Source organism: Mytilus edulis, chromosome 10 (assembly GCF_963676685.1).
Source record: "Mytilus edulis chromosome 10, xbMytEdul2.2, whole genome shotgun sequence".
NCBI lineage: Eukaryota > Metazoa > Mollusca > Bivalvia > Mytilida > Mytilidae > Mytilus > Mytilus edulis.
The window spans coordinates 66,133,098-66,277,276 of NC_092353.1; the positions used below are offsets into that span (position 1 = coordinate 66,133,098).

General features: G+C 32.4%; 7 protein-coding genes and 1 pseudogene across 10 annotated transcripts in view; 2 read left to right on the forward strand and 6 right to left on the reverse strand.

The window, feature by feature from the left end:
- Positions 1–3,809: 3,809 nt before the first annotated feature.
- On the reverse strand, positions 3,810–10,284 carry LOC139492913 (uncharacterized; annotated as a pseudogene).
- A 4,905-nt stretch (positions 10,285–15,189) lies between these two features.
- LOC139492914 (uncharacterized) lies at positions 15,190–28,996 on the reverse strand. The gene is made up of 5 exons (XM_071281063.1): positions 27,485–28,996; positions 24,140–24,248; positions 22,298–22,415; positions 20,110–20,249; positions 15,190–15,433 (listed from the first exon to the last, which is right to left on the reverse strand). The coding sequence occupies exons 1-5, from the start codon at positions 27,750–27,752 to the stop codon at positions 15,190–15,192; spliced, it is 879 nt and encodes a 292-aa protein (XP_071137164.1). The 5' UTR covers positions 27,753–28,996.
- A 3,851-nt stretch (positions 28,997–32,847) lies between these two features.
- On the reverse strand, positions 32,848–51,605 carry LOC139492266 (uncharacterized). Its single transcript, XM_071280479.1, has 5 exons — positions 51,250–51,605; positions 50,050–50,158; positions 46,196–46,313; positions 41,563–41,702; positions 32,848–33,857 (listed from the first exon to the last, which is right to left on the reverse strand). The coding sequence occupies exons 1-5, from the start codon at positions 51,515–51,517 to the stop codon at positions 33,623–33,625; spliced, it is 870 nt and encodes a 289-aa protein (XP_071136580.1). The 5' UTR covers positions 51,518–51,605; the 3' UTR covers positions 32,848–33,622.
- Positions 51,606–64,845: 13,240 nt separating this feature from the next.
- On the reverse strand, positions 64,846–88,234 carry LOC139492268 (uncharacterized). The gene is made up of 6 exons (XM_071280483.1): positions 88,015–88,234; positions 83,903–84,290; positions 79,956–80,068; positions 78,786–79,109; positions 67,590–67,847; positions 64,846–65,888 (listed from the first exon to the last, which is right to left on the reverse strand). The coding sequence occupies exons 2-6, from the start codon at positions 84,281–84,283 to the stop codon at positions 64,865–64,867; spliced, it is 2,100 nt and encodes a 699-aa protein (XP_071136584.1). The 5' UTR covers positions 84,284–84,290; positions 88,015–88,234; the 3' UTR covers positions 64,846–64,864.
- Positions 88,235–93,738: 5,504 nt separating this feature from the next.
- Positions 93,739–111,498, reverse strand: LOC139492267 (uncharacterized). Of its 3 annotated transcripts, none has more exons than XM_071280481.1 (6): positions 111,378–111,498; positions 107,773–108,160; positions 105,585–105,697; positions 103,641–103,961; positions 97,478–97,753; positions 93,739–95,071 (listed from the first exon to the last, which is right to left on the reverse strand). In XM_071280481.1, the coding sequence occupies exons 2-6, from the start codon at positions 108,151–108,153 to the stop codon at positions 94,057–94,059; spliced, it is 2,106 nt and encodes a 701-aa protein (XP_071136582.1). In that variant the 5' UTR covers positions 108,154–108,160; positions 111,378–111,498; the 3' UTR covers positions 93,739–94,056. The 3 variants fall into 3 exon arrangements, with proteins under 3 accessions (XP_071136582.1, XP_071136583.1, XP_071136581.1); XM_071280482.1 differs by having other exon boundaries at positions 111,338–111,446; XM_071280480.1 differs by having other exon boundaries at positions 111,274–111,391.
- An 18,559-nt stretch (positions 111,499–130,057) lies between these two features.
- On the forward strand, positions 130,058–131,514 carry LOC139492520 (probable G-protein coupled receptor B0563.6). The gene has a single exon (XM_071280691.1). It carries the CDS (start codon positions 130,141–130,143, stop codon positions 131,329–131,331), a length of 1,191 nt encoding a protein of 396 aa, XP_071136792.1. The 5' UTR covers positions 130,058–130,140; the 3' UTR covers positions 131,332–131,514.
- A 7,109-nt stretch (positions 131,515–138,623) lies between these two features.
- LOC139492269 (uncharacterized) lies at positions 138,624–143,861 on the reverse strand. Of its 2 annotated transcripts, none has more exons than XM_071280485.1 (3): positions 143,800–143,861; positions 142,328–142,782; positions 138,624–140,107 (listed from the first exon to the last, which is right to left on the reverse strand). In XM_071280485.1, exons 2-3 carry the CDS (start codon positions 142,545–142,547, stop codon positions 138,699–138,701), a joined length of 1,629 nt encoding a protein of 542 aa, XP_071136586.1. In that variant the 5' UTR covers positions 142,548–142,782; positions 143,800–143,861; the 3' UTR covers positions 138,624–138,698. The 2 variants fall into 2 exon arrangements, with proteins under 2 accessions (XP_071136586.1, XP_071136585.1); XM_071280484.1 differs by having other exon boundaries at positions 143,285–143,806.
- The window catches only part of LOC139492270 (baculoviral IAP repeat-containing protein 2-like), a 7,849-nt gene continuing 6,468 nt past the window's right edge, over positions 142,799–144,179 (forward strand). The window contains exons 1-2 of the mRNA XM_071280487.1: positions 142,799–142,903; positions 143,920–144,019. The gene's annotated coding sequence lies outside the window, so the exon portion shown is untranslated. The remainder of the gene's footprint in view (positions 142,904–143,919; positions 144,020–144,179) is intronic.

Genomic DNA, 144,179 nt, shown 5'->3' on the forward strand with positions numbered 1-144,179 from the left:
GGGCTTTGCTCATTGTTGAAGACCGTACGGTGACCTATAGTTGTTAATGTGTGTGTCATTTTTGTCTTTTGTGGATAGCTGTCTCGTTGGCAATCATACCACAAATTCTTTTTTATAAGGTAATCTATGCCTGGAATAAGAAAATCCTTAGTTTTTCGAAAAATTCAAAGTTTTTCAAAAACAAAATCAAAAATTCAAAAATTAAGATTCACAATGTAAAATGTATTATTGATCGTGATTATTGCATTAGAAGCCTGTGAAACTAAACTAAAATTTAAAATATATTAAATTTTGCTGCATATTAAGAAAAATTTGGTAAATTATCAAGTTCATACAAATTGTGAAAATCTTTCAGGTCACTAAATTTTCAATATTCCCACATAGATCTCAGCATGTTACAATTTCCCAAAATATACATGTTCACAAAAACGTTTTCGATGAGACACTTGTCTGTTCTTGTCACGTCTTCTTTTAATCAAGAAATGTTATTTCTTTCTCGTGAAAATAACAAAAAATTGAAAAATTTGTCCTTACAGGTATAATTAAAGATAAATATTTTACTATGTAGGTTATAAGTTTTAAGATTTTCACTATTTAAGGACCAATTTTAAGAAAAGATCGTTTCAATTTTTGTTTAAGTATTTACGGTCTTCTCTTCAATCTATTTACTTTCAATATTTACTCCTGGGTTAGGTCTATTTGAATTCGCCCTGTAGCTTAACTTCTTAAGAGTTAATCTTTGCTGCATTCCAATCGATTTATTTAGAATGTCCCCCTGAACTACTCCGATGTAGCTGCATATGACGAGTCTTTTGTAGACGAAACGCGCGTCTGACGTAAATACAAAATTTAATCCTGGTATCTATGATGAGTTTATTAACATATACTGATAGTTTACGTGTTGCAGAGATTTATACAGAATTTGTTTTTTACCATGATAGATATTGTAATTGCTAAAACTTAACACACATTAAAAAAATCAGTGTTTTAGTGTTTACAAAGGGATTAATATTTTGACAATAGGTTTCCCTATGCCAGACTTGGGGTCAATTACATTCGAATGTAATTAATTAAATTACAAATGACATTGCAAAAATAATCAATTACATTAATTACACATTACACAGTTTTTGAAATGCACAGAGCCACGTGATATGTACCAAATAAACACGAAAAGTCACACGTAAAAAGCACACCAGCAAATAAGAAAGATAATACAAAAACATTGACGGGATGTATAAGTACCGAGCCACGTCATATGGGTATTCCTGAAAACACACCAAACAGTAAAAATGATATTAATAGAACAAAGACAAATAAAAGAACAATATAACACGTAAATATAGAAATAAATAGATAGCAGACTCGTGCATTTGGATTTTTCTAAGTCTGTTTAGTTTTATATTATAAATTAAAAATATATGTCAATCATCGTTTTATATTTGTATTAGAATGATTTTTTTGTAGATCGAATCAGTCAATTAAATGATTAACCTTTGTTTCATTTTATTTTATCGCACAATGCATGCGGTACCCATCTCTAACCAAGTGGTTAAACTAACGGATTCGATGAAGTATGTACTTGCAATTGAATAATTCATCATCAATGGATTTTTTTGGGGGGTAAAATATTTATTCAAAGTATCATAATTACTATAAGCATTGTAGACTCAACTTTTAAAAATAATGAAATTGTGTTAAAAATCTTGAAAATTTACATATAGAAATTCCGCTTTGAGTCACAACATCAAACAAAATCCAATACGCTCGGAAAACATAGTAAAGTATGTAAATACAAAATGATAGAATTTGTTCATACTATGCCAAAACGTAGTTTTTATTGATATATGTTCATAAATATAATAAAAATTATAGGTCACCGTGCATTTTCATTATCTACAGGTTGTGACAAAATGACACATTTTGTATAGATAATGCAGGAAAGGGCATCGTTTTGTGATTAGCAGCTAAACTCAATGATAGAATTATAAAATAAAATACGAGAAGATAGCTTTTAGAAAATTCTTTGAGATCAAAAGAAAAGATAGGGTCACTGTGCGTTTTGTTTTTCTGGCTAAAAACAAAATAGCAAAATTCCATGTAGATTCCTTCAGAAAATGCACTATTTCAGAGTAACCTCCTCTTAAAGTGCCAATTTAATGTAATATTTTTCTTTTAAATACAAATTCACAACTGCATTCCTTCATCAAATTTTGCTAACTTGATTGAAAATCTTGACCTTAGGTTCTCTGCTTTTTACAATCTAAGATGGCGAAAGACCCCCATACTGCATTAAAAAATTAAAGTTTAATCTTTCTAAAAATTATGACCAGAGTGCTCTTAAAAGGTGAAACACATTTCGGAATCGATATCAACTATGTAAAAGTATAGTTTTAAAAAAAATACCCGTACTTAAAATGAAATATGACAAATAGGTTAATACTAGAATGCATCCTCAATTTGATATCCTTCTAAGAATAAAACATGAATGCGTTTCCGCTATTTTTCTATGGGGTCATTACAATGAACTGGCTTCACAGTATCCTAAAACAACACAACCAAGTTAACCAAGGTCACGTTTCACAATACACTTAGATGCGATATACATATAAAATAATTTTATACACAACATATAAATGCATTGTAAGATGTGACCTACTGTGCTATGAAAAAAAATGAAAAAGCTAGTGACGTCACAAACACTTTAAATGGTTTAATTTTTGCAAAATTAGTTCTGTATCCGGATTTAAGCGCATGATTGTTGACGAAACTTTCATAATTCAACATAGCATGTATTCGTCTTTCTAATACTGACGAACTTGAGATAGGTACAACAACTGTGTCGATTTTTCAGAAAGAAAGTTAAATCACAAAAATACTCAGAGGAAAATCGGAAAGACCCTAATCACATGGCAAAATCAAATGACAAAACACATCAAAAACGAATTGACAAGAACTGTCATATTCTTGACTTGTTAAAGGTTATTTCAAATGTAGGAAATGGTGGATTAAACCTGGTTTTATAGCGCTAAACCTCCCACGTTGTACGACAGTCTCGTCAAATTCCGTTATATTTACAATGATGCGTGAACTAAACAGACATAATAAATAAAAGAGTCAAAATATGGGTACATCAGTCATCATCGTGTTACAATTTTCAAAGGAAATGCATTGCTTCAGAAAAAAGAGTTTCTATCCTTGTCTATCGTAATTTTTTTTAATTTGAAAGAAATGCCGGGGTTTTTTTTGTAACTGTAGAGATTCGCATTGATTCTAATAGAAAAAAATATAAAAGTATCTTTAATTACATATTGTTGTATCATTTTGAGTAGTTGCCTTTGTTTAGATTTTCTTTATAACGTTATCAAATTTGTAGGACTCTGTGAAAAGATCATTATTTTGTTTGTATTATGTCAAAAAGACCACAAATTCAAAACCCCTCTACATTCAACCATTTTTTTTCGGAAGTTAACTGCTACTTTAAATAAGTACTGTTTTTTCAAACATCTTAAATATGTATACTTTAGTGTGCATTAATCTTCAATTTTTAATACAAAATCACGGAGATTTGAAATTAGACTAAAATGGTCTACATATATTTGTCCTTCACTTAAAGATTCATTTCTGCAAATCTGTTTGTTATGACATCAAAGGCATCCGAAATGTTTTTGACTATTTTATTTACATTTAAATTACTTTTGGTGTTTTTCACCTTTAAGACGCAAATTTTTATATCTGTTATGGTTTTCATCACTATTTCTCAAGTGCCAGAAGAAATTATATATGCACATATATGTAATGTAAGCTAAGCGTCGTCAAAAATTTATTAATTAGCATTTTCCCCATGGCATTTCATGGAAGTCGCAGTAGAAACTGAGAAATATATTTTTATCACTTCTGGAAAAATCTTTCCCTTTTCCAGACTTATACAGTAGTCTAGTTACCTCTCCGACATCTTCACCGTACATCTTAGGTTTTTCTTCAGTCAGATTTATCACCCCAGAACATGTTTTATACTGATTTGAATAAGACATATACGAATGACAATATGGGCGACAAATCCGACCATGTGAGTCGTAAGCAGATATGTAAGAAATGCTAGAATTAAGTTTCGGATTTTTTACAGCAACGAAGGCAACAGATTCTGATACAGGGAGTCTGGAATCAACTATCGTGTAATCTATATACTTTCCATTGTATGACATACCGTCAACCTGAACATATACTTTGTCTGCCCCAGACCCAGACGTAAAACTATGAGAATATGCTGCTTGCTGTTCTTCATCTGTATAATTCATATATTTGTTATATGAATATACATCAACTCCATCTACAATATTTTTATTCCTTATCACTTTTGTGCCAAAGAGTAAGCCAGATGGACGTCGATGAACAATTTTAACTGGTATAAATACCAAACGCTTAATATCAGGCTCGCCATCCAGTAAAAACGAGTTTTGCATAGAAGAATCCATGTTTGTTATGTGAGATTTTCGCTTTTTCTGATTTGATCGCCTGGAATTTATCGATCTTTTTGTTCGTCCAGTTTTGCCTACTGTTTCTTCCTCAATGAAAGGTTCGTACACAAGCCAATCACCTGTTGATCTCCTTTAACGTGATGTCAAGTTCCTTGAGGAGTCATTTTAAATTGTAGTTGAACATTTTTTTTTTATTCCTAGACTTTTTATATTTTTTACAAGCGATCTTAATTTTGTTATCCGTGCTCTGTTTGTAGCAGAGCAAAGTCCTCTGAACCAGTCTCCACATCTAAGATAGGGGTATCGGTTTCTACATTGACGACATAATGTTGGACTTCTTGCATAGCTACAGAAAAAAAGTAATAAGTCTACAGCAAAAAAATTCATTGGCGTAAATAACCCCTTACTTCTAGTGAGACATATGAGTCAAGTGACCGAGATGCGGATTAGGATTTGATGGTTAGAAAAACGCACCGCAAAAAAATGTGAGAAGCTTTTTCAGATGCTTAAAACATATTATGTGTTACATGACAAACAATTTACTGTTCATTGGTTGATGGGAGTTTGCTTTCCATCAAAAGGTGAAAAAATATAAAAGAGAGATTAAACTTGACAGTAGAAAATTAATTGACAACGTCTTGGCAATACAAATTTAAATAGACCATAAAACAAACAGCATAATACAAAACACAAAATAGAAAACTGAGTAATACAATCCCAACAATAACCGGTGGTTAACTCAAATGCACCGGAAAGGTCAACAGAGACTGTTCTATGCAAGCCTGCTAGATTATTACTACTCGAAAATTTGAATCATGTCTTTTGTAGAAAAATTTTCCAACCGATCCAAATTGACAATATTTAGATGTTTATCAAATCGTAAAACTATTTTTAGCTGTGGTACCTTTTTATCACGTTCATGAATGCGATTAAAGAGTTTCCCGTCCGAGAACATAAATAATATGAACCTTAACGTAAAGTTAAATGTAAATGCTACAGTATAGCTTGTGTTTGTTCTTCTTGAGAAGCCCCTGTATGCACGAATTCTGTCTATCATGAATAAAGTAACAAAAGGAATACTTTGAGTTCTGTTAGGAATGTTAACAAATTTGACTATGTTGTTATTTACATAACGTGTACGGTTTGTACCTTCCTCAGGCAGTATGATTGTATCTCCTTTGGTTTTTTTTTCTTGGTTAAAAAATAGTGAGGCAGTTGCTGAATGGAAGCTGCGTAACTACAATTGTTTTTGCAACAATAATTAAGTTTATGTTAGTTTTTCCTTATATGTTTTAAAAATTTAAAGAGAAATTGATCAATTCCAAGTGTTGTTTTATTCAAAGAAAAATCAATTTTATTATAATAACACAACATGAACATGTTTCACTGACCATCTGTTCTGTTACCATATATAACTTCTTTATCATAAGTAATTAGAAAACATAGAACCATATCATCACCTTTTCGATGGTTATTTCGAATATTTTTATTACAATTACAAATAATGATCAAGAAACTGTAGTAACATAAAAGCATGTTTTTCGACTGAAATTTAAAATTCACCGTTAGTTGACAGATGCATAAAAACAGATTAAAATTACTTATATGATTTGAAGATGATTGAAAAACGAAGGCTGGTCTTCAAAATTGAATGCATCATCATAGAAGTCTGCGTTTAGAATTGAGAACAAGAAACCTTATCAGTGATAACGCACACTAAAGCAATGATATATAACGATCGTCTCTTCATTCTTTCGTCCGTTCGTCCGTCCGTCAACGCTTTGTACTCATAAAGCTTGTTACAGAAGATATCAGATTTCAATGGAAAAAGTACAGGATATTTAGTGTTTAATGATATACACCTTATCGCTATTAGCCTTAACGGCCGGCTGACCCAGCCGCGACGTAAAAATTTTACGGGAACCTGTGTGATATCCAGTAATGGCGGACAAATAGCGATAAGGTGTATTGATTTCAAACCAATTACTTGTCGATTCACACATTATTTTTTCGAAAAGCAAAACTTGGTTTTTGAGCTATTAGTTATCCATACGTTCTTCTAAAAAATGAAACTTTTTTCAAAATGGTTCTATTATAATGTTATTGTGAATCCCCATCCTAGTCTAAGGGATATTTTGAAAAGAAGAAACAAAAAATCAGTTTTACCCAGCAAACCATGGATTTACTATACAAATCGGATATTATTTTTTAAGCACTACCCCTATTCTTTATTTGTTTCTATTTTTGAAATAACACACCTGTAATATTGATCTGTGTAATCATTACTATACCCGTCAATATTCCTCTTCCCAGTTTCTAGGTTGTCCATAATTCGGTTTGGTGCCTGAGATGGCGGAGCATGTTGATCAAATGGATAGTCCGTCTCAGGATCTACAGTTTGTCTTTGTCGAAACTCCTCCCAAACATAGTCTATAAAGCAGTGATGCAGAAAGAATACTGGTTCTGATGGAGCGGTATTTACGCCAAGCATTGAACCACCTACCCAAACGTGCACACTGTAAAAGAAAGAACATGTTACAAAAAGTTACAATACAGAAAATTATGGTTTGGATTAGGGGGGATCATATTTCCTTATTCTTTGATTATTTTGATTATTTTATCGAGCCTGCGATATTTGTCGCAGAAGCTCGACAGAGGGATACAGATCTGGCGGCTACTCCGGCGGCTACAGAGGCGGCAACGGCGTTGGCGTCGTTAGACTTCTTAAAAGCTTGATATTTTTAGAAGGTGAAAGACCTAGATGCCACATACTTTGTATATAGATGCCTTATGTTACGAAGTTTTCGTCTGTTATATGACAATTTTCCTTGAACTCATTTTCATTGTTCAGTTACCGCTTGAAAAACATGTTAAGATTTTTTGTAATGTTAATTTCTTTTTTATTATACTATATTTAGTAGTATATGTATACCTTGCAAGGTCCTGATGCACAATCAGTGAACAAGGTTTAGTTTTGGTGGTCAAGTACATATAACAGATACTATAAGCAACAGGTCTTCTATATTTGAAACATGGGATGATTTTAATGAGTACATGTTCAACTGACAAATGTCATCTGACCTTGATCTTAATTTCATGGTTCAGTGGTTAAGTAAAGATTGTAAGGAATACATGCATACATGTATTTCTTGTTTTGCTACCTAACCTTGGCTTCATTTTCTTGGATCATGTAAAGTTTATGTGATATGTGTAGTAATTGATATTTAGGAAGCAATTAAATTTGGATTTAGTTTGAAATAGTTATCAAAGGTACCAGGACTATAATTTAATACGCCAGATGCGTGTTTCGTCTACATAAGACTCATCAGTGACGCACATATCTAAATAGGTAAAAAGCCATACAAGTACAAAGTTGAAGAGCATTGAGGACCCAAAATTCCAAAAATGTTGTGCCAAATACGGCTAAGATAATCTATTCCTGGGATAAGAAAATCCTTAGTTTTTCGAAAAATTCAATGTTTTGTAACAGGAAATGTATAAAAAAAACCAACATATAATTGATATACATGTCAACACTGAAGTGTTTATGATACATGGTTTAGCGTCAACAAAACACAAATTTAACTACAGCCAAACTTCTAGAGACCAAAACACTATCTTTAGCACTCGAATCGTTCGAGAAGAAATTGAGATTTGTCACATCATTATCAATTAATTAAGACAATCATCAACTATATACATAAATAAAAATCAACTATGATAATCACTCTTCCATTTGACTACAAATTAGGATACCTTTACACAATTTTCATCGCGGTACAATATCCCATTGAAAAGATGATAAAATTTATTCTGGGGTTTCATGTGTGAGTAGTGGACTGGTGTATTGTCAACTGGGACCCTTTACTGATATGATAAAAAATCAAGATATATGTAAACACCAATTCAACGTTTCTATAAATCGAAAAACAGATCAAAAAAAATGACAAAAACAACATATCATAATGTTCTCAAGTAATGATATATTCGACCATAGAAAAGCAAGAAATGAGTCGTTAATAAACACAATACAAATTGAAGTTTACTCACTATTTTCATTGCTTTTCAGGGGTGTCACCAACACGAACTGTCAAAATGTTTCAGAAGTTTTCTTGGTATTAAGGTCATTAAGGTATTTAGTGGCGCGGCTTAGGACCGAAATTTGACAAAATCATGCAAATGGTGATACAAGCAAGGGATTTGGCATAGACGTTCATTAGAGAGTACTTTATCATATAAGAGGGGTAGCCAACATGTTTTTGATTTTGTTTAACGGCGGCCATATTGAATTCAAAATTGAAATCATTTTGCTCAATCATGGAGATAGAAAAACTGTCCTAACCATTTTCAACGCTAATCTATGGCGGGTTCCAAATCTATGGCAGATTCCAAATCTATGGTTAATGTGACGTTACAAACGCCAAACAACTCAAATCTATGGCAGATTTTTGTTTTCTCCAAATCTATGGCAGATCTTGGGAAGAGAGTAACATATAACGTCACAATTGAATAACGCCATATTACATCTTCGCCGCCACTAACGATGGCGGAACCCATAGATTTGAACACCATTGTTATTGAAGCTATTTTCCTGAAAAATTGCCGGTGGTTAAAATGAAGATGAGACCGGCTATTCCGAAGAGGGACAATATGTGCTGTACCGGTTCAATACCCGCGATGAATAAGGGCACCGGTTTTTTTTAGTATCGCATATTTTTGAAAAGGAGTTTTGATGGTAGTCTACGGTCTACGGCTGGCAAAGTTTATAAAGTGAAAGATCAAATAATGGGATACAAATTTGATTTAAATCGATCAATCCACATCAAACAGATACCATGCACAGATTAAAAATGTTTATTTTTTACAGAGCACATCATTTCTTCTTGAAGTCTTTTTTTAAGGTTTATGAATTTATAATTTATGACTTTTTTTGGTTGACCATTATGGAATGTTTATTTTACAAATGTATATAGACATGTTCCCGTTGTCGTATATTTCCTCTTTCTTAAGACAAGTCACTCATTGGTCGAAAATGTACTGCATTGTTTTCTATTTACAAAACAATTGCCATAGATTTGGAAACAATAAAAATCCACCATAGATTAGGAAACTCCTAAACTTGCCATAGATTAATATTGTAAAAAATCTGCCATAGATTTGGGATGACGTGACGTCAAATTTACCATAGATTAGGAATCTGCCATAGATTTGGAACCAACCATAGATTTGAGTCCTACATATATGTTATGAAAAACTATTTGAAATACAATAAAATGATATGAAAATATGTGAAACAGACAACAATTGTAAAAATAAATCACAACTTCCGGTTTGGGTCGTAAAAGTTCGTACACTCGAGTGAAATAATAGTGGTATATATATACGATAAAAATGTCCGTTTGATATATCGGTAATTATGTTAGACATGCTGAAGGATTGATAAGTGTAATAATCTACGATATTTTTCTGTCATACATAACCACAACAAATGACTTTATCAACTCAATATCAGCTTCACTGACCAATACAGGTTTCTTACTTAATCGTTTAAAAACCTCGGTTACATCATTTAATATTTCCCACGCATGCCATGCCGATTTTTCCCCTTTCCATGAAAAGCGGAGACCGTGTCACATCCAGTGAAAGCGTGGATAATGTACGGCAAAATCACATCTTTTGCGTATTCATCAAATGTGTATGTTCCACGCGGTGGTCTTGAATTGACCATAGCCGCACCATCAACTACTACCATGTCTGTCTGAGGTTCTTCTCTTCGTAAATATCCCTTAGCTTCTTGGAATTCCATAAGCTGTGACTTGACGAAAATATTGATTTTTCCCCTTTGAGATAAAGATGGAGGAAATTTCTGATGTTCGTGGCTGAAAAACTCTTCCAAGACGCATTGTCTGCTTTGACAGGATATGAAAAGCCTTGATAACAAACTGCAATCTTCTCGGGTGAGGTCAAGCTTGCTTTTTGTTTCACATGAACTTTTCTTTGGTTGGCGACTGAACAACAGACACTGATTTATCTTGATAGGCTCATAGATGCTTGCCGCGTTCTGCATTCTGTTTCTGAAGTCAGCATACTGATTGCATCAAATTTGTTTAATTTGTGACAATTTCCCTGTGCCTGCTTGTACAATATGTTTACTGTCTATCTTGTAGATATCTTCAGAATCCTCAAGAAATGGATTTTACATAATCATTCATGACAGTCTTAAGACTTCCCACTTTGTCAATGAAATATTTTTGCATAGACATAGAATTGTCATGATGCCTATCATCTGCGTTCTTTCTTCTAGACGAATATTCCTCAAACTGGCTTATCAGGTTACTGATTTCTGGCCCGGCTACCATCCAGCGTCTCAAAGCAGCGGGATCATCGGTCAGCCTTACAGCACCACCACCATCACCTTTAACAATAGCGTTATTCTGTTCATTAGTCTGGCCTATCGCCATGTTGGAGAAAAAACAATTTGATTTTTTTTACAGTGAAATGTCCTATAATAAATTCTCTGTAAATATCTGGGTTTTTTTTCTAATGAAGCCATATCGCTAAGATGAATAGGAAGCCATCTAGCGTAGTTGATATGATCTAGTCCCAAAAAGTATGGGATCAAGGAAGAAAACGTTTGTTTGTAAAGCTCAAAATCTGCTTCTCGTAATGATCGAATGTACGAAAAAATCAACAGCTGAATTTCAAGAACCGAAAACCAAAATTCAAATTGAGGTCTGCCTATTTTTCTTTCTTCACACCATTGTATAAAATTGCCAAATTCTATTGATTTATCAGAATCTTCGTTATTAGAAGATTCATAAGCAGAAATCAGTAAATCAAGCAATACACATGCGGTTACTTGATGTGCTAGTCTAGTTAAAGGGGTATTAGAACTTGACAAGAACGATTCTGCAGTCCCAGAGGATGCAACATCTGCTTCTGATAAAGCCTCTATCCAACCGCTCTCCCGCAATAGATCACCACAAACCTTAAAACATGCCATCGGAATATGCAATCCACAGAACATAATAACAAATTTGTTTTCACCGTAATCATTTGGCCATTCCATTAAATTTGCTTTGCCAAATCAAATAGCGGTTGGTCTGCTGTAATCACTGGAGTTTGACCAGGATTTAAAAACGACACAACATCCCTGACATTATCCATCGAATGTTTTATGGTAGCAACTGAGTGAGTATGTTCTTAAAATAATTGCATAAAGCAGGAAAGACTCACTTCAACAGTTGGTCCACGTCTCTCTGAAGAATGAAATGATGATCATGTAATATCTTCACTCGTTAACCTTACCGTATTTAACCACCTCATACTCATTTTGCATACTCATGAATAGATAATAGTTATCAAAGGTACCAGGATTATAATTTAGTACGCCAGACGCGCGTTTCGTCTACATAAGACTCATCCGTGACGCTCATATCAAAATATTTATAAAGCCAAACAAGTATAAAGTTGAAGAGCATTGAGTATCCAAAATTCCAAAAAGTGGTGCCAAATACGGCTAAGGTAATCTATACCTGGGATAAGAAAATCCTTAGTTTTTTGAAAATTTCAGTTTTGTAAACAGGAAATTTAATAAAATGACCACATTATAGTTAAGTAGTCGGGAAAGCATGAGAATTGGCAATGTGTCGGTTTTATCACATTTTGGGCGTGATAATCGAGTTCTGCATTCTGTGATTGATGTCAATACATCGACAGATCGACATGGAGCTTTATCAAATGACGGACGATCTATGTTCCTATGATCCATTCATGACACAAAATCAGTACTCGCACAGCAAATAACACACAAACAGCAAAAGAACAGACCTTGTATTGCAGTTCTTCATTTCAAAGTCAAATTTCTGGTTTTTATTCCATTTCGAATTCCATTAAGCTATACAAATTTGATTTTTGTTTCGAGCACCTGTAACCTATCAAATAGATCTGAATTATGTCGTTTTGTCTGACGATAACACTTAAAACAACTAAGACTGACGTAAAATTGAAAATCACACAATTTTTAGATATTCTCCACCCTAACCCGCCACAATATATCTTAACACAACTTTTTAGACTGTAAGAAGATGATACAAAATTTATCATAAACGGTTCTTCTCTTTGTGAGCCGCATATAAAACTGTCAAATTTCTGAACAAAATAATTACACTAAGGTGAATATGAAAGAAACAGTTTTAAAATTTCTATTACATACATATATTAAAATCATGACAACACACATAAAAAACAGTACAGGAAGTCACTAAAATTAAACTTATAAAGAATTGGTTTAATAAACGGTTGTCAACTTACTTCACGGATAGCAAAGGAACCGCCATATATCAGTCCTATACTTATATTCGGATTTTTTGCTTTACCTTGTTTATTGCAGTGCTATTTAGACGTTTTGAATAATAAACGATCTACATGTAACTGCATATGTTCAGACAAAAGGTAGTAAATACTTCTTGGGTTTTTTTTTTAATTACTTACATAAAAGCACGAATGAAATAAGCAAATTGAAATTTAAGTACCAATTGAGTAACTACGATGAAAGACATGTAGGATTAATTTCCCACAACTGTCCATGTTTCAAGGGAACCTTTTTTTCAATCCTTTTCCATATGCAATCTGACGTGATTCATGTACCATGATTTGGTGGTATTTATACATAAAGGTGCTAATCATGACGTCTTGAATAGAATGCAAGTACGCTATTTGTAGACAAAAAGAAATATTTCCTACCTAGGGACTGTATTGGCTATGATTCATTGTGATATTGGTAAATACATTCTAATTTCAAATTTAAGATAGAAATAGGGGCCATTTTAAGGACATATCGAACTTAGTGGTCCTTTGCTTTTTTTTTTAAGGTAAGCGTAGGGATATTCACATGTTCAATTTGTTTATGTTGAAAACCATGTTTGATCTACTCTTTCAACGACATTGTAATATAAGGCCGTGTTCACATTGACCTAAACTCGGTGATGTGTAAGTGTAACTCACACGTAAACTAAACAAAATTACGTTCCCATTGATAAAACTCAATGTTTACATGTAGTGTAAAACATGTTTTGTCTACATGCAGTCGATACTCGATGTAGGCCTTGTGTAGATTTAGTGTACATAAAACTAGGCATTTAAAACATTAGTGTAACCGTGTACATATTTAAGGAAGAAACATTTTTTGAATAAAATTGATATTTATAACAATTATTAATAAAGTTCTTTACAGACATATTTGTCTAAACTTGATATATGTATTTGTGTTTTTTTAAACTTAACGTAGCTTTATTAAGCCCTTATCAAGACTCAAAGCAGCATCATTGCCGAACACATAATTCATTTGACAATTAAGGTCTTTCCGAATCGACATGACTTGCACAGAAATGTTTGCCACTGGTCTTTACTCAAACAACGATTCACTCATAAATGCAGTACTTAAACAGTGTGAGGTAAATGTATTGTTTGTCTAGTACATGTATCTCGGATCAGTTAAATTACCCTTAAAACTAAAAAAAAACATTACCCCCTCCCTTTGCCAAATACTCCTTGGAGAAGAAATACCATTCGAAACAAACAGAAAAGATAGGAATATAGTGATCCCTTATATATCATTCCTTCTTCTCCTTCAATCTCTATACCAATGTAATGCATTGGCTTTATGAAAATAAAAATATATATTCTTCGCCTGTAAGCATGCTGCTGCAGCCTACTTTTTCTAATGCTTAATCGAGACATCTTTATTATTTTTAAACTACTGCAAATCATCAAAATGGCTTTCATAAAGAAGCAACCACTTAACTCAAAAAGAGGGGGGGGGCATTTTGTTAATTTATCTGAGCCAGAAATCTTTCCGCGCAAACGTTTAATTCCGGGGTTTTTTTTCGATGCTGGTAATCAATTTTTTTTTCAACATTTAACACTATAATGTATGGGGAAACTCTTGATTTATAATATTTTTGTATCATCTGTAGGACCTTTTTTTTTATCCAATTTGGGTTCGGAATATTTCCATCGACCCCAGCCGATTTGAGGTCAAATGGTCGTTCCCTTACTGCTAGAACAGTTGTCCGAAAACTTTGCATTCGGTTCTACGTAATGAACATTTAAATGACATAGAGTTTACAAGTGTGAACAAATCTTATGTACAGGTAATTAAACAAGGTGTATAGATGTGAACAAATTTAATGTGAAACCAATGTACAGTACATTAAACTAATTGTAAACAAGTTTACTGTACATGGCGTTTGGTGTGAACACGGCCTAAGTTTACCGTACACGATTTTTCCTGTTTCATAAAATAGTATATCTAAAGGAAATCATTTTTGTTTTAGTCGTTACAAATGCGTTTTAATAATAAAACATACAACAAAACATGTACCGAAATGTACCCTGGAGTTATATTCCGATTAAAATATGCACCGTCCATATCAGAGTCGTACATTTATGGTCATGAATTCCAGGTTTTTTTTTCAAAGTTTATGTTTTAGTCAAATCTCTGTTTGTTTCTGTTTTATATTTTTTTCTATGTTATCCAGTATAAGGTCGATAAACTACTTTACATATAGTATAAAACAGCATATAAATAAGTCAACGTTAGTATCTTAAACTCTAAATGCATTTTCTCATTTTATCGTACTAGGTTGCATTTGGACGCCTGAACAACTAATTAAAATCCTACTCTTGAAACCTAGTTTATTATTTCATCTTAACAACCACCGCCTCCTCCTCCTCCTCCTCCTCCACCACCACCTCCTCCTCCTCCCCCACCTCCTCCTCCTACCCCTCCGCCCCATCCTCCCCGTCCGCTGCTACTGCTTGAACCGTCGCCAGGACAAAATTTCCCCATCAAAAAGACTATCAAAACAAAACCAATGATAGAACCAAATGCTATCAATACGATTTCCCATGCTTTTAAACCATAAGAGCATTTTCCTTCTTCTAAAGCTTTTCTGAAAAGAAAATTGCATCAATATATGAAATACTATTTACAAGTTAATATACATAACAAATTGCATACAATCAACAAATTGATAAATTAAAAGATTATTGAAATTATATAACTAGCATGATTTTCAAAGCTGTATGCGTTTGCAGTAATATATGCGGTATGAATTATGAGCCTAAAAGATTCTCCAATCAAAATTCACATTGTCGGATACTAATTTTATTTTTTCACATTTACAATTATAGTTTTAAGAGAATAATACGTTATTTTATCATTTATATTTCATTGACCAAGTGTACCGGAATCAGACAATAAAATCACAAGATGAATAATTGTTTTGTTTCAGACATATAATAAAGTGGATTATTAAATGATATGAGCAAATTAATCCTAAGACAGACAAATCAGCATGAGCAATACTGAGGACGTTGCTCTGTCGATATAAATCAATAGTTAATTCTGCTTTTCGGACTCGTCCAATATGCCAGACGTGCGTTTCGTTCACACAAGTGACTCTCAGATAAAAAATGTTCGAAAAAGTACAAAGTTGAATAGCACAGAGAACCAAAAGTTCCAAAACGTTGCGACCAATACGGCTTTCCGTCTATGTTAAAAACATCCTTGTTATTAAGAATAATTCATACTTTTGCGAACAGTAAATTTTATAAAATTACTATTTAATAGATTTACATGATCAAACTGATGTGGTGACTAACTACAGAATAAAAACGGATACTTTACATAAAACAACCATAAATCATAAATAACATCAAGGTTAACAAATATGTCATCATCACTTAACGATCTAAATTTGTAAATATTATATTATTATTATTATGTTTGTTTGCGATGTTTAAATACGCAGACTCTGTTGTAACTACTCTACCGTTGTCAAATTTAAAATATTTACAAATTTAGATCGTTCAGACCTGTTTAATTGGAATGTTCATTGACGCAATCGTTCTTGTAACATAATAACTGTCTTCACCGTTAAAGAATTTAGAATTGTGCAAGTTCATATCGCACATTATTTTTTTTTATCTAAAGCATATATTTGAACTCTTTGTTGTTATTAGCCATATAACCTGTGTCATTTTTCACACATATTTAGAATGGTGCAAGCGTCTTAACTAATGTTCGGTTTGACTTTTTTATTGTATAAATTTCAAGATTGTTATAGTTTAATCTAAGTAGACTGACATATTATTCATTTAACATCACAATCAAATTGATGAAGGATATATGTTATCCGAAATATTTATAAATAATTACATTTATAGTTTTTTTTTTATTGGTGTTGTTGTGTACACTTTTTAGGCATTTATATATATAGCCACCTGTACTGGCTTTTCGTAGTCCCAAAAGCCTTAAAGACATGCTGGTGAGAGCTGATTTATCCTCTCAAGCAGGCTCTTCATCTATGGGCTCTTGCAAGGGTTGCGGAAACAAACGATGTCTGACTTGCAAACAAATACTGGATACCCAGACTTTTAACAGTCACTCCACTGGCACAGAATACACCATATTTTGCAATGTTAATTGCAAGACTTCAAATTTTGTGTATCTCTTGCAGTGTAAATGTGGTAAACAGTATGTTGGCGAGTCAGAACAGCCGTTTCACAAACGAATGAAAGGCCATCGTAGCGACTACCAGTGCAAGCCAGACCTCCCTCTCAGTCGACATTTGAGATCCCCTAGTCACACTAAGACAGATCTCAATCGACTGACCATTAAAATCATTGACCACAACTCTGCTTGGTCTAAGGAGGATAGACTTGCTCGGGAAAGGTTTTGGATAAGAAAATTAACAACTTTGGCACCAAATGGGATAAATGAAAAGATATAGTTCGACTCGGTGTAGTGCTTCACATTTAGGTTATATTACTTATTATTACAGTCTCTGTTTCTCTTTCTTAACCTTTTTCATTTATTAAATAAATTTGTTGAATACAGCAATTTAAATTACTCAATTTTTTTAGGGATGTATAAGTACCAAGCCACGTTCTTCTAGTTATACTTAGTCAAAAATTATTATTACATTTAAACGGCCGTTTGGTCGCGATGTTTAAGTATTCAGACTCTGTTGTAGCTACTTTACTCTGTCAATTTCAAATATTTAGATCGTTCAGTGCTGTCTGTTTGGTAATTTTACAGCCGTTATCATGCTTATACATGTTATACCATCATAATTGTCGTTCCCGATAAAGTTTTAGAATTGTGCTAGTTCAAATCGCACATTATTATTTGTATTTAAAGCATATATGTGAGCTCTCTGTTGTAATAGGCCATATAACCTATGTAATGTTTTTTTTAGAAATGTGCAAGCGTCTTAACTGATGTTCGGTTTGACTTTTTTTATTGTATAAATTTCAAGATTGTAATAGTTTAATCGAAGAAGTCTTAAAGATGGTCCGAGTACACAGTTATCGTCCTTTGATTTTCGTTGTAGTCCTTAGTGTGGACAGTGTGTTACTTGCCATTTTTTGTTATACCCCTTCCAAATTTATTTCTCCATGTTTTATGCCTCATATAGCAAGTTGGGGGGTGAAATGACACTGTAAAAAGATTTGGGTCATAAATATTAATGTAAAGTAGTGATTAGGTCCAGCTGAAAAAGGTCAAAAATTAGCACTTCGGAAGCTGTCAAAAGATTTCAAAACCCCCTTAACATAAAATTGTCCATATTTTGAGTTAGAGCTGATGAAGTTTTCTATAATTTTGACATAATTTGTCCCAAAAGTAGTACAACACACTGTGAAAATATTATTGAGAAAGCGCAGGTGGGATTTTTTTAATTTTCATTTATTGTCTAAAAGAAATGCACTACGAAATAACTGTGTACTCGGACCAAATGATTCATTTAACATCAGAATCTGACTGACGAAGGATATATGTTATCCGAAATATTTATAAATAATTACATTTATAGTTACCTCTTTTTGTATTTGGAGTTGTTGTGTTCACTTTTTTAGGCGTTTATATAATTTATTTATTGTGTACATGTATCGTTACTCGTAACGATCCAGCGCCCTCGTGGGGAAAATCGTGGACTACTATTCAGACGTTTTATAAAGTGCCTAGAAAATCAACCTAACGATGTTAGAGTAGATTTGAATCGTAACTTCCTCCCCGGCGCAGGGGCTGGAACCTGTACTTTTTTTTCTAACTTCTACGACAACACCGCCTAGCATTGTGCAGAGACCTTATCCCCTCCTCTAACTCTAGCTTATTAAAATAAGCTTTCGTTTCGGGAGGTGTTACCTTCGTGTAGGAATTAAATAAGGATCTCTGATACAATACACGAAGTATTTATTGTTAGTGTACAGAAATGATCATCTTCTCATCTCTTCAGTATAATTGCAGGATGCTAATCTATTTTTAGAAGCATACAATCACTGTAAATAAATATATGTATATGTCTGCCTGTGTGTAGTGACAACTGCAATCATACAACCATCACTGCTGGTGATCCGATGGATAAATCTGTTGTAGAGTTGTCACTGGCTCAGACGTACTTATAAATATAATTATTTCCTGTGACTGTATCTTACATAAATTTGTAGGATCCTTTACTATAGATAATTAACACTGACTTGGAAAGGTAACACCCGGCCACCGAAAGCTTCATTTTTATGAAGCCCAGGTGGTCGTGTGGTCTAGCGGGACGGCTACAGTGCAGGCGATTTGGTGTCACGATATCTCAGTAGCATGGGTTCGAATCCCGGCGAGGAAAGAACAAACAAATTACGAAAGCAAATTTACAGATCTAACATTGTTGGGTTGATGTTTAGACGAGTTGTAACTCTCAAAAAGTGACCAAATAACACAGAAATTAACAACAATAGTCTTCAGCCTTCAACAATGAGCAAAACCAATATTGCATATTGTCTATTTTGTTAATTTGTACAGTGATACTGACTGAATTCTGACAAAACATTTCAACTGATTTAGTGTTAGATGAAAGATCCAGTGAAAAGGGAACGAAGGAGTCAACCCAAATTTCTACCGCAAACAGCAAGAATGGTCGAAATCAGGAAGTACTAAATGACCCAATATATTATCCCTAAGGAGTGCTTTTTAAATAATAAGTATGATGAGCAGACTTTGATTGTATAATATATCTTGTAATTATTGTTAAGATATATATAAGATAGCTTTTTTTAAATTGGCTCATATTCTTTATATTTTCATCAATTTTGAATTCTTGATTTATTTAATTTTACCCTAGATCACCTAAGTGCATCCTTAAATTATTTAACGAGACTATACTTAGTAAATAATTGTTACTTTGTTATTCTTAGTTTGAGAGCTATTTTTTTCTGAAAAAAAGAGAGACGAAAGATACCAGAGGGATTTCAAACTTATAAGCCGAAAATAAAAAGACAAACGGACGAACAATAGTACACAAAAAACAACATAGACTAAGCAACACGAAAAATTGCGGGTGATCTAATGTGCTCCGAAAGGGTTAACATATCCTACTCTACATCGTGTTGCTCATGTAATACAAACCCGGTAGTAAGTTTAATTCGGTCAGTCACGTACGTTCATGTATTCAGTTTTGAGTTGTCTAGTGGCGAGACCTCGTTAAATTTGTATCTTGTCACGAAGGTATTAACCAGTGGTATTTCATGATTAACGAATACAGTGCGAACATATATAATAAAAATAAATCCATACTTGTATTCCTGTACCATGAATTTCAATCCTCCTTCAAAGTCATCAGATAAAAAATAGTCTTCCTTTGCTTTTTTGTATATGCCAGTTATACACTTTTCATTCAAAACCTTGAAAGCTTCTTCACCAGCTGATGTATATATCTACAGAACAACACCAATCATCGTCATGTTAAATATGATATTTGCTAATAAACAAGTTCATTGAAGCAATATATACCAGAAGTTTTTTTAAAATTCAATAATTTTGCTATATTTTGATATATGCTAAAGATATTCGCTCTTGTCGACAAGGCTATGTTTTAGTTGCTTTTTGAATATGTAAACATAGCCAAGTATCCTTTTCGCACATTTGTCAGTGACGTAACTGTTTGTCGTTAACTTTAAAATTGACGAAGGCCGACAAAATTTGTTACTCTAGAGGTTATTAAAAAAACAAAAACAGATAACAGTAATGACTTTGAAAAGAAGCCAAAAACCTTGCTTCTTTTAAAAAGCGGTAAACTACTGTTGCCTTTATTTTTCTCATTGATAGTAATATGTTGAATAACAAAGCTAGATCCTCCTGAAAGCGTTTATTATAATTTATGAAATTGATGGTAGCAGTCAAGAAATCAAACGTCGCGAGTACTCTCAGATCTGTTCATTGTGTCTTTTTGTGTCGGGATGTATAAGTACCCGGCCACGTCCACTTGTATTTTTGTCCATCTGATGAATTAAGCCTTTTTCAACTGGTTTTTATAGTTCGTTCTTATGTTGTACTGTTATAACACTGTCCCAGGTTAGGGGATGGTTAGGATCCCGCTAACATGTTTAACCCCGCCACATTATTTGTGTATGTGCCTGTCCCAAGTCAGGAGCCTGTAATTCAGTGGTTGTCGTTTGTTTATGTGTTACATATTTGTTTTTTGTTCATTTCTTTGTTGGTTTTCTCGATTGAATTGTTTTACATTGTCTTATCGGGGCCTTTTATAGCTGACTATGCGGTATGGGCTTTGCTCATAGTTGAAGGACGTACGGTGACCTATAGTTGTTAATGTCTGTGTCATTTTGGTCTCTTGTAGACAGTTGTCTCATTTGCAAGCATACCACATCTTTTTTATTATATTACATTTCAAACTATTCGTTTGAAAGTACCGCATTACATGATAGATATGGAAGAGGAACTTCTGTATCTGCTGGCCTCAAAGTCAGGTTGTTGATAAGTATAAAACTAATGACATGCTTTATTGTCGATGACACAATCATGTTCAAATGAAGTCAACGTAAGAAATTATAAGCCAGCATGCAGTCTTTAGCAATGATAAAAACCAAAACCGTGTAAGGTTTGTTTTTCTCAACCCCTAGATTGCTGAATAGTATATATGTTTTTATTGTTGCTTGTCTGTTTGTCAATCTTGCTTTTGACTATAGTGTTGCCTGTTTTAAAACAATAAACGTACATAGATACTAGTTATAAATGAAATAGGCAAATTTCGATATAATATTGTTAAAATGAAGAACCTTGTATTAATTTTTGATAAACTGTTTAACAAATACAAATGTTTTTCGAGAAAATCTCCTCTTTTTTTTTAACTTTGCTGGATCATTGGAATTTACTAAGATATATACTTCCATAAAGGAATGTTAATTATTTTTTATATTTGTTATACATCAATTAAACAGTTTTCTTTGTCTTCTATTTGTTAGATCATTTGTTTTCATTTTTATTTTAAAATATTTTTGGGTTAAGTGTTACATAAATATACATTAAAATTTCTTGATTGATAAAACAAGATGTACGCATTTATCACAACCTACAGCATTCTCAGTGAAACGTTTGTTCTATTTCGAAAAAAAAATACACAAGATATAAACTATTTGTTAACAATATACCAAAAAGTATGACATTTTGTTTTAACCCTAATATAATCTTTTATAATTTACACCCAAAACAAAACAATTGGTAAAAGATGGTATCGATTTTCACATCTTTGAAGGCCATGCATTAAACAGTTGTTGTTTTGCATTTTCGTTTTTTTACCTTTACCGTCAGTCGATTGCTGTCTCAGTGAAGTTCGTAACAATTCTGTTTCTTGTAATAGATGATAGATTAATACATCATCCAATAAACTTTAATAAAAAAAAATCCCTTTTACGTGTATGTTCAAGTTGATGACTCCGAAAAAACAAAGGATTAATATGTTTATTACCTGCCTATCGTATCGAGAAAGAAATATAACAACATTATTTCCACAAGATCCAGTTTCAAAGTTCCATTCATATTTCCTCAGACTATTTGCAAAAGTCTTTGCTTGACTTGTTCCCTTACTGAAACAAAACATGAATTTTAAATTACAAAAACACTGTAGATTTGCACTAAATTTCTCTACTGACTTCCATTTCTGTTCAACCCTGTAGGCAAACAATTAAGCGTATTCAGCATTAATTTGTGTGAACTATGTGTAATAGTTGATGACAACTGAATTTTAGTATAAATATTAATGGTTTACATGAGACCGATAATTTACACCTGTATCAAATACATGCTATGACGCTAGACATATTTATTTTGGGAAAAATCTTGGCTAAAATCTTATCACTTGTAAACGATAGCTGAAAAAGGAAGATTGTTTGTCATTTTTTAAAGTTTGGCACGCAAAGTGTTTCGTTTGCAATACTCACAGACCTTCGTTTTACAAACATTCGAATGATGTTATTAGTTGAAATACTACTTCTTTTATTTTCGTACCCTAGAAACCAAAATGACATTTTCATAATAATAAATCCCTCTGTTCTGCATGAATGAAAGTTGTATTTAAAGAACAAGGCGAAATTTTACATTTTTGTATGAATACCTGGGTCCTACACCGTTATGTAAATTTTCTAGACCCTCGTCAATCACTAACTTATAAATGAAGTTTATTAAACCCTTTATTGATGTTTTAACTGTATAAAAGAGGGACGAAATATACCAAAGGGATAGTCAAACTCATAAATCTAAAACAAACTGACAACGCCATGGCTAAAAATGAAAAAAGACAAACAAACGACAGCACACATGACACAACATAGAAAAACTAAAGAATAAACAACACGAACCCCATGACCTCAATGAATACCATGCTGACCTCTAACATGTCTAACTTAATTTACTAATTTCAATTTCAATTATTACTGCTCAATGCATGCTTTGTGTCTCACTTGGTATTTTAACGTTGTTAATACGTGCGTCACTGGTGAGTCTTATGTAAATGATACCAGAGTTTGGCGTACAGTGGTTTTTTCCTTGTATATATGATGAGTTTATTAATTACCATTTTACATATGAATCAAACATAGAGTGATTTTAATCGGAAAGTCTTTACGCTGTGATTTGTTATCCCAGGAATAGATTAACTTAGCCGTATTTGGCACAACTTTTCGGAATTCGTGGTTCTCAATGCTCTTTAATTTTGTACTTGTTTGGCTTTATAACTATTTTGATCTGAGCGTCACTGTTGAGTCTTATGAAGACGAAACGGGCGTCTGGAGTACTAAATTATAATCCTGGTACCTTTGATAATTATTGTACACCCTAAATTTGTCTTTGAAACAATCTTGTTTCCTAATAAAAAAACCCAAATCATTTAAGAAATATCCGAATTCGGATACCGTTAGCGGTCACTTTTGTGTACAGTCGACGTACTCCCTTCGATTTTTGTTTGTTCACTTAATTTTCGTGTCAAGGATGGGGTCCAGTGGTTGGAACCTCTCATTTTTGACGATTTATGCAGTTGAAACCCTTCTTTTTAAAAAAATAGCTGGATCCGCCCCTTCACTTGCCTAATTGTACCACGATTTCGCGGGCATCTAAAGCTTCTTGTATAGATAATGTAAATTATTGACCACCTGACACAATGAAAATACTGGTAAGATATAGTATGTATTAACGACGTACGGAGAAAAACATTCCTTGGTATAGAACATTCCCCAAGATATTCTTGTCAGAGCCAGATTTTTTATAAATCATATAAAGAAGGAAGAAATACTAAAATAAAAATTGAACACATTACCCCGAATTCATTCTGTTAACTATTGCTAATGAAATTCTGTATTCCCGCACATAACTGCAAATAGGTTTAGGTGGTTCAACAACAAAAAGCATCTCATCAATGCCATCAGCTGAAATAAACAAAACAAAATTTACGATTGTATTCTATTGCAATTATCTATTTTATATATTTAGATATACTTTTAATTCTACTAAATTGAAAATGACAGTAAGCAGTTTTACACGTTTTTTTTAAACTATTAACGGTTAAGCATACGTTTAACTCAATGCATATAAATTATGCTATAATTTCAAAGTTAAAAAATATCAGCATGTCGATTTTTTTTTTTTGTTCGTATAAAAATACAAAGCAATTAAAAAGACAATGCATTGAATTGTTTAAATGATACAATTTTTTTTATCACAATCTTGTTGGTGAACATAATGAAGTATTTCCATTGTATGTAGTACGCATATTCTGTGCATGACTTCTACGATTTATTTTTTTAATGTCTTGATATATCCATATTATAAAACGTATATAAGATGCACTGACATTACTTTTGCATGTCATGGGAGTACATGTTTAAAAAATTATTCAAGAGTTAAAATCAATAAAACATCATGATGTTACTATCGAAATTGTGTAACAATTCAGATGGAGTTAGATAAATACGCGGACTTATCGTGCGACAAAAACTATTTGGACTTGACTATATACATATCAATCACACAAAAGGGCTGCAATCTTCTAATAAATAATTCACATTACTGAACAGTATATTGTTGAAAAGTTTGGTCGGTTTGTGTTTATCAAAATGTCCGAAATCATTACACGTGACTTTTGACTGCTGAATACCCAAATAATTTAGTTACAATGTAATGACTACATGTTCTTCATACACCATACTTATATAGAAGTTCCCTTTTTATACGACGGCAAAATAATGTGCGGTCGTATATTGGTATCATGTCGTCTTCATCCTCAGCGTCGTCCGAAAATATGTGGTTTCCGGACAATAACTTAAGTATAAGTAAATAGAAATCTACAAAATTTCAACACAAAATTTGACACAACAAAAGAAAGGTTGATATTAATTTTTGGTTTTGGTTCCAACATTTTAGGAATAAGGGGCCAAAAAGGAACCAAAATAAGTATTTTTCTAGTTTCCAGACAATGACTTTTGGAACAGTGTATGGATCACTCTGAAATTATACCACCAGTTCCGATATCACAAAGGGATGGTTAAGATTAGCTGTTGGGGTTTATGACTCAAACCGTTTAGGAATTAGGGGTAAAAAAGGGGCAAGGGTTTCCTGGTTAATGGACAATTACTTGATTATTGGTCTTCGGATCTCAACGAAATAGATATTGGTCCATTAAGCATTATATATAAGGGATATCATTCGATTGATTCGTAATATTTTACACATAAGAGAACAATATTTTTGGATTTTGTGATTCTTCATGTTGGGACTTTTTGCTATAAGTGCATGTGTTACAATTTTTCATGCTATTAGTATTTCATTCTTTTACATACGCTGAATCACACTGTATATTTTTAATTGTTCGGCCTAATTCTAGTTGATCAAAATTTTGGTCCTAAGGCTATAAAATGTGTTTTGTTTGATTTAATGTTTAATAAACAAAATTTATAAGATAAAAATTAAAATGCTTTATTTAAATAACCGCCGTTACCTTGCTTTTAAATTATGTAAAGTTGTCAGCTAGTTATAGTATGAATTACTTTTTCGCTGTTTCTAGAAACATAAAAAACTGTGATAGTAGTATGCATTATATATTGATAGTGTTTATCAAAGTGTTCAGTGGTAATTCATCACTGTGTAATTCACTACTCACCAGTTGAACATTCCTGCAGACTTTCAAAAGCATTACATGGTGACTTTGCATTTACACCTTAACACCAGATATTTCGTATTTTTATAAATTCCTGGAAAGTTTTGTCGAAATTCGCCAACCGTTTCATAAGAAAATGACAATAGGAAAATTAACACCAATGGCCGATGGGTCTTTCCTCTAGTTAAGCTTACAATGCTAGGGGTTTCCTAAAAAAATATTATGGCGTTTTTATAGATGTGTACCTATTACTACTCTACGAGGGTACCAAGATTTATTTCAGGGAGAGGGAGGGGGTTCTAGGGGAACTGTAATACACCAATAAAACTATTATTTAACTGGCTTACTATGTATACATTATCAATCAAGAATCGAATAACCTTGTATAACTCTCAGCCCCGCTTTTACTAGCCCACCCACTCTTGCACGAGTACACATTTCATGTCGTATGATAGCCAACAATATCACAAAAGCAATTGTCATAATATTAGGATGTTACATAATGATGTTCTACATAAATGTGAATTCATCAAGACGCACATGATGTAATTTTTATCTATAATCAATGTTTTGACACCGTCCTCAAATTTAAAGTGTAATTTGTCAACCTCAACGTCGAGAATATACCTTTTTGTAACATGTCTAGAAGAAACTTTTAAATGTTGTGAAGATATATTAATTTTAGCCATGATTATGTGTCATTTTATATTCTAATACTTTTATGATGTATTTAAATGGGTTTTGATGGTTGCAAACTTCATCAAAAATTTTAATTGAGATGATTACCATATCTTGAGATCTTGAGGGAAAGATTTTTTTTTGAAAAAGGGCGGGTAAGATTACATAAATTGGGGGGGGGGGGGGGGGGGGTCTTCAAGATTTCTTATTTCAAATCGTATAACTAATTTTAAGTTCTTTCACTACAGTTATTCTGTGTCAAAAACTTATAATGTGTCCACTTTTGTCCCAACTGTTCAGGGTTGAACATATACGGTCGTATCCAGCTGCGCTTTGGGAAGCAATTTATTGGAATTATTTTCAAGTTCTGTTATTTAATTAATTAATTAACTTTTAATCCCCATTTATGCAAATATTTGTTTGGTCTGTGCGTCTGTTTGTTGGTTCGTTCGTCCATCTGTTTCGCTTAAATTTTTTCAGGTTAAAGTTTTTCAGGTTTAGACCCCAATTTTCACGGTCAACTAAACATAGAAAATGATAGTGCGAGTTGGACATCATGTACTATGGACACATTGTGTATGTATAATTAAAACTTTTGTTCTGCGTACAATGCTGGCGGGATGTCTGGTCCGATCGAAAAGGTCGAACATTAAAAAAACTGGCGTCAATACACGGACTAACAAAAAATCTTAAAATATATGTACACATGTTTTCTTCTAAGTTGATTGTGATGAATTTTTTTTTCTTCATTTTCCTCTCCTTTAGACGGACCATTTATATTTATATATTTTGTCTGCTCTATGCATTGATCCTTCACATCATAATAAATACCTGCTGTACTATTCAGTATTTGACAAGGGTCACAAATCCATGAATATTTACAATGTCGTCCACACAGTCCACTTGCAGTATGTGGCATTGGCATTTTCCCTGCATCATATCCAACAAGACACTCCGGAGAAGCACAGAATGAACAATTAGTTTGTTGAATAAGAAGAACATAAATCAGTAAAGGAAAAATGTAATGAAACACATAACATACATTTTTCTTATGACAGAATCCTCGAGGGTTTATGTAATTTTGTTTAAATAAATCCATTTTAAAACTTTGTAAATGATTACTCGATATTTTCACATTGGTTACTTCTGTAGAGTTATAAACAAAATTCTTCAAACCATTGCAGTTGTTTATTTTATATATACATTTAGGAGTACGTGTATTTTGAAATATAATACACAAATGCGTCAATAAACAAAATTTTATTTTCAATACGCAAAAAGTAGTCGTCCTTTAAATCTGTTCCGGGTGATCTATATCACGTACAACCATCTTAAACTATAAACAAACTATGAACTGCAGTAGTATAAGAAACAGTAAATTTACAGTAGTGTATAATTGTTTATGTTTTATTCATACAATTTATACAATACGGGTACATTTGATTTGTGTATCTGTCATTTGCATCTCCAAAAAGCAATTCAGATAACTATTTTATAACACAAAAGGTATTTATCCTTAAAGGTATTTATAGTTACATGTATTATCGTTCCGGGTGCATTTTAGAATGTTGACCATACGTTCCAAATAATTTTACTAAAGGGGCATATCTCTTCCAGAATTTCGAAAGGTTTATTTATTAGACAAATCATATTTTTTATTTGCCCTAGCCCTTATAATTATAATTGAAAAAAAAAATGAAGAAAAACATTGTGTAACCAACGACAACAAAATTAAGACAAAAAATAAATACCTATTATACAGAGTATGATTGCCAAATTGTGTGTTATAATCAGTTTCCTCTCCTATGAGAACGATCGATGCACCCCTCCTTGCCCACCTCTCCTTTTTTCATACGAATCGGAGTTCCTTCAAACACTTGTCAAAAACATAGAGGTCAGGCTATTTTGAATAGAACGCAAGTACGCTGTTTTTAGACAAAAAAGATATATTTCCTACCTAGGGACTATATTGGCTATGATTCATTGTGATATTGGTAAATACATTCTAAATTTAAGATAGAAATAGGGGCCATTTTAAGGACTTATCGAACTTTTTTTTAAGGTAAGCGTATGGATATTCACATGTTCCATTTGTTTATGTTAGTTTAAACAGTATTTATTAATGAAAAATGTCAAGATAAATATTACAATGTTACATAAAGTTCAAATATGGGATTCGGAAACAAGTTTGGAAAAACTTTTATAAATCCGTCTCCCTAAAAAAAAAACATCTATTTAACAAACAATATTACGTGCCAACAGTATATTCAGTTTATGGTAGCATATGATAAATTGAATAAATAAACAGGCACACACGCCAAAAAAATACAACAAATATAATAAATGAAAAAAATAAAATGTGGAAAAAAAAGGGAAAAAAAACACGAAACAGTCAACTCTTATTTACTTTTCTAGACAGTAAACCAACACACACGTCCGACTATAGTCAATTACGCCGGGCAATCCACTCGAATGTACATCATATAAAAAAAAAGTCTATATATATAATATATATACATATACTAGATTAACTTTCAAAACGTTTTGTTTTATTTATGTATTCAGAAACTTTATGAAACATTTGCATATTGTCCTCGTCAGCTTTAAGATTGTCCCCATATATGATAATCTTAAGATTAGAACAGGAGATCGTTCCGATAGTATCCCTTCGAATTTCATTATATTTTGGACATTTGAAGAAATAATGAGAGGTAGTTTCTACTCGACCACAGGAACACAGTGCGTTCTCGATTAGATTTTTTTTTAAATAGATGGTCCCTTAGAACACTACTCTGGAGTCTTAGTCTTGCTAAACATATCTGTTCTCTTTTACAGCCTAAGTGAAAATACAATGGTATTTTAATATTATTTTGAGAGAGATAAGTCTTAAAACACGATTTTGATTGACGTCTGGAATATTATTCCAAAGGTTTACTACGGCTGGTAGAAATGACTTTTGATAATAGCTTGTCTTCATAATACAGTTTGTAAATTTGAAGACCCCTAGTCCTGTGGTCGTGTAGATCTAGTCTCTAATTTGGAACAAACACAGAAAGATTATCAGGACAATCTCCGTGAAACATTTGATGAAATTTTAATAACTTATGTTTATCACGTCGAGACTGGAGAGTTTCCCGGTAAATATTAAAATAGTTTGTATGCACATTGAACGACAAATCTATGTGACGTATACAACTTTCTGACGTCAGACACACAAATCAATGAATGTGTTTGTAGATAGATGTTTTTGTGTTCAATGAAATTGTTCCTTTTATAATTGTTATACGATGATGTACCCATATTCTGACTATTTTATTTATTGCGTCTGTTTAGTTAACGCATAAATGTAAATATAACGGAAATTGATGAGACTGTCATCAAAGTGAGATGGTTAGCTCTATAAGACCAGGTTAAATCTACCATTTTCTACATTTGAAGATGCCTGTACCAAGTCAGAAATATGACAGTTCTTGTCCATTCGTTTTTGATGCGTTTTGTTATTTGATTTTGCCAAGTGATTATGGACTTTTCGAATTGATTTTCCTCTAAGTTCAGTATTTTTTTGATTTTTCTTTTTCCCAACCGGTTTCATCGTACAGCAATTGTCGCGATGATATCTTAGTACCACCTGTAACGATTTTTGCTGCTTCTAGTTGTAAGTTTTCCAGAGATGTTTTTAAATAATTAGGTGTATTATCCCAAACAATGTCCCCATATTATAAGACTGGGCGTATGAAAGATAAATAAATAGTTTAAACTTTAACTTTCAGAATAATGCTTTTCTAGAAATAGCCTTATCAATAATCATTTTTACATGATTATTCCAGCTTCCATCTTCATTTATAATAACCCCTAAATGCTTGTGCGACTCAACTTTTTTTATTATATTACAATTCATATACACTGGCCGGTGGTGGGGTTTATGGTGCCTTTTTGAAATGGTCATTATTTCTGTTTTGTTTGGGTTGAAATTGACAAGCCATTGTTTAGACCAATTATGTATTTTCTCAATATCTTTATTTAGCTTTTCTGCCGCTTCATATTCGTTAGCAACCACCATATAAATGAGAAATAAAATAGGACCCAAGATAGACCCTTTGGGTACTCCAGCTGAAACATGTTCGTTGTTGGACGTTTCTCCACCAATAACAACCTGTTGCCTTCTTGAGTTTAAATAGCTTTCAAACCAAAGTAACAAGTTACCATTAATTCCTATTTGTCTAAGCTTATAAAGTAAGCCTTTATGCCAAACTCGGTCGAAAGTTCGACTTATGTCGCAGAAGATTACCCTGACCTCTTTCCCTTCATCTAATGCTTTACCAATATCGTTAATAAGACATAGCAGTTGTTTTACTGTCGAATCACCAGTACTAAATGATGAAATATATGGGTCAAGTGAAATACCTATCTAATGAATCACAAAAACAGAGTAGGTGTGTTCGAATAGCTATTTTTTTACTGAAAGTACTTGACGACATTCTTTCAAGTTGGATGATGAAAATGCATATCTTCGAAAAAAAAATTTGTGTGTGAAAACTAGGGTTTATAATCTTCAACCACTAAAAAAATCTAGTCTGCCCTTCCACGAAATATTTAATTAGAATTTTTTTAAATGTTTATGAATTTTCGAAAATTCCAACTGACAACCGATCAGACAATAGTTTTAAGTTGAATCAATGCAGACAAGATCATTAACTGATGCTCATTAGCTAGTTGATACATTTGTCTTTTCAAATACAACTGACATATAAGGATCGTAATGGTGTAATGTGGATAAATTTATCGGTTTCCGAGAGCAAAATTGGCAGCGCATCATCCCTACAATGGCTTCCATTTCTACGATTGTGAAAATGAACTGGCGTAATGGGGAGATAATTTTGACGAAGTAGAATCCTGACTGCTCGGCAATACTTATGATGGTCAGTAAAATCAACAACGACGACAATACGCTCAAATTCATATTCTGAAGATCATCATTTTTTTTTTTGAGTAACAGTTCAATCTAACATTCAGTAAAGCATAAAATAACTTTGTTATTATAATGTTACATCTTATTCGACATATGACATATAAATGTACACCAAAAGATTTGTACTTTGTTATGATCAGCAATAACACAAGTTGATCTATATTTAGGCGTAGATGCTTAGGCAATCGAGTAGACCACGAGTAATTTGACCCAACGCGTGCCCTATATGTAATTAGGTCAACGTTTGACATAACGGTATTATTATAGTAGATACTTTGTGTAATATAGGACACGCGTGGGGGCTTAATGTGCTCATAATATAAAAATGGTTATAATCTTATCGTGTGTTGGAGGTAACAGTGACTATCAACAACTGATAAGAATAGTAGGACGTGGATGACTGATAAAAAAGTAAGTAATAAAAAGTAAAATATATACAAAATGAAAAGGAGGTGGAACATGTAACAGGAAAAAAACAGGGTTTTACCACAACAGTGCCAAAAATAGTTGTATTGTTAGAAGAAAATAAATAGTATTAACTCTGTTTGAACATCAAGAGGCTTTTCGTATATCAAGAAAATATATTCCCTAAAATAAATAGTATTAACTCTGTTTGAACATCAAGAGGCTTTTCGTATATCAAGAAAATTTATGGGAATAAGTTTTTTTTGTTTGTTATTGGTGTTTTAATTGACTACAAATAAGCAAGGAACATAGGCTTTTTGAGTGAATTTGATCTTTTTAACTAATTCAGCTTTGCTTAGAGGTGAGTATGTATGCATCAACCTGATTTACTTAAAATAGTAAGATTAGTGTAGACTTAGTCTTTAAAAGAATCGTCTTTGATTTCTTTTTAACAAAACTTATACAATAGTGAATTTTCTTAATTATTCATCGTGACTGATATTCATCAGAAAATAGTATTGTAGGAATTCAGGTATGTTAAGTAAAGGGTGCAAAAAAAACCCAAAAAAAAGCTTAAACAATGCAAGAAAATAAAACAAACTAAAAAAAAAACCACAAAAAAAACCCAACAACATAACCAGTGAAAAAAAGGGGGAAGTAAAGTAAAAAGCTAAAGGGAAATGGGAATACAACTTATTTCGACATAAGGGGTAGAATACAATGACACTTTGAATTACATGTAGTAGAACATAACTATTTTTGGCAATTATTTTTTTTTACATGTATCAAAGTAACAATATGTATAAATTTTCATAAGTACTAATATGTCAAATGAGTACAAGTGTACGCTTGATTAAATTAAAATTTTCGCTGTAGAGAAACATTGTAAATATGATATTTGTACATCGTTTTTCGTTGGTTGATCCACGTATTAATGGCTGTCGTTGTTGTGGTGTTGTCTCGTAGAAAAATTATCCATAAGTGGGTTCATTTAGACACAAAATTCATGGTTCGTGCACTAAAGTGTTTTCCTAGAGTTAAACAAATACACTGCTGTGGTAAAATGTGTTTGAATTTGTCATTTACATTTTATCGGGATTTTTTACCAAGAGTCATTTACCATACCTGTTGGCACTATTTGTTTATGTTAAAAACCATGTTTGATCTACTCTTTCAACGACATTGTAATATAAATTTACCGTACATGATTTTTCCTGTTTCATAAATTAGTATATCTAAAGGAAATCATTTTTGTTTTAGTCGTTACAAATGCGTTTTAATAATAAAATATACAACAAAACATGTGCCGAAATGTACCCTGGAATAATATTCCGATTAAAATATGCATCGTTCATATCAGAGTCGTTCATTTATGGTCAGGGTTTTTTTCAAAGTTTATGTTTAAGTCAAATCTCTGTTTTTTTCTGTTTTATATCTATTTTTATGTCATCCAGTATAAGGTCGATAAACTACTTTACATATAGTAAAATACAGCATATAAATAAGTCAACGTTAGTATCTTTAACTCTAAATGCATTTTCTCATTTTACAACTAATTAAAAAACTACTCTTGAACCCTAGTTTATAATCTCATCTTAACAACCACCGCCTCCTCCTCCTCCTCCTCCTCCACCTCCGCCACCTCCACCTCCTCCTCCCACTTCGCCCAATCCACCCCGTCCGCTGCTACTGCATGAACCGTCGCCATGACACATTTTCAAAATCAAAAAAGAAACACCAAAATACATGATACAACCAGATACTATCAATACGATTATGAGTTCCCATGCTATTGAATCATAGGAGCATTTTCCTTCTTCTAAAGCTTTTCTGAAAGAAAATTGCATCAATATATGAAACACTATTTACAAGCTAATATACAACACAAATTGGATACAATCAACAAAGTGATAAATTAAAAGATAATTGAAATTATAGATAACTAGCATGATTTTTTAAAGCTGTATGCGTTTGCAGTTATATATGCGGTATGAATTATGAGCCTTAGAGATTTTCCAATCAAAATTCACAATGTCGGATACTAATTTTATTTTTTCACATTTACAATTACAGTTTTTAGAGAATAATACGTTATTGTATTATTTACATTTCATTAACCAAGTGTACCGGAATCAGACAATAAAATCACAAGATGAATAATTGTTTTGTTTCAGACATATAATAAAGTGGATTATAAAATGACGGACAAATCAGCATGTGCAATACTGAGGACGTTGCTCAGTCGATATAAATCAAGAGTTCATTCTGCTTTTCGGACTCGTCCAATACGCCAGACATGCGATTCGTCCACACAAGTGACTCTCAGATGAAAAATGTTCGAAAAAGTACAAAGTTAAATAGCACAGAGAACCAAAAGTTCCAAAACGTTGCGACCAATACGGCTTTCTGTCTATGTTAAGAACATCCTTGTTATTTAGAATAATTCATACTTTTGCGAACAGTAAATTTTATTAAATTACTATTTAATAGATATACATGATTAAACTGATGTGGTGACTAACTACAGAATAAAAACGGATACATTACATAAAATAACCATAAATCATGAATGACATCAATGTTGACAAATATGTCATCATCACTGAACGATCTAAATTTGAAAATATTATTTTATAATTATTATGTTTGTTTGCGATGTTTAAATACGCAGACTCTGTTGTAACTACTCTACCGTTGTCAAATTCAAAATATTTACAAATTTAGATCGTTCAGAGCTGTTTATTTGGAATTTGTATTGACGCAATCGTTCTTGTAACATCATAACTGTCTTCACCGTTAAAGTTTTAGAATTGTGCTAGTTCATATCGCATATTATTATTTTTATTTAAAGCATATATTTAAACTCTTTGTTGTTATTAGCCATATAACCTGTGTCATTTTTCACACATTTTTAGAATGGTGCAAGCGTCTTAACTAATGTTCGGTTTGACTTTTTTTTATTGTATAAATTTCAAGATTGTTATAGTTTACTCTAAGTAGACTGACATATGATTCATTTAACATCACAATCAAATTGATGAAGGATATATGTTATCCGAAATATTTATAAATAATTACATTAATTTTATAGTTTCCTTTTTTTATTGGTGTTGTTGTGAACACTTTTTAGGCGTTATTTATTATTTGCACAACATTTTCCAAAAGACCAAAAACGAGAAAAGAATAATTTAACATTACGCATTTGACTAGCAGGTCGCATAACTGATGTTCTTAAACCCTGATGACTGCCATTGGTGATACCAAATAAACGGATCACAAGATGTAACAAAATGGATCTGATTATTAAAAAGTAAAATCACAAAAATACTGCACTTTTATAGCAATTCAATTTTTTTTTCAATTCAAAGTTTTATTGCCATATAAACTACACAGTTTGTGACATACAACAACAACAAAAACAAATAAAGACAATAACTAAGTAACTCAATATATATACACAAATTCAGGTAAATATTAAAGGGTCCCCTGTCCTCAGTTCCATTGACTTTTTTATAAAGGATCCTAGTTTATTCACTTGTGTTGGTGTTGATGGGTTAAGTAAATATATAACTTTGTCATTGTCAGTGAGATTATAAATGAATTACTTTCTCTGTTAATGCAATTAAAATATGTTAATCTAATATTTGAATTATGAAAACAATTTATTAAGAAATGTTTCTCATCATCTAGTACTTTGCATTTTTTGCAAAGTCTCTCTTCGCGAGGAATTTTAAAATGCCTTCCTTTTTCAATTAGTAATGTATGGTCACTGATTCTAAGTTTTGTAATTAATTTTCTAAATTCAAAGTTTGGGTTAGAGAGGTAAGGTTTGATCAATAGATTTGGCTCAAGTCCTTTATAAAAATTTAATTTACTTTTATCGTCAATAGATTTCAACTTATCCATTAACAGGTTGTTGTAATATGAGTTTATTTGGGGTTTAATATAGCTTTTAATATGTTTTATTTGTTTTAAATTATTACTGGTTTTTAGTGTATCTATATCAATGTTAGATTCAGAAAGAATATCTTTTGCAAAAGTGAACCATGAATAGGAGCCACTAGAATCCAAAGTTTTAGTTAATTGAAAAGATTCATGTAATAAGGGATTCAAATTTGAGGTGAAAGGCCTTGCTAAATACATAATAGTTTGGGTTTTTATATGACATTCAATAGGCAGTCTTCCCAATTCGTTCCTTGTACAAAAATTTGAGGCACTCTTGTTAGTGCCAAGGGTAAACTTGCAATAAACAAGATGCAAGTTTTCTATTGGAGTCTTGTCAATAAAATTAAATGGGTCCACAATTTTTCCAGAAACCAAAGCTCTTTTTTTAGCTTTGTAATATGTTATATATGAGTCCAAATATGTTATCTCAGAATTATAAAAATTAGTATATGTTTTAATAGAAAACGAAACCTTTTTTGCCTTTTTTGTTAATTCAGCTGTACTTTGACTGAGATTACCATTTGATTTAATCAGCAGACCCAAGTAAGGATATTCCATAACATTCTCTGTTTTTTTGTTTTTATATACAAGTATAGATGTTTCAGGCTTTTGCTTTGTTGTTGAAAAGACCATACTTTTTGTTTTATTTATGTTCAGAAAAAGCTGCCAGTTTTCACAAAACATGGAAACTTTATTTAGACTATTGTGGAGACCCTATTTAGATTCTGATAGTAAAAGCAGATCATCAGCAAACAGGAGGGAGCCTAGTTTACTATTTATGAGCTCCAATGGACTTGAGTTGTCATCTTCCAAACCTTTAGTGATATCATTTATAAAAATATTGAACAAAGTAGGACTTAATGAGTCCCCTTGTTTCACATCTCTAGTAATGTCAAAATAGTCAGAAATGTGATCTTTATATTTTAAAGAGGATTTTGTATTTAAATATTGTTTTTTTATTACCCTGTAAAAAGACTTTCCTACTCCCATTTTGCATAATTTATATAGAAGGGCTGTCCTCCATACAGAGTCAAATGCCTTTCTTAAGTCAATGAAGCATGCATATATTTTTCTGTTATTTTTGTGTATATATTTATTAATTAAAGATTTTAATATGAAAATACTGTCAGCAGTTCTGTGGTTTTCTCTGAAGCCAAACTGACAGTTATTCAGCTGTTTATCCACAACTGTGATTAGTCTATTATTGAGTACAGCATTGAATATTTTAGGAAGATTGCTGATTAAAGATATACCTCTGTAATTATTGGGATCAGATTTGTCTCCCTTTTTATGAAGTGCTATTATATATGAGTCCTTCCATGATTTTGGGTATATACCCGTTTATAGAATTAAATTAAATATTTTAACAATTGACTTAATTATTACTTGATTTGAGGTTTTAATTATTTCATTTATAATTCTATCTGGTCCAGCAGACTTTTGAAGTTTTAGTCCTCTGATTACCTTATTTACTTCTGAACAAGATATTGGAGCATCTGTTTCAGCTTTGAAATCTATATTATTTTCTAATAGCTTTAATTGTGATTCAATGTCTATCATAAAAGCATTATTTTTAGAAGAAGGTTTACCTTGATCTTGAAAATGCTTTATTAAAACTTCTTCATCTTTTTATACCTCTGGTATTTCATCTTTTTCGTTTTATTCTTAAGAGATTTTAAAATTTTCCAATATTCCTTTGGATTTTGATTGATATAATCATATAAACAATTATAAAGTTTTTGTTTATATTCATACTTTTTCTGTTTAACCATTTTCTTTAAGTTTTTTTTTTAACTCAAAAAACTTTTGCTTTAAACTATTATTATTTGGATTATTCCTTATTTTTTTTCCTATTTTATTTATTTGACGCTTGGTTCCATATATAGCATTGTCTGACCAAGCTTGTTTAAATTTCTTTTTCTTTTTCCACCTCTTAGTTTTTGGAGTTGCTTTACAAGACAGGCTTGAAATATTATCTAAAATTTTTGTCAATTTTTCTGTAGCCTCATCAACACCAACCTGATTTTCCTCGTAATTAACCATTTCAATCTCTATTATCTCATTCTTTACATTTTCAGTCAATAAAGTATCAATAAGTTTACGTTTAGAATTTTCTGACCATTTATAAGATTTAATCCAGTGCCACCCTTTTCCCTCAAGGCCAATTTCTTTATCTATATTTATAGAGCACTTCATATATAAGTAATTTGAAAATGATAATAGCGCTAAACCTCTCACATTGTACAACATTCTCATCAACTTCAGCCTTCAACAATGAGCAAACAGCAAGAACAAACTTATTACTAAAAATAAAACAACAAACCTGCGAAAATGGTATACCGCAAATATTAGGTGCAAAAATATGAACACCATATCCGGATAGATATTTGTTTATACATTGCCAAATTAACGGATCACAAGATGTTACAAATGGATCTTATAATTAATCTATTATCAAACAGAAAACGATAATTCAAAACAATTCTGATGGTGTACCACAAACACGAGAACTTGTTTATATATTGTCATTTTATATATATATATATATAATTTGTAGGATCCTTTACTATAGATAATTTAGCTGATATGTAAGAAAAAAGTAAAAATACAAAAATATTGAGGAAAATTCAAAAAGGAAAGTCCCAAATCAAATGGCAAATTCAAAAGTTCAAACACATCAAACGAATGGATAACAACTGTCATATTCCTGACTTGGTACAGGCATTTTCTTATGTAGGAAATGGTGGATTGAACCTGGTTTTATAGCTAGCTAAACTTCTCACTTGTATGACAGTCGCATCAAATTCCATTACATTGTCAACGATGTGTCAACAAAACAAACAGACACAATAGGTAAAAATGTCAAAAATAGGGGTACAGCAGTCAACATTGTATTATCATCTTAATCACTATAAAAACAACAAATGTAACGAAGAAGCACAAAAAGGCATACATCAAATTTAACATTCTCATTTTGCTTACATTATACGATTTTATTTATCTATGTAAAGTCCGCCCATAAAGGATGGAAGGTTTTCAGTATTGGTGTAAAATTGCGCACAGGTAGACATAAAATAATGTTGTCGTTCAAGTATGACGGAATAATAAATACAGAGTCAAGTAAAGTAGATATAACAAAACACATACTTAACAGTAAAAGTAATAATAATAAATAAAATAATTGTGTGGTTCAAAGTATAACGGGATACATAAGTACAGAGTCACGTCAAATATATATCACAAGTACCCTCATTTTTAGATAGACTCTTGAATTTTAAGAGTCAATATAAGATGAACGGATCATATAAACCGGAGGGGAAATATGATACAAGCTCAAACGAAAAAATATAAACGAGTCTAAATTGAAAACTACGTTCAAACCTATGATTGCGTTGAATAAAAACCGCAATTTTTATACGTGTGCATGTAAAACAAATTTCGTTGTAGAAGGGTCTAAAAACAGCACAAACAACATTTTCCAAAAGACCAAAAAAGTGAAAAAGTATATTTAAACCAAACGCATTTGACTAACAGGTCGAACAATTGATGTTCTTTAACCCTGCTGACTGCCATTGGCGATTGCCAAATGAAATTGATCACTAGATGCAACAAAATGGATCTTAATATAAATTTAATACTAAACAGAATTTTTTTTTTAACTTGTGGCCACGATGTTATGCCACAAACATACGGTGTCAATATTTTTTTAGTACACCAGATCCGAATTTCGACAATAAATGTCTCTTCAGTGATGTTAGGGATCGAAACGGTATTTGGAAGGCCATATAAAAAGTACACTCATTTTTTGAAATAGTACCCTCATTTTTAGATAGACACTTGAATTTTAAGAGTCAATATAGGATGAACGGATCATATAAACCGGAGGGAAAATATGATACAAGCCCAAACGAAAAATATAAACGAGTCTAAATTGAAAACTACGTTCAGACCTATGATTGCGTTGGATAAAAACCGCAATTTTTATACGTGTGCATGTAAAACAAATTTCGTTGTAGAAGGGTCTAAAAACAGCACAAACAACATTTTCCAAAAGACCAAAAAAGTGAAAAAGTATATTTAAACAAAACGCATTTGACTAACAGGTCGAACAATTGATGTTCTTTAACCCTGCTGACTGCCATTGGCGATTGCCAAATAAAATTGATCACAAGATGTAACAAAATGGATCTTATTATAAATTCAATACTAAACAGAAAACAATTACCTTGTGGCCACGATGTTATGCCACAAACATAAGGTGTTAATATTTTTTTGTACACCAGATCCGGATTTGGACAATAAATGTCTCTTCAGTGATGTTAGGGATCGAAACGGTATTTGGGAGGCCATATACAATGTACCCTCATTTTTAGATAGACTCTTGAATTTTAAGAGTCAATATAGGATGAACGGATCATATAAACCGGAGGAGAAAATATGATACAAGCCCAAACGAAAAAATATAAACGAGTCTAAATTGAAAACTACGTTCAAATCTATGATTGCGTTGGATAAAAACCAGAATTTTTATACGTGTGCATGTAAACAAATTTCGTAGTAGAAGGGTCTAAATACATCACAAACATCATTTTCCAAAAGACCAAAAAAGTGAAGAAGTATATTTAAACAACTGATGTTCTTTAACCCTGCTGACTGCCATTGGCGATTGCCAAATAAAATTATATATGAGACAACTCTCCACAAGTGACCAAATAACACAGAAATTAACACCAATAGTCTTCAGCCTTCAACAATGAGCAAAAACAATATTGCATACTGTCTATTTTGATAATTTGTTCAGTGAGACTGACTGAATTCTGACAAAACATTTCAACTGATTTAGTGTCAGATAAAAGATCCAGTGATAAGGGAAACAAAGGAGTCAACCCAAATTTCTACCGTAAACAGCAAGAATTAAATGGTCGAAATCAGCAAGTACTAAATGATCCAATATATTATCCCTAAGGAGTGCTTTTTTAAATTAAAAAGTATGATAGAGCAGACTTTGATTGTAATATATCTTGTAATTATTGTAAAGATATATACATGTATAATATAGCTTTTTTTAAATTGTTTCATATTCTTTATATTTTCATCAATTTTGAATTCTTGATTTACCTTAGATCACCTAAGTGCATCCTTAAATTATTTGACGAGTATACTTAGTAAATAAATGTTACTTTGTTATTCTTAATTTGAGAGCTATGTTTTTTCTGAAAAAAAGAGAGACGAAAGATACCAGAAGGACATTCAAACCTATAAGCCGAAAATACACAATGACTTTAAAATAAAAAGACAAACGGACGAACAATAGTACACAAAAAAAATAGACTAAGCAACACGAAAAATTGCAAGTGATCTCATGTGCTCCGAAAGGGTTAACATATCCTGCTCTACATCGTGTTGCTCATGTAATACAAACCCGGTAGTAAGTTTAATTCGGTAAGTCACGTACGTTCATGTATTCAGTTTTGAGTTGTCTAGTGGAGAGACCTCGTTAAATTTGCATCTTGTCACGAAGGTATTAACCTGTGGGATTTCATGATTAACGAATACAGTACGAACATATATACTAGAAATAAATCCATACTTGTATTCCTGTACCATGAATTTCAATCCTCCTTCAAAGTCATCAGATAAAAAATAGTCTTCCTTTGCTTTTTTGTATATGCCAGTTATGCACTTTTCATTCAAAACCTTGAAAGCAGCTTCACCAGCTGATGTATATATCTACAGAACAACATGAATCATCGTCATGTCAAATATGATATTTGCTAGTAAACAAGTTCATTGCAGCAATATTTACCAGAAGTTTTTAAAATTCAAAAATGTTGCTATATTTTGATTTATGCTTAAGATATCCGCTCTGGTCGTCAAGGCTATGCTTTAGTTGCATCTTGAAAATGTAAACATAGCCAAATATCCTTTTTTCACATTTCCAAGTGACGTAGCCGTTTGTCGTTATCTTAAAAAAATGACAAAGGTCGACAAACTTTGTTATTCTAGAGGTTATTAAAAAACAAAAACAGACAACAGTAATGACTTTGAAAAGATGCCAAACTCTTGCTTCTTTTAAAAAGCGGTAAACTACTGTTACCTTAATTTTTCTCATTGCTAGTAATATGTTGAATAATAAAGCTAGATCCTCCTGAAGGCAGTTATTATAATTTAAGATATTGATGGTAGCAGTCATGAAATCGAAAGTCGCGAGTACTCTCAGATCTGTTCATTGTGTCTTTTTGTGTCGGGATGTATAAGTACCCGGCCACGTCCACTTGTATTTTTTTCATCTGATGAGTTAAGCCTTTTTCAACTGGTTTTTATAGTTTGTTCTTATGTTGTACTGTTATACCACTGTTCCAGGTTAGAGGGATAGTTGGGATCCCGCTAACATGTTTAACCCCGCCACATTATTTGTGTATGTGCCTGTTCCAAGTCAGGAGCCTGTAATTCAGTGGTTGTCGTTTGTTTATGTGTTACATACTTGTTTTTCGTTCATTTTTTATATAAATAAGACCGTTAGTTTTCTCGTTTGAATTGTTTTACATTGTCTTAAAGGGGCCTTTTATAGCTGACTATGCGGTATGGTCTTTGTTCAATTTGTTGAAGGCCGTACGGTGACCTATAGTTGTTAATGTCTGTCATTTTCGGTCTCTTGTGGACAGTTGTCTCATTGGCAAGCATACCACATCTTCTTTTTTATATTACATTTCAAACTATTGTTTTGAAAGTACCGCATTACATGATAGATATGGAAGAGGAACTTCTGTATCTGCTGGCCTCTAAGTCAGGTTGTTGATAAGTATAAAACTAATGACATGCTTTATTGCCGAAGACACAATCATGTTCAAATGAAGTCAACGTAAGAAATTATAAGCCAGCATACACCCTTTATCAATGATAAAAACCAAAACCGTGTAAGGCGTGTTTTTCTTAACCCCTTGTTTGCTGAATAGTATATATGTTTTTCAGGGATGGGCACGACTACTGACAAATTTAATCGATTATTTACATGAAGGATTTTTGTGCAATCGATTAATAATCGATTACTCAAATTTTAGTATGTAATCGATAACAATCGATTACTTTATCAAAAGTAATTACATTACTTTTCGATTACTGTCAATTACATACTTCAACATTTCAACAAAAAATAACATTGAGTAAAACACAATTATATTGCTCAACATTTGTATATATAGTTGAAATTAAGATCTTTACCTAATGCATCATTCAAAGCATTGTTTCTAAATTATAAGTTAATAGCTGCTTTTTAGATCAAATCTCTTGATGAAAATTAGAAATATTTAAAAAATCTTGTAATTTTGACTTTCAACATATATGAAAGATGTCATCGCATTGCAATAATCACTTATTCATAACTAATTATTTTCAAAAAAATAGCTTTCTTACTTACACGTTAGCTTTTTTGTTTTTACTCTTTAAAAAAAAATATTTTAGCATAGTTAATTACAATGTTTAAGGAAATATAAAAAAAGGAGAATAATTAATTAGTTCAGCTAATTTTTAAGATCAAAATTTATTTTTATAATGACATGCATGTTTTAAAACTTTTGTTTGGATAACCACCCTAATTACATATTATTTAACTGCCACTGGAGTACAATTTATAACCTGGGGCTAAATATTGTAAATTTCCTTCTTTATTAGACATAATTAGATAATTGAAATAAAAACAAAGTATGTTTGTTATTGATAAGAAGACTATGATCATCTCATTAGTATAGGCAAGAATGTTGTTAACTTCTCCAATCAAATTATATACAAAATATATTTATAGTGTCAAAGGGATACATGTATCTATTTCTAAAAAGAATTGCTATGCATTGCCATCGATTCATTGTTAAAAGGATTTTGTGTTCTTTTTAAATTTAATTTATATACATGTATATTTATCATAACATTTAAGAAATCAACTGTTAATGTATTCTTAGCTTTAATTTCAACTCTGATTGAAAATGATGTTTTCAGGAAATTTAATACAAATAAGCTTACTACTTTTTAAAAATGTAGTACAGAACTGAACGAAAGACAGACACATTTCTTATTTAAGATCTATTTTATTTTTTCAAATCTATTTTCTTATTTAAATATTAAAGCTCTTGAATTATTGACAAGCACATACATCCATTTGTTTCAAAAGCTAGATATAAAGTAAATTTAGGTAGGGGAGGGATTTGGTTACTCATAATGCAGCTAGAGACAATAGATAGAAATAAGGCAGTTGCTTAAGTATTGTTAATCCATAATATTTTACCTGTACTACAAAGTGATAACATACATATTTTCCTCTGAAATAGGTTATTTTTCATCAAACTATTTTACTAAAGTAATCGAAATGTAATCGAAAAGTAATCGATGATTACATCCAAATTTTTGCTGTAATCGATTAAATTACGATTACATGTAATCGAAAATGTATTCGATTACAGATTACTGTCGATTACTTGAAAAAATGTAATCAATTACAATCAATTACGATTACAGATAACGATTACCCCATCCCTGATATTTTTATTGTTGCTTGTCTTTTTGTCAATCTTGCTTTTGACTAAAGTGTTGCCTGTTTTAAAACAATAAACGATAGGTCTTAGTTATACATGAAATAGGCAAATTTCGATATAATATTGTTCAAATGAAGAACTTTGTATTAACTTTTGATAAACTGTTTAAAAAATACAAAATGTTTTTCGAGAAAATCTTATTTTTTTTAACTTTGCTGGATCATTGGAATTTACTAAGATATATACTTCCATAAAGGAATGTTACTTGTTTTTTATAGTTGTTAAACAGTTTTCTTTGTCTTCTATTTGATAGATCATTTTTTTCCATTTTTATTTTAAAATATGTTGGGGTTAAGTGTTCTTTTAATATACATAAAAAGTTCTTGATTGTTAAAACAAAATGTACGCATTTATCACAACCTACAGCATTCTCGGTGAAACGTTTGTTCTATTTCGGAAAAAAAATACACAAGATATAAACTATTTGTTACCAATATACAAAAAAGTGTGACATTGTTATGTTTTAACCCTAATATAATCTTTTATAATTTACATAAAAAAAAACAATTGGTAAAATATGGTATGGATTTTCACATCTTTGAAGGCCATGAGTTAAACAGTTGTTGTTTTGCATTTTCGTTTTTTTACCTTAACCGTCAGTCGATTGCTGTCTGAGCAGGGTTTCCGCTGGCGGTCGCCATTTTCGCAATTTGCGAAAAAATAATAATTGTGGCGATTAAAATTCGTCATTTGCGAAAGAATTTGGCGAAAGAAATATATGTAACGATTTATGTTTAGCCATCTTGTTTATTTACTTATTTCGGGTTTCTCGGACTTGACCAGATCAGACAATACTCGGAATTCACCTTGAACTCGTTAAGGGATTTGACAGAAAATCAATAATCAGCTGATTGCATATTTAGCTATCGACATCAAAGGACTAATTAAGGTGTTAATTGTATTATATGACAAAATGATATGGTTAAATGGCGTCCGTCACATGTCACAAAAGGGATTTATTATTACAACTTTGCGACGCATGTGTTTGAAGCAAAAGTTTTGACGCTTCCTCTCAATCCGTCTTTAAATTATAGTCCAGAAAAAAACTGTTATTATGCCGAAAAAGGTTCAAAAGCAAGAAAGGTCTCTGATTTTGAACATTATTATTTAACTTTGATATAGATAATTGATTTGAGTGGGTACTTTAAAGTCGTTTCAGTGACACACGTGTTTCATGCATAGTTTTAATTGTTTATGATGGTTTAGAAAAGAAAACTGTCGTTATGAAGAAATCTATTCAAACGGTTGGCATGAGAGTAACCCTTCAATGTAATGACTACACCTTACACAAGGGATCAATTCCAAGTGATAATATGTTTTTGTTTTGTTGTAAAAACCTCTTCTTATTGAGGGGGTGGGGGGGCTGGAAAAAAAGGAATATTTTAAAAGAAAAATATATTTGTGTTACTTGGCGAAAAAAAAATAATAAAGTGGCGAAAAATATATTTTTTTGGCGAAAGAGGTGGCGAAAAAAATAATTGATCCAGGGGAAACCCTGTGTCTGAGTGAAGTTCGTAACAATTCTGTTTCTTGTAATAGATGATAGATACATACATCATCCAATCAACTATCATAAAAAAAATCCTCCTTTTTACGTTTATGTTCAAGTTGACGACTCCGACTTACTAATTTTATTACCTGCCTATCGTATCGAGAAAGAAATATAACAACATTATTTCCACAAGATCCAGTTTCAAAGTTCCACTCGTATTTCCTCAGACTGGTTGCAAAAGTCTTTGCTTGACTTGTTCCCTTACTGAAACAAAATATAAATTTTAAATTAGAAAAAACACTGTAGATTTGCACTAAATTTCTCTACTGACTTCCATTTCTGTTCAACCCTGTAGGTAAACAATTAAGTGTATTCAGCATTATGTTGAATAGTTGATGACAACTGGCTTTTAGTATAAATATTAATGGTTTACATAAGACCGATAATTCACATCTGTATAAAATACATGCTATGACGCTAGACATATTTATTTTGGGAAAAATCTTGGCTAAAATCTTATAACTTGTAAACGATAGCTGAAAAAGGAAGATTCTTTTTCATTTTTTAAAGTTTGGCTAGTAAAGTGTTTCGTTTGCAATACTCACAGACCTACGTTTTACAAACATTTGAATGATGTTATTAGTTGAAATACTACTTCTTTTATTTTCGTACCTTTGGAACCAAAACAGTTGTGTTATCATAAACTCCTCTTTGTAAAAGGATTTGAAAAATAATTCTTGTGTAACAACTTATTGAAGTCAGAACAGAACTATCAGTGACGCTAAAATAACAACGATATTATAGTATAAGATCGATATTCGGCAACATCAAAATTACAGTTTAAAGAAGCCTGTATATATCTTCCACCTCATTTAGAAGTTTTGTATAAAATTGATAAAATACACAAACAATATTTATTATAGTTTTTGGTTAAAGAGCGAAAAATGGCGAAACATTTTCATATAAGGGTAATCTTAATCTACTTCAGTTTCATCAAGGGTAATAACTCTAGACCTATAAAAGTCTATGACGACTTCAGCCAAGATGTTTTTTATATATCTTGTCCTGCTTGAGCACTTTCTACTACACCTTATGTGGAAAACATAAAAATGAATAAATTTCGTCGCCTTTGTAAGGGCAATGACAATTGTGACATTTTCATAATAATTATTACCTCTGTTCTGCATGCATGAAAGTTGTATTTTAAGGACAAGGGCTAAAATTTTACATTTTTGTATAAATACCTGGGTCCTACATCTTTATGTAAATTTTCTAGACCCTCGTCAATAAATGAAGTTAAAACCCTTTATTGACTTTTTCCTTGTATAATATATTAATTCTAATACCTTGTATATATGATGAGTTTATTAATTACCATTTCACATATAAATCAAACATAGAGTGAGTTTAATTGGAAAGTCTTTACGTTGTGAATAATCGATATTTTGTTCATATGCAAGTTGGTTTTCAAAACTATCATTACCTCGTTTACATATGATCATATATGATATATATTTTATGAAATGAACTATAAAATTTTAACGAACGCAACCTATGTATTACTGGTAAATTATTAAACCAGGGATATCGTTACCATAATTACTTAAAACCTTTACTAATTTTTTCCATAGATATAAAGATTTGGTTTTGAAGTTTGGTTGTACCTGTAGAAAACTTATTTCAAACGGGATAGCACATCCTCATTTTTACGGAAATGTTGTTAACCGTGCCCGGAAATTTAAAAATGATCCATGTAAACTTGTCGCTCCTTTAAATAAACTCATCTAAAAGGTTACCTATTCAACACTGTAGTAAGATCGTTGAATATTGTTTTTATTGGTACACATATTGATTTTGTTATCAGTAAATTAAAAGCTAACTAAATATTACTAGTATGTTATATACATATATATATTCATGGATCTACAATCTGTCGATACCTGTAACTTGGCATTGCACAAGGTCATGTTTTTCTCTGGCTGTTTATGGCGTCTTTACACTAAATCAATTGGATGTTGGATGTGTACGGATTGATTGTTTAGTCTTAGATGCATGATTTTTTATTAGTTGTCATTGGCTTTGAACTAGCTGTCAGATAACTGCGAGTACTCTCAGATCTGTTCATTGCGTCTTTTTGTGTCGGGATGTACAAGTACCCGGCCACGTCTACTTGTATTTTTGTCCATCTGATGAGTTAAGCCTTTTTCAACTGATTTTTATAGTTCGTTCTTATGTTGTACTGTTATGCCAATGTCCTAGGTTAGGGGAGGGTTTGGATCCCGCTAACATGTTTAACCCCGCCACAATATTTATGTATGTGCCTGTCCCAAGTCAGGAGCCTGTAATTCAGTGGTTGTCGTTTGTTTATGTGTTACATATTTGTTTTTCGTTCATTTTTTTACATAAATAAGGCCGTTAGGTTTCTCGTTTGAATTGTTTTACATTGTCTTATCGGGGCCTATTATATCTGACTATGCGGTATGGGCTTTGCTCATTGTTAAAGGCCGTACGGTGACCTATAGTTGTTAATGTCTGTGTCATTTTGGTCTTTTGTGGATAGTTGTCTCATTGGCAATCATACCACATCTTCTTTTTTATATAAAAAGTCTAAAGGTGAAATAACACTACAGATATGAAATCTTCAATTTATTATCAATGATATCAAGTCAAATATTCTTTCGGGCATTATGAAAAATAACTATCCAATGACAATTTAGGCCAGATGAGCTAATATATAGATATGCTTAGACTGCCTACGAAAAAATTAATTAGCACAGAACAAACGACGATATGTTTCAACCCTCAGGTTATAATTCGGCTTTCAGTAACTAGAAAATTCTTATTAGTAAGCTTACTCCCGACAGTACAGCAAGGTTTAAGAAATATGTAATAGGAGAAAACAAAAACAATAATAACTAATGTAACATAACTAGATCAAACTTTGCATCTATACTACTGACGGAAGAGACCGATTTCATTGAGCTGCAACTCCTTTGAAACCATAAACAGTCGGAAATATTTTTGATGTGACGTATAAATGTAGTGTTTATGTTTGGCTTATAAATATCTTGATCTGAGCGTCACTGATTAGTCTTATGTAGACGAAACGCGCGTCTGGCGTACTAAATTATAATCCTGGTACCTTTGATAACTATTTACACCACTGGGTCGATGCCACTGCTGGTGGACGTTTCGTCCCCGAGGGTATCACCAGCCCAGTAGCCAACATTTCGGTGTTGACATGGATATCAATTATATGGTCATTTTTATAAATTTCTTGTTACAAAATTTTGAATTTTTCGAAAAAAAAACAAAAATTTCGTATCCCAGGAATAGATTACCTGAGCCGTATTTGGCACAACCTTTTGGAATTTTGGGTTCTCAATGCTCTTCAATTTTGTACTTGTAGGGCTTTATAACTATTTTGATCTGGGCGTCACTGATGAGTCTTATGTAGACGAAACGCGCGTCGGGAGTACTAAATTATAACCCTGGTACCTTCGATAACTATTATACATCCTAGATTTGTCTTTGGAACTATCTTTTTTCCTAAAAAAAAACGCATTTTTTTTTTAGAAATATCCGAATTCGGTCACTTTTGCTCACAGTCGACGTACTCCCTACGATTTCTATTTGTTTTCACACATAGTTTTGGTATCAATGATGGGGTGTAGTGGTTGGAACCCCCCTTTGTTGACGATTTATGGATTTAAAAGGGGACATACAGTTGAAACTCTTCCATTTAAAAATAGCTGGAGTCGCCCCTGCACTTGCCTATAAACTGTACCGCGATTTCGCAGGCATCTTCTAGTATAGATAATGCGAACTATTGATCACTTGACACAATGAAAATAATGGTGAGAACTAGTATTAATTAACGACGTACGAAGAAAAACATTCCTTGGTTTAAAACATCCCCGAAAATATTCTTGTTAGACCCTTGTTTTTTATAAATCATAAAGGAGGGAAAAATACCAAAACATAAAATAAAACACATTACCCCGAATTCATTCTGTTAACTATTGCTAATGAAATTCTGTATTTGCGCACATTACGGCAAATAGTTTTAGGTGGTTCAACAACAAAAAGCATCTCATCAATTTCATCAGCTGAAATGAACAAAACAAAAATTACGATTGTATACGATTGTATTCTATTGCAATTATCTATTTTTCATATTTAGATATATTTTTACTTCTTTAAAATTTAAAATGACAAAAAGCAGTTTTACACGTTATTATTAAACGTTTAAAGGTTAAGCATACGTTTATCTCAATGCATATAAATTATTTTTTTAGAGAAACTTTTAAATGTTGTGAAAATATATTAATTTTAGCCATGATTATGTATGTCATTTTATATTCTTTTTGATGTATTTAAATTGGTTTTGATGGTTGCAAACTCCATCGGAAATTTGAATTGAGATGATAACCATATGTTGAGGGAAAGATTAGAAATTGGCAAAAAGGGGACGGGTGGGGGTAAACAATTTATTGGGGGGGGGGGTAATTTTCTTCAAGATTTCTTATTTCAAATCGTATAACCGTTCTTTGACTACGGTTATTCTGTGTCAGAAACCTAAGAATAATGTGTCCAATTTTGTCCCAACTGTTCAGGGTTGTACCTATACGGTCGTATCCAGCTTCGCTTTAGGAAGCAATTTTATTGGAATTATTTTCAAGTTCTGTTATTTAATTATTTTTTAATCCCCATTTATGCAAATATTTTTTCGGTCTGTGCGTCTGTTTGTTGGTTCGTTCGTCCCTCTGTCTCGCTTCAAGTTTTTCAGGTTAAAGTTGTTTAGGTTTTGACCCCAATTTTCACGGTCAACTAAACATAGAAAATGATCGTGCAAGTTGGGCATCATTCATGTACTATGGACACATTGTTTATGTATAATTACATCTTTTGTTCTGCGCACAATGCTGGCGGGATATCTGGTCCGATCGAAAAGGTCGAACATTAAAAAACTGGCGTCAATACACGGACTAACAAATAATCTTAAAATTGTGCACATATGTCGGTACCAATTTTCTAATATATGAGTTTTTAAATATCAAGTCTAATTTTAAATAGTTGTGATATATTTTCTAGACTTCTTAAAAATTACCAGATACATTGTCCTCTCCTTTAAAAGGACCATTTATATTTATATATTTTGTCTGCTCTATGCATTGATCCTTCACATCAAAATAATTACCTGCTGTACTGTTTAGTATTTGACAAGGGTCACAAATCCATGAATATTTACAATGTCGTCCACACAGTCCACTTGCATTATGTGGCCTTGGCATTTTCCCTGCATCATATCCAACAAGACACTCCGGAGAAGCACAGAATGAACTATTAGTATGTCGAACAAGAAGATACCAAATCAGTAAAGGAAAAATGTAATGAAACTCATACCACGTTTTTTTCTTATGACAGAATCCTCGAGAGTTTATGTAATTTTGTTTAAATAAATCCATTTAAAAACTTTGTAAATGATTACTCGCTATTGTCACATTGGATACATCTGTAGAGTTATATACAAAATAGTTCCAACCAGTGCAGTTGCTAATTAGGTCTTTCCACTTTTCCGTGGAAAGACCTATTGGATTTCTTCTGATTATTATTATTATTATTATTATTATTTTTTTTTTTTTTTCTTCCGCCTAATTTGTTTCCTTCGCTGTTTTTTTGTTTCGCAAGATGTCGCTTAGATTTTTGGAATATGATATCGAACAGTTTATACGCTTTTGAAACCAACTCGTTTTAACCGAATACTTTCCCAAATAAGAGTTATCTCCCCGAACACTGTTTTTCTTGTTATCTCTAAGGCTTCGCAACCGTATAAGAAACCGACAAATTTATTTTTCCAAATTGCTCGTTATATCCTTAGGATGTTCTGTTTTATTTTGACCGAAGCCGTATATAGATTCCATATGACAGTTATCCCCCCTTTTATGTTTGATATAAGAATTTGCATTTCTAACTGGTAAACCATAAGTGATAGAGACCTAGGGTCTTTTGATTTGAGGTCCTTGGTCCAAAAAAATGAAAATAAGGTCAAGGTCAAAGGTCAAGGTCATATTATAAAATTTGATTTTGGCTGATTTTCACTTATTTTCAAAAGCCGTATAACTTATCGACAAATTATTTTTACTAAATTGTTAGTTGCGACATGTGGTAACACGTAGATTTTAGTCGAAAGAGTACGTAGACATTTGATGCCAGTTTTGCCCCCTTTTATATCTAATATTAGTTGTAAGGTAATACAACTCATTAACTATATATAGTAGAGGCCTAGAGTCTTTTGATTTGAGGTCCTTGGTTGATGACCTCGAAATTGAGCTCAGGGTCATAGGTAAATGTAATGTTCTAGATTTTGACCTTTGCTTTTACCTCATATGTATACATGATCAAGACTTGGGACTTTTTAAATTAGGTTGCAGGCAATTTGATCTAGAAAAAGACAACCGGAAGTGACCTTTTGTAAACCGGAAGTAGCTATATTTTGTCCTTCATTAATGAAAAAGTATATAGAACCATATATTTTTGGAATCAGTGTCACTTTAACTATCAAACTATACCGAAAATAACATCGTTTGAACCGGAAGTAAACAATTATCTCCCTTATCTATATGTTTTTCCATAGAAACCATACATTTTTGGAATTAGCGTTCAATAAGCTGTCATTTGACGGTACAATTGACATTTAAAACCAAATTTTAATATTTTCATATAAAAAAAGGTCTTAACTGGTGGAAAGACCATCAATGGTTCTCTGAACAATTGGTTTTTAATTTTATATATACATTTGGGAGTACGTGTATTTTGCAATTTTAAATACACAAATGTGTAAATAAACACAATTTTATTTTTAATACGCAAAAAGTAGTCGACCTTGAAATCTGTTCCGCGTGATTTGCAATAGATATCTATATCATGTACAACCATCTTAAACTGTAAACAAACTGCAGAAGTATCAGACACAGTAAATTTACAGTAGTGTATATTTTTTTATGTTTTATTTATAAAAATTTATACAATACGGGTACATTTGATTTGTGTACGTGTAATACACATTTTCCAAAAGTAATTCAGATAACTATTTTATAACACAAAAGGTATTTATCCTTAAAGGTGTTTATAGTTACATGTATTATCGTTCCGGGTGCGTTTTTAAATGTTAAACAGACGTTCCTAATTATTGTTCTGAAGGGGAATATCTCTACCAGCATTTCAAAAGGTTTATTTATTACACAAATCATATTTTTTATTTGCTTTTATTCTTATTTAGCCCTTATAATTATAATTGCAAAACAAAATGAAGAAAAAAAATTGAATAACCAACAACAAAATTTAGACAAAAAATAAATACCTATTACACAGATTGTCAATTTAAGATGTTTGTTATAATCAGGTTCTTTTCCTATGAGAACAAAAGAGGGACGAAAGATACCAAAGGGACAGTCAAACTCATAAATCTAAAACAAACTGACAACGCCATGGCTAAAAATGAAAAAGACAAACAGAAAAACAATAGTACACATGACACAACATAGAAAACTAAAGAATAAACAACACGAACCCCACCAAAAACTAGGGGTGATCTCAGGTGCTCCGGAAGGGTAAGCAGATCCTGCTCCACATGCGGCACCCGTCGTGTTGCTTATGTGATTACAAATCCGGTAAATAGTCTAATTCGGTAGGTCACATTCATGAAAGGGAAGGGGATTGTAGTTACGACGTGAGGAACATATCCGATATCATTTGTGAAATGGTTATTCCATAACGGTCAACCAACTCGTGATGGCGTCCGTAAAATTTACGAAGGGATGATTTCAACTTCACCATTTGGAACTCTTGATTTAATAGCTTCCTTGTGAGCAGTAACCCTCTATCAAGAAAATCATGATAGGAAATGCAAGCACGGGAATATCGTATCAATAGAACAAACGATGTGCCTCGAGCTCCTTGCCAACCTCTACTTATTTTCATACGAGCCGGAGTTCCTTCAGACATTTGTCAAAAACAAAAAGGCCTAGTTATTTAATTCCACATTAAGATATATTGATGATTTTTGTTCAATTAACAATCCGAACTTTTCTGATTGGGTTCCATTAATATATTCCCCAATAGAAAAAAGTGAAATCACAAAAATACTGAACTCAGAGGAAACTCAATTCGGAAAGTCCATAATCACATGGCAAATTCAAATAACAAAACGCATCAAAAATGAATGGACAAGAACTGTCATATTCCTGACTTGGTACAGGCACTTCAAATGTAGAAAATGGTGGATTGAACCTGGTTTTATAGCTAGTTAAACCTCTCACTTGTATGACAGTCGCATCAAATTCCATTATATTGTCACCGATGCGTGAACAAAACAAACAGACACAATAGGTAAAAATGTCAAAAATAGGGGTACAGCAGTCAACATTGTGTTATCATCTTAATCACTATAAAAACAACAAATGTAACGAAGAAGCACAAAAAGGGCATACATCAAATTAACATCCTCATTTTGATTATATTATACGATTTTATTTGTCTATGTAAAATGCACCCATCAAGGAAGAAGGGTTTTGAGTACTGGTGTAAAATTGCGCGTTTGAAATTCGCACAGGTCGACATGAAATAATTTTGTCGTTCAAAGTATGACGGGATGCAGAAATACAGTCACGCAAAATAGATATAACAAAAACTGCCTTAACAGTTAAAGTAATAATAATAAATAAAATAATAGTGTGGTTCAAAGTATGACGGGATACATTAGTACAGAGTCACGTCAAATGTATATCACAAAAACAGTGGGTTAACAGTAAAAGTAATATTAATAAATAAAATAATTTTGTCATTCAAGGTATGACAAGATACATTGGTAGAGAGTCACATCATAAAATAATTTTGTCGTTCAAAGTATGATGGGATACATAAGCACAGAGTTACGTCAAAAGGATATCTCAAAAAACAGACTTAACAGTAAAAGTAATATAAATAAAGACAAATAAAAGAATAATATAAAACGTTATTAAGATGATAAACAACGTCAGTACGCAAAATTTATACTTCAAGACCATCGTGTACTATTTGTGAAGTTGATACGGAATATTTATCAACAAGTTCTGGGTACCTTCCGTTGAACTTTTTTAGAAAAAGGACGAGACGTTCTTTGACATACCCCTGGTTCATCAACTTTCTGCTCAGACACTGGTGACGTTTTACAAAGTCTGAGTAGGAGCTGCAAGCTCTTGAATACCGAATAAGTTGGGAAATGTATATTCCATATGCGGGTGAAGTCGGTATAGAAATTAAACGAAAAAAAGACACGGTTTTCTCCGGCTCATTTTTAGACTTATTCCTCGAATTTGACATACACAGGCATCTCAGGACCATAATTTTTGACAAACGAGTAGATTTTAATTTTCTAAAATTTCAATTTCTCCCACCTTAGTAGCAATATACCAGCTTCACCTGCACATAGGATATACATTTCCCAACTTATTCAGTATTCAAGAGTTTGCAGTTTCTACTCAGACTTGTAATGCGTCACCAGTGTCTGAGCAGAAAGTTAATGAACCAGGGGTATTTCAAATAACGTCTCGTGCTTTTTTATAAAACATCGGAAGGTACCAAGACCTTGTTGATAAATATTCTGTATCAAATGCCAAAATAATAAAGGTTGGTCTTGAAGAATAGATTCTGGGTACTGACGTTGTTTATCATCTTAATAACATGTTATAGTACTTTTTTTTTTCTTAATGAATATTAGTTTTACTGTCTGGTCTGTTTTTGGTGATGTCCATTTGACGTTGGTCTGAACTTGTTCGTCCTGTCATTATGTTATTGTTCTTTGATAATTTTTGTATTCTTGTCTTTCCTAATTGCTGATGTGAAAGTCCACGCAGTTTTTGTTAGATTTGTTAATATTTGTATTCATCTGATAAGTTTAGCCTTTTCAACTGAGTTTTATAGTTCATTCTTATGTTGTACTGTTACACCACTGTTCAACATGAGGGGGATGGTTGGGATTGCTGTGCTGTACAAAATGTAGTTTCATTAAAATACTTTATAAAATCTTTATTTTGAATATTAAAAATACATACAAAGGTATCTAAACTATGAATTTATATACTAGTAGTTATATTTGCTCCGGTAGTGTTTGGAAATATTGAATAGTAATGGAAAATATAAAAAAAATAAGGAATTAACCCTGAAATTTTAATCTTTAATGATTTCACAGTTTAAGATCTTACAATATTATAATGTACATGCAGCCAAACTGTAAAAACTGTGAACTTTTCTGATAGAGTTGGGACTACAAGGATACCTGTTCCTGAGATTGACAGAATGGAGGTCAAGATAAACAGTTACTGTGTTGTATAAGTACAACTCATATTAAAACAAAATTTTTTTAATCAATCCATGTCCTGATTGTTTCTTCCTTTAAGTACATTGAGTAATTACATGAAGTATGTCTTCCAATAAATCAAGATCATTTCAAGACTTTGAATGTTATTTCACAATTCTTGTGTAAGATACCAATGATGTGTAAATAAAAATATACGAAACAGGATATGCCTATAGTATTTTGTTATGTGTTATGATTATTCATGCAGAAAGTGATAAAATTGATTAGTATATTTTTAAATTAAATACTTTATAAATATCTGAAATAAATGTACAGGTATCTGAACAATGTATTCATTTAGTTATTATTTTTTCCCGTTGGAAATTGAAATATTGAATATTAATTACAAATAAAAAAAAATTCAGGGGATGCACCCTACATGATACTACGATATTTTAATGTATCTACGAACATGCAGACAAATTGTGAATGTTTATGGACATGATGGAATGATCTAATTTCTCGGAGTTGTGTAAATTTTTAAATCTTATTACGAAAATGTGAATGAAATTACCAAAGGTCAATTCGCACATGTCAAAGTAAATTAAAAATTTAGTTTTTCAGATAAAACAAAACCATGTTATTCGATCACAATTTCATAATAAATCGAATATTGAAACAAATTGTAGTAACTATAATAATAGCGCTGTATAAGAATTTAATTTGTTGGAGATAGTATAAAAAAGTATCCTTTTGACTCGTGCGGTTTATGAATTTTGACTCTGTTCAACGTCCACCAGTATTTGCATCCATCAAGTGGTTGTAAAATGTCCTCTATAATACCAATCTTTTAACCTACTTTATATGTACTTATTGTTTTTAAACCTTATTTTACACACATAACACAAAACAACAGTAAAACGCACATCTACAGATAGTTATCCTACTACAACAATTACAAAAAATACTCCATTTATAGGAATGAACCACGCATCGCACACACGCAAACAAGACCTAGGATTAGAGGTGTTCTTTGGTCAACCTCCTTACCGTCTCACATTGTATATAAATCATTCTTTACAACTTATCAGCATTTTAAGTTATGTTAAGTTGATGTGCCACAAAAGAAAAATAATTGATAGAACGTAAAAAAAATAACTTTTATATAAGATAGTTCACTGTTGTCTGCTGTTCCCCTATTTTTTTACATTTTCGCCTATTAAGTCTGTTTATTTTGTTCACATATTGCTGTCAATAAAATGGAATTTGATGCTATTTCATTCAAATGAGAGGTTTAGCTAGTTATAAAACCAGGTTTAATCCACCATTTTCTATATAAGAAAATGTTGGTACCAAGTCAGGAATATGGCAGTTGTTATCCATTCGTTTGAGGTTTTCATTTTGCCATTTGATTAGGAACTTTATTTTTGAATTTTCTTCGGAGTTCAGTATTTTGTTAGTGATTTTAAATTTTAGACTGAAAAAAGGGTCTAGTATAGGTTAAGAATTGGTTAAGGCGTTTTCAGACGGGGTTGAGTAATGTCGAGTAAAATTTTAAAGAACAATTCAGACTGGTCGAGTAAAACTCAGTACAGTCGATTACAGATATTGGTCATTTCAGACTTTTACTGGTTTTTAGTGATATACATGTAATACGGGGTTCACACAGTGAGGATTATTGCTCCCGTTTGAGATAAGACAGCGCTTAGACACGAAAAGTAAAAAAAGTCGGAGTACTATCCTCATGATCTGGAATGTCCTATTATTGCCTGAACGCTGAATTATACGTTCGTAACAGATTCCCTTGGATCGGAGAGGTCGGACAAGCACCCCAGACAGTTAGGTGCGTCCCGTAACTTTCGGGAAAACTCATCCAATTTTGTCTAGTCAGATTACAATCGTGATATTCCTGACTTTGTACATGCATTCTTTTTATGTAGAAAATTTTCGAACACAAAAATTTTCTACATAAAAAGAATACATGTACAAAGTCAGGAATATGTTAGTTATTAACTATTCATTTGATGTGTTTCAGCTTTTGATTTGCCATGGCATTTGTTAAAGGATTTTACGGTTGTGAATTTGCCTTAGAAATTGGTATTTTTGATATTTTACTTTTTGACAAGTATAAACATATATCATGTAATTAGGGCAAAAAACTAATGATGGGCTTCTAATCCGCAAACAGTAACAAAACAGATGACGCGAGAACTACTAGTAAGAATAAATCCTCTTCTTTAAAAAATAAAAGGCGAGAAAATCAAGGGTAGACAATTCCGGTTAACGATACTGATTTAAATATATTTGAACAAATATCGTAAAAAAAGGAAATTATCTGTTAAACTGTGGCGTTACAAAATATACATTAAGAATCATAATGTACAATGTATTATTGATCGTGATGATTGCATTAGAAGCCTGTGAAACAAACATTTAAAATATATTAAATTTTGCTGCATATTAAGAAAAATTTGGTAAATAATCAAGTTCATAGAAATTGTAAAAATCGTTCAGGTCACTAATTTTCCAATAATCCCACATATATAGTTCTCAGCATGTTATAATTTCCCAAAATATACATGTTCACAAAAACGTTTTCGATGAGACACTTGTCTGTTCTTATCACGTCTTCTTTTAATCAAGAAATGTTTTTTCTTTCACGTGAAAATAACAAAAAATTGAAAAAATTGTCCGTACAGGTCTGATTAAAGATAAATATTTTACTATGTAGGTTATGCGTTTTAAGATTTTCACTATTTAAGGTAAAATTTTAAGAAAAGTTCGTTTCGATTTTTGTGTAAGTATTTGCGGTCTTCTTTTCAATCTATTTACATTCAATATTTAAGGCTGGGTGAGGTCTATTTGAATTAGCCTAGTAGCTTAACTTCTGAAGAGTTAATCTTTGCTGCATTCCAATTGATTTATTTAGAATTCGTCCCTCCCTCTGAACTTCTCCAATGTAGATGCATATGACAAGTCTTTTGTAGACGAAACGCACATCTGACGTAAATACAAAATTTAATCCTGGTATCTATGATGAGTTTATTTACATATACGAACAATTTACGTGTTGCAGAAATTTATACCGAAATTAGAAAAATAAATGTTTGATAAATACCGTAATTGCTAAAACGAACACTAAAAAGAACAGTGATTTAGTATTTACAACATGTACAAAGGGATTAATATTTTATAAATGATAAAACATATCAAAGGAATGGACAACAACTGTCATATTCCTGACTTTGTACAAATGTAGAAAATGATGGCCTGAACCTGGTTTTATAGAGGTAAAAGAGGGACGTAAGATTCCATAGGGACAGTCAAACTCATAAATCGAAAATAAACTGACAACGCCTGGCTAAAAATGAAAAAGACAAACAGACAAACAATAGAACACATGACGTAACATAGAAAACTAAAGAATAAGCAACACGAACCCCACCAAAAACTAGGGTGATCTCAGGTGCTCCGGAAGGGTAAGCAGATTCTGCTCCACGTGTGCCTTCCATCGTGTTGCTTATGTTATAACAAATCCGGTAAATAGTCCAATTCGGTAGGTCACATTCATGAAAGGGAAGGGGATTGTAGTTACAACGTAAGGAACATATCCGATATCATTTGTGAAACTGTTATTCCATTACGGTCAACCAACTTGTGATGGCGTCCGTAAAATTTACGAAGGGATGATTTCAACTTCACCATTTGGAACTCTTGGTTTAATAGCTTCCTTGTGAGCAACAACCCTATATCAAGAACATCATGATAGGAAATGTAAGCACAGGAATATCAAACCTCTCACTTGTTCGACAGTCGCATCAAATTCCATTATATTTATAACGATGCGTTAACAAAACAGACACATAATAGGTTAAATTGCCAAAATAGGGTTATAGCCATAATCAGTGTGTCACATTCTCAATCAGAACAAAAAAGAAAATTAACAACCACATGCATTGCTACTTATAAATGTATTTAAAATCAACCCAAATGACTGCATGGCGAGGTTCACATCAACTCTAATTGGGAGTCGCGTGTTTGATGTTAGAATATTACGTCATACAGGAAGAGATATAAAATTATTTCGTCGTTCAAAGTATTTTCAATATTATAATAGAACAATAACATAATGACATTATGATAGAACGAATAACATATAAAGTGGGGTCTAAAAAGTACAAAACTACGTCATATGTACCAAAAGAAACACAAAAAGTAGCACGTTCAAAGCACAGCAGCAAAAATGAAAGATATTACAAACAACATATTGATATATAATAATTTTGTAGTTCATAGTATTAGTATTTTCAAAATTATAATAGAACATTGAGATAATGGCATTTTCATAGAACAAACACATAATGACGGGATGTTTAAAAGTACAGAGCCACATAATATTTAGCATTAACACGAAAAGTCACACGTAAAAAGCATACCAGCAAATAAGAAAGATAATACAAACACATTGAGGAGATGTATAAGTACCGAGCCACGTCAAATGGGTATTACTGAAAACAGACCAAACAGTAAAAGTAATATTAATATTAGTAATATCAATTATATCGTCATTATATAAATTTCCTGTTTACAAACCTTTAAATTAAAAAAAAATCTAAGGATTTCCTTATCTCAGGAATATATTACCTTAGCTGTATTTGGCACAACTTTTTGGAATGTTTGGTCCTAGATGCTCTTCAACTTTGTACTTGTCTGACTTTATAACTATTTTGATCTAAGCTTCACTGATGAGTCTTATGAAGACAAAACGCGCGTCTGTCGTATTGAATTATAATCCTGGTACCTTTGATGACTATCTAGAACAAAAACAAATAAAAGAACAACATAACACGTAAATATAGATATAAATGGATAGAAAACTCGTGCAATTGGATATTTCTTAGTCTGTTTAGTTTTATATTAAAGATTAAACAAATATGTTAATCATTCTTTTATATTTGTATAAGAATAATTTTTTTGTGGATCGAATCAGACAATCAAATGATTAACCTTTGCTTCACTTTTTTATCTTTCGAATAATTCACTCACAATGCATGCGGTACCCATTTCTAGCCAAGAGGTTAAACTGAAGGATTCAATGAAGTCGAATTATTCACTTGCAAGTGAATAATTCATCATCAATGTTTCTTAGCTTATTTTGAACAAATTGAACCATACTGGCTGCTCAAACATGTACCAAAAAGCGATATATTATTTCACTATTTCACTTTCAATATTGATTGAACAAAAAATTATATTTATTTTATATTCATTATATATATCTCGTAGCCAGTGTTCCTTTAACGCTCAGTGCATATTTTTTTATAAAGAGGAACAGGTCAAATATAATTATATTTTTTTTTTGGAAAAGTATTTATTTAAAGTAACATAATTACTATAAGATTTGTAGACTCAACTGAAAAAATTAAATGAAATTGTGTTAAAATCTTGAAAATTTACGTATAGACCATTTATCTGGCGTCACCACATCAAACAAGATGCAATACGTTCGAAAAACATATTAAGGGGGTTCGCGGGTCTAAATCATTTATATAGGATTTCTCTATATTTTTCTATAAATGAACTTTATCTTATAGTTAATAGAAAAATAAAATAAAAAAGTGGGGTCACCGTTCATTTGCGCTCACAATCTGCCTTCGAAAGAAGCATACATTTTTGTAAAGGGCGGGTTTTTTCTGTTGAAGTAATAGGAGAAATAAAGGTAATATCGAAATAAAAAAAAGAAATTTATTACAGAAATTGCTAAAATTTTACAATAATTTAGTTTAAGTACAGCTTATATGGAAATTATATTAAAAAAGATAGGTCACCGATGAGTTGAAAAAGATATGTCATTTTTAGAGCCAAAAAATGGCATTTTTCCACCAAACGGAGATAATTTGGAACTTTTTCAATGATGTATACATTGGGGCCAACACGAATTGATTGTTTTGAATGATTTTTGTACCATATGATAAAGTAACAACTACAAAAGGAAATAAATAAAATTTGAAATGAAAAACAAATGTTTGATATTTTTCTGAAATTTTTATACCCTCGAGCCTCCTTAAGGTGTCTAAATTAAAAATGATAGAATTTGTTCATACTTTGCCAAAATGTAGTTTTTATTGATATATGTTCAAAAATATAATAAAAATTATAGGTCACTGTGTTTTTTCTTTAGCTACAGGTTGTGACAAAATGATACATTTTTGTATAGATAATACAGGAAAAAACATCATTATGTGTTGAGCAGCTAAACTCAATGATATAATTGTAAAATAAAATACGAGAAGATAACTTTTATTAAATGCTTTGAGACCAAATGACCACTGTACGTTTTGTTTTCTAGCTAAAATACAAAATAGCTAAATTCCAGGTAGATTCCTTCAGAAAATGCACTATTTCAGAGTTACCTCCCCTTAAAATGCCATGTTATCTTTTTCTTTTCAATACAAATTCACATTAGTTTTTTGCATTCCTGCATCAAATTTTGCTAACTTGATTGAAAATCCTGACCTTAGGTTCTCTGCTTTTTACAATCCAAGATGGCGAAAGACACCCATACCACATTAAAAAAATAAAGTTTAATCTTTCTAAAAAATATGACCAGAGTGCTTTTAAAAGGTAAAACACATTTCAGAATCGATATCAACTATATACAAGTATAGTTTTAAAATAAATAATCGTAATTAAAATGAAATAAGACAAATAAGTTCATGCTAGAATGCACCCTCAAGTTGATATCCTTCCAAGAATAAAACATGAATGCGTTTCCGCTTATTTTCTATGGGGTCATTACAATGAACTGGCTTCACAGTGTCCTAGAGCTACTCCAACAAGTTAACAAGTCACGTTTCACAATACATTTAGATGCGATATACATATAAAATAATTTTATACACAACATATAAATGTATAGTGAAATGTGACCTTATGTGCTATAAAAATAATAAAGAAATTGAAAAAGGCTAGAGACGTCAAAAACACTTTCAATGGTTTAATTATTGCAAAATTAGTTCTGTATTCGGATTTAAGCACACGATTGATCAATAGTTGAACAAAACCTTCACAATTCAGCATAGCATGTATTCGTCTTTCTTATACTGACGAACTTAAGATAAGCACAACAATTGTGTCGATTTTCAGAACAAAGAGTGTCTATCCTTGTTTAGGACGTTAATTTTTAAATTTGAAATAAATGCCGTCTTTTTTTAAATTCTCGATTCTCAATGAAAAAGAATATAAAAGTTTCTTTAATTAACATTTGTACTTAAACATGCACAATTAGAGAAAAACTAAGGGACTTATTGCACGTAACACATGCACTTGAAAGTAATAACAGATTAGAAAGTAATAATATGATGCTATTTAAGCCATATTATCTACTGCAAATCCGACCAATTTCCCTGAAATTCATTTCACACCAGGGACATATTATTATAGTTTTCCAAACTTTTGTTTTTTAAATCATTGGCATTACATGAAATAAGTGTCAAGAGTTGATATCCATGTTGGAATGATGACATTGATAAAATAATTAGGTCTTGTATATTTTTCATTTTTCATATTTTGTACATATATTTCATAGATTGTATCATATTGAATTGTTGTCTTTGTTTAGATATTCATCATATTGTTGTATCATATTGAATGGTTGCCTTTGTTTAGATATTCATCATATTGTTATCAAATTTGTAGGACTCTGTGAAAAGATCATTATTCTGTTTGTTTTATGTCAATAAGACCACGAATTCAAAACCCCTCTACATTCAACCATTTCTTTTCGGAAGTTAACTGCTACCTTAAATAACCACTGGCTTTTCAAAAATCTTAAATATGTATACTTTATAAAGTATTTTATGTGACGGGTGCCACATGTGGAGCAGGATCTGCTTACCCTTCCGGAGCACCTGATATCACCCTTAGTTTTTTGTGGGGTTCGTGTTGCTTATTCTTTAGTTTTCTATGTTGTGTCATGGGAACTATTGTTTGTCTTTTGTCTTTTTTTCATTTTTAGCCATGGCGTTGTCAGTTTATTTTCGATTTATGAGTTTGACTGACCGTCTGGTATCTTTGGTCCCTCTTTTAGTGTGCATTAATCCTCAATTTTTAATACAAATTCATGGACATTTAAAATTAGACTAAAAATGGTTTACATATATTTCTCCTTCACTTAAAGTTTCATTTCTGCAAATCTGTTTGTTATGACATAAAAGGCATTATTTTTGTGAGGGAATGGGTACTTTTACACATCTCCTTGATTGAAATTAAGTGATTTGCTGTTCCGATATATTTAAAATGATTTGTGTTATCCGCGATCTTTTTGACTATTTCATTTATCTTTTGGTGTTTTCACCTTTTAGATCAAATTTTTTACATATGCATGGGTTTTCGACACTATTTCTCAAGTGCAAGAATAAAGTATATGTGCACATATATATACAATGTAAGCCAAGCGTCGTCACAAATTTATTAATTAGCATTTTCCCCATGGAATTTCATGGAAGTCGCAGTAGAAACTGAGAAATATATTTTTATCACTTCTGGAAAAACCTTTCCCTTTTCCAGACTTATACAGTAGTCTAGTTACCTCTCCGACATCTTCACCGTACAGCTTAGGTTTTTCTTCAGTCAAATTTATCACCCCGGAACATGTTTTATACTGATTTGAATAAGATCCATATGAATGACAATATGGACGACAAATCCGACCATGTGAGTCGTAAGCAGATATATAAGAAATGCTAGAATTAAGTTTCGGATTTTTAACAGCAACGAAAGCAACATATTCGGATACAGGGAGTCTGGAATCAACTATAGTGTAATCTAAGTACTTTCCATTGTATGACATACCATCAACCTGAACATATACTTTGTCTGCCCCTGACCCAGACGTAAAACTATGAGAATATGATGCTTGCTGCTCTTCATCTGTATAGTTCATATATTTGTTATATGAATATACATCAACTCCATCTACAATATGTTTATTCCTTATCACTTTTGTGCCAAAGAGTAAGCCAGATGGACGTCTATGAATGATTTTAACCGGTATAAATACCCAACGCTTAATATCAGGCTCGCCATCCAGTAAAAAGGAGTTTTGCATAGAAGAGTCCATGTCTGTTATGTGAGTTGTTTGTTTTTTCTGAATGTATCTCTTTGAACTCATCGATCTTTTCGTTCGTCCAATTTTACTGACTTTGGTTAACTCTATGAAAGGTTCGTAGACAAGCCAATCACCTGTTGACCTTCTTTTACGTGAGGTTTTGTTTCTTGAGGAGTCATTAATTGTAGTTGAAAATTTTTTTGTAATCCCTAGATTATTGTTAGAACGACGCGTTGGTATCCCTGGTGCGCCTGGTGGTCCTGGTTTTCCTGGATCCCTTGGTGGAGTCCGTCTGGTTGTAGCAGAACAGAGTCCTCTGAACCAATCTCCGCATTTAAGATAGGGATATTTGTTTCTACATTGACGACATGTTCTTGGACTTTTCGCATATCTACAGAAAAAAACTTACAATGACACAAATGTTTTGCGACAAACAATAATCTTATGTCAGTTTTTATTTAAATAAATTTCCTTATCAAACATTGATTAAAGTTAGAAAAAAATCAATCTTTTTATTTCACGTTCCGAGCAAAATAAATTTAATTGTAATCATTCTAACAAAACGTGCTCAAATTTCGCTTATTCAAAATACATGTGGCTATACATGCACATTTTGTATAATTGTATGGAAACATGGAAACTCAGCATTACCTATTCTTAAGCAATTTCACTCATTTTGACCAAATTTATAAATAATGATTAGTTGACATAAAAGCATTTAAATTGACTTCTAAAAACAAACAAATGCGCAAGATATGAAAGCCGCAAACAAAGATATATTTTTAAATAATATAGAATTAAAAGTATTAATATCATTAACTTTCGAACTGATGCATAATTAACGGTGGTCTCAACTGATCATCCTTACTGAATGGTTCAAAATTACTAAAATGCATTTTTATTAGTGTATGAGGATCATTCATCATAAATTTGTCAATGAGACAACGCTCCATCAAAGTGTAAATGTATAAAGAAATTAATGATAGATTAAAGTACGGCCTTCAACACGGAGTCTTAGCTCACATCGATCAGCACGCTATAAATGGCCCCACAATAACTACTTAAAAACAATTCAAATAGAAAAGCAACCGGTCTAATCTATATAAAAGAGAAACAAACCATAAAACGACAACCACTGAACAAAAGGACCCCGACAGGTACAAAATAGCTCATATCAACTTTTGCTTAAAATGCTAAGATGCCCTCACTGCATATTAAAAATTAAGATCAATGTCATTTAAAACTTTGAACATAGTTTATAAATTAACACCTGTCATTTTACATAATTTATATCAAAAGTAAAATATTGTAAGTATTCTTGAAGCTATAGTTATATACATGATATTCCACATGTTAAATCAACATACTATATTTTTCAGGACTGAAATAGTGTTTTACACCTTTGAAGAACCTTAAACAGTCCTGAAATGGATCGAAATGTCGCTGTTCTGCATTTAGTTAAGCTTTTCGGGAACATATTTTTAGTAAACTCGTTTCACATTTAAATTTAAACTAGTATGCGTATTTTATTGCATTATGCCTTTAAATTTTGGAGGTGTGCTCTAATTTCACTGAACTTTTTGTTGTGCTTAACTTAAACTTTTTGATGTGTAGTTTGGTAATGCTATGTATATATTTCATTATGCCTGTGCTAAAACAATGCATTGTGATACCACATCTTATGTCTACTCCTTATATACCATTGGCATACTCGCTGTTCTAAAGTTATTTATATTCGATCAAAATCATATGCTGTAAATGTACTGTTATATGTAAACAAAATCAAGATTAAACTTTCGTATAAGCATTAGCACTCCACCAGGGTATTTACACCTTGTATGAAGCATGCAAAACACACGAAATTGTCATTGATAGCGCACACAGAAGCAGTGATATATAACGATATATAATGAAAGCCCATCTGTTTGTCAAATCTTTGTATTTGTAAAAGATTAGATTTCAATGAAAAATCTTTCGATATTAAATATTTTATGATATCGATAGATAACCATTTTATTTTTTTTACTTATTGAGATGTTTCATATCCTGTATCGATATATTAATTTGCTATAACTTTTGAAAAATTACATACCTGTAATATTGATCTGTGTAATCATTACTATACCCCTCAATATTCCTCTTCCCAGTTTCAAGGTTGTCCATAATTCGGTTCGGTGCCTGGGATGGTGGAGCACGACTATCAAATGGATAGTCCTTCTCAGGATCGACAGTTTGTCTTTCTCGAAATCGCTCCCAAACATAGTCTATAAAACAGTGATGCAGAAAGAATACTGGGTCTGATGGAGCGGTATTTACACCAAGCATTGAACCACCAACCCAAACGTGCACACTGTGAAAGAAAGAACATGTTACATCCTGGTACCTTTGATAACTATTTACAAAAAGTTACAATTCAAGACTTGTTTGTTTTTTTAAAGGGGGAGAGGACTTATTTCCTGATTCTTTAATTATTTAGATATTTTTTTGACTATTTATCAAATTACTTACTTTGTCAATTATACTCTATTCTAATATGACGTGCTTCTTTCGCTTTTTGAATAAATCCATGCTCTAAATTCAATAAAATGTGTTTGCACATGCGTATATTGACAATTGCAGAATAATGAATTTTATCAAATTGGCTTGCTTTTAACATATTTCATTAACTTAAAACAATTCCAAACTCGTAAATGATGCACATGTTGTTACTACTTCATTTATTATGACTGTAATGTATTTCAATTCGAAATTGACATATTTGACATAAAAACGACAACCGTTCCTGTTGTCTGTTCAAAACTCCGCCTTCTAAATTATCACATTGCCAGTCGTTCCTTTGTTTACAAACAGAAAAGGGAGGTTTTTATGGAGCCTACAAAGACGCTCTACCCTTAGACACACCGGACATAGAAATTAAATTGATTGCTCTTATCAGAATCGAAATAAATGTTGCAAGCTATACTATATTATAGTTTTAACATGGTTAGGCATTACTGTAAACCAACTAATTTTCGCGAGCGATTTATTTAATTAGAAAACTATCGCAAATATAAATCTACGCGAACATTTTCATTTGACTATATCAAAGAATCGCGAAAATAAATTGCTGCGAAATGGCTCATCATCGCTCGGCCAAATATAATCACGATTATAATGCCTTATCATGCTTAAACTACAATAAATGATAGCTTGCATCAATCATTTTTTAATTCGGTATATTTCAGCATCCCTTTAAGCACTCTTTTCTTAATTTCTTCTAATGGTAATTATAGGTAAATTTACGTCCTGTTTGCTTTTTAGCATATTTTTTTAGGATCAATATGTAATACAAATGAAAATGTGTGTCTACAGTACTTTTTATTTTGTATTTCACATGTCATGTTAAAATGCTTTGCATGTGTAACACACAAAATTAACCACGCAACAATGTCAATATTCAGTGAATGTCACTTTCAGTTCAAAATTCTGAAGCGTAGGACATATCATACAACTTTGGTCTTGAATTGGACAATGTTTCTATTCAGTTATTCTTGTTACCATTGAAATCAGTTGTTGTGTTTAAAAAATAGTTTTTGACTTTGTATTATTGTTGATATTGTACATTATTTTCGGCGTACCTGTCATCGGCTAATTGTGTGATTTATTTAAAATATTACTACAAGTAGAACAGTTATTGTCTTTATCCTGCAAATAATTGTGTATATTGATTTTGTTTTAAAAGAGAGATATTGATTAAAATTCTTTTCGATTCAAACAAATTAATTCTTGTTAATTTTACCTTTGATTGCCGCGTATAATAATATAGTAAACAAAAATAACACGATAGACCATTTTCATATTACCAATTTTTCACTCCGGATTTTAAATTTTTTGACAGGCAACTGTTCTCCAGGGTTGGGCATCCTGTTACCCAGACAAGCAAGAGCAACGCAAATAAGTAAATTTAAGAATTTAAACGGTACAATTTTTAGGTACACATTAATGTGTAATACTTTCTATAAAATTGAGAATGGAAATGGGGAATGTGTCAAAGGGACAACAACCCGACCAAATAAAAAACAACAGCAGAGGGTCACCAACAGGTCTTCAATGTAGCGAGAAATTCCCGCACCCGGAGGCGTCCTTCAGCTGGCCCCTAAAATATATACTAGTCCAGTGATAATGAACGCCATACTAATTTCCAAATTGTACACAAGAAACTAAAATTAAATTAATACAAGACTAACAAAGGCCAGAGGCTCCTGACTTGGGACAGGCGCAAAAATGCGGCGGGGTTAAACATGTTTGTGAGATCTCAACCCTCCCCCTATACCTCTAACCAATGTAGAAAAGTAAACGCATAACAATACGCACATTAAAATTCAGTTCAAGAGAAGTCCGAGTCTGATGTCAGAAGATGTAACCAAAGAAAATAAACAAAATGACAATAATACATAAATAACTACAGACTACTAGCAGTTAACTGACATGCCAGCTCCAGACTTCAATTAAACTGACTGAAAGATTATGATTTCATCATATGAACATCAGGCACAATCCTTCTCGTTAGGGGTTTAGTATCATACCATCATAACATATATGAGAAGAACATAACCCGTGTCATGCCAACAACTGTTTTTAGAATAAATGTGTTTAGTTCCGATGCAAAGATGACTTAATCATCAGAAAGAAGTAAACCTTTCCCCTAAATTGCACTGTTAATCTATTTGTTCTTACTTATTTTGGTTTCTCGTAATTGACCGAGTACCAGGATGTCTTACAACAGAGTATGCAACTGTCGAAAAAATATAGAACCCATAGTCAAATATCGGAAATATCAAAATTAACTATTAGTCACTGACTGGTACACCGAAAAGAATCTCGCATGGTCGACAATTATACATTGTTCAAAGCTCACGATTATCAATTACTGTAAAAGTCGAAATTTTCGTAGAGGATTTAATTTCGTTCATTTCGTGGAAAGAATATATCCATGAAATTAAAACCTCCACGAAAATTTAACCTACATCTGAAAATTAATGTTTCTGCAATTACATTACAAGTAGCTCAGCAGTAAAACAAATTAACAAAACATTACCCGATTAAAGACAAAAGGGTATGATTTGTCCTACGCTTCAGAATGTCACATTAAACGTGACAATCACTGATTATTGACATTCTTGCATATTTGGTTTTGTGTTTTACACACTCAATACATTTATGACAATGATGATTATAAGGGCGACAGTAGTATACTACTGTTCAAAAGTTATAAATTGATTGAGAGAAAACAAATCCGGTGGGTACAAACTAAAACCGAAGGAAACACATCAACCATGAGAAGAAAAACAATGAATATGACATATATAATATCAAAGAAAAAGAACGAAAGACAAAACATTTTTATTTCATATTGCTCTTAAGAAATGCTCAGAAACAAACAGAACGCCAATTAATCTATTGTTCACATTTGGTCAAGTAATACCCATTATAATGAGACTGCAATATTCATTCTGAGGATACAAAAGTTTATACCACACCCGTCAACATTATTACTCAAATCTTAACTATCATAGGTAGATGGTACGTTAGTATGTCCTGGAACATAGGGATAATGATGGCCTTTTTACAATATTCGTCACTTTCTCACATTTTCATTATCTTATTCAGAAAATACACTTAAATGCGGCCAAGCTTAGCATCGAAATATATAATTCAACTGTCTCCTCTCAGTTGGTTCTGTATTAAGAGATATACCATTTTACTTTGATGGGAGGGAGACTTTGGTGAAACAGTTTGTTTTTCTTTTTTTTAAGTTGTAATCTCTGTCCTGTCTTTTTTTATTTTTCAGTCTTTTTGGTCCTGCCTTTTCAGTTTTTATTAGTTTGTCCGGATTTTTTTTTACATAAATCGTCATCCAGCCTTTTTACCAAGTTGCTCGCCCTGCTTTTTTCATATCTTTCGTTTTAGGTATTCGACTAATTCAGTTTACTTAGTTTTGAGAAAAAATCCCGAAATTCTATGTAAACTCAGAACATATTACCAACTATACTTTGTTTAGAGAAACATGGAGATGGCAAACCATGGCACAGTGGAAGGAAATGTACTTTATAAACTCCTGCAATGTACTTAATGGTTTTCATACTTAACTGTAAACTTTTGCTATTCTCGGTTTAAAAACGAACGTTAATTATATATTGTAAATATTTAAATAGTTACATAGAAAACAAACAGTTTTTAAAAGCGTGTTTATTCATTAAATAAAGAGGTGGGTCCCTTCTAGTACATGCATTCAGTCATTCGTATTAATAATTCCTTAATATTTCGTTTATCAGTTTATCTTACATGTATGATTTTGTATTTTATTTTAAATACGCATGCATACTACACGTCACTTTGACGGATAGTTCAACAATGTTATGCAAATCAATTTTCTTACGGTAATAAATTAAAAGATAAGTTTTCAGCCAATAAAATCGAAAATAGTACATTTATATTGTTCCTTATAAACTACGATATTTATATTAATTTATTTTTTTAGTTCCACACATACAAAATAAAAATCTTCGCCGATGTCACATTTCAATCCTTTTTACACCAACATGCCTTCACTGAATTCATCTGAATTTCGTGATGACCATGAGACTACATTGCATACTACGTCTTATCATCCGTATAAAAGCGGCATATGTATTTTATTTTATCCTTATATTTTTCATAATGCAGTACATTATTTACAAGATAATAATGTTGCAGCAGTATAATATTTCGACACAACAATTTAAAATTCACAAAACATTTATTTAATTCTTTTGACCAAAGATTTGTAAACCTTACATTGTCAAATCCTTGTTTTTGACGTTTATAATAACATAGTGCATTCCATAGTCAGTCACATGTGTCAATAGACAACTTTCGAGTTCGATGCATTTCCGTCATAAACTCTGGTTTTACTGAACGTCATTCTTGCGTTTAGGGGCATCGTCACTTCCGTTCCAATCTTGAGCTAGTGGTTGGAAAATTATGATGCTATACTGCACGCATAATTCGGCAAATTAAATTCTCAAAATTGACAATCAGCACTCCTGTAGGTGTAACACCACTAATTCAGGCCCGGTCAGAAAGCACATACCAGAAAGTAGTATATATTTACCACAAAATAGTTCCTACGCATGAGTGTAACTTTCAAAATATGTAGAATATTTAGGTGTTTTTGGTATCAAATGAAAGCTGAAGGACTCGTGATCATTGTAAAACACTTTTGGACTTTTGATTTTAAATATTAAAAAAAATGCACCAAATTTAAAAAAGAGGGTACATTTTGTCTGTTTGTCAGATCTGAAGTACCTGTTTTGTACATCCAAAGTTCCGGGAACCAGTTCTTTCTTATATGCAATTAAAGGTATGTTGATTTTTTCAGTACAAGACACCATAAAGTGTTGCTTTGAAATGCAATGATTGCCACTTTATTTGAACTTAAAACAAAAGAGGTGTGCCTACTTGAAACGGAGGAATTTAACATAGAAAGCAATGGGACCATGAATTAGTGGTGTACTTCCTATTACAGAGAATCATCAGAAATCCAATTTTTAGAAGTTGTACCTATTCCAATGAAAATAAGTCAAATTTGATTTTAGTAATCATGTTTAATCATCTTTTTTTTGTGAAACATCCTGTTTATAGGAAATTTAAGCTCTTGAATTGGCATACACAAGTATTTTAGCCTTTTATGGTCATATAACATGCATGCAGTTAAGACTCGACTCCAAGTTCTTATTTTTGCATTTTTTTGTGATTGAAATCAATAAAACATGTATTTTATGACTTGTATATGGTACAAAATAGCTCTTGGTCAAAATAATCTTATGATTTTTCAAGTTTTTTGTGTTTCATATGGTAGCCTTTTACAATCTAGGCAAATGGTATACACTAATATAAGAATTCTAAAAGCTCACTGTACATGCAATTTTGAACCAGTTTAGCAACTTATCTAGCTGAGAGATATATAAATTGCTCTTAATAATCTATGTTTTACCACAGAATTATGGTTTATACAAAAAAAGCACTTTTCCAATTTAAAGAAAAAAGGGGGGACAATTTTCTCATTTATGTCTTAAGTTTGGACTAATATATTTTTATTTGATGAAGAACCTCTGATTAAAATATGACTATTGGTAAGCACATAGCTTTCCTAATAGAAATTAATAAATAAAACAATGATATTGAGAATAAAAAATGTATATTGGCCATTGGTAATACCCATATGCAGTTTTCTTTGAATAACCCATATGTTACTACCAGTCAAATTTGAGCTTAAAATTAGTAAAATAGTATTTGACCTAAAGCTTTATATGTTTTTTATTGCTTGAAATAGATCATAGAATGAAATAAAGTAATGCTCAAGTCAATATAGCAAGTTTGGTTCTGTTATAGGTGTAACACCACTAATTCAGGCCCGGCCAGAAAGCACATACCAGAAAGTAGTACATATTTAACACAAAATAGTTCCTACGCATGAGTGTAACTTTCAAAATATGTAGAATATTTAGGTATTTTTGGTATCAAATGAAAGCTGAAAGTCTGGTGATCACTGTAAAACACTTTTGGACTTTTGATTTTGAATATTAAAAAAAAATGCACCAAATTTAAAAAAGAGGGTACATTTTGTCTGTTTGTCAGATCTGAAGTACCTGTTTTGGTACTTCCAAAGTTCCGGGAACCAGTTCTTTCTTATATGCAATTAAAGGTATGTTGATTTTTTCAGTACAAGACACCATAAAGTGTTGCTTTGAAATGAAATGATTGCCACTTTATTTGAATTTAAAACAAAAGAGGTGTGCCTACTTGAAACGGAGGAATTAAACATAGAAAACAATGGGACCATGAATTAGTGGTGTACTTCCTGTAATAAGGGAATTGTGAAAAGGTGCTTACAAAACAAATATTATTTCTAGTTTATCTTGCACAACGACGATCACTAAGATGCTTGATTAACCTTTATAGTACAGGGATACAGGCAATCCCCTCTATCGTGTAAATGACGTCATTAAGGCACGCATAATTGACGGTGACGGATGAAAGCTCGAAAGTGGTCTATTCACATGGACACTACGATTGTTGTTGGTTTTTTTTTTAATCTTTCGGCCAATGAAATGAGACGTTACAAGTTGTTTGTATATGATACACCAGAATGTTATCAATGAACTATCAAACGCTAAAGTTGACTGCATTTTAGTGTTATTAAAATTTGTATGATGGCCGTTTACTTTTTTTTGCAATTTGAAAAACCTAAGGCCACTTATGCTTTTCTGTCTTTTATCAAAGAGTGAATACAAAATTTCAAAAATTCTCGAAAAATCATTTACCCTTGTATTTAAAATTATTTCATATTTTTCCACACCTCATTCATTAGCTTGGGAAAATATGTTCAGTCGATACTGCATTGTTTTTTTGTTATATCACACTCTTAAGTGTACACAAAAGAGCAACCTGAATTTCGAAAATTAAATACTACCGTGCAATCACAACATTGAAACCCATGACTCCTATGATGCATATACTGAATTCAATGATTGCATTGATGTTATTTTCTCAATTGTTGTTAAATTTGAAGAAATAGATACTGATCTGATAGATAATATCATTGTTAATTCAAAAGCTGCCTCAAAATGTTTTTTTGTTATTGGTAGAAAAGGTCATTAGAAATGTTGATAATTCTTTTACTGTGTTTATCCAGTAGCCTTTTTGGTAGCACAATAGCAATGGCTAACACAGTTTACCATATTGCAGTTAGATTTTTTTCTCGAACTAACTGATCAACTTGTACACTATTTTATCAGATTGCTCAAGTGAAAGGTTGTTAAGATAAAGTGAGTGCTGTAAAATAAAACATAATACTTACCATCCAGCGTCAGGTAGTTGAAGACTTTGTCATGAATTTCAAACAAAATGATGACTTACCATAGTATGAGTCACTGATTTAGAAGGTTTATATTGGACTAAAAATGTCATTAGAAAGGGTGATAACACACAAATATTACTGGATAAGCAATGTGAAAAGAAGAAGGTTAGGAAGCAATGGTTCAATAGTTAATGTGCTGAATTATGTAAATTGTATAATAGAGCAAACAGTTATAACTTGAGAAATAAAACTGCTAAAGGCAAGTTAAATTTAACAATCTGTAGTAAAGAGTACAACAAACTTTTTGTAATCAACATATATTGTATAATGAGAATTTCTTTTAGAAGTTAAGAAATCTTAGACGAAAGGATTTTCAATCAAACTGGTTCTTACTGAATAGAGCATGTAACATTCAGACTAAATAGAATATTATCAATAAAGTGTCATTGAAATTGAACTCTGCGCAAGATAAAAATGATGATACTTCTGAAAATATTGATGTTGACAATATTACAAGTTTAAATAATGAAGTGAATATAGCTATCTCAGAAAATGAGGTGAGTGTGACTAATTTAATTAAAGGATTGAAAAAAAAATCCTGAAGAAATGATTTGATTGTAAATGAATTTTTAAAGTATTATGCTGATAAAATGTTACCATTTTTAATTGCTTTGTTTAATATTGTTTTGAATCTGATTATATACCAGACTCTAGGTCTGAAGATATTATTTTACCAATATATGTATTCGATGTATAATAATGAATGTAACAATATATCTCCCACGTAAATTCACATTCACCGAATCCTATTTGTAAACGCTATGCCGATTTTTTTAAAAATTGCAGCCTACAGATTTTTTTGTTCTCGTTCAGATGCATACTACAAAGAATGTATGTACAGCAACTTGGAGAAATCTATAAAATTATAATAAAATAAAATTCCGCAAAAGTCTGTAAATGCTTTTGGCGCATTTAAGTCATTTCAAAACATGAAGCCAAACAAATGTAACGCTAATGCAGAAGGGTTTTCCGTTACGTAAACAATCGAAATTCTAATTGAATTGCTTTAAAATGACTTTTTGGGGTAGGATTTGTTTAATTTTCTAATCATAGCACTATTCCCATATTAACTGATTTTAGCGAGTCAACATGGCTGCTCCTTAGTAACCAAATGTCAACTTTGGGTATGACGATTGCTAAAAGATTTAAGTAAATTACATATCTTGGGTTTGAAAATAAAAAAGAATTAAACATATGTTTCCTAGCGGTTATTTTCGATATAAATGATGCAAAAAATAAAATCACTAAATACTGAACTCAGAGGAAAATCAAATTTGAAAGTCCCTAATCATATGGCAAAATCAAATGACAAAACACATCAAAAACGAATGGACAGCATCTGTCATATTCCTGACTTGGTACAGGCATTTTAAAATGTAGAAAATGGCTGGTTAAACCTGGTTTTATAGCGCTGAACCTATCACTTTGTACGACATTCTCATCAAATTCCGTTATATTTACAATGATGCGTGACCTAAACAAACATAATAAATAAAATATTCAAAATATGGGTACAGCTGTCATCATCATGTTACAATTTTAAACAGAACACAAAAAGCATCTATCAAATTAAAAACACATTCATTGCTTCGCGTGTCTGACGTCAGAAAATTTATACGTCACATATTTTTTGTCGTTCAATGTTGATACAAACAATTTTAAAATTTTACATCGGCACTGTTAGCATACAGGGTTAAAAAATCAAGAGTATGTAAGAATTAATTTCAGAAATAGACCGAGATTTAAAATGGTCCAAAAATTCTATAGAATTTATAGGAATCAACCAAAAGTTCTTTCCACTTTCATTGGTTTGTGGTTCAACGCGTTTTCTAATTTATAATAGAAATATAACATAATGACATATTATAGAAAATTAACATATTGACAGGATCTTTTTATACAGATCACGTTATCAGAATCAAAGAAACACAAAAAGAGTCGCATATACAAAACACACCAGCAAAAATGAAAGATAATACAATCACATTGACGGGATATATAAGTACCGAACAACGTTAAATGGATATCACATAAAACAATCCAACGGTAAAAGTAATATTAATAATAGATCAAAGACAAATGAAAGAACAATATAACACGTTGTTAAGATGATAAACCACGTTAGTACGCAAAATCTATACATCAAGACCATCATGTATTATTTGTGAAGTTGATACGGAGTATTTATCAACAAGGTCTTGGTATCTTCCGATGAACTTTTTAAAGAAAAAATGACGAGACGTTCTTTGACATACCCCTGGTTCGTCAACTTTCTGCTCAGATACTGATGACGTTTTACAAAACCTAAGTAGGAGATGTAAGCTCTTGAATATCGAGTAAGTTGGGAAATGTGCATCCCATATGCAGGCGAAGTTGGTATTTTGCTACTAAGGTGGGGGAAATTTTTTATATTTTCAAAATTAGAATCGTCTCGTTTGTCATAGATTCTGGTACTGAGATGACTGTGTAAGTCAAATTCGAGATATAAGTCTAAAAATGAAGCGGGTGAAGCCGTGTCTGTTGTTTCTTTGATTTCCAAGTTCTAGGGGATATATAAATGGAACCCAATCAGAAAATTTTGGATTGTTTATGGAAAGAACATCATCAACATATCTGAAAGTGAAATTAAATAATCTGGCTTCTTTGATCCTCTTGTTTTTGACAAGTGTCTGAAGGATAGATTAACACCTATTTCTATGAGTTAACCGATTTACTTTTTAACTAGAAAGTAAGAAACGGATGATGTGGCATTAATAATGTTGATAGTAACATGAACGATTGATTAATGTTCATTTACTTAGAGGTCGAAGAAAGAGGGCAACACAATTGAAACACGTAATTTTTGACATAAAGGAAATTATAAAACAAATATATTATTTATGTATTACAAGCTTTCTATTGTGGCATTCTGGGATAAAACAAAAAGTATCCATGCATTAGCTCAAAGTCTTATATTCAGTATAGTTATACTTCTCTGTTATTCAATATAACGTGCGCGATTCTCGGCAGAATGTAATTGTCTTCATGAGAAGGCTTCTGCTGCTGACAGTTTACGCTTCAAGTGTTTTACTCCCGTTACTTAAAATAGACGAATGTTTTGGTCTATGTTGTTCTAGAAACAAAACTCATTAATTAATTATTTTTAAATTGATATCGATTTGATTATAAGCCTTCTTTTGGGATGTAATGATGTAATAAAATTGAGAATGGCAGGTTTCAAAGAGACAACCACCCGACCATAGAACAGCAACAGAAGGTCAACAATAGGTCTTCAATGTAGTGAGAAACTCCCGCACCCAGAGGCGTCCTTCAGCTGGCCCCTAAACAAATAAGTTTTCTCATACGTACGCATTGTGGTAGTTTTCAAGACCATATCTGCCATTTGCTGCCCAAGGTGACAATATATCAATATTTCTTCTTTTGGATAGTACATCTCTTATACCCCTTGGTGGAATCATTGAACCAGATGCTCCACCATTTCTTTCTAAATATGCTCCGTTACGCTGACGCCAAAGTCTAAATGGTCCACTTGAAACCACACCTTGGTGATCGCCCATGAAATTATCACCCCAAAAATTTGATTCTCTTGGGTCACGCAAGTTATAATCCAATCTACTATCAAAGTATGGCAAGGTAACTCGATTATCAATTTCCTGTAGAGCAGCTTCAAATCTGAAAAATTAAGTACACATTTAGTGATAACTTGTCAGAAATCTTTATCGTCTTTCAAAAGGAGATACAAAAACTGCATCCCCACCTTAGAATAAACTTGTCGTTATGTTGTGAACATCATAGCTTTATTTCGCTAAATGTTATCGTTTGTATGTGTGTATGTCATCTTTCGGTATTGGGAGTTGATATTGTCTTAGTGCCTTTGCTTAATCCTTATTTTAATGAGGCAAACAAGTTCACATAATGCAATTCAAATATGGTGTGAACGGTCAAAGACAACCGACGTCGCTAAATACTTTAAGCATTACAAATTCCATGTTTGATTCATTGATTGCTGTCTGTCCTACGAAAAGGATAATATATCTTATGTTTATTGAGGACAAGAACACATAAACATAGTTCTGCAGGGTGGGACGACTAGGATGTGTGAGAACAAATCTCAACTTTATTTCCCTTAGGAGACCTTTTTAGAGGCAGAACAATGTCTTTCAACAGGCACTGTATGGACCACTGACGTAACGTTCTGTAACGTACATGGCAGTATTTACATTATCGAACAGGTAGTATTATCATTACCGAACAAGTACGATGAAAACAAATAATAAGTAGGCGGATAGCAGGGTAAAACTTTCGTCAGAAACACTAGAATTGATTAAAGGTAATGATTACAGATATTTGCAAAGTTAAGGGAGGAGAAAGACTAGATTGCGAGGGGAAAGATGGCCATTGCTTACCTAGAGCATTTTTACTTGTAGACCTACAATCATGTTCGAGTACATTTGCTTTTAAGCAATAAATGCATATGATTAATACAATGAAACGTATTTCATATACTCATTTACTTACATTTTGAGGTATTCCCGATGCCATGATGGAAAGTTTGGTCCAGAATGCGCCGACCCAAGAGCACTTCCATCGTGCGCACTAGCTAAAGCATCATATCTGTTGGTAGATCCGATCTATTCAATTGATAATAGAGCTTTTTTACATATGGATCAACAGATTGTATAAGGTTTTGGAATCGAACAATTCCTTTAATCAAAATAAATTTATTCAAATATTAGATGCATGAAGTCGTTGTTTAATTGCGTGTTCAAATCCAGTCAAAGTCACAACAAAGAGAGAATACTAATCAATACCTTCAAGATTAGGTAAAAACCTATTTATACGAGTTTAACAATTTGCAATCTATTTTTCTATTGACTTGAGTGTCACTAATAATTGAAGTGATTCTCCTTATGCATTTTGGGATTTTTAGCGAATTTGACACTTGTAAGCTGTGACCGCACGGCTTTTGATATAACTGTCGCACGAAATGCAATATGTAGATACCCTCTCTACCGATGTGATCTTATCCCTTTTTTGGATAGTGTAAGAAGCGGCTAGACATTTCTTTTTAATCCTGACTATCTGTATAGTGCTATCAATACCTCCAAGAATAGGTAAAAACCTATTTTTACGAGTTTAACAATTTGCAATCTATTTTTCTATTGACTTGAGTGTCACTAATAATTGAAGTGGTTCTCCTTATGCATTTTGGGATTTTTAGCGAATTTGACACTTGTAAGCTGTGACCGCACGGCTTTTGACATAACTGTCGCACGAAATGCAATATGTAGATACCCTATCTACCGATGTGATCTTATCCCTTTTTTGGATAGTGTAAGAAGCGGCTAGACATTTCTTTTTAATCCTGACTATCTGTATAGTGCTATCAAATGATAAAATACAATCATGTGTATTTCTTCGGAATTTTAGTCCATAATCTTCCTTCTATTATATGGAAGATTTTTTACTGACGCATATTCGATAAGACGAAACTTACAGTTAAAAGAAGGTAAAAAAAATTACTTTGATTACTAAAATTTGCTTTAAAACATGTATATATGAACTTTCTTTTCTATGAAAAAGAATCCGAAGCCTTATAGAATTCATTAGAAATGTACTGCTATTTAATTGTTGTTTTTCAAGTTCTCTAATTGGTCAAAGAGCTGTTTCGTATTCAGTTACTGTAACAATAAAACCTTTTGTTAGAACTTAGATAGCAATCGAACAGCACAAATACAAGAAAGACAAAAGGGAAAAACCCGTTGAAGATAGAAAGTATTAATTATTTAAATAAAACTATAACTACACCATATCAATAAATTTCACGTGTATGACAAGTTTAATCTAAAATAAAAACGCAAGGAATTTAAAATAAAATTAAATAAGCCTTGAATTTACCACTTAGTTTTTCACTTGATCCATGACACTGTATTTAAAGTTCGTCAACTTGTTTTGTCAAAATCACTTGACAACAAAGGAACACATTCTTGGTATACATACATTTGTATTTGTATCCATCAGCATTTTACAACTGATTTTTATAGTTCGTTCTTTGTTCTTATGCTGTTCTATTACTCAGCTGTAGGTTAGGGTATCCCGTTAATATGTTTATCCTCATTTTGTATATACTTATATAAAAAAATGAAGATGTGGGATAATTGCCAATGAGACAACTGTCCACAAGAAACCAAAATGACACAGACATTAACAACTATAGGTCACTGTACGGCCTTCAACAATGAGCAAAGCCCATACCGCATAGTCAGCTTTAAAAGGCCCCGATAAGACAATGTAAAACAATTTAAACGAGAAAACTAACGGCCTTATTTATAAAAAAAAACAAAAACAAAAGCAAATATGTAACACATAAACAAACGACAACCACTGAATTGTAAGCTCTTGACTTGGGACAGGCACATACACAAATAATGTGGCGGGGTTAAACATGTTAGCGGGAAATCAACCCTCCCCCAATCTGGGACAGTGGTATAACAGTACAACATAAGAACGAACTATAAAAATCAGTTGAAAAAGGCTTAACTCATCAGATGGACAACAATACAAGTGTACTTATACATCCCGACACAAAATGCCTGTAATTCACTGGTTGTCGTTTGTTTATGTGCTACATATTTGTTTTTCGTTCATTTTTTGCACATAAATTAGGACGTTATTTTTTTGTTTGAATTGTTTTACATTGTCATTCGGGGCCTTTTAAAGCTGAAAATGCAGTTTGGACTTTGCTCGTACGGTGACCTATAGTTTTTATTTCTGAGTCATTTGGTCTCTGGTAGAGAATTGTCTCATTTGCATTCATCAGTATAATATCTTTTTTTTTTATACGTACGTCAAATAGAATATCATTAAATTTTAAAACAAGTTTATCATCCCAAAATTCTTATCAAGAAAGAAATCGAGGTTTCGCAGAATTCCGCATAAATGACCACAGTCTGAAATGTTCTCCAAAGCGAGGAAACTACCTCTTTAAATGTAGAATGCATAATAAATTAAGATCTTATCTGTTTACGAAGTGAAGACGACTGTGTGTCACTTCCAAAGACCAACAAAGTTATAAACCTATTAATCTTCAGAACACGTGAAACTAATCGGCTATCATTTGAAACAGTCATGGAAACTGGGACATACTAGTAATCAGCTTATTTATTTTTTTTAGATTTTTTTTGTTTGTTTATATATGTCATCAATCAATTAAGGAACAGAATCACAGCCAAACAAATCCAATAAGAACGCAACTAGTCACAAGACACATTAAACACAACGACAAGACTTAAACGGTCAAGAAGGGGTTCGACGCATGAAAATATAATCAACACACTATAGATTAGCTGCGGAACCGTAGCTCTTAGGTCCTTATGTTATTTTTTGACTATTTGCGGACCATAGAGCTACGGATTTTTCCTATTTCAAAACGTTCGGAATTGCGACCCAGGTTCAGGTCGCACTTATTTCTCAAAAAAATATTGTTTATAATCCATGCAAAACTTGTCAATATATATAGTTCGTTTCGTTAGATATTTTTCTAGGATATGACGTACCTATTTATGTTTGAATATTCATTTCCTTAACACTATTATCTAATTATATCCATTTGTATACATTCTCCGCCTATTTTATTCGGCCATATTGAATCTCGTAGTGACGTCACGAGAATCAAGTAAAGATAACTCAAATATCCTCGATCTCCTATGTTGGAGGTGAGGAACGCCTATGAAAAACAAGAACAGATAACTCTTTTAGAAAAACACGTGTTGGTTTGTTTACTAATTTCTAAGCGAGAATCGAGGGTTTTCAAGACTTTACAACATTAAATCATTCGAAATATTTATATAGCTTGAAAGAATTATTATTTCCATTAGTATTTAACCTTAATTCAACGTACTTTCATTCAAAAAGTCATGAAAATAAAATTAAAGACAACGTAAACAAACCAACACGTGTTTTCCTGTAAGAGTTATCTTTTCTTGATTCTCGTGACGTCACTACGAGATTCAATATGGCCAAATAAAATAGGCGGAGAATGTATACAAATGGATATAATTATATAATAGTGTTAAGGAAATGAATATTCAAACATAAATAGGTACGTCATATCCTAGAAAAATATCTAACGAAACGAACTATATATATTGACAAGTTTTGCATGGATTATAAACAATATTTTTTTGAGAAATAAGTGCGACCTGAACCTGGGTCGCAATTCCGAACGTTTTGAAATAGGAAAAATCCGTAGCTCTATGGTCCGCAAATAGTCAAAAAATAACATAAGGACCTAAGAGCTACGGTTCCGCAGCTAACTATAGATATGCCTTTAAAGATATACATAATCTTACATAAAAGCGATTAAGCAATTGAATCATTAAAAGAGATATCTGCTTAAGATGAAAGAAAGTTTAAAAAAAGGTGCTTGCAAATAGCTCCGTGATATATGTCTAAAATACTCTTACTTTTTTATCTTTTAACTTTTGAACAGCTCGAATAAATCTTCTCCTTTGTGTATCTGTAAGTGTTCTGATTTCCCGTCTTACTCTTCTGACTGCTTGTCTTTTTGTTCGAATGTTGTGTTCTTGTCCTCTGACCTTACGACCAAGTGATCGTAACCAGTTTATTGTGTCAGGGTCAATCAGTCTTGGCGGTTGATAGCGTTCTAACCAGGTTTCTGCAAGATACTTATTTACACATGTGTATAAAATGAGGTCTGCTGGTATTTTGGTTATCGAACCCGCCTTTTCATTAAAACATTTACACAATATTTCTGGCATATCATTTTCTGTCATCATGCTGAACACAGAACTAACGAAAGGGATTAAGTACAAAAAGACTTCCATACCGAACCTGTAAATTATAAAACAACACACAACTATTATCATAACGAAGATAAGTTCAACTTTTTTTAATCAGATGTGGATACTTAAAAATTCCAAAGATCTTTTAGAGTACATACAATCTTACTCTCTTTCATCTTGTAATAGTATTAAAACATTTGACTTTTCTACTCTTTATACAAGTATTCCAAATTCCAAACTAAAAGACAAATTGACAGAGTTGGTATTGCTTTGCTTCATAAAAAAGAATGGAAGTATCTTGCATTTTGTCTCAGGGAGGGATAAATCCTACTTTGAAAAGGATCACTCTGATTCAAACAAAAAATTCTCTGCAACTGATATTATCAAGATGCTTGATTTCTTGATTGACAACATATTTGTTACGTTCGGAGGACGTGTTTATCAACAGACTGTCGACATTCCAATTGGAACAAATTGTGCCCCTCTTCTTGCTGAGTTGTTTCTAAATTATTATGAGGCTGACTTCATGCAGGAACTTCTTAGGAAGAAAAATAAGAAGTTAGCGATATCCTTTAACTCTACTTTCCGCTATATAGTTGATGTTCTTTCACTAAATAATTCAAAATTTGGTGACTATGTGGAACACATCAATCCCATCGAACTAGAGATAAAGGATACTACAGACACAGTTAAGTCGGCCTCATATCTTGATTAACAACAAAGAATTGACAATGAGGGTCGGTTGAAAACAAAACTTTACGACAAAAGAGATGATTTCAGCTTTTCCAATGGTGAACTTTCCATTTCTAAGTAGCAACATTCCAGCAGAACCTGCATACGGTGTATATATCTCCCAATTGATACGATATTCCAGTGCTTGCATTTCCTATTATGATTTTCTTGATAGAGGATTGCTGCTCACAAGGAAGCTATTAAACAAAGAGTTCCAATTGGTGTAGTTAAAATCATCCCTTCGTAAATTTTACGGACGCCATCACGAGTTGGTTGACCGTTATGGAATAACCGTTTCACAAATGATATCGGATATGTTCATTGCGTCGTAACTACAATCCCCTTCCCTTTTATGAATGTGACCTATCGAATTAGACTATTTACCGGATTCGTTATCAAATAAGCAACACGACGGGTGCCACATGTGGAGCAGGATCTGCTTACCCTTCCGGAGCACCTGAGATCATCCCTAGTTTTTGGTGGGGTTCGTGTTGTTTATTCTTTAGTTTTATATGTTGTGTCATGTGTACTATTGTTTGTCTGTTTGTCTTTTTCTTTTTTAGCCATGGCGTTGTCAGTTTATTTTCGATTTCGAGGGGTTTGACTGCCCCTTTGGTATCTTTCGTCCTTCTTTTATATATAAACTGCTGGTTAATTCCTTGAATGCCAACATCCTTTAATCTACCGACAATTTACCTGTAAAATGATGTTGGCGTTCTAGGAATAGGTGCAAGTAACTATCAAAGCAAAAGTGCATACTTTTCAAAACTATCATTCTAATTAAACATAGGTGAATTCCAGGTGGGTTAATCAAATGCATGTTGGTTAAGATGTAGAAAAAATCTTTTTTTTTTTGTTATTTCTGCTTATGATCTTTTAAAATAAAACTTTGAATATTGTTGCATCACTAAGTCAACATGTGCATATTGTCACGATTTCCAGTTTGTACAAATTCTACAAGAGAATCTTTAGACTTTGATGCTTCTTTTCAATATTTCTATAGTGTGTACTGTAATATCCTTCTATATTACTTGATAGAATATCTCAAGACTTGGTTTCCCGTGTTTCGATATCTATGTTTTATTTTGTTCAGTTGTTTAGGATATTTTTCTTGGTTAAAATATTACATCCGTTTTTATTGTAAGTGATTCATAATATATTTTTCAAGTGTTTGTTGTTTTGGCAACTCATCGGAATTCTTGTTACCCTATTTTGTGGATTTTGTGGAAATTTTGAAGAGTTGTGGAAAAAAGCACTACATATGTGATCTGCTAGCATTGTTGAATATTTTATACAAGCAATTTTCACATTAAACGACGGTCTATTACAAGTTTAAAGTTTAATTACTTGGTCAATTGAAAAGTTCATATAGATCATATTAACTTATATTTTTTTAAATTATATGCATTGAATAAATCTCTTATATATTTTATTAGTTTAAAATAATTGTATTCAACTAGATTTGTTTTTAATATTTCTGATGCTTCTTAGGTTAATAAACATTTCCATTTCCAAATTAATATAAATTATTTCATATCGGTTAAGAATAGGCTTATCGTATTGGATAAAAAGAGGCCACATGACAGTCAATAAGTTCCTTCGGTCATTATCAGAACAAAACGGACCGGAAAACTGGTCGTTAGCAGACTTTTACATGATAATGACCGGTTCAAAAATTAATGATAGTTTAAAGTTATAAAAAATGTTTATTATTTTTATTTTCATTTTAAGAAAAAGTCGTCTCATTTTCTCTACCTGTATGGTTACATCTTGATGATGTCCTTGAAAATTTGCTCAGTAACTTAATTTCAAAAACGTGGACTTTGCTGCATATGGATTAATTCTTTAACATTTTACCCCGAACTTTTCTTATCTGGCTGACTGATAATTTGGGTGTTCTCGAGATTTTTACGTCATGAAAAAAAGGAGACCATGCCTGAGGACGTAACATAGAAATAACTCATCGTTTTTGCAGATCATTTAAATGGAAGGAATGAATATGTCTTCATAAAAATCATTAGAGAAACAGATTCCACCCCAAACCATGCGCAATACGATACATGTAATGTAACCCGAATGAAAAGCACTGAACGAAATAGAACTCCACCTTTTCATTTATATTATTTGGTGGCGAAGTTTTAAATTTTCTTATCCAATGTGTAGTGATTTTCATTAGTGTTATATTACATATTACTGCACAGTCTCTGTTGCTACTCTGATCCTTGTATCTATAATGAGTTGATTTACCTTTGTCAACTCTTAAATGATTGAACTATACCAGTTTAAATAGCAGGGTTTTATTCATTTGGGATGTACAAGAACGCAGCTACTTCAGTTAACCTTATTTATTATTATTATTATTTAATCATTATTAAACTGCTATTAATTTGGGATCTTTAAACACGCAGCACTCAACCGTTTTCGAATTTGAAATATTATATCAGCTTAGATCGGTCAGCGCTGTTCATGGTGAATGCATTTCCACATAGTTCTTGTTGTAACATCTTAAATAGCTATATTACCTACGTATTTTTTTTAATTTAAGAATTGTACAAGCATTTTTGTGTTCGTTTAAATTGTTTTAATTGTACACATTGCAAGGTTATTTTGTTTAAATCAGAATAGATTGATATGATTAATTTTACATCACAATCATACTGATGAAGGATATCTGTTATTCGAAATATCCATTGATAATTACATTGAATGTTTTCTTTTATAATATTGGTGTTGTGTTGTACACTTTGTATGCGTTTATATATATATTATATATATAACATCCGCTGTTTAATCTGTTAGTCAAATGTGTTTTGCTTACTTTTTTGTTTTTTTTTAGGAAATATTGTTTATGCTGTATACATAATCCTTAACCTTTACCATGATTGCGGTATGCCATCTTTTCCGCAAAATTATTCTTTTTCTGTTCGATACTAAATTGATAATTTAGATTCTTTTTATTACATGTGGGATTCATTTTTTGGCAATTGGCATGGCAGTCAACAAGTTTCATGAACATCCGTTTAAAAAAAAAGTCCACTCACGTGTGATAAAGGAATACGAATATCCAAGTTTGCTTAGATCCAAGAAAAAACCAAAACTTTTTTCTGTAATAGTTCGACAATAAATATAACTTTAAAACTGTTTTCACTAAATACACAGTGGAAAGATGAAGTAAGAATAAAACATTAACGGCTTTTTGTTGCACAATACATAAATGATTATTTCAGGTTTTTTTTATTGAAAACATGTGTTACTCTTTATAAACTTACTAGGCATGTTAACTGAATAAATATTATCAAAAATGCATACAAATCTTGCAAATTTATTCGTCAAATAAATGCTTCTTAAGAAAGAATTTATCCTTTTATCATAGCGCATGTATTTAATTGTACATCGGAAATAACACTATACTGATAATCGTAAGAAAAGCAACAATTATGTCGATAATTAAGAAAAAAGAGATTCTATCCATAGTTATTAAATTTCTAAATTCTGTCAAAAAATACCGCATTTTTGTTTCTACAGGGACTTGGTCCGAGTATACAGTTATTTCGTAGTGCATTTCTTATAGACAATAAATGAAAATTAAAAAAATCCCACCTGCGCTTTCTCAATAATATTTTTACAGTGTGTTGTACTACTTTTGGGACAAATTATATCAAAATTATAGAAAACTTCATCAGCTCTAACTCAAAATATGGACAATTTTATGTTAAGGGGGATTTGAAATCTTTTGACAGCTTCCGAAGTGCTAATTTTTTACCTTTTTCAGCTGGACCCAATCACTTCTTTACATTAATATTTATGACCTAAATTTTTTTACAGTGTCATTTCACCCCCAACTTGCTATATGAGGCATAAAACATGGAGAAATAAATTTGGAAGGGGTATAACAAAAATTGGCAAGTAACACACTGTCCACACTAAGGACTATATTCGTGGACAACGAAAATCAAAGGACGATAACTGTGTACTCGGACCACTTACATTGTATTTTATATGAATACGAATAGGAAAGCTCAATATATCAATAAATGAACTCACCATAGATTCCAGGATTGAAGTTTTATATTGAAGAAAGAGGCGCGTTTCTTTTACAAAAGACTCAATTATCAGGCTCGAAATAAAATGTGTTAAATAGGCTAAATAAAGTACGAAGTTGAGCATTGAGGAACAAAAATTCTCTAATAGTTTTGCCAAATACAACTAAGGTAAACGATTTCTGAGGTAGAAAAGCCTAGTTATGTGTTCTAAAACATGAACATTAAGAGAGGAACTAAGAGTTCACACTTGATATTCATAACAGATCTGAAAAAAACTATTTTCTATCAAGCTATATTAGTTAAATAAGCACGGCCAACTTCACCTAAATTCTTTCACACTAGGGATATATTTTTTTGTACTATTATTTGTCTGTTTGTCTGCTTTTGTTTCAAGCCATGGTGTTGTCAGTTTATTTTCGATCTATGAGTTTCACTGACCCTCTGGTATCTTTAGTCCCTCTTCCCAATCATTACCGAAAATTACATATTGCACCTTCGTGTATTGTTTTTTAACAAAGTTATGGCATTAACAAATATTTAAATTTTGCTAGCAAAAAGTTGGTAAAAAATATGTTTACAAAAAAAATAATTTTGTATCATATCTGTCTTCAACGACAATATATAGCACTAACGTGTGTTTTGCCATAAAACCTAGAGGTTTGGCTAGCCACAAAACCAGGTTCAACCCACCATTTGTTTCATAAAATGTCCTGTACTAAGCCAGGAAAATGGCCAATACTTTATTATATGTTTCTGTGTGTGTTACTTTTAATGTGTGTTGTGTTTCTGTTTTATCTTAGTTCTCCTCTTATATTTGATGTGTTTCCCTCAGTTTTAGCTCGTAACCCGGATTTGGTTTTTATTCTCTCAATCGATTGATAAATTTCGAACAGCGGTATACTACTGTTGCCTTTATTTACGCATATCTGCACAGTTGTTAAAAATTCTGTATTGTGCAATATACATAGAGGGTCTTGAGAATTCAATTTGCAGTAAGTTTGAAAAAAATCCGCAATTAATAAAAATCTACCACTTCATTTTAAGGACACATGTAATTGTATCATTTCAAATAATGGTATTTGTATGGTATTCTAGTTGAGTAATCATTGAATCGGTCAACAAATAAAATTATGTGTTGATCATTTACTTGTAAAATCCACTGAAACAGAAAAAAACTTCGCTCCCTAAAACTCCCTTTAAAAAAAAAGAGTTTTCATAAGTAATCCATGCGTACGATGTAATTTCTAATTTAGGAACTTTTAATGTATGTTTTTCAATTATTTTTATAATTCTTGATACAACTCTCCCCAAGAGACCAAGTGGCACCGAAATCAATTTCGTTTATATCTTAGTTGGCATTTGTTTTTGTTGCAGTTTATAGTATTTCTGTTGTTATATTATTCCGTTGTATTCCTCTCATAGTTAATGAGTTTTCCTGGGTTTTATTTTAGAACCCGGATTTGCTTTGCCTAATTGATTTATGACTAATGAACAATAGCTTACTTCTGTTGTCTTTATTGTTCATCAACAAACAAAGCCTTTACCGCAAAGAAAGCTTAAAAAGTTTTTTTTTTATTGTGATCGTCCATCCCGCATAAATATTAAAGAACAAAAACGAAAGCACGCAAAACAAGGAATCTCAAAGTAGTATAATTTGACTCAGATCACCCCTGTTTGAACAAAAGAGTTTTGATGTAACATGTGTAACTTGTTTTACTTTTCAAAGTTCTCTATAAATAAATGAAAAGGCGCAAACCATCAGTTTCATATCACATCGTATTCTTATCTATTGTAACGGGAAACTGGACTGTATTCTTATATGGAGAATACGTCAACAGGAGTGCAACCAAACAACAAATTAAGATAAAAAAACACATAGTAGAAAAGCAGGCTATAGATAAATAGAGGAAATCGAGGATAGCTACGACAGACTCTCTTGACGGTTTAATTACTAAAATGATGTAAAATGTGTTCCATACTCGAATTGCTTCTCAAGATTGACAAATAGTTGCCTTTATTTTGTAACACAGCTTTTATCTCTGAAGGTCATGTCTCTTTATGTTCGTATCCCAGGCAGAAACCCCTAGCCGTATTGGGCACAACTTTTTTAAATTTTTGGTCCTTAGTGCTTTTCAACTTTGTACTTGTTTTGGCTTTCGAACTTTTTTCATCTGAGCGTCACTAGTTAGTCTTGTGTTGACGAAAGGCACGTCTCGTGTATTAAATTCTAAACCTGGTACCTTTTGTTAGTTATTATTCGTGTGTTTCTCCCATTTATTGTAGTCCTGTCATGTTATGTTTTCATTTTAATGTTAAATTCAACATTACAATTAAAGCGGGAGGTTTGGCATGCAACAAAACCAGGTTCAACTCACCATTTTTTTCTAATGCGTCCTGTACCAAGTCAGGGAAATGATCATTGTTACATTATAGTTCGTTTCTGTGTGTGTTACATCTCAATCGATTTATGAGTTTCGAACAGCAGTATACTACTGTTGCCTTTATTATTAATCTATTAATATGTTGAGAACTCTTCGGATTCCCTCTCAAACCGTATGTTAGACTGATTAAATTTAAAATAATAAACGAACCCCAAATACTAGAGACAGAGTTACTGACAAAGAAAAGACCATGAGCAGATAGACTACAATTACTTCTATCTTCATTTGATATTGTGCAGCTTACTGTTCCGTTCATTAAAAATTCATTTGCACTGAAGGGGAGTGGAAACAACACCTGCATAAATATTACTGATTTACCACTCCATATATGATGTTTAATATGTTAATTTTTCCATTGTGTATATATTTTTATCTTACCTACTATAAAGTTCTAGGAATATGATTGGTTAAAAGCGTCCTCGTGGAGACCGTGTATATTCAATATTAGGTTAGTAGGGAGGCGGGGCTTAATTCAATACACGGTTAGTAGTGGATTTACGACTTTGGTACTGTTTGATTATTCAAAAGTATTGAAAGTTCTGTTTAATATTGTTATATGAAGGTTGTTGGTAATAAATAGTTATTGTTTACATTATTTTTTTAGTGCAGACCAATTGAAGAAGGTTCTTAAAATTGAACACTTGAACACTTTAATATAGAAATAAGAAGATGTGTTATGATAGCAAATGAGACAACTCTAGTCTAAATTCAACAAAAAAAGATAGTCGGTAAGATAAATTCGTTACATCGTGTGCAAGTGACCTAATATGATATATACGGGGTCAGTAAATATCATATTGGGTCACTAACACACTATGTAACTAATAGTATTGCATTATTTTTATGCCTTCAGTCCCCAGTCATTTGCGCTGAGGGGAGTGGAAATAACACCTGCATAAATATTACTGATTTACCACTCTATATATGATGTTTTTAATATGTTAATTTTTCCATTGTGCATATATTTGTATTTTATTATTTCTATGCCTTCAACCCCCAGGTGTATGAATGTGCATTTCATTAATTAATAAATAAGTAAATAAATTATTAGATATATCTACAGTATGGTCCTTTGGAAAAATTTTCACAGTATAATGAGAGATTTTTATATTAATTCACGGCAAAAATCATCAAGGTAACGTAATGTTTATCAAATCAATCAAATAGTTGGAATTCAGACGTTTTTTTACTGAGTTTGTCCTACCGAAACAAGTCAGTTAATAAAGACTATGAACAGTTACTAAGGCAAGAAGAAGTAACTGCGTATTTTTTAAAAAATATCGCTATTCTTAATCGATAAATGCCCTTAAGTTATGTTTTTTCTATCAGAAACAAGTTTTGGGAAAAACCTGAATTAGAAACTTATAACTCTGCATGTTTGTCGGAAATTGCACATCCCTGGCTTCCAGTTAAATTAGTTTTGAGCGTTACTAGTGAAAGTTTTTTCATGAATTGTATTCGGACGAATTCAATTTACAGATTATTATTTGTAGATTGTGTTTTAGGTAGATTAACTGTATTCTGCCATCTTGGAGTATAAGACATCAGTTCATACTAGGTCTAGTTCTTTGCTTTAAGCTGTAAATTTAAAACAGATTGACACCCAATAAAGAGTGATAAGTGATTTATTCAGACTGATAACAAATATTAAATATTTGTGTTTGTTAAAATCAAATTGCCAACATGGCTATTAAATGGAAGATTAGTTAAATAGTATTTTTAATACTGGAAAGATAGGGAAATTTTAAAGTTTTACTTGTGCAAGAAAACAAGGTTGGTGACATATATTTTGCCTTTTTTTTATTATCGAAAAGATATTTTAAAACCTATGTTTTCATATTTCTTTTCAAAATTCTATCTCAAAGATTTTTTTTTTATTAACAATTTATTTTTTATTAACAAATATAAGTGGTTTTGATTTTCAGGAACAATCTATGCAAATTTGGTCAATTTTGTACATCTTGCACCTTGCAAAAAAGCACGGTGGTTCTTACTTTGTATCAAACTTTCAGCAAATTATAAGAAAAATTCTATCTGATGTAATATCACAATGATACTGTTACATCTTAAATCGTTGGTTTTACATGGAATAAATGTAATGAAAAAAAAGAGGTGGTGTGATTGCCAATGAGACAAATGTCCACAAGAGACCAAAATGACACAGACATTAACAACTATAGGTCACCGTACGGCCGTCAACAATGAGTAATAAGCATGTTTAGTCAATGACATTGAAAAGCAAACGAGGCTTGATATTTTTTTATTCCATTTCTAGTACATATATTCCATATATAGATTTTATCAAATAGAACTATTGTCTTGGTTAAAGATATTCATGATATTGTTATAAGATTTGAAGGACTTTTTGAAAAGATGATTGTTCTGTTTGTGTGATGTTTAGGACTTTTTTTTGTAAAAAAAACAAATGGTTTTGCGTATCCGAAATATTTGTTGACCTTTTAACTATTTTTCAGACGTAAAGTTTGTATGCATACTGTTTTTCATATTTATACATCAAGTATCAATGCAAAGTTTTTTCTGAACAACATATATTGCAATATTAGCAATATAAATTATGCGACCATCACAAATTAAGTTATTAACAGTTTCCCCAGGGAATCTCATGGAAGTCGCAGTAGAAACTGAGAAATACATTTTCATCACTTCTAGTAAAACCTTTTCCTTTTCCAGACTTATATAGTAGTTGTGTTACCTCGCCGATATCTTCACCATACATTCTAGGTTCTTCCTCGGTCAGGTTAACCACCCCGGAACATTGTCTATACTGGTTTGAATTTGGCCCGTACGAGTCGTACGACTGACAATATGGGCGACAAATCCGACCATGTGAGTCGTAAGCAGATATGTAGGAAATGCTAGAATTAAGTTTCGGATTTTTTACAGCAACGAAAGCAACAGATTCAGATACAGGGAGTCTGGAGTCAACTATCGAATAATCTACATACTTTCCATTGTATGACATACCGTCAACCTGAACATATACTTTGTCTGCCCCTGACCCGGAAGTAAAACTATGAGAATATGATGATTGCTGCTCTTCATCTGTATAATTCATATAGTTGTTATATGAATATACATCAACTCCATCTACAATATTTTTATTCTTTATCACTTTTGAACCAAAGAGTAAGTCAGACGGACGTCTATGAACAATTTTAACTGGAATAAATACCCAACGCTTAATATCAGGTACGCCATCCAGTAAAAATGAGTTTTGCATGGAAGAGTCCATGTTGTTTGTGTCAGTTGTTCGCACTTTCGTATTGTTTCTCGTGGAATTGGTCGATCTTTTCATTCGTCTAATTTCACTGACTTTTTTCTCCTCTGGGAAATTTTCGTATACAATCCAATCACCTGTTGACCTCCTTTTACGAGTTGGTGTCTTTCTATTGTCTGTAATTGTAGATGAAAATTTTGTCGTTATTCCTAGATCTGTATTTTTTATAGAATTGCGAAGAACACTAAAACTTGCTCTTCTTTCGCTTGCTGGTCTGGTTTTAGCAGAACAGAGTCCTCTCTGTAAGTCTCCACATCTAAGATTGGGGTATCGGTTATTTCTACATTGACGACATGTTCTTGGACTGCTTGCATATCTACAGAAAAAAAAACTTTCTAAATAAACAATAATCGTATGCGAGTTGTTCTTAATAATGTAGAATTATAAAGAAAATTTATCAAAGCTAAAATTCAATCATAATATGTTACATTCCAAAACACGGAGTCATAATTGATATAAAAAAGAAGATGTGGTATGATTGCCAAAGAGAAAACTCTCCATAAGAGACCAAATTGACACAAAAATTAACAACTATAGGTCAAAGGTTCGTCTCAACTTAAACTTACTGAATGATTCAAAATAAGTAAAATGTCGGCAACAACTTTTCATTTTTTAGCAGATGGGGAAATGCATAAAACAAATATCCATGTATACGTATTAAAAGTGCTGATATTTTATGTGAATCATGTTAAACTTAAAGCAATTGATATTGGTTAGCAGTTAAATTTTGATACTCATAAATAAAAACATAGCAGGAAATAGATATATGAAGATGTGGTATGAGTGCCAATGAAACAACTCTCCATCCAAATGACAGTTTATAAAAGTAAACCATAATAGGTCAACACGGAGCCTTAGCTCACATCGAACAACAAGCTATAAAGGGCCCCAAAAGTTACAAGTGTAAAACCATTCAAACGGGAAAACCAACGGTCTAGTCTATACCAGGATTATAATTTTACTACGCAAGACGTGCGTTTCGTCTACATAAGACTCATCAGTGACGCTCAGATCGAAATAGTTTAAAACTATTTATACAAATGACCATACAATTGATATTCATGTCAACACCAAGTGCTGACTACAGGGCTGGTGATACACTCGGGGACGAAAAGTCCATCAGCAGTGCAAACATTTGCAGCGGGATTAAACGTTATAATGGTACCACACTTTCTCCCTTTTCTGAAACAATAGTATAACATCACAACATAGAAAAACACACGAATAAAATATCAATTGCAAGGCTTAAATCAATCAAAACACGCAAATTAACTGAATATTATTAAACGTTTGGGAGCCTTATCGAACAAGCTAATTAAACTTACTATTTCAGTTCTGCCCTCTAGCTTGGCATTTCTGTCGTAAGATTATTATTTTTCAAATTGAAAAGTGGAAAGACGAGTACCAAAGTTTGTTTAAAGAGACTATTCAACCTCATACCAGAATTTGCTTAGAAAGGCCAAGAACTTTCTGATAAAAAACAAAAAGATTAAATAAAGGCAGTTCAAAATTTTAACAAAGTTAACAAATAAGCACCTGTCTGTTTACGTGGTCTAATGAAATGTAAAAAAAATATCAATATTCTTTTGGATATGAATAATCCCTCATGTTAAATCAACAAAATTTGGTAAGATTTTTTTTAATTTACATCTAAAGCACTATAACTTAAAATACTACATTTAAAGGAAATTGTTGCTCCTTGTATACTATCTGCAATATCTATGTTCATGTATATGCCATTTAGTTAACAAATATTTTTTTTATAGTTGATTGGGAAACAAGTTATTTCAACTTATATTAATCTCTTTCCACTTTGTAGATGCGAGTGCTGTCTTGAAACGACAATACCCTGCTTTTTTCTAAAATATACAAGGGTGTCTTTTACATGCAAGAGATATGGCTCTCTTATTAAAGGTTTCTCAACTACTTTAGAACGGACGAGACTCGACGAACGTATAGTTTGAAAGCTGAAATTTTATACAGCACAAATTTCTACCAATATTGCAGCGTGTTTAAAGACAACAGCAAACATTTTAATATTCATTTTGCAACCTTGTAATTTATGTGACCCCTGACGATGTCGCCAGCAACCATATTCTTGAAGATATGTTAAACAAAGGAGCCGATAGGATACTATGGAGGATAATATGGAGAACATTATGAACATTTTGATATAGAAATAGACAAGATGTAAATATTCATATTTGATATAAATATTTGGTGCATTTTCAGCCTTCTATTTATTTTGTGCACTGCCAGTGTGAAAATGACACCTAAAGCAGACAGAGCAGCAGAAAGAACGTTTAACGATGATCTACGTAAGGACCTTTATTCGAGAATTATTATTCTAACCGACAAAGATGAATTTCTTTGCTTTGCCCGGGAAATTAATGACGAAGGAACCTGGAATAATCAAATTGAGCAGGTCATTCGAAACTTAGAACAATTTCTTTTCAAAATTGATGATGTAATTCAGAATAACACTGAAGATACTAATATACCAAATTCATCAAACTCTAAGGATGAAGATACAAGATCGGTTTATTTATTAAACAAAACGTTTAAGTCACCTCTGGAATAAGAACTTTATAAGTTGAAAATTTGCTGTTTGGAACATGTTAACGAATATGAAAGGTGGCTAAATTCAACACCAATGATTGCTCCTAGAAAATTGCAAATTAAAGCAATCTATATTTGCTATTACTTTTGAAAAATTACACACCTGTAATATTGATCTGTGTAATCATTTTTGTACCCGTCAATATTCCTCTTCCCAGTTGCTAGATTGTCCATAATTCGGTTTGGTGCCTGAGATGACGGAGCACTACTATCAAATGGATAGTCCCTCTCTGGATCTACTCTTGGTCTTCGTTGTCGTTTTTGTCTTTGTCGGAACACCTCCCAAACATAGTCGATAAAGCAGTGATGCAGAAAGAATACTGGGTCTGACGGAGCGGTATTTACACCAAGCATCGAACCACCAACCCAGATGTGTACACTGTTAAAGATAGAACATGGTATACAAAGTTTCAATATAGTATACTAGTATGTCATTTAACATGTAATGTAAAAAAAAATGTCACAACCCAAAATTCAACAACGGTAAGAACGTGTTATAAAAGATTACAATATACAAAATCTTTCGGTTTCGGTGAGGATAAAGCAGCTGGGATTTTTTTTTTTTAAATCCGAATCAATTCTGCATTAATTTGGTGTCCCAATAAACATTTTCGCCATGAAAGCTTGACCATAACATTAACATATCTATTAAACTAACATTTCATTCAGAAAATACATGTTAAGCAAAACTGCACCTCCCAGGATAGGCAACACACCGACCGACAAAAAATTTTGTGCCCATTGTGAAGAAACAAAAAAAATTATGAACGTACTGTAGTATATGCAGATATTGGTTTCAGCAAAATTGTATAACTTATTGAAAATATGAGTCCACCTCTAACCTGCCATTTAATTTTATCGTACCGCGGCTAAATTGTTATGTTTTGATTGGTTTGACGCCGTCACATGGTGACCCCCTATGAGACCGTAGGGGGGTAGTAAATTTCATAGGGGGTTCATGACGCGTTAATGGTGACGTCATCTATTGATGTCGTTGTGTTTCATTGTTTATTTTTCTACAAAAGGCAGTAGGAAAAGTCCTGCGTACGATAAATTCGTTATACGGTTCCCTACTGACCCCTACGAATCCATAGAGGGTTAGTAACATCCATAGGGGACTCGGCCAATAGGGGACTCGGCCTACGGCCTCACCCCCTATGGATTTTACTACCCCTCTATGGATCCGTAGGGGGTCAGTAGCGAACCATATAACTTATAGTGATGGACACGTCTGAGTCATAACAAAACTAAATTAAAATTATTGCATGATAAAGATTGCTTTTTGAAGAACTTGACACTAAACTGAATGTTGTTGAATCTAGCATCGATGAGAAAATTGATAAAATAGCTGAAAGTTATGTATATATGCTATCTCCCAGTTTTTGGTTGGGTTGATGTTGCTCAGTCTTTAGTATTCTTTTCTGCCTGTGTAAATTTAACTGGTCTTGTTGTCAGTATTATTTTTTTGTCATGGCATTGACTTGTGAGTTTGACTATCTCTTTGGTATCTTTTACCTCTCTTTTTGTATGCACGATTGGTCCCTATATAATTCAATGTGAAACATGTAAAATGAGATAAGCATGAAATGTTTAAGCTTTAAGCATTGCAGGGTCGAAAAAAAAACACGAAAAACAAAAGGTAATGTGATACGACAGCCACTTTGCCAAAGGCTTCTTCTTGGCTTTGGAACAACTCAGTATTTGTTGTAGGTGTTAATTCCCTCCTCTAATCTAGAACTGTCGAGTACCAGTTTAATATTAGAACAGATAGAAAAAAAACTTTTAAAAAGAGCTTTGCTTGTCAAAATTGGACCAAGCACAAAAAACAAAAACAACACAGTAACAAAGGACAAAAATAAATCCAAAAATACTCAGTAAGTGATGGGTAAATCAAAACACGATCTTAACTCAAAATTGAATATGTATTCTCATATTGAATTGACAACAAAGTGAGACATATGGACACATAAGGCGGAGTATGCAGATTGTATGTTATAATTAAGTATAAGAATGATAAATACAAAAATCCGGGTCCAGTTTATTTGGTTTTAGCAGAAAATTATTTTATAATGAGAAGACCGGCATTGTCAAAATTATTCATTATAAATTATAACTTCAATATTTGTTGTTTTTAAAACTAGTGAAGTCAACCCATGTTTAAGACAACCCCAAATGGGTAAATTTGATGGGTAAATAGTGCATTTAAAAAGAGATACTTCCGAATTCTACCGACTATATTTGCAGAGCTAACCTTCTAAATTTGAACTAACAGTTTTATTGAATAAATTTACAAACAACAAACTATTAAACAAATTATAGAATGATTTTCGATCTGTAACACTTCACATTGTAAAAATCGGTAAAAACTCAATGGTTTTACTGCAAAACGTTTCCAGTAATATCAAGTACCTGCCACTTTTTTACGCATATAAACGTCACACACAGCATCGGTTTTGATGACGTCATTCAGATAAACGTTACAATTTAAAAATAAAATAACAACTTTTTTTTTTACAGTCAACCATGTGAACTAATTTCATTCAGTTAATTTAATAAATAAAGGCATACAAAGTTTATAATTGTAGTACAGATTGAGTAAAAATTTGCACATTATCTCAAAAAAACTAGTTTTCAACCCCAAAATTCAATATATAATTTGAGACTTTTATGTTTATTCTTGAATAACAGAACAAAGTCAATTATTTTTCTTTAAACCTAATATGGTTTCGGCAGTCAAATGAAGTTTTTTATATACGTTTTTAATGTTTTGTATGTTCTACTGAAAAACGACAAAAATGTCGTTTTGGCGTGCTAGCGGGAAACGACAAAAATGTCGTTTTGGCGCCGAAAGGGTTAAATGACCGAGAAGAAAATTAAATATCCCATAGTCTGATAGTAATAACGATAGTATGAACAGAGATGATGAAATGTCCTTGCCTGAAAGATATATATATATATATTAACTAATTATAGATACCTGGATTTTTTTTTTCTTTACGCCAGATTCGCGTTTCGTCTAATAAAAAAACTAATAAGTGACGCTCGAATAAAAAAAAACTTGACATATAAAGGGGGAGAGACATTAACATTGAGCTAAGAAAAGAGCAACAAACAATGCAAATTATTGAAAGAAAAGCTAATCTGGTAAGTATAGTATGACAAATATAAATGGTCGTGTGGAAAGAAGCAGCACAAGTCAAACTTCCAGTTTTTCACCGTTGTTATTACAATTCGAATGTTACACTTAATTTTTTCGAAATTTTTTTTTAATTACTTTGATAATACAAAATACGACAATGCAAGTACCCCTCATTGTTGGTTTAACAAGTCCATTGTGTATAGTGCCACTGTTATAAATAAGCCACCATTCTAAATAAATTGAAAGACCTACTGTGTATACATAGTGCCACTGTTATATATAAACCACCATTTCAAATAAATTGAAATACCTACTGTGTATACATAGTGCCGCTGTTATATATAAACCACCATTCCAAATAAATTGAAAGACCTACAGAGTGTATAGTGCCACTGTTATATATAAGCCACCATTCTAAATCAATTGAAAGACCTACTGTGTATACATAGTGCCACTGTTATATATAAACCACCATTCCAAATAAATTGAAAGACCTACCGTGTATACATATTGCCACTGTTATATATAAACCACCATTACAAATCAATTGAAAGACCTACAGAGTGTATAGTGCCACTGTTATATATAAACCACCATTCAAAATCAATTGAAAGACATACTGTGTATAGTGCCACTGTTTTATATAAGCCACCATTACAAATCAATTGAAAGAGCTACTGTGTATAGTGCCACTGTTATATATAAGCCACCATTTTAAATCAATTGAAAGACCTACTGTGTATAGTGCCACTGTTATATATTTAAGCCACCATTCCAAATCAATTGAAAGTCCTAATTTGTCATTTGGCCCACGGTCTCATGTGGAGAGTTGTTTAATTGGCAATAATACCACTTCTTCTTTTTATAGTAATTAACTAACATATCTCATTACTTCGAATTATGTGGTATTTCTTCAGCATGATTAAGGCGGACGGCTTGTTTACGGATATAATATATGAAAAATAAGAAAATTTGGTTTGATGGCAAATGTGAAAGACGCCACCAGATACCAAATTATATAACAGTTAGCAACTATATATATATACGTGTGTCACAATACGGCCTTCAACAATGAGAAAAACTAACACCACATAAATTACTACATAAAGCCCCGTAATTACAATTCAACCAAAAACAAACCAGCTGCCTAAGAACAAATCAATAATAAACTTAAAACAAACATGATATACAAACGAAAACCACTGAATTATAAACTCAATAATTCGGACAGACTATCACTATGGCAGTGTTATATTTTGTTCCGGATACACGACAGCTATAAAATTAAAACTTGCCAAGTGGCATTTTACAAACAGGCACACAAATTCAGACAAACAAGGAAATAAAGAATACAATTTTATTTTTTTCAAATGATATACAAACTTATTAGACAAAAAAATGGAATTAAACATAACATTTAATTTTTTCAAATTGTCTTTCTTGGTCTGATGTTCAATCCAACTGTCCAAATAAACTTTTTCTTTAGTAGGTATCTCAGGGGCTGTTAACTGTGGCCTTGAGACAGTTGGTGTGTTTGATGATGGAATGACTTCTCCTGGTAACCTAACATCCATGTTTGAGTTAGTTAACAACATTATGGTCATACTGGTTCTTACACCCTTCGCTGCATTAGGTCTCCGTCTTCTGTTCGGTGTTTCATTTGTACCAGAAAACAGTTCATCAACGTCTTTTTCAAATTTTGCATAGCATGTGTTCAAACCGCTAATTGACTGCATTTCAGTTGTCTCTTTTATTTCTCCTTCTTTTCCCGGAATGTCGCTTAAACAATTCGGTTTATCTCTGATGGAAGTCAAGTCGTCGTTGTTGAACTCAACATTGTCAACAAGCGGTGTTGGATTTAAATCTATATAGGGCTTGATCAATGCCGTTTGACAGTTTCTTTCTTCCTTGGAGAGACGTCTGCTCTTATTCTTATTATCTCGTGTTATAACTGTTGTGTTGCTTATAATACTTGATACAGAACGTGATCCCGGCTCACTAAAGAGTACAACTCGGTTCTTATTGAAGATGTATCTAATTCTCTGCACAAACTTTAGCAAAGCAATCTCTTTTCTTTGTTGTTATCTGCCTGATTTACATTTCTTTCCACAATAAGCTCCCATTGTTATGCTTCGTGTTAACGTTAATATCATGCAGCAGAGCTTTGCGCGATACCGAAATGATCGCTGTTGCTGCACGCTGACGTCGGCTGCATTGTAACGTCACTATAGAGGATGTGAAGGCATGATTATTGAAGGTTGAACGGACGATGATTGACGGGCCACGGAAGAAGCTTATGATGATGTGACTTAAGTCATGTTAAATCAAAGACAGTGGCAACATGTATTGTGTCGGCACCGGAAAAACGAAAAACAGTCTTAAAAAAATCGAAAATTGTATACATTTTTGTTTAGGGAACAGTTTAAACTTTCGAGCATGATTTTTGTACTCAGACTCGAAAATCAACCAATCAAATTGCTGGATTTCATGTTTCGAGCATGATTTTTGTGCTCCGAGCACTGAGCAAAGTTTTATGCCTTCAACCCCGGGTGCGGGATTTTCTCGCTGTCTTGAAGACCCAGACGTTACGCACGGTAATGCGTTTGGATTAAAATTACGTTATTATATGATTTTGGAACAGCAACCTTCGCCTATACAAAATAAAATGACCAACATGCATATATCTACAGAAAGGCCCTTACATATTTTTCTTATTTTATGTTAATTCTATAAATTTTTGCACCATACATTTATTTTATTGATCACACAAATCGGGAATATCCTGAGGCTTGTTCCGTAGAACACATTTATATCAAATGCTAGAATTCTGTTATAAAAAAAAAGGATCGACTTATTGGCTCAAAGGCTTATATCAAGGGTTTACTTTTACTTCTCTGTTAATCAAAATAATGTGCACGACTCTTGACAGAATGTAAATGCGTCTCGGATGCTGATAATTCATATGTACGATCATGTTTGTTTCAGCCCTCGTTACTCAGAATACACTTACGTTTTCCTTGATGCTGTTCTGGAAACAAATTGCACTAACTTACTAGTATTCTTAAATTGATAATTGATTTGATTAAAAGGCCTTCGATTTGGGATAAAATTGTTTTCTAATACATACGCATTGTGGTAGTTTTCAAGACCATATCTGCCATTTGCCCATGGTGACAATATATCAATATTTCTTCTTCTAGATAGCACATTTCTTATCCCCCTTGGTGAAATCATTGAACCAGAGCCTCCACCATTTCTTTCTAAGAATGCACCATTACGCTGACGCCAGCGTTGAAATGGTCCATTTGATACCACACCTCTATGATCGCCCATGAAACTTTCGCCCCAAAAATTTGATTCTCTTGGATCACGCAAGTTATAATCCAATCTACTATCAAAGTATGGTAAGGTAACTTGGTTATCAATTTCCTGTAGAGCAGCTTCAAACCTGAAATATTAAGTACGATATCATTGTGAATTCGCCTTGTCAAGATCTGAAGGACTATGGGTAATAGCATTGTTCGAACACCAAAATTGAAATAAAGCTACGTCATTGGTCGAATTTCAATTGTTTACCACGTTTTTAACCAACCACAACGTTTTGGTTATTCTGCTCTTTAAAAAGTCACATAAAATGCATCCAAACCTTAGAACTTGACTTAAGTCATCTAACTTTTATGATACGAATAACAGAAATTGAAGTCTAAAAATGTATCCTATAGGATATGAAAATTCAAAAGCAAAAAAAAGGAAGTCTTAGAGATCGATTTTGGTTTTTAGGAGAGTAGAGTGCAACTGTTAAAAACGAGTTCAAAGACCGCGATGCAAATAGAGAGTGGACGGTCAAAGAACACTGGCATCCAAAAATAGTTTTCAGCATTTACAAAATTTAATGTCAAATTAAATTCATTGTTTATAATTGTCTAACGGCAAAGGACAAATATATTATGCATATTTAAGACAAGAAAAAGTGGACAATGAAGCAATAAATACATGTAGGTTCTGCAGAGTATGTCGAACATGATATGAGACTACAAATCTCGACCGTAGCTGGAAAAGAGAACTAAAGTAGCATGCAGAAAAATTTCCCTCTATGGACCAATAACAGTTTGTAGCAGGCCATAAGGTTCTGTAACATATAGAGAGCATTGTACTTTCCCTACACCTGACTCTACATTCAGAGAGCCGTGGTGTATTGCTTAATGCATCGGACTACTAACACAAAGGTTCCTGGTTCGATTCCCGTCTGGGATGAAAATTTCAGGGACTGCAATTTTCGGCTCTCCCTTGAAACCATTTGCGAGTATGGTCTTGAGGAAACGATGATAGTCCGTCGGACGGGGACGATAAATGGCTGACCCGTGTTAAGAGAGAGTCATATCTCTTGCACGTTAAAGACACCCTTGTAGATTTCGAAAAAGAGCAGGCTAATGCCGATAAAAGGCAGCACTCGCACCCGCAAAGTGGAAAGGGATTAATATAAGTTGCAAATCTTGTTTCCCAATCCACTATAAATAAATATGTTTAAACTACATTCTCATTTCGACAAGAATTGCTACGTACAAAGCATACATCATATAGTGCAGCTAAACTGACGTAATGTTTCATAGTATTCTTATTTATATTTATGATATAGGCTCAAAGATTAAATGTTATAGAAAGTTGAAAACATATTTATGAAACGTTTCGCGGAGCAACAAAACCACCAAAACATAACAGCTCTTATTTGATTGCCAAAATCGAAGTGTTGTTAACATGTTAACAGACCCCTTATTGCCCTCCCTCATTCTTCTACAGTGAGAAAGTCCGACTAAAACTTACTGTCTATATTGACGTTTTTTAAAAGTCTTAATTGACATATTTTCTATGTATCGCTGGTAAACTTTTATGACGTCTTTACACTAGATCCATGATTATTACTCGTAACTATTAGCTTTAAAGAAGCTTTTAGCAACTGCGAATACGCTTGGATAAGTACTTTCTGTCTTTAGTATTTTGTGATTTTATTTTATATACAGTATATGCACATCCATAATACAACTGTAAATATTTCGTCTATTTATTAACTTACAGTTTGAGATATTCTCGATGCCATGACGGAAAATTTGGCCCGCCATGTGCTGATCCAAGAGCGTTCCCTTCATGTGCACTAGCTAAAGCATCATATCTGTTGGTTCGTCCGATCTATCCAATGAATAATATAGATTTTCAAAATAACTTTTCACATATTGCATGATAATGTTTCGGCATCAAAAAATCCCTTTAATAAAGATTTTCCTAACTTACTGCATCGGCCGTTTTTTGATTGGGTGTTCAAATGTAACCAAAATCAGTACAACCACCAGTTGACGTCAGAAGACTGTTATTCAGTGCATGGTTGTCGTTTGTTGCTGTATATCCTATTTGATTTTCGTTCCATTGTTTTGTCCATATATCTGACCATTAGTTTTCTTGTTTGAATTGTTTTATAATTGTCTTTTATAACTAACAATGCAGTATGGGTATGGCTATTTGTTGAATTAAACTTTATATCAACAATTGATGCCATCGGAGCTTAAAATACATTTATGATTATATCGATCTCTTATAAACTGATCGTATCATCATTTGTGATAAACTGTCACTGAAGGTTGCGTTTCTGTAGAGATTTATTTTCGTCTTTCGCTCAAAATTATAAAAAAAAAAATGGACTATAACCCAACTTGAATTGATACATTTGGAACAGCTGCAGGAGTATATAAAGAATAAACATAAACTGTCTCGAAATATAATTTGTGTATGTACTCAAGTCTCCTTTTCTACCTGTTTCTAAGCCGTGTACTAATAAATTTCAATGTATGGTTATTCATATTTTCAAATTTTCCATGTTATTTTTTGGCCGTTGTTGTCATTTTGCGATGTTTCTTGTAAGAGCGTTAACATTTCGTGACGTGGTTTTAGATGAAGTCCGTTTGCACAAATATATAAATAGAACCTGCTAATAAAACGGCCATTCCGTTTCTAAAGAAAGGAAGCCCGCCAAAGTCAAAGACCCGGTTAAATCAAGATGGATATAACAGACCAAATAATAACACGCCAGTTGACGTTCTGACAGGAGGCTGTTGCTTTATATATCATAATTGGTTTTTTTTCGTTCATTATTTAGTACATAAATCACTTATTTAGTTTTTCTCGTTTGAATTGTTTTACATTTGTCATTTCGGGGCCTTTTATAACTGACTATGCGGTTTGGGTTTTGTTCATTGTTGAATGTCGTACGGTGAATAGTAGTCCTTAACTTGTATGTCATTTAGCCTGTGGTTGAGAGTGATCTCATGAGCACTCATGCCACAGCTTCAACATAAAAACAGTGCGAATCTAACAGATCAGAAAAGTGGTAACATATTACGAATCATTGCTGTCAAGCTACTGACCAAATAAGAAGTAACTCAGTTATGTTACTTCTGAGAAAAAAAACACACATATGGGGAAAGAATGTGGTTGCCATATAACTCCGCTCCCGGACAAAAAAGTAAGTAAATATCCATGTATAACATATAAAGGATACACTGAAGACAGGATTGATATTGATATCATGACATGTTATGCTCTAATACCGGCTGCTGTACTTCCTATGAATTGTAATACTGCAATGGCATGTTCTATTGAGACAATTATAACATGAAATTGCTCAAAACAGCTCTATATATTCACTTTTTAAACATGTTCATTGTAGTTTCTAAGCTATCTAGAGTTTATATTAGTTTGGTTGCGTGTAGGGACAAAATTTACCATCCTTACTCTCCTATTTGGATTTTTTCAGGAAACTTGTCATTAAAATAAATATACGTGTTTTTATTATTTAATGACAAGCATACATATAACCTCTCATTATAACTGTCAATCTGTCATAAAACTGTTCTAAACTGTCCTAGAACAGTTCTACCTAGAACAGTTTTACACTATATGCAGTTAAAGATATATTGGTTTTTTTTCAGTACAAGTCGGGCTAATGTGTAGTTTTTACTTGAAATGACTGGCACTGTATTTGAGCTTAAGAAAAGGGAACCTTGAATGCTTGAAACTGCAGAATTTTACAAAGTAATCAAGTAGTCTACGCATTGGTGGTTTTATTCAACTAAAGTTATTCCTTTCTAGTTATGTATAATCTAGATTAAAAGTTAAAAAAAAAAACATATCTGCAAAAAATGAAAGAAAGATTGCACAATGAAAATATTGCTTGCAAATAGCTCCGTGAAACATTTGCAAAATACTCTTACTCTTCGATCTTTTAATTGTTGAACAGCTCGAATAAATCTTCTCCGTTGTGCATCTGTAAGCGTTCTGATTTCCCGTCTTATTCTTCTGACTGCTTGTCTTTTCGTTCGAATGTTGTCTTCTTGTCCTTTGACTTTTCGACCAAGGGATCGTAACCAGTTGATTGTTTCAGGGTCAGTCAGTCTTGGCGGTTGATAGCGTTCCAACCAGGTTTCTGCAAGATACTTATTAACACATGTGTATAAAATGAGGTCTGCTGGCATTGTGGTTATCGAATCCACCTTTTCATTAAAACATTTACACAATATTTCTGGCATTTCATTTTCTGTCATCATGCTGAACACAGAACTTAAGAAAGGGATTAAGTACAAAACGGCTTCCATACCGAACCTATAAATTATAACACACATATATTATAATAACAAAGATGAATTACAAGAGGGTAGTGTTTATGTTGATAACATTTGTGACTAATGTTAACAATTCAGACAAAAGGTAAAGATTTATAAAAAAAATCCTGGAAGAAAACCTCGCTTTGCAAACCTGTGACAGTCGTAGATATGTCAGAGTCGATTCCTTTCACTGTTTGCATTTCATTCACTTTAGGGGCAGCTCGTGGGTATAAATACAGGATTTCGCTATTTTTCTTCTAAAAATGAACTTTTGTTCATTGTTGAAGGTCGTACAGTAACCTATAGTTGTTAATTTCTGTGTTATTTTTGGTCATTTGTGGAGAGTTGTCTTATTGGCAATCATACCACATCTTTTTTTTATATTTATCATATACTTAATCGAAAAATAAAAGTAAAAAACGGGGTTACCGTTCATTTAAGCTCACAATCTGCCTTCAAAAAAAGCATGCATTTTCGTTTTTATGTACGTTTTTTTGTTGAACTAATACGAGAAATAGCGGTTATATCGAAATAAAAAAATAACTAAATTACAGAAATCGCTTAAATTTTACAATTGTTTTGTTTTAGTACTGCTTATTTGAAAATAAAAATAAAAAATATAGGTCACCGATGAGTTAAAAGCGATATTTCAATTTTAATGCCAAAATATATATTTCAATTCTATTGCGAAAAATGGCATGTTTGCAACAAAGCGAGATAATTTGGAGCTTTTTGCAATGATATAAACATTTAAAAAGTCACCTGGGGCCAAGACAAATCGATTTTTTGGGGGGTGATTTTTGTACTTTATCATAAAGTAACAACTAATCATGACTTGTAATAAACAAAATTTGTAATGGAAAAAAAAATGTTTGAATTTTTGCTGAAATTGTTGTACTCTCGAGCCTCCTTAAAAGTCAATGTTTAATAGTTTACCTTACCCAGACCTAGAGGAAAATTTAGTTCCCAGTATTACCTCATTGTGCCTAATTACATACCTAATTCGACAGTCGTCATTGTGGCTCTCGGTTTTTATCTATGTGCATATTTTTTTCCCTTCCTTGGTAACATTTTGTTTGAAAAATAAACTTATATTAACTACAACCTACTTACTTGATGTTCGGTCGAAATAACAGATATGAGTTATCAGTCGTCGTTGTATATATGATCTTTTAGAATCTTGAGATATTATGATAAATCTACGTTTATTCTAACTAGTTCAGGTTATAAAAATTAAAACTTCTAATGTGATGACGCGAGAAATAGTCAAGTCCTTCAAAAAGTCAAGAGAGAAAAATCAAAATATATATATATAGCATATCGATATTGTCGTAATAACGACATCGCTATATATATATATATAAAAGAATATGTATTATAATTGCCAAGAGACTAAATGACACAGAAATTAACAGCTATAGGTTTATTATAATGCCTTCAATAATGATAAAAGCCCCCGCATAGTCAGCTATAAAAGAGGGACGAAAGATACCAGAGGGAGAGTCCCCGAAATGACAGATGTTTAACAATTTAATTCAAACAAGAAAAATAACGGTTTTAATAATGTACAAACAAAGACCGAAAAACAAATATGTAACACAGCAACGAACGACAACCACTGAATTACAGACTCCTGACCGCTATGTGATAATAACGACAACTTTAGAGTTTAACTTTTCACTTTTTGAAGCGATAAGAAATTCAAAATGGTCGTCAGTAAAGGCTGTGACTTTGTATGTGCTGGTTTAGGTTGTAGAAAGGGCATTATTCATGAACGGTAACGGTGACGCCACACATTCTCAAACTGTATCTGTGTTTTGTGGTTATACGAATTGCGTATAAGTTTCATAACATTTGGCTAAGGAAAATGAAAAATTTATCTATTTCTAAACCTCATTTGGTTGAGAACGGAAACCAATTTTGGGGAGGTTCAAGACGGACGGACAGGAGGGACAGGGCACGTCGGGGGCATAAAAACTTAAATTAACATGTAACATCTCTAAAAGATAAAGGCAGAGTGATTCCAAAGATAAACTGACCCATTTAGCAATCGATATCAACTATAAATAAGTACAGTTATAACAAAAAATAGGCGTTATCAAAATATGAAATAAATCAAATACGGTAATCGTAAAATATGCCATCAAGTTGATATCCATCATAAATAATAATAATAAAAAAAATGAAAGATACACATTTTCAAAATTAGGCTCATATTAATGGTCTATTTCAAAGCTAAGTCTATTCTCACTATTGATTAAATAAGTCCTAATACGCATAAATCAGCATGTGCAATACTGATGACGTTACCCTGGTAACCCAAATTATGAGTAAATATTGCTTTTCGGACCTGTCCAATACGACAAAAAGCCGTACTGGCCAATTGGCTTATATGGGACGTTATAATTTCCGTTGATCAATCATCAGAACGCATACATGATTCAAGAGTAATAATAGATTAACGGTCTGGATTATTGTTAATAAGTACTATGTACAATACTGCTAACCCCGATTCTATAACAGGGCAAATACAGAAACAGCCAGTTAATAGCACTATAATACTAATACCATATTTTCCAAAAGCAATATTAATAGCAACAAACAAGAATGTATCCCAAGTACACGGATGCCCAACTCACACTATCATTTTCTATGTTCAGTGGACCGTGAAATTGGAGTAAAAACACTAATTTGGCATTAAAATTAGAAAGATCATATCATAGGGAAGATGTGTACTATTTTTCAATTCGATTGGACTTCAACTTCATCAAAAACTACCTTGACCAAAAACTTTGACCTGAAGCGAGACGAACGGACGGACGAACGGACGAACGAACGGACGCACAGACCAGAAAACATAATGCCCCTCTACTATCGTAGGTTGGGCATAAATATACAGAAACAGCCAGTTAATAACACTAAAATACTAAATACTTTATTTTCCAAAAGCAATACAGCAACAAAATATACATAAAATTTCAATACTATATATTTATATTTATATTACATTATCATATGCTCGTCCATTATATGCATTTAACTTGCAACATCCATTCATCCATTCAATAATACATTCTTTTTTTCTTAAATGAATACGTAAATAATGCGTACCTTCATATATGCAAGTTTAACAATTTTTCGTTTATGTAATCAGATATATATTTTTTTAATCCGCAGTGGAAAATTGGAATAATAAAGTAAGAATGCAATCTTACCGTCGTTTAGTTGCACAATGCAGAAATGTTAATTTTAGTTTTTGGAAAACATGTGTTGCTTTTATATACTAACTCGGCATGTAAACTGAACAATTATTAGCAAACTACATACAAATCTTGCAAATTTATTCGTAAAATTAATGCTACTTAAAACAGAATTTATTCTTTTATCATTAATTGCATAATAGAAATAACACTATACTGACAAACGTAAGAAAAGCAACAATCGTGTAAATTTTTCAGAGTAAATAGGCTCTATATACATGGGAAAAGATGTGGTGCGATTGGAGACATCTCTGTAACAGACGCCAATTACATTGAAGTTTTAAAACAACTAAAGGTGAACGTACGGTCTTCGACAATGTGCAAAACCCATACTGCATAGTCAGCTCGAAATGACAAATGTAGATCAATTCAAACTAGAAATCTGACGGTTTCGGTTATGAACGAAATACTCATATGGTAAACAGAAACAAACGAAGACCACTGAACTTCAGGATCCTGACTGGAGACAGACACACGTTGAATGTGGCGGGCTAAACTAGCGGTGTAACAGTACAACATAAGAACATAGAGACAGACACACGTTGAATGTGGCGGGCTAAACTAGAGGTGTAACAGTACAACATAAGAACATAGAGACAGACACACGTTGAATGTGGCGGGCTAGACTAGCGGTGTAACAGTGCAACATAAGAACATAGAGACAGACACACGTTGAATGTGGCGGGCTAGACTAGCGGTGTAACAGTACAACATAAGAACAAACTATGAAATCCGTTGAAATGGGCTAAATTAATCAGATTGATTCAAAGCAGAGAAAAAAACATCTGACAAAAACACAGACAAGACGCGACAGGGTATTAATTCATTCCAACAACAACAAAAAAGACAATAAGTACAGATCTTAGCCTGAGTAATTGCAGTAACTGACAGCTAGTTCAAATCTAATCCTGTTCACTTTAACTAAACACGGTGTGGTATAAGTGTAAATTTAAAAAAAAAACAAAAAAAAACAAGAATGTACACGGATGCCCCATCCGCCACTATCATTTTCTATGTTAAGTGGACCGTGAAAATGGGGTAAAAACTCTAATTTGGCATTAACATTAGAAAGATCATAACATAGGGAACATGTGTTCAAGTTGATTGGACTACAACTTCATCAAAAACTACCTCGACCAAAATTTTTAACCTGAAGCAGGACGGACGAACAGACGTTAAAACAGGAATAAATTCAACTAGACCATTTGATTTTCAGTAGTTGAAGGATTATATTTTGGTAGAATTTTCATTTTAACATTTTACACATGCTATGCCTTATTTTTTTCCTGATACTCCGGTGTATCCGCCATTTTAGGTAAAGGGTCAACGTTAACTTTAAATTTCTCCAAATCAATAGAACGTTTTTTCCAGGTACCGTTCATTCATCTCCGTGAGACAAACCTTTTGTTTTATTACTTTGATTGAATATCATATGGTAACATTTTTAACCTCCGTCTTCAAAATATTGAAAATCAATTAAACAAAAAAAATTATAGATATCTCAACAACAAAAAAAGTTGCAATATGATAATTCTTGTTTTTCTATATTTATAAGCATCTAAGTTAAGCAATTTCTGTTTAATACGATTATTATTTATAAATGGTAAGATTCCATTCGGCTACAGGAAATATCAGATATTAATAAAGCTAATGAAAAACGAATTACACGATGGGTTACACGGAATTAAGATATCAATACATGATACAAAGAAACTAATCAAACGTGTTTAAAACATATACTATAGGAAATCGAAAGAATACAATTTATCAAAAAACCTAACAATAAAAGTTTGGTGTTGAAGAGGGGCAAGGCTATCTGACCTCCGACAGTTATGTATTAAAATACAAGATGTGGTATGACAGCCAATGAAACAACTATCGACCAGAGTTCAGATAAATTGATATTGATTTTAACTTTTTGGGATTCGAGCGTCACTGATGATCCTTTTGTAGACGAAACGCGCGTCTGGCGTATATACTAAATTTAGTCCTGGTATCTATGATGAGTTTATTGATATAAGCAACAATTACACATGTTATTGCTTGGCATCACCAGGCCTCTTCGATGCAACAAATAATTCGTACCCTTACTCCACATATAATAAATCATGAAATAATTCAAAAAAGTTTTATCAAGTAATTCTGTAATTTGCCTTTCTCTATAGTGGACAAGTCAATGTTCACAATACATTTAAATGCTAAATACATATAAAGTTTCATATATAAAATCTCACTTCAATAAATTGTCCTATTCCTATTCCTATAATTGAACCAAAATTTAAAAATATACAAGACTAACGAAGAGTCCAGACCTGTGACAGTCGCATAAAACCAGCGGTATCATCCTTCCTCCTATAACTCTAGCCAATGTAGACAAACACACATCAATACGCACAAATACATCTTATATTTAAAAATAAAAATATGTGGTATTATTGCCAATGTCACAAAAGAGGGACGAAAGATACCAAAGGGACAGTCAAACTCATAAATCTAAAACAAACTGACAACGCCATGGCTAAAAATGAAAAAGACAAACAGAAAAACAATAGTACACACGACACAACATAGAAAACTCTCCAATAGAGCCAAAACGACAAAGACATCTGGAACTATTGTAGTTCAAGTAGAAATTAACAACTTTAAGTCATTGTATGACCTTCAACAATAGGTAAAACTATGACTGCAATAAACTTTGCAAAACGTAACTAAATTCTAAATATATTTAATTTCGAAATGTAGAAAATGGGATCAGACACAAGTTATAACGGTAAACGGAAAAAAAGTCACAGGAAAAAAAGTCACGGGAAAAAAAGTCACAAAATTACTAGGAAAAAAAGTCACAGGAAAAAAAGTCACAAGAAAAAAAGTCACAGGAAAAAAAGTCACAATATTGTTGCTGATTAACTCGCATCTCTTTCATTTCATAAGAGATATAAAACAAAAATAATTACAACAAGAATGTGTCCAAAGTACACGGATGCCCCACTCGCACTATAATTTTCCATGTTCAATGGACCGTGAAATTGGGTAAAAAGTCTAATGTGGCATTAAAATTAGAAAGATCATACCATAGGGAACATGTGTACTAAGTTTCAAGTTGATTGGACTTCAACATCATCAAAAACTACCTTGACCAAAAACTTTAACCTGAAACTAACACTTTCGTTTTCTATGTTCAGTGGACCGTGAAATTGGGGTCAAAAGTCTAATTTGGCTTTAAAATTAGAAAGATCATATCAAAAGGAACATGTGTACTAAGTTTCAAGTTGATTGGACTTCAGCTTCATCAAAAACTACCTTGACCAAAAACTTTAACCTGAAGCGGGACAGACGGACGAATGAACAGACGGACGAACGAACGAACAGACAGACAGACATACGAACGAACGGACGCACATACCAGAAAACATAATGCCCCTCTACTATCGTAGATAACAAATCCTTGAAAACATGCATGTATCAATAGTACACCAGCATGTACACGTTTCATTTTAATGTTTTGCGATTTATATCTAAATTTCCAAAGCCAGTCATATAAAATGAATTAAAAAATGTCCATTTCCATACAAAATATTTATTGGGAATGTTTTCCAATATATTTATATATATGTCATGTATGTGCGACCATATGACCATTTCCATAAAAAAAAAATATTTGGAAAGTTTTTCCTATTAATACATGTATGTGCAAGACCATATGACTATTTCATACAAAAATTATATATTGTGACTTTTTTTCCTGTGACGTTTTTTCCTGTGACCTTTTTTCCTGTAACTTTTTTTCCATGACTTTTTTTCCGTGACTTTTTTTCCTGTGACTTTTTTTCCCACATTCGTTATAACAACAGTCATGACGTATGGAACGCCGGACCTGCCTTATGTTAAAAACTTTCATTATATGATGGTACTTTGACATTATACGATGGTACTTTGACATTATACGATGGTACTTTGACATTATATGATGGTACTTTGACATTATACGATGGTACTTCGACATTATACGATGGTACTTTGACATTATATGATGGTACTTTGACATTATATGATGGTACTTTGACATTATACGATGGTACTTTAACTTTATACTTTGCTTTGTCAATTTTTAATAGCTTGGGTGTCCTCTGTAATTTTGATTTTACATTTTATATCACCAGATTAACATCAAAATTGGTATACAAGCATATACAAGAATGAAAGACATTTATATTTTTTTTTACATTAATCAGTACAAATGCTATATCATTGATAAATCTTAGAAATAGTTATCATTGATGTAAACGGGAAACACTTACACCCTGTTATAATTTTCAATTAATATTTTTTACCTTAAATGTGATAAAAAAAAATCCATAGCAAGTGAACTTTTAGAAGGATTTCCAAATATCATTCTTCAAAAAACAAATTCAGTCAGCGTTTACTGTTGTCAATTGCCATTTGAAAATAACTTTCATATTTTCTTTCTTTTCCCCTATGTTTCTATTGTGGATATTGTACCTTTGACTATGGGTTGATGCTTTAAAAAATCATAAAAATTCCATGTTCCGCCGCAGTTATGTTTTCCATAGCAGATAAGATTGAAAAATGATGAAATAATCAAAGTTTTCTGTTGTCAACTGCATTTTGAAATGCAAACTCCAAACCTCCGTTACACACATGTTGTATGTACAGTATATAAATGGATCGACATAATAAAAAGGTTGACTTTTACTGTCATTATTTAGAAATAAAAAGTGATAATTTTTAATGAAAGTTCTATCGACACTAGAATAATACAGATAAATTCAAAACCAATGTTATGTCAATTTACCCAAATTATGAAGACTTTATTTAAATACACATACTATATATCATACAAATATATTTCGGTGAGCAATTTAAAACTATCAGAGTCTTGATAAAAATTTCTTAAACAATTAACTTGGGCTATCTCGCTTGGAAATGTCCAATGTTCTTAAACATGTTTCCCATGAAAATACGGATACAAATACGAAAGTTTTTTTAGAATTAATGATTGTGAGGAATTGTTATTTGTGTAAATACGAATACAAATACGAAAGTTTTATTTTGATTCGGTTTACATATATAAGAATACAAACATAAGCACTTAAGAGCTTTTTACCGAATGTAAAATAACATAAACACAACATTTAAACACACAACATGCAGACAAGATATATAACAGCATAGGCACATTGAAAATCATGCAAATCACTACTCAAATACATATCTAAACAACCAAAGCTGAAGCACAACTGAAAAATATAGCACACATGCACACATTTAAGGCATACTAGCATGTTAGAGCAACTTCTAAAATATGAAAAAGCTTATCTACATGAAGGACGACAACATTTTGAACATAAAAGAGGAAGACCTAAAAAAAAATATTGAATTTCAAGACCAGAGTTCAATGGTCGTAAGTAGACTTAAAATTTTATAAGAAGAACCTACATGCAATATAGGGTCAACAAATGCATCTATTTAAATTTAACACTGTTTAGAATAGGTTTGCTAAACCCAGTGGAATGTCTTCAGGTCAGTGATGTAGTTACCTCATAGCATTATGGACACACATTGAGGGTTTGTGTATAGTTCCCCTCATGGAAGTGCCCATATTTGTTGGGGAGCACATTATTTGTACATAGACTAAATTTGATTGTTTGTATTAATTAGCTTTAGTTGAAGTTGTTAAAAAGTTGCTTGAATAAAGAGATACTTTGTATGTTTGAGTATGCTTTTAGATCACGAGCAAGGGTAGGGTAAGCTTATATCACCACTTATCCTAACCTCAAACAACAAGACCGAATGCAATTGACTTCCATTATGTCTTTCATTTGATGAAGAGAGACATGTTGTTTCAGTCTCTCTCTTTCATTTCAGTGACGCTTGTCCAGACCACACATTGTTTGTCTTTTGACCTAGACTTTAGATGTATGGCACATGAGTGTATTGCCAGAATGTGTGTCGTGACCGTCAGGTCAAATGTTAATTTGTCTCAAGCATGTTTCTATCTTTTTACCCAGCCTTCAGATATTTGACTTTTACAAATATGGTGTAAAATAATTGTTGTCACTTTGGCAAATTTCTTCCATCATAGATAGTGGCAGGGGATGATTTCGTTTAATGGAAATGCAAACAAACAACTTTTGAGTTGAGTAACGCTAACCCTCTCACTTTGATGACCAGTCTATGGAAGAAGCATATCGATAAAAACTTTTCTTATATCAGATAGCAATATTGTCTAATATCAATTGTAAATATGCAGACATTCCATGCGGAAAATGTTGTTTTCGGCAACGAAAAATTAAGAAAATACTAATTTTAAAACTTATTGTTCAAAGATAAACAACAATTGAGTCTAAATATACATGCAGAAGTTAGTTAGAAGCTTAAGTTTATGTCAGTGTAAAATTTGAAGTGCTGTGTTTTTTTTATATACATAAATAAACAATGCGATACTTTTAAAATATCATAGCGGTGTTTTTGCTATATCAATATTAGTACCGATTAGTATTAATATTAGACTGTTGTACCCATATTTTGACAATTTTACCTATTATGTCTGTTTTGTTCACGTATCGTTGTAAATATGACAGAATTTGATGAGACTGTCATACACGTGAGAGGTGAAGTGCTATAAAACCAGGTTCAATCCACCATTTTCAAAATTTGAAAAATCCAGTACCGAGTCAGAAATATGACAGTTGTATATATATCCATTCGTTTGGTGTGTTTTATCATTTGATTATACCATTTGATAAGGGACTTTCTGATTTGAATTTTCCTCGGAGTTCAGTATTTTTTTAATTTTACTTCTTAATAGTATTGTATGGAAATAAGCAGTTTTAAGACCATTGCTTAAATTCAAATTGTTTTTGGTAACATCTTACAAATTTCTCAATTGGTTTTGGAAGCAAATCTAATCAAATAAGAGTTTAATAAACAATGCCGTAATCAAATAATCAAATAGCTAAGTATCAAAATGATTGACCTGTACTTTTGAATCTCCTTTTTTTTTAATTAGACCGTTGGTTTTCCTGTTTGAATGGTTTAACACTAGCAATGTTCTTGTTCCTATATAGCGTGGTGTTCGCTGTGAGCCAAGGCTCCGTTTTTAAGGACCTACTTTGATCTATAATGGTTTACTTTAAACAAATTATTACTTTGATGGAAAGTTGTCTCATTCGAACTCATGCACCATCTTCTTATATCTATAAATCTTTAAAATTTCCACTTCTAAACAACTGCTTTTCCAGTCCTCCAACTGAACAATCTAAATTTATGAATATAGAAAAGATATATAGATATAGGAAGATGTGGTGTGAGTGCCAATGAGACAACTCTCAATCCAAATAACAATTTAAAAAAAAAGTAAACCATGATTATAGGTCAATGTACGGCCTTCAACACGGAGCCTTGGTTCACACCGAACAACAAGCTATAAAGGGCCCCAAAATTACTAAGTGTAAAACCATGCAAACGGGAAAACCAACGGTCCAATCTATATAAAAAAACGAGAAACGAGAAACACGTATATATTACTTAAATAAACGACAACTACTTTACATCAGATTCCTGACTTTGGACAGGTGCAAACATTTGCAGCGGGATTAAACGTTTTAATGGATCCAAACCTTCTCCCTTTTTCTGGAACAATAGCATAACATCACAACATAGAAAAACATGCAGACTTAACTCAATCAAAAAACGTAAATTAATACACAATGAACGAATGAACGAATATACACATTTCTAACGTCAAAAGACATTTACATATATTTATTTGTGTTCTAAACATTTTTTTATTGTTATTTTGCACTAAGAAAAGTTCGCGTATTTATACGATCGGTTGCCCTACTAACCAAAAACGAAAGTCAAATCTCTGTGGCAACAATACATCGGAATACCCTCACGGTCATTGCAATTTAACAGAGCGTCGGCCACGCGGCGAGCTGATTATGTTCATAGAGATATCGATTTACCAACGGGGAAAAGTCTTTGATATCCAAAAAGAACTGTCTTCCTTCTCAATATCTTTTGCTGTGTTAATAATAAATATTTTTTCTGTTTGACAAGATTTTTGATTTTCGTTGTTTCTGAAGTTGTCCAGTTTTTATAGTGTGAGGCTACTCAGTTGGTATCTTCAAAGAGCGGGACATCAGCATTTGTACATTTTAATTTGTTTGGATTATTGATTTTACCATTTGAATATTCATTGTAATTTGGAACTGTATTGGATTGGATTGTTTGAATGAATGTTTCTTTTAAATAATGATATTTTTTGTCTATTTCGATATTACAAAGGTGGGTAGACTATAGCAGTGTGACCAGTAAATTAGAATCTAATAGGTCGGTAGACGTATTTGCAACCGCTTTTAAATTCCGCCATTGCATCATAACTTCAAATAGAATTATTAAAAAAGAAGATGTGGTAAGATTGCCAATGAGACAACTGTCCACAAGAGACCAAAATAACGCAGACATTAACAATTATAGGTCGCCGTACGGCCTTCAACAATGAGCAAAGCCCATACCGCATAGTCAGCTATAAAAGGCCCCGATAAGACAATGTAAAACAATTCAAACGAGAAAATAACAGCCTTATTATATAAAAGAAAAATGAAAGAAAAACAAATATGTAACACATAACCAAACGACAACCACTGAATTACAGGCTCCTGACTTGGGAAAGGCACATACATAAATAATGTGGCGGGGTTAAACATGTTAGTTAGTTGGTTAAACCATGTGATTGAAAACAATAGACTGAATAGGTTGTTAACACAACTATCAATAGGGTCAAGCAACATTTTCGGAATGATAAGTTCATGTAAGCGTTAATTGTGTTACAGTTACGAAATTTTAGTGATGTTGATCCTAAAACATTGAACTGGTCATGATCTAAGTTTATGAATTATGTTTGCAGTTTTCTTGACATGCATTGTGACGTGTCATCGTATTAATTCTATATTAGAAAACTATAGCAGTTATATTAGAAAAGTATCGCATTCATAATTTTTTGATATTAAAATATCATCGCTATGATATAAGACAAATATCGCATTGATATTTAAAATATAGCAGTATCGTTGACTTATAGGTGATTCTGGCGTAGCAAACAATTGAATTCATCTCAATTGCATTCCACTGAATTTGCTACATTGATATTTATAGAATGTGTACATCTACAAATGATAAATCGTGCATTTATGTTTCATTTATTCAATAATTAAATTTTCTCGTTTAAATACACCTTGCTTGTTATTACATAAAATAACTCATGAAAATTATACACCAGACGTATGTCATGTTAAATGTTACCCTGTTTTAAGAAAAGAGTCATTACTTTATACCGGGAAATCTGCCTTTCTTCGTACAAATACTAACATTCGTCTGAAATTTCCCACAATGCAACTCGTTGATATAAGAAAAGCTTTTATTGAATCGCTTCTTCCATAGACTGTCCAAATTCCGTTATATTTACATTGATCCGTTAACTAAACGTTAGAGACGTTTTGTTTTCACAGCATTTAAGAATCATTGTCATTCTGCTTAAACCATCAACACCACCTATTATTATGAATCGCCAGCGTACAAGCTTATGGTTAGTGTCTATATGCCACAATTGGTTAAGTAGATATAGGAAGATGTGGTGTGAGTGACAATGAGACAACTCCCTATCTCAAGCCCCATTACGTTATTGACTCGTCTGTGAAGTCTTCCCGATTTCCTTGTTTGAGCTCCAGATGAATCTTAACGTTGAATAGAGTCTCTTAGACGCCATCTTTGTACTTTAATGCCTTTGGCAATTAACATATGCTGAAACATATTTTCACCACACAGAGGAAACTCTTGAATAGTTTCTCACAATACAACATCACTGAGGTCATCATCATAAAGTTCTGAAAATGTACGTTTACTCAGACCAAACTGTGCCATTCTTCGATATATTCAGTTACGAGCAAAAGCTTTGAACATCCGAGATCAAAATCCATTATCAAGTAAATTGTCAAGTGTTGATTTGTCTATGTCAAATTTAGGAGGTCCGGAACTTCCTTGAATTTTCTGTGGTTTACTAGTCCCATATTTAATACAATCAATTCGACGCTACATCATGTCTGCTGCATTTTAAATGGCTAGAGATTTTAATTCATGTCTCGAAAGCATATCCACAATGTTTGGTGTTATCTTTTCTCTTTCAAAATGTCCAAACGCATGCTTCAAATCAAATCTCTTTAGTATACTCACATGAGTGGTTCTTGTATTTTGTTTTTCTGCTCCATTTACGGGTATTATATGTTTTCTGGTCTGTGCGTGCGTCCGTCCGTTTGTCCCTTCGTCCCGCTTCAGGTTAAAGTTTTTGTCCGAGGTAGTTTTTGATGAAGTGGAAACCCAATCAACTTGAAACTTAGTATACATGTTCCCTATGATAATTATGATCTTTCTAATTGTAATTCCAAATTAGAGATTTTCCCTCATTTTCACGGTTCACTGAACATAGAAAATGATAGTGCGGATGGGGCATCCGTGTACTGGGTACACATTCTTGTTTTTTTTCTAATTTCCAATGATTCCTTTTGTCTTTACAAAATGACAAAGTACCATCATATAATGTCAAAGTACCATCATATAATGTCAAAGTATCATCGTATAATGTCAAAGTACCATCATATAATGTCAAATTACCATCGTATAATGTCAAAGTACTATCGTATAATGTCAAAGTACCATCATATAATGTCAAAGTACCATCGTATAATGTCAAAGTACCATCATATAATGTCAAAGTACCATCGTATAATGTCAAAGTACCGTCATATAATGAAAGTTTTTAACATAAGGTAGTTACGGCGTTCCATAATGACGTCTCTCTCCTAATTTGATGATGGTATCATGCTATTTCCTGATCTTTCGATAATCTGACTGTCTATTCGATAACGATAGCCCTCGCAAATGCCACGTGCTATCCTTTATTAAACCGTTAGATAAGTAGTACCAATTCTATTCTTCAGACTAGCCAGGAAAATAGTCACAGCACTATTCATAAAGTCGACAAATAGCAAATACCTATAGAATTTTTCTCTGGAAACATTGATAAACAAAGATTCTGTTTCTGTTCTGTAGTAAAAAAAAACCATAAAAACAGTCATTCCGTTATGGATCACAATTTGAAATACTCAATATTTCTTCCAGTGGGAATCATGGGCCCGTATGCATAAAACTACTTAGGTTAAGACTGAATCCAATCGTAGTACTAATTTATCGTAACGGTTGAATATGGGGGAATGTTCGGAACAAATCTTTAATAAGTAGTTTCAGAGCCGTAATTAGGGTTCGAATTCAGGGGAGGCAGAGGTTTGGGGACCGCCGGTTGAGACCCCAAAGACGGGGGGTTTGGGGACACAGCCCCCCCCCCCCCCCCCCCCCCCGTTTTTTTTTCTCTCAGTAAAATGGCTCAAAATGACCCGTGTTCCTTGGATTTCCTTACTTTAAGTAACATCGGTATTGCTTGAACCTGGAAACAATTTGTATGCAAAAACAACCTGAGATTGCTGTTCGGGGTAAGCCAAGGCTCTGTTAGAAGGCCGTACTTTGGCCTATAATTATTAACATTAAATACATGACCGCGGATTTTTTTTCTCTCAATATGGCTAAAAATGACCCGTTTTCCTTCGATCTCCTTACTTTAAGAAACATCAGTAATTGTGGATCCTGGAAGCAATTTTTTATGCAAATAATTATTATCTGTATTTAAAGATACTTTTGTTAGAAATCAAACTAGTAAGTTAAAAAAAACCTATAAAGCAAGATCATAGAACGCAAGATAATTTTTTTTATCGAGGACCTTGAATTTCTATATTGTTGAAAGCTGAACAGACATCTATATAACTAAAACCAGGGACTTTCAATACAGTCTAGTATTATATATACTTACTATAGAAAGTCACTGCTACAACGAATGGGATTGTTTAGCTATAAGGCATTGACCATAATGTTCTCGTTCGATCGGGAGACAAAAATCACCCAACATCTGATTCAGCTGGTGACGAATTTCCGATATCATAAAAGATTCACAATTCAAAGGGAACTTTCTCTGCTTAATTGAGCCCCTAAATAAATGTGAATAGTTAAGTTTTATTCAAAATTGTCGAAAGCAAAGTTTCATATGTGTTCTCGTACGAATACTGAATAACAGACGGACGGCCACACGAAAAAAAACAAAAAAAAATAATACTGAAACGGTTCACTTTCGATCAAAAATCCGGAAAAAGGACAGATATATCACGTATCATGATAACACTGTTAAAACTGTAAACTTGTGTTGTTTAAAATGTAAATTCAAGTTCTCATTGTCAATATTTCATTTTATTACTTCAATAAAAAAATTTGGTGTAGAAAATTCAGGGGAGTTGCCTCCCCTGCCTCATAGGTAGTTACGGCCCTGAGTTTTATGCATACAGGCCCATTCCAGTATATTCTACCGTTCGGAACTGATATTGAAAAGGAACATCTATTCCATGACACCAATGTTTGTATCAGTGATCATAAATAATCCAGTATTTTCTATCATAACCATTAGGAACAAATATTGAAAAGAAACACCGATGTTTGTATCAGTGATTATGGAACGCCATCACTGCCATAAGTGATCATTTCTAACACCTCTACCGATTAGAAACACAATGAGGTCTTTCCTCGCGTAGGTGAACGACTTTAACAATACCAATTGTCTTAATCTGTTAATAATCCTATTACTAATAAATATATAAACAGCTGCTTGTCAAAAATAATATTAATACAACTGTCAACGATATGGTATTGTTTATGTGGGTAATAACCAATATTTGATTAACACTGTTATATTCATACATTTGTGAATATTACGTTTTCTGTAGACAAACCTGACGGTCCAATATCAGTTTTTCACTACTCATCCTTGTTTCTTCACAGTTATTCAGCTTTTATTATTGTTACTGTGGTTCATTAGTTTTTAAATTGAATTCTTGTTAATTAATTGATAAAATATCACTATTTAATCTAAAGCAACTAAATATGTTCCGACTAGGACTTGTTTCCCTGTTTGCAGCTGATCCAGAAAGAAAGAATGGTAAGTATTCACATATAACATAGCTAAGGTCCTTTCAAAATTTTCTAAGTAAGGTTATTGTTTTAAACTTTATACAAATAACTCAAATGCTTGGAAGATTTTACAAAACCTGAACTTGCATACATGTGCTGAATAAGAACGTCAAAGGTTTTTTTAAGAAGTTATTAATTACTGAATTACAGTTAATTATATAAATGAATCTGATATTTGATTAGTCATATTTGAAAGGGTTTTCGTATTCAGCAAACCGGAACCACAAATACATTTCTATTTCATACATACATAAACTTAATGATATGTTTCATTTCTATTTTATATAAATAAGGTCGTTAGTTTTCTCGTTCGAATTGTTTCACATTGTCATTTCGGGGACTTTTATAGCTTACTATGCGGTATGGGCTTTGCTTATTGTTGAAGGCCGTACGATGACCTATAGTTGTTAATTTCTGTGTCATTTTTTGTCTCTTGTGGACAGTTGTCTCATTGGCAATAATACCACATCTTCTTTTTTATATTCAGCATTTATCCCGATTTTCAATGGACAATTATCAAAGTAGTTATTGCGTCCGCCTGGGATCGTAGTTTTTCGAATGAAAATGATAAAAAAAAAAGTAAACAAACAAACAAACAAACTTTTTGGTAAAGAAAGATGCTAGAACTTTACATGCAACATCATAAAGGGTAAATTAGTGTTTTTGATAAAAATATATTATCAATCCTAAATTATTTTATTTTTAAAACGTTTATATCATTAATGCTGATGAAGGAATATTACTATAAAATGTTAAAAACGTTTAATATAGCCTATTCTTTATTCCAAACTATAGATTAAAGCCATTTTTTAAAAACACATACCAATGCAAATGTCAAAGGAAATGAGTGGAAATGAGCACATGTTATATAATGTATACTTTAGTCTTAGACTTACAGACATTTTACAAAATTCTTGTTTTTGCATTGAAAAGGAAATTTTGGAGATTAAATTCATTTTTATTTTTCGAAAAATTTACACTTTATTATTTTGGGAATATTGCAGTATATTTGGCTTATTTTTAGGTCCTTTTGGTCACATATAAACTTTTATAAACTGTTGTTTCATTTTATATTAGATATTCCATTCAATTCAAATCAAATACAATAATATTGTAATGTAATATTTTTTTTTATTTCGGGGGGGGGGGGGGGGGGGGTCTTTTAGAAGAATATTTGGGTACAACAAATGTATATATTGAATTTGTCTGATTGTTTCCTCCTTTCGTCATTGTAACTTATATCAATTATAACATATTATTGACAAAAAACAAAGATGGTAAAACAGAAAGTTGTCCTTAAATTGAAATAATTGCTTAATTTTATCGACATTGTAATATGTTTTTTGGGGAATTATGGGAATATATAATATTCTTCCACTTGTAATTACAGTTATAAACTAGTAAAAGTCAGTATTTAAGGTCAAGAATGACTTATTTTCTATTCATTTTTTTTAAACCCGGACCATTTGTTAAAAACCCCGGACGTTTTAACGGTTTCTCTCGAAAAACACGGGCAATGCAAAACTGTTACACTGAATTTTAAATGCAACGAAATTAGGCGTCTTTCGTGCTCAAAACATGCATAGTTTTCAAAAGATAATTGATGTCGGTGGTGATCTTACACTGACACAATAAGTCCGAAATTAATATTTATATAGCCAGATCACGGCCGACACTCGGCTAACCGAGAGATAGGTCGGTTAATCTATATTGAGTATGCGGCTATATCGGCGGTTGGTCTGTTAATCGGGTTGGTTATACGTCTGTTAAGAGTAAAACGCACAATTTTAATATTAAAATCTATTTAATACACAGATTTTAGGTACATTATAAGAATCAAATCAAAAAAAGAAAGAAAAGTGTCTGACAAAATGATATATATCATAGAACATTTTCCAACTGTAAAAACATTTCATAGTCTGCGCAGTTTTCAGTAAAACTAAAAGGCGTCGCGCAAGTATGTAGTATTTATGCTTATACGCATAGCAATTTTTGTAATGAAAGGCGAAAAAAACAATTTTAGATATCATTTAAAGGACACAAAATCGTACTTTGGTTCTAAAATATAAATTGAAATTAGTAAATATTTCATAATTGTAATATAACGTGAGTAATACCACGTTTTAGTGAACGTCTGTTAATGGGTTGGACAATTGAAATTGTGTCAGTTAAGAGTTATTTAGCCACGACAATAGTTGTGCTACCTTTATATTTTCCCTTTGAAAAAGTTAAGAATGAGATGCTCTTGAGTAAAAAAAAATGACAATACGCTGCAACAGTATCCTTCTAGTAAGAACATTTTTATTTTGGCTTCCTTTGCATTTTATTAAGGGGTGTGTCACTTCAATATATGGATATGGATAGCCTGCTGGAATATGCATGAATCTATTATCAACGTTTTCTTCAGCCTTAATTTTTGTGTCTGTTCAAAGTAGCACGTTCTCAAATCCGTCCGAAAGTGTCTTTCTAATACAACACAGGGAACATATAACGTGTTGTCGTTCTCATATGCACATGATATTTGTCACTGGACGTTAAACTCTAAATCGTCAACATCATCCGATTGGTTCTTTTCTTCTATTACTGAATCATCTGTTGTTTACAAATCAGTCTAAAGAAGTAAATGGAAAGGAGCGAATGCAGCTACATTTGGTTATCTTAAGTTTTAATTCATTTTATTCCGTTTAGTTCCTTTCTACATTAGTGCAGAGGAGAACTGCAGTTGTCCGTATGTAAACTTTTAGCATTTATTACCAATATGAGAACATAGCAATCCGTTACTGTTTCAACACCCAGGGGTGTTTCATGTCTTTATTCTCAAACAGTTATTATTTTTTTTCTATCTTTTTTTTTTATTAATGCATCACTTCCTACTGTCCTTATCATTATTCTATATATTCTGTGTTTCCATCCAGATTCTCGTGTATACAATGAGGGTCCGGATTGGAGGTGTTGTTTATTTCTATATTCTTTAAATTGTCTGTTACTTTTCTCTACATTTTATTTTATCTTAATCATTATTATTTCTTTATTCTTTATATATTCTAGCATCCCAATATATTTTACTTACTGATGTTTAGATACATTACGACGTTTATCTCTGATTTATATACTGGTTAATACCAATTTAGATACAAATTAGTGTCATTCATAACAACCTAAACAGAATCCAGATGATATATGCGACCATTCTTGGATGAAATCAATAGGTGTAGATTATAACATGCCCTTTTCTATATTAGCCCTGGTATCATCCCGAGACTCCAATATCGGCCTCGAGGCTTTAGCCGAGGGCCGATATGGGTCGAGGGATGATACCAGGGCAAATATGGAAAAACATGTTATAATCTTTAAGCTATTTATCACATATTTAAGTGTTGCAGAAAAGAGGGAAAAAAGTTCAATTATAACAATTTAATGAAACATAACAGGTAAATCTTAAAAATTTATCCGCATCCGTAACAAATATGTGATAAGTTAAAATACCATATTTTGATTGCCTAATACGAAGGTGTTAATTTACTCTATCACATGGCTGAGCGGGTGACAATTTTTTGGAATGTCACCCTCTCGGCTAGACCAATCAAAAATCGGCAGTTTAAACGACAGAGAATCGAATCTACATCAAGTTATTTTATAGACAATGCTTAAAGTTCTAATTTATTTTACAACGAAGCGTGGAACGACTCAAACTTATTTCTTTTACAATTGTTGGAAAAACGTATTTCACTTCTTAATATTTTTACTTTAAAACCTATAAATCATTGTGTGTTATATGCTTATTGTTGATATTAAACGCATTCGTTCACCATCGATGGGTTTCAACTGGTGATGTACATTTCATCATGTGCATTGTGATGTATATTTCTCAGCCAGATATGAGGCCTTTTGAAAGGGGTATTTACCCAAAATTTAAATAAAATAAATAACAATAACAAAATAACAACAATTGAAAATATTTTTTTTCTTGATAGCAGAGCTTTTTTCCCGTTTCGGGCCTAATCCTTGTATCGTTTATATGTCAAGTCAATGCACTACTATTGTCTATTTACTTCACTTCTGATGATTTTTCAAATACCCGTTACGCTGTCAAGTACGTGACTACATAGAAAATACTTTATAATAAAACTCATCTGTTAAAGAAAATGATGATAGGACATTCATTATTTTAAATCAAATATCACATAGCTGAGAGGGTGATAGAGCAGATTGGGTCCCGAGAAAACATTGTCAACCGCGGCGAAGAGAAAACATTGTCAACCGCGGCCGCGGTTTTCGCCGCGGTTGACAATGTTTTCTCGGGACCCAATCTGCTCTATCACCCTCTCAGCTATGTGTTATTTATATCATGATGTATAATAATACTTTAATATTACACTTTTTTATATCAGTTTTCAATATCCATGGCCTAAATTCATTGTTCATGTCAGTGTTTCTGTATATATTATGTTTCATTGCTCATGTGTTGTTTCCGTATACTTTAGCCACTCGTCTTGAGCCTACCCATTTGATCCGATAACACCCCATACAGCAATAAAATTATACTTTAATTGCCATTCATAACTCTTAACAGACCAATTAACAGACCGGGTTTTATACATCTGACCCATTAACAGACCAGGTTTTAAATAAAGATTGATTTATGTCACCAAAATACAGATTTTTGTGTAGATTTTTCACACAATGATATCAATTTGGTTGACAAACATAATGCCTGTCTTTGTTCGATGTTCAAAATATCGCATGCAAGTAAATTCAACCAACGTGTCTTTTTGTGTAAATTTTGTGTGTGTAAAATGTGTATAAATTTATTGATGAGTAACACGCCTTTTCATTTTATAGATCGTACATCGAAGCTAGAAAAATAATAATTACACCACTGGATTCAGTACATTGAATTGTTTTGTTAGACATGAATAATTTTTATGATAAACATATATTTAAAAAGTTATACAATGAAACATGCAGAATTTCCAATGATTTCCTCGATAACACCTGATTAACAGACTTTAGCCAACCCGATTAACAGACCCACCGCCGATATAGCCACATACTCAATATAGATTAACCGACCAATCTCTCGGTTAGCCGAGTGTCGGCCGTGCAGATATGATTTTCAAAAGAAAGTTTACGCCAAAACTTTACAATAGGAAGAGGTACTAAAAGATCCGTTATTTAAACCCACAACTGAAATGGCAATAATGATTAAAGTTGCAAGACTCCCAAAATAAGATTGATAAATGAACAGATTAATATTATCAGTAAGACGCATTCATGACGTAATTATCATGTCAACATTTACATATTTGAACTGAAAAGGGTACTTCAACGGGGAGGGGGGAATGAAAATAAGCAAAAGATTTTACAGTTTCGTACTAAATTAAATGGTAAAAAAAATGGCCTTGTTATACCTTATCCGCAAAAATAATTATGCATTAATTTTAGATGTAAATTCACTGAACTTTTTTTTTCTATTTTATAGTTGACGATGGATAATTTGACCACAACATCAAAAGCAGATGTCGAAACCTATGTGAACACTTCAGTTGGAATCTCGAACAGAACAAGTCCTATGAGACAGAGCTACTTGATACCATGGAACAATCCATACAATGTCATCACCCAACAAACGTCAAATAACATACTGTTTGTTCTTCAATGTGTCATATTCCCTATCATTACTCTGTTTGGGTCCACAGGCAACATTATGAGTCTTGTTATATTGATACAGAAGAAACTAAGGAACAGTACGGGTGTCATACTTATCGCCATTACCTTTGCCGACCTATGCTTTCTGATTACAAACATGACCAGAAAGTCTTCCTGTCTTATCAGTATGATCGATGAATACGCAGAGGAGATCTACACGGCAACTATATTTGGACCCCTTTTCTTTGTCATAACATCATTTAGTCGTGTTTCAGCATGGCTTGTTGTTCTCGTCTCCATCGAGAGAGTCATTGCTGTTACATTTCCCCTGAAGATTAAAGTCTGGGTATCAAAACAGAGAATGGTAATGGCTGTGATAGTAATTTATATTCTAACTTTCGTTTTCTTGAGTCCTATTGCATTCCAGTACAAAGTTGGATCCATGTTCAGTCAGAGAACGAATACAACTTCCTACTTCATATCAACAAGTGAGTTCTACAGTTCTTATGAGGATATCTTGACCGTTCATAATGAAATACTCGGTACCGTCCTGTTTCGTTACCTACCGGTTTTCCTTACTATGCTTTTTAATTTGATAATTATCATTAATCTGCAGCGAAGAAGTTTGAGGCGTAAAGCTATGACGTCATCAAAGACAGACAATAAATCCGAAGACAAGATCACAAGGATGTTATTGATTATTTCAGCAGTTTGTTTGATATGTACAACACCAGGTTCCCTGCTTCTTCTGGTTTCCAGGTTCGTTGATGGCTTTGAGTTTTTTGGAAAGTATCATAACATCTTCGTTGTGTTCAGTGATTTAAGCCTCCTGTTGTCCATGATCAACTCTTCAGTAAACTTTATTATCTACATGGTTTGTAACAAGCAGTTCTCAGAAGCTTACACGACTATTTTCTGCCGATGCAGATCCCTCTCAACAATGAGGAAGCACAAACCAACAATGACGGACACTTCAAAGGGGACTACCATCACCACCGTCGGGTCAACGTCAACCAATGAAAAAATACCATCAATTGTCCCAGACGAAACTGTTTCTTGCGACGAAATATCTAAGGATCATATAAAATGTTCGCAAACTACAGAAGATAGTTAAATGTTAAATATCTAGACAAATTGACTAGCATTATTATTCACCATATTAATGTATTTAATATGATAGAAGAAAAAAATAACAACTCATTGTTTTAGAATTGATCAAATATGATGTAATATGAAAATAGAAAAAATAAAAATTATTTTTGAAAAACAGCAAAACACAAATGTGAATGATGTTGAAGATGAAGTTTATTTATTTGTGATTGTTAATTTTATAAGTGTTAGTAATAAACTGATATAAAAAAAAGTCTCGTCTTGTCTTGCTAATACTCCAATCATTTCAGTCAAGCAATTCGGTTCATAAACTTGTTGTGCTCTTTGTTAATCCTAATATTATGGAAATTATTGTAAGTGTGTTATTGGTGATTAGCTAACATTTGTGTTATCTGTCTATCATCGACTTGTGGTTTTCTATTTCCATCATTATTAAGAAAGAATGCAAGTGATCTGACACATAAGTTTGGGACGACAAAGGATAGAAATGCACTGTTTCTAATAACTCTTACTGTAATACACACGTGTCGAGTCCGTTTTAAATTTGAAAATACTTTAATTTAAGATAAGAAAGAACGGATAGTGTACACTGTACTAATGACACCCGCCATGTATGTAGCAATAACAGACATAATGGGGTTATCTGATACGCGTTTACTGTAATGTTCAGGTAGGGTGTGGTTACTGCCATCTGAGCTCGCTTAAAACTTCGCAACTATTTTAGTCTGATTGAATTTATTGTTAATCTGGCAAACGAGTTGATCACTGAGTATAAGTGTGTAACGGACGGACGGTTAACAGTACGGTCAGCTAGATGGACGAACATACGACTACATTAATATATGACAAAAAAATAAAAGTGTAAAACATCTGTATTTTTCAAAGAAGTAGGTCAATTTATATACATTTTACAACCATGACTTGTGTTTTATATATGAGGTACATTATGGCAAATTAAGATCTACAATCAATTAACTAATTTACAATACTTCTCGAAAAAAAAGTATGGCTTCTTTGACTTATAAATCCAGTAGCTTCCACACCTATAACTTGATGTTAGAGAGAGTCGAAAGATACCAAATGGACATTAAAACTCACAAGCAAAAAATAAACTGTCAAAAAAGGCGAAAAAACTATAACACATTGTAGTATACAAAACACACATAGAAAAGCTAAAAACTGAGCAACACGAACACCACCAAAAGCCAGTGGTGATCTCAGACAATCCGGAAGGGTAGGGTTATGATGCTAAAATATAAAATGATAGTTTTAGATACGAAAGTTCATTATATATATTAAGCAGATGATATGTGTTAATCTTTTTTGTTTATAACTCACGTTTATCCCCTTGACATAACTACTATGCCTCCTTGCCTTACTTTAAATGAAATTTCGCAAGATGTTAAGGCATACTATCCTCCTTTGGGAGTAGCCTAGTCCTACATACAGATAGATTGGTTATCTGTCGGACTAGTCTACTCTGAAAGGAGGGTAGTTTACCTAACCTGATTCATCCAGCAGCAATCTAATTAAAAACCGATCTCTCATCTCTCCCGTTTTCTGATATGTCGCACCCACGCGACATATCAGAAAACGGGAGCGATGAGAGATTGATTTTTAATTAAATTGAGCAAGCAAGCAAGCTAACCAAAGATACCTACACACTTAATGCAATCGGCTTTAAAAATCTCCTGGCTAGTATTTAATAAAGTTTACTATAGTAATTATTATTCTAATCGTCCCGAGAGCGGGGAAAGCGAAGTATCGTCTGCAAAAGGTCTAGCTAAACTATTTATGTCATTAAAAATATCATGAATTATATATATTAAAAACAGTAAAGGACAACATAGATATTTTTGGGTTACCCATTACATATAGATTTTTTAGCAATAGTGACCAAAACCACTAAAAACCTGATTTTATTTAGCAAAGTTGAAATAGATATAATAAAACATGGCTAAGTAAGTGCTGGGGTATGATAAAGTTGAAAACACTTTTGTTTAGATAAAGGAACATGCATGTCAATGGAAAAATCACAGACTAAGCAATCAATTCCTCCTATATTTGCTTAAATATATAATTTTAACACATAATTTCTAAAGAATACTATCGGGATAAGGATCTTCTTTTTTTTCTCCAGACTTGACAGATGCCAGTGGTTAGGGGTACGCTGAGTTAACCCACAGCAGAAAGATCTCACTGCCGGAGGTGAAATATTAAAATCCTTTATTAAATGTAACTCTTCTTAACTTTACCTTCAATTTCTAAAACAAAACTCAAAGGTTCGCCTCATCAAGTAATCATTGGTAAATCAATGAATTTCCCCCTTGTAAAAACTAAATTTAGTTAACTACTTGACTGAAAACAATTTAGACACAAAAAAAATAGTGTCGGGGTTTGATTTTGGACGAAAAACATTGTTTTAATGAACTACTGACATCGATATTTCAATTCATGTAGTACGCATTTCCTCCTCTTATACCCGGCAATATGACAACCGTTGTGTTTCCACCAAAACCTTATTCTATTAGAACAAGAATATGTTGCTTAAAAACTCCCCCCACCCCTAATTTATTCCGTATTTTTCGATATTTGCGCAAAAGTCATGGGACCTTTTGAAAACATACCACGTGACCAAATTATCTTCAAACTTAATTTTCTGACATATTCAATTAATTAAATTTCATAGGAGCCCAACATGATATGTGCATGACAATTGGTGCGAATACAGCATTCAATTGAACTTTGATAGGAACTTTTCGATAGGTAAAGGTCTAAAAAGCCTGGAAAGGAAAGAATTTACCATCAATTTATCACTTTTGAAGACAAAGTAAGGATAATTGATCATGACACAGCTATATAAATTTGGCAAATATGGTTAATCTCCAACAATTAATTAACAGAACCATTAGGAAATGTGAAGTTGTCTATGTTGAACGATTTAGTTAGAAATAAACTGCCTATGCTTTATGACATTTGACCATTGTTGAAGGCCGTACAGTTGCCCTATAGTAGTTAATTTGGGTGTCATTTTGTCACTTGTGGAGAGTTGTCTTATTGGCAATCATTGAACATAGTATTTTTATATTGAATACATTTCATGTCTTTATCAACACTTGTAGGGAATCGTTGTAAAGGATTGAAGAAGTCTGATCATGATGATATCCATGACATTAACAAACAGATGGACATACAATTGCCTTTTTATTTCTCTTATTTACCATTGCTTTCATGGTTATCAAACACCTTGTATTTCGTTGTTATACTTTTGGACTGTCGCGTCAACGAATTCTTCATCATCGTTCCCACAAAACATCCTAGCCCCCCCCCCCCCCCCATAAAAATCAAATGGTAGCTACCTTACTTTTCGTAATCAGTATCGTTACGTTTGCTTTTTCAGTGAAACTAAATCATGATATCCATGAACTATCATCAGTTTTTTACAATAAGATGCTCTTATCCGTCCTTAATCTTCATATCATTTTCCTGTTTGAAACATTTGAAACATTTGAAACATTTTATTTCACTAAAGTGAGCACATCTGATTTTTAACGAGTTCACTCCCCTTATGAGTCAAGCAACAAACTGCACAAAACGCGGACAATGATGACATACTTTCTGTGGCGGTTCTATGGGTTAAGGGAAATGGATTGCAAAATTTGAATATGATACACACTTCTCATGCGCTCCTAGATTCCGAAATTTGGGCATAAAAGACGACCTTAGTATTAAGATATTAACATTACATTATAAAATTCAAAATGTTCCTTGAACTGAATTTTAATGTGCGTATTGTTATGCGTTTACTTTTCTACATTGGCTAGAGGTATAGGGGAGGGTTGAGATCTCACAAACATGTTTAACCCCGCCGCATTTTTGCACCTGTCCCAAGTCAGGAGCCACTGGCCTTTGTTAGTCTTGTATTATTTTAATTTTAGTTTCTTGTGTACAATTTGGAAATAAGTATGGCGTTCATTATCACTGAACTAGTATATATTTGTTTAGGGGCCAGTTGAAGGACTTTCTCGCTACATTGAAGACCTGTTGGTGACCTTCTGCTGTTGTTTTTTTTTTTCTATAGTCGGGTTGTTGTCTCTTTTGCACATTCCCCATTTCCATTCTCAATTTTATTATATTACTGGCGTACTTCATATGGGGATAATCTATACTATACTTTGATAAAGGACAGGTATATGACAAATAAACCCCAAAAGAGATAGATATAGACAAAGTGTGGTTAATTGCTTCAAGAACACAACATTTAGGGAAAAAGTTCAATCATGACCTTACCCCCTACCCCAGCTAAAAGCTAGATAAGTCTACTCCTGGTATGGTCAACCATGCTGTGCATCATAAGTTAGCCTACCCCAGCTAAAAGCTAGAAAAGTCTGCTCCTGGTATGGTCAACCATGCTGTGCATCATAAGTTAGCCTACCCCAGCTAAAAGCTAGAAAAGTCTGCTCCTGGTATGGTCAACCATGCTGTGCATCATAAGTTAGCCTACCCCAGCTAAAAGCTAGATAAGTCTACTCCTGGTATGGTCAACCATGCTGTGCATCATAAGTTAGCCTACCCCAGCTAAAAGCTAGATAAGTCTGCTCCTGGTATGGTCAACCATGCTGTGCATCATAAGTTAGCCTACCCCAGCTAAAAGCTAGAAAAGTCTGCTCCTGGTATGGTCAACCATGCTGTGCATCATAAGTTAGCCTACCCCAGCTAAAAGCTAGAAAAGTCTGCTCCTGGTATGGTCAACCATGCTGTGCATCATAAGTTAGCCTACCCCAGCTAAAAGCTAGAAAAGTCTGCTCCTGGTATGGTCAACCATGCTGTGCATCATAAGTTAGCCTACCCCAGCTAAAAGCTAGAAAAGTCTGCTCCTGGTATGGTCAACCATGCTGTGCATCATAAGTTAGCCTACCCCAGCTAAAAGCTAGAAAAGTCTGCTCCTGGTATGGTCAACCATGCTGTGCATCATAAGTTAGCCTACCCCAGCTAAAAGCTAGAAAAGTCTGCTCCTGGTATGGTCAACCATGCTGTGCATCATAAGTTAGCCTACCCCAGCTAAAAGCTAGAAAAGTCTGCTCCTGGTATGGTCAACCATGCTGTGCATCATAAGTTAGCCTACCCCAGCTAAAAGCTAGAAAAGTCTGCTCCTGGTATGGTCAACCATGCTGTGCATCATAAGTTAGCCTACCCCAGCTAAAAGCTAGAAAAGTCTGCTCCTGGTATGGTCAACCATGCTGTGCATCATAAGTTAGCCTACCCCAGCTAAAAGCTAGAAAAGTCTGCTCCTGGTATGGTCAACCATGCTGTGCATCATAAGTTAGCCTACCCCAGCTAAAAGCTAGATAAGTCTACTCCTGGTATGGTCAACCATGCTGTGCATCATAAGTTAGCCTACCCCAGCTAAAAGCTAGATAAGTCTACTCCTGGTATGGTCAACCATGCTGTGCATCATAAGTTAGCCTACCCCAGCTAAAAGCTAGAAAAGTCTGCTCCTGGTATGGTCAACCATGCTGTGCATCATAAGTTAGCCTACCCCAGCTAAAAGCTAGAAAAGTCTGCTCCTGGTATGGTCAACCATGCTGTGCATCATAAGTTAGCCTACCCCAGCTAAAAGCTAGAAAAGTCTGCTCCTGGTATGGTCAACCATGCTGTGCATCATAAGTTAACTAACATATTGCTGATTTGATTTTCAATTATTATTATAATGTCCAAATGCCGTGATAGCGGCTACTTCTTTTTCAATTGAATAACAATGTAATGTAGTTTAATTTTTCAAAAATATTGAGAATGAACTTCAGTGCAGATGAGTAACGTGAGTAGAATAGCAATGGTTTTTCCGTGAAATGTAATGAGGTTTTATGGAACATGCGTGGGTAGATTATCAGTGTTTCTCCATTGAAATGTAATAAGTTTCTATAGAACACACGTGGATAAGTTTTAGTAATGTGTGTGGTTAGACATATTGATATATACACAAAAACATTAAGACCAATTTGACTTAACGAAGACTTTGGCAAGATTTTTGTTACAGCAAGTATACGTTATGGCATCTATACTATTAAACGAGAAGACCTCATTTTTGGTGTCGCTTCTTTTCTTTCCACAACAAATTAATCAACACGCCTCTGTGTCCTATGGGTACAGTGCATAGTTGCATTTGTCATCCATTCATATGATTATTCAGATTGAGTTATTTTGGAAGAAAAACGAGAAAAAAGGCATCCGGATATTGTTCCGTCATTGGACGAAATTTTAAGTCTGATTTGACTTCCGGTTTGCGTTTTTCTGTACACTGTATTTAAGAATTTTATCTGCTATCATTTTCAAGTTTACTATCCACGGCGGTCACATAGTTTATTAAATAGAGAGGGTCTGTATACTATATCAATGACCACCATGGTATCCACGGCGGTCACATAGTTTATTAAATAGAGAGGGTCTGTATATTACATCAATGACCACCATGGATCTATTAGTAAACTTAAAATTGAAAGTAATATTTATATAGTAATGAATGTTCATAATATACAGATAAGCCCTAAAATTATTCAAGTGAACTTTTGATACCTTTTCTGAAATCCTCCAGTTATTAAATCTTTTACAAAATTCATTGATTACAAAAAAAGAAGATGTGGTATGATAGCCATGTTGAGACAACTCTCCACAAGAGACCAAAATGACACAGAAATTAACAACTATAGGTCAACGTACGACCTTCAACAACGAGCAAAGCCCATACCTCATACTCAGCTTTAAAAGGCCCCGAACTGACAAGGTAACACAATCCAAACCAGAAAACTAGCGGCCTTATTCATGTACAAAAAATGAATGAAAAACAAATATGTAACACATAAACAAACGACAACCACTGAATTACAGGCTCCTTACTTAAATGTTCAGAACATACTCAATGTATTATGTTCATATTGAAATTGATAGAAAACCAAAAATTGGGAATTTTGGAAATAAAGGAGGAGGGATATAAAAAAAACATTTTCCTGTCGCCAATAACCTATGACTTATGATACTTTTGCTGAAATTCCCCACTAAATGTATTATGTTCATATTGAAATTGATAGAAAACCAAAATTGGGAATTTTGGAAATAAAGGAGGAGGGATAAAAAAAAACACATTTTCCTGTCCCCAATAACCTTTGACTTATGATACTTTTGCTGAAATATTTTTACATAATTCTTCCAACAACACTTTACATACTTTCAACTACGCTCTGAACGCCCGCGATTTCGCGGGTGTGTTCTAGTTTTACTAAAATAAACAAATGTCATCAGTCGAATTTGCATAATCGTCCTCTAAATCTATGTGTATATTTTTTCTTACAAAGACAGTTTTGTATTAAGCACATATTATAGTCTAACAACTATCACAGAATTATGTGTTGCACTTCTGTATAAGGCAGCTTTATTCATTGTTAAATGAAAACTTTCTCCGGAAGACAATTGTTTGACATGGGTCAAAATTACAGGCAAGACTACGCCAAGGGGTAATGTATAATTTTGGCACCGAGATATCTCATCTGAGAATTGTATACATGTCACCAGTGAAGCATGACTATTTCCATCACATTGCAATACATGTACATCCTTTCTTGTGAAAAGATTAAGTGATAATATAATCAAATAGTTTCCTTTTTCTTGAACTACAAAGGTATTATTATCTAGTAGAATTCTTTTTTCAAATTCTGCATTTTTCGTTGGTTTCCATTGCAGACGTTGGTGTTTATATTCGGAAGAACGAACATAAAGCTCTTGTTCATTCAGTAAATACTTTTGAAACTCTGTGTGGATGGGAAAACTGAAGATAGTTAATGTGTTTAACAAGGAAAAACGATACAAGCCGGGTATGTTGTAGAAGTAAACGTCAAATTCATCAGAAGCTTGTAATCTGTGCATGTCAATTAGAGTTAGCGGAGCAGCCATTCCTTCAAATAATTCAAGTCGCGCACAAGTATTATTCAGACATGCTTGCATTTTGGCAGTTTCCATAACTGAGGTATCAATGTAAGAATGAAGTTTAAGTAAAACTAAATAAATACCCTCTCGATGTATCCTAAAAGAATGCGATGTTTTATTATACGTCCAAGGAAAAGTTCTATGATTACGACCATCCAGTCGCCACGAAAGCCTTCCGTTCAAATATCCAGAACTAAATGTTTCTTTTATGTTAAGTTTATATCTACCTAGTGCATATTCAGGTCCTTCTGGCAATGTTATCAATGATAAATAATTTGCATCATTAGCAGTGTCACTTGGTTCCAATTTGTCGCGAGGAATATCAATAGTTTGTTTTCCACTTATTGCAGAAATAAAAAATAGAGACACTGGGATCCTTAGCTTGTCCGATATTTTCTGACAAAATTCTTTTGCTTTACCGTGATTTTTGCTGTGATGAATTTTGATACAAAAAATCCTTGTATGTTGCATGTTTAATTGACCGAAAAGAATACCATGATAGTCAATTTTAAATGTACAAATGCTGTTGTTGTACTGAACATGTTTCGATTCGCATACTTCTACTTTCCAGGAACATTTGGCCTCATATTTGTAAATGGCGTATGACACCTTTTTATTGTCCAGAGTATTTACATCCGGGAACTGTCCTAAGTGACCCAAACCACGTAGCAGACTATCAAGATTACGTCTTGTCAATGATTGTTGTATATGATAACAACCGGCTCCAAGAACAATCAAAACAATCACCCCTATCAGTGCTGATTTTAAATTCCATTTCGGTCTTGTTATTGTGCAACTCTTTTCTGTGAAAAAAAAAATAAAAATAATATTTTGTAGTTTTTAGTTAGCCTTGGTAAGCAAATATACTCTTTACATAGCATATATATTCAAATTCTGATTCTGTTTGTAAAAATTGAATAATCTTTTAGCGAAAAAAATCTATTACTGAAAAATTATAACACCAGGTATTTCGATATCACACACTAGTCAAAATATTTACTTAAATTTATCATCGGTACAAGGACATCATTCGTAAATATAAATCAACATGCAGATCGACACTTAAACGTTCAGGTATTTCACAGCTAATCTTGTATGGTTATATTATTTACAAAGCACAAAAATGTCGGCATTCACCTTAAATTTTAAAAGCTAACAAAACCTTTAAACAAACTTAGAAGGGATAAGTTACGATACTGTTGTCAGGTCATTAAAGATGTCATATTTTGGCTTTAATATTGATTCACTTATAGGGTCTTTGTGTCGGAAATAATTCATTTTATTTCTCATTGTCATTTTGTTTAGTTTCTTTTGTTATCTTTTCTGACATCGGACTCGGACGTCTTTTAAACTGAGTTTTATTGTGCGTATTGCTGTGTGTTTTTTTCTACATTGGCTAGAGGTATAGGGAGAGGGTTGGGATCTAAGAAAAAACATGTTTCACCCCGCCGCATGTTTGTGCCTGTCCCGAGTTAGGAGCCTCTGTCTTTGTTAGTCTTGCATGATTTTGAATCTGACATAGTACAAATTTTTGTTTAGGGAACAGCTGAAGCACGCCTCCGGATGCGGGATTTTCTCGCTGTAGAATGTAGGACAGAAAGTCACAGGACAAAAAGTCACAGACAAAAAGTCACGGACAAAAAGTCACAGGACAAAAAGTCACAATTCATTTTTTCTGATTATTTTCTTTGAATAAAAAATGCTTATTTTTACAAAAATATTTTTGTATTTTTCTTGATGTATTGTATATTAACCAACTTTGTAAGCAAAATTTATCAAAAAAATATCAAAGATGATCAAATAATTGTTAAGAAAACAAAATGTCAAAGTAGATTGGCACTCAAATGGCTTCATGGTGCCAAGAAATATGTCCTTTGCATGATTAAAATAAAATAAATCTTCATTTTTCAAGTAGAATGATAAATTCCATTAACTTTAATATGAATATATGTATTAAAAAGTAAATATTTTCAAGATATTTCTCTTAAATATTCCAACAATTGTCAGAAAATTATTTGTGACTTTTTGTCCTGTGACTTTTTGTCCTATCAAATTTGTGACTTTATGTCCTGTGACTTTCTGTGCGTTTACTTTTCAATTTTAGGGGTTTGAGTACATTTTTTCTTTTGTATGTAGTTATCTCCGTTTTCGTCTATGATATTGAAATGTTTGCCAGTAACTGCAGTGTGTATATTTACAATATAAATTTTGAAACCTATTGAAATATTTTCCAGAGATTCATTCGAAAAGACTTCCGAAATTTCATAAATTTGGTGTAAAATGACAAAGGGCACATTGATAACAGAAATAAGAAGCGCCGTTGGGCGTTGGTCATGATACTACTATGTGGCTTAAATTTTTAAAACAGAATAATAAAGTACTAATACCACTCATAACTGTTTTATCCAGGTTTTTATTATTAAAAGTAGTAAATTAAGAAAATGTAAGTATTGTCGCCCATGTATGGCAGAATAAATAGTACTACTTCCCTTATACTATTAACCCGCCACATTTATGCGCCTGTCCCAAGTCAGGAGCCTCTGGCCTTTGTTAGTCTTGTATATCTTTAACTTTAGCTTCTTGTGTATAATTTGTAGTTTAGTATGGCGTTCATTATATGATATGAAAATGGTCGCACATTGTTAGAAATAAAAAAAAACATTTATTCCAACGAACGTATAATACAAATGGACAGGAAATATGAAAAAGATTTGAAAGAGATTGATAAACAAAATTTTAATCTTCTAACCGAGTTTCTGTGTCTAATAGTATATTTTCTACCGAATCTATGGTTAAACTATATTCACGCAAATCGGTTATTTTTATACAACAAGAATGATGCAATATATATACTCCGAGATTTATGATTTAATTTTAGTTATGAATAATTCCTCTTCACTAACATTGTTTTACATTTAGCTACAATCAATGCTTATATTGCCATGTGCGTTGGTTCCTCGATATTTCTCATTTTCATATATCATTTAGGATGTTTTAAGATAAATAGTGAATATACTACTTACCGTCAATGAATCTGGATTCTGTGGAAAAATCTTGTTTTACGCCTGGAGAAGTTCCGTTTTGGTCTAAAGTTGTGTTATTTGTAGGACTGATGTCTTCATTATCGTCACTAATTAAATTATTTTCGTTCTCAGCCTCATTTATATCAGTTTGTTTACCAACATCTATTTCTATTGTATTACCTAGTTTTAAATTTCCCTCGGCTTCGTCAATAAAGTTCATGACATCTGACTCAATTCAATAGATAATAAAATTGAAACTTCTGTTCTAATGCTTGACACTGCGCTTGGTATAATAGTTAACATCTCATTGGTTTTGTATAACTTGCATGTCCACATGGTCCCTTACTGCTCATTTAAAGGATTCACGCTTCTTTAGTCATTTGCTTTCCTTTTTTAACATGATTTACATTTGTTTACTAGTTGTTTTCTTATAATTGTGTCAGTTCTAAAAATAACTATATAAAAAAGAAGTATATATAGTACATTTATGACATTGGAAATCCACAATTTTAATTTACAGTATTTAAAGTATAACAGTAAACTGTACAAATATTATTAAAGTATTGTCGTAACTAGGTAAGTTCATTTCATTTGGTTAAAACTTTTTAGATTTGACGGACGGGAAAGATTGCAAGCATATAAAATATGAAATAAAAATTAATTCAAGAAAAGCCATGAACAGTTTACATATATTATATATGATTTAAAAGAATCCTTATGTAGAAATTGTTAATATAACAAACGTAATATAATTATCAACGAGTCATTTCATCATACGGTGCATTTGATATCTAATTTTAAAAGTTCATGTATACGGGTTTCGAGTCTAAAACTATACTTGCCTCTCCAGCTTTACTCACAGCATGAAGATTTCCCATAATCATGGACTTACAAAAGTCATACACATTTAACATTATAAACTCAAGATTTTCATTGTCAAAGAATTATACAAATAACCTTGATCACACTGATCTTTTTAATGCTTTCCTTTTCTTTGCTCTAAAAGCATTCATCTTTTTTGTTCAGCATGACAGTTTTTTCTTTGGGAGAGACAAATCATTTCGAATTTTACTACGTATATGAAACGGGAAAAAACGGAAAAAACACATCGATAATGGATCAAGAATTTATTTAGAATTTTCAGTGTCGTAATTTCGTATTGGTTTTGCTGTTGTTAAATAATAATTTTCAATGGTTACTATTTTTCATTTGGGATTTTTTTTCACGATATTTAGAAATTGAATCATATTTATTAAAACATCCCCACGATGAATGTCGCTGCTTACGTACACATAGATAAGTACCCTTGACCTTGTCCCAAACATCTAAAAAAAAATCAATGTTCAACCTGCAAAATTAACATTTATATACTATTTAAGTGATTAAGTAAATTTTAATTAGAGTCGACATATTTGTACAGTAATAACAGTTTTATATAACGAGTCAATAAACATTATTAAAGCTCTTAATACCGCTGATATATTTTTACTATTCACTATTTTTTTTTTATAAGGTGTGATGAGTTATTTATAACAGGGATTTTCCAATATTTTTTCTATATTTAACTAAATAATTCCCCAATCTATTTATAGATACTCGTAACAAATTATTTACACAACTTTCCCGAAGGTCGGACAAACGACGCCAATTACACATCCGTAATACAGTTGTAAGAGGGAGGAATTATAAGTTGTAAGTATAAATTTATTTCAGAAAAATATGTTATGAATTCGAAGATTATTAATAAGTTCATGATAAAATGAAAATATATGTAGCATTTAAAAGTGTATACGTCACATTTCAGTACAGTCATTTGAAATGCACCTATTTGTAATCTGATCGCGAACTGACT

Bases quoted from the DNA above. Each gene is read 5' to 3' on its own strand.
- LOC139492267 (XM_071280481.1), bottom strand. From the start codon at position 108,153: ATGGAAGCCGTTTTGTACTTAATCCCTTTCTTAAGTTCTGTGTTCAGC. The intron at 97,754-103,640 runs GTATGTATTAGA...TATCTTTAACAG, and splicing joins CTTGAAAACTACCACAATGC to TGTACACATCTGGGTTGGTG. The intron at 95,072-97,477 runs GTGTGTAATTTT...TTTTTTCTGTAG, and splicing joins TACACAGATCAATATTACAG to ATATGCAAGCAGTCCAAGAA.
- LOC139492914 (XM_071281063.1), bottom strand. From the start codon at position 27,752: ATGGATTTATTTAAACAAAATTACATAAACCCTCGAGGATTCTGTCAT. The intron at 22,416-24,139 runs GTAATGTGTTCA...GTTTTGTTTCAG, and splicing joins GTTAACAGAATGAATTCGGG to TAAGGGAACAAGTCAAGCAA. The intron at 15,434-20,109 runs GTATGGATTTAT...TTTTCTTTTCAG, and splicing joins TTCATGGTACAGGAATACAA to AAAAGCTTTAGAAGAAGGAA.
- LOC139492269 (XM_071280485.1), bottom strand. From the start codon at position 142,547: ATGAACTTTATTGACGAAGCCGAGGGAAATTTAAAACTAGGTAATACA. The intron at 140,108-142,327 runs GTAAGTAGTATA...TTTTTTTCACAG, and splicing joins AGAATCCAGATTCATTGACG to AAAAGAGTTGCACAATAACA.
- LOC139492268 (XM_071280483.1), bottom strand. From the start codon at position 84,283: ATGGAAGTCTTTTTGTACTTAATCCCTTTCGTTAGTTCTGTGTTCAGC. The intron at 67,848-78,785 runs GTACGTATGAGA...TTTCTTTCACAG, and splicing joins CTTGAAAACTACCACAATGC to TGTGCACGTTTGGGTTGGTG. The intron at 65,889-67,589 runs GTATGTAATTTT...TTTTTTCTGTAG, and splicing joins TACACAGATCAATATTACAG to ATATGCGAAAAGTCCAAGAA.
- LOC139492520 (XM_071280691.1), top strand. From the start codon at position 130,141: ATGAGACAGAGCTACTTGATACCATGGAACAATCCATACAATGTCATC.
- LOC139492266 (XM_071280479.1), bottom strand. From the start codon at position 51,517: ATGGATTTATTTAAACAAAATTACATAAACTCTCGAGGATTCTGTCAT. The intron at 46,314-50,049 runs GTAATGTGTTTT...ATTTTGTTTCAG, and splicing joins GTTAACAGAATGAATTCGGG to TAAGGGAACAAGTCAAGCAA. The intron at 33,858-41,562 runs GTATGGATTTAT...ATTTTCTTTCAG, and splicing joins TTCATGGTACAGGAATACAA to AAAAGCTTTAGAAGAAGGAA.